Genomic DNA, 104,413 nt, shown 5'->3' with positions numbered 1-104,413 from the left:
GCAAAGCTGTGAAGATTTTACTTTCTCTTTTTAGTGTTCTTAAGTTTTATAGTGTGATGCTGCTGTGTTATTGGTATTGAGTTATATGTTTGGTAATAAAAAGTTAAACTGGCAAAAACAAACGTTTTTTTTTCTCGGGGACGGGGTGGGGGGCATCATAAAGGAATTATGCTTAGGGCACCAAAATGGCTAGCAGCGGCACTGCGTGTTCCAGTTTAAAGGGATAGTTCACCCAATTTTTCATTTTTGGGTGCACTATCCCTTTAAATCTACAGTAAGGACGCATTCACATAACACACATGCGCACTTCAATAAGCCAGCAAAAAGCAGGTTAATGCGTTTACATGCTGGGCGAAACCGAGGTTTACGCTTAAGCTGTTTATGACCTTACTCTGATAAAGGAAAACGGGTTAACGCGTTTACATGATCACTTGCATTGTCGGATTATTAAGCATAGTCGGGTCAAGAACGTGCATAAACGCAGAAGAACGTGTTACTATTTAGGACTTTGTATAAATTAAGCTTTAACTTTTAAATGTACATTTTATCTCATATATCCAGCTAAACATGCCAATAAAATAAGTTGATTTTGAAGTGAATTTTGCTGGGCTTTTTAAAGAAATGTTTAGTGTTTCAACACAGATTTGGATAAAAATTATAGTAGTATCTTTAGGTGGATGTTGTAAATGTTGCAAACAGATGTAAATCCAGATATGACCATACAATATATGTATCTGCAAAGTTTTCTGATTTAACATTTGTATTTATGAAGTTGCATTTAGTCATATTGAATAGAGTTTACTAAAACGACAGTCCACTGGTGTCTCAAGCTTTTTGTTTTGGCATTTTTTCAACATAATTATATCAAACATTTTTACAGATAAGAATGGGTGTTCTGCTTGAATTCAGTTATACTGATTAGAGCTAAACAACTTAATAAGCCTTAACAGTATTATAATGTTTTTACACATCATCAGAAATTACTATCATAATATAGGCTATAGAATTGTGTGAACAGTAAATATCATGTTTCTTTAGATATATTCTTATGTTTCAGATTGTAGGATTTCTGTAATAGTTCTTCGTTCATTGTACCATATGTACCATGTACCATTGTACCATATGTCCCCTGTCACCGAACAGCCTACAAACATTTTAATACCACCCATGTCACAAATGGCTAATTTTGTTTTAAAATCGCAGGTATAGTGGTATGTCCGAAACATAATAATTTAATAAACATATTTACCTGCTGGACTATGCAAGGAATACCGATAGCACTGTCTCCAAAGGTCCTGTGACACTGAGTGTTAGGACACGTGCATGTCATTCGATTTGCATGTTAAATAGATAGACACCTTGTTCTCTAAGAACTGGGAATATGCATGTGTCTGTTAGATCGCTGCTCTTAGTCCATTATCATCCCTCGTATTTGTATTTGAATGTCAAATTATAGCCAGATGATTTGAACATAAAGTGACTCAGTCAGTACACTAATTGCAGAGACAGTTTTGTGGAAATACCAGGGGTTTGGTGCTTTGCTCAAGGACACAGTGATGAAGCAAGATTCTGATATTTCATCAATTCATGATGTGGGAAGGAATATAAAATACCACGGAGCCTCAGCTACATAGCGGTGTTACAGTCACTTGACGAAAACTGCCAAGAATTTAGACTCAGTACACAATGTCATTATGTTAATCAACTGCTCTAAATCAGTTTAGCCGCTCGGGGGAGCCATCAGCCAATCGCCACAGCACATGGTGAACCCAACTGTCTGGGTGCTGCACTGGGATGCTATTGTTAGAGAAAAAGAAATAGGTGAAACTGAGATGATATTCGTAACAGTTTGACTGAAACGACATATTAAATTTAAGTAAATAGTTTCCTTTCTTATGTATCCTTCCATTCATCAGCCTCCGCGTTCCACTTGTCACCTGTATCTTTCTCTTTTTGTCTTCCCTCAATAGTAGGCCTATATAGCAGGTGATTAGGTCTATTGTTGTGAGTCATTCTCCAGCTCAGAAATACTTTCTCTTTGTCTCAGTGCAGTATGACTCACAGTTCTTAATCGGGTATGAGAAGAGCCTTAGTTTGACAATCTGTTTATCTAACTGTAGCGGTATCTCTTGTAGTTGGTAATAGGTGTTTACTGTCATTCAATGGGACTGCTGTTATTAGTTTCGGAATTATCCTGTGTGTCTGTGTCAGATTATTTTACTGGTTACTGTCAAGATCCAGACCACAACAGACATTATGCTATCAACGTGCTCCGATCTAAAAAGTTGTTAAACATTGTGTGAATGTGTTTGAATGAATTGTTAGAGGGAATGATTTAATGACTCACTGCATGCAATCACGTACAATGTACTATAAAGAACTTACTTTGTGACCATTAAAAAAAGCATGTTCAATAGAGTATGCATGTGTGTAGTAGTATGAATGCAATCTGGTCGTAGCCTACTACATATGCCATGTTGGCATTGTCATGTGATCACTTGACTTGTGTTGGGACAAGTTGGAGCTAAACTGCAGGACAATGTCACTCCAGAGGCCTGTACCATGATGGTAGTTGAACAAACTCAGGGTTACAGGATTAGTTTCAAGTTGACAAAACCAAACCAATCCAACCAGGCTTTGTTGATACCATGATGCTGATCATCAACATTCTCTTGCCCCTTTCACACAGAGATTCCGGAAAATACATGGATAAAGTGACCCGGGATGGTTTGATTTTTGGTTCATTCACACTGCCAGTGATTTTCCGGAATCAGAGTTTTTTTGTGTTCACACACAACCCGTAAAAATCCCGTAAAGACACGTGACATCGATATATATATATATACACACTCACCAAAAGGATTATTAGGAACACCTGTTCAATTTCTCATTAATGCAATTATCTAATCAACCAATCACATGGCAGTTGCTTCAATGCATTTAGGGGTGTGGTCCTGGTCAAGACAATCTCCTGAACTCCAAACTGAATGTCAGAATGGGAAAGAAAGGTGATTTAAGCAATTTTGAGCGTGGCATGGTTGTTGGTGCCAGACGGGCCGGTCTGAGTATTTCACAATCTGCTCAGTTACTGGGATTTTCATGCACAACCATTTCTAGGGTTTACAAAGAATGGTGTGAAAAGGGAAAAACATCCAGTATGCGGCAGTCCTGTGGGCGAAAATGCCTTGTTGATGCTAGATGTCAGAGGAGAATGGGCCGACTGATTCAAGCTGATAGAAGAAGAGCAACTTTGACTGAAATAACCACTCGTTACAACCGAGGTATGCAGCAAAGCATTTGTGAAGCCACAACACGCACAACCTTGAGGCGGATGGGCTACAACAGCAGAAGACCCCACTGGGTACCACTCATCTCCACTACAAATAGGAAAAAGAGGCTACAATTTGCACGAGCTCACAAAAATTGGACAGTTGAAGACTGGAAAAATGTTGCCTGGTCTGATGAGTCTCGATTTCTGTTGAGACATTCAGATGGTAGAGTCAGAATTTGGCGTAAACAGAATGAGAACATGGATCTATCATGCCTTGTTACCACTGTGCAGGGTGGTGGTGGTGGTGTAATGGTGTGGGGGATGTTTTCTTGGCACACTTTAGGCCCCTTAGTGCCAATTGGGCATCGTTTAAATGCCACGGCCTACCTGAGCATTGTTTCTGACCATGTCCATCCCTTTATGACCACCATGTACCCATCCTCTGATGGCTACTTCCAGCAGGATAATGCACCATGTCACAAAGCTCGAATCATTTCAAATTGGTTTCTTGAACATGACAATGAGTTCACTGTACTAAAATGGCCCCCACAGTCACCAGATCTCAACCCAATAGAGCATCTTTGGGATGTGGTGGAACGGGAGCTTCGTGTCCTGGATGTGCATCCCACAAATCTCCATCAACTGCAAGATGCTATCCTATTAATATGGGCCAACATTTGTAAAGAATGCTTTCAGCACCTTGTTGAATCAATGCCACGTAGAATTAAGGCAGTTCTGAAGGCGAAAGGGGGTCAAACACAGTATTAGTATGGTGTTCCTAATAATCCTTTAGGTGAGTGTGTGTATATATATATATATATATATATATATATATATATATATATATATATATATATATATATATATATATATAATAATTTAAAATGTTGCCATTGATTGGCCACTCATCATACATATTGATTTTTGCATTCTCTATTTAGTGTGGAAATGCTTGGTTTCAGACGCAGTTAGTCACTTGTTTTGTTTCGTAATTAATCAGTGAGTTCAAACGAATTGTTTAGTGGATGATTCACTATCTCAAACAAAATCACTTACTGGCATAACAAATTAACAATAACAAGACGTAGAAAGATTCACTGAGAAATTCCCACCATTAATGCACAGGCTGACAGTCTACATTGAAGGCACAAACACACTATCAAGGACTGAAACCAACTGTTGTACAAATTCTTCATATTAGTTTAGTTTGAATTTTAGAATATAAATCGACATATAAACTATATGCATTGAAATAAGAATACCTGCTCATTGTGGTGCTTTCTGAACTCATATTGATCATTATAAACAACAACGTCCACAAACCTTAATTTTATGCACAATTTTATTCTTCTCTAATTACAGTACTATTTGCAACATCTTTCAGAGAACTGCACCAATGAACAACAATCCTTTAGAGTCTGTCTCGTGTTTATTTAAGGATCTCACATGCATTACCTCATTGTGCCACTGCCAATGATGCAGATGGATCTGCGTTTGAATGGTTATGTAGTGCCATGCACAGCACAGAATAACCACCATCCCATATTCCCATATACCGGTTGCATAGCAACAAGAAACATCTCATGTTCTGATAGCCTGTTCTTATTCCAGTTGCAGAGAGAGAAGAGAGAGGTGGGGCAAGTGATATTTGAATATACAAAAGACATAACTTGGTTATGTAAGCTGCACAGTCTGTTACGTTGTGTTATATGAGTTCAAATGTATAAATATATGTGTTATTAATAATATTACACTCATATTATTGTGACTGTGTTTACAGCTCATCCTCATGAGATAATGCTGGCTTTGTTTGCACGCCTCAGCCCTGTTAAGTCGTAATTAGCATAATCAGAAAGGCGCTCATGAAGAGGTCAGCAAGTCCCTCGGTACCTAACCCAGAGGTGCCTAAAATATAGGACACACACATTCAAGTGACTTAAATGCTCTTAGTGAATTAAACACGCCTGCTGACACACATACAAGGAGCTGAATTAATTGATATGTTCGTTCGAAATATAGCCTATATGAAATAAAAATTTTGGGATAAGTGATGTTTGGTCACTGGGAGATCCCAGTTGTTTTGATTCTGGAATGCATGAATCTGCGTTTCAACCTGCAGAAAGACGAGCCGAACAAACCTCACGCTTCATCTTGCTAAATCTCAGTTGACCTGATTCATCTACAGCACAGCCTCAAAGTCTGTTTCTCTTTCTCTCTCTCTCTCTCTCTCTCTCTCTCTCTATGTTGTTTAATTCTCTTTCTCTTTATCCCTCTGCCACTCTATATTTCTAATGAGGTCAGAGATTGAGTTTGTATCAAAGTCACAGCTATCCGGCAAGTGAATCATGCAGCGTGTGTCTCCAGGCATATAGTATTAATGAAAACAGCATCAATGTCACTACCTGTACACTACAAATTTCAGAATGGGATGCTCTAATGAACTTGTGTATATGAGAGAGAGGGATTGTATCTGTGCGTCCTGGTTTCAGATGGCTATTTTAGGTCGGTGATTGATTAAAATAGTTCTTAGCTAAAGTTTGAGGGCAGAACTTTTTTGGGGGGATATCTGGGTTATTTCATGTAACTTTGTCTAAACTGAGTGCGTTTAGGGAATAACGCCGCCCAGTACACACAGCGTGAGAATGTGTGTCCTTTTTCTCATCACTTCGTCCTCTCATCTGTTCATCGGTTTTAATTCTTTGTATAGTTTTATCCACTGTCAGATACTGTGCTAGATTACTGTTCTACTGAGTGATAGCACAATCTAAAGATTATGTAATGCAGCCTACACACACACACACACATTTGTTTTAATATGACATTGTGGTCTATTGTTTTTGTACTGAGCTAATGATATTTTCTATCCCATAATCGTACTCCTAAACCTCACAGAAATCTTTCTGCATTTTTATATTTTCACTAAAACATTATTTAGTATGTTTATAGAGCCGTTTTCCTTGCGGGGAGCATTGGCTGCATTCTGCTTCCCATAATGTAGGTGATTTCAGTGGTTTACTATATCTTGTGGGGACATTTGGTTCTCACAACGTAGGCACAACTTGCCCCCCACACACACTTGCGCAGCCATCTGTAGCACCTTGTAAGAGATATATCATTTGACACTGTCCACACAATGCATTCTGGGAAGGATCCAGAGATAAAACTACCAGAGAAATAACCTACTTGTCATCTTCCCATCCAATTACCCATTCTTTCACCTTATATTTTCCTTTCAGTTCTTTTGCCAATTTTGTCAAACCCTTCTCGATCCTTCTTTATTTATTCAATCCTCTCTCCTATCATTTGGATTCATAGCCATCACAACACAGATACTCACAATATCCACTAAGACACTTAATAATAGCTGTAACACTTTCACAACAAACTACATTGCACAAAAACAAAGATCAAAATGTGTGAATAAACAGATATATCATCGGCAGAATCACCCTGCTGATTTATTCATGCTGTATGTGTCTGAGGACCTACTAGAGCTGTTTTTAGAGTTGAGGGTAGCCTGGTTTCTTTAGTGTAAAGTCAATCTAATTCAAATGCTATCACCTAAATTACAGTGCATTCCCGTTGGTTTCATCCTGATCCCTTTTTCTTCACTTTGCATCTAGTATATCTCCTACATCCATTCTATATCCTATTTTTATGCCAACAATTCTTGTGGTCTAAACTGGAACAGCTAGGTGACCTTCAAAAGCTTGTTTCTGGAGGTTAGGTAGAACTTGGTGGTGTGAAAATGAGAAAGAGAGAGAGAACAGAAATAGTTTGCTTGTCCCAGTGAGATGACTTGAGGAGGTTGTGAGAGGAATATAAATATCTTTTAGTAGGTCAGAGAGAGAAAGAGAGAGAGAGAAGAGAGAAAGGGAAAAGGAGAGATTTGATAGTTTATATTTGTTTAATCATATGGTTTCTCTTGGGCGCAATTGTGACTTTAGCAACAGGATACATTATCAGTCAATGGGATCAAGAAGCAAGAGCTACACAGTCATCTATACTTGATCTATGCAGCATCAGTGCTGTGTGAGTAGTTTGTGAAATATATATTTAAATATTTCAATGTATATATATATATAGGAAAATAAGTGAGGAAAATAAGTATTTGAACACCCTGCTATTTTGCAAGTTCTCCCACTTGGAAATCATGCAGGGGTCTGAAATTGTCATCGTAGGTGCATGTCCACTGTGAGAGACATAATCTAAAAAAAAAAATCCAGAAATCACAATATATGATTTGTATATATGACTATTTATTTGTATGATACAGCTGCAAATAAGTATTTGAACACCTGTCTATCAGCTAGAATTCTGACCCTCAAAGACCTGTTAGTCTGCCTTTAAAATGTCCATCTCCACTCCATTTATTATCCTAAATTAGATGCACCTGTTTGAGGTCGTTAGCTGCATAAAGACACCTGTCCACCCCATACAATCAGTAAGAATCCAACTACTAACATGGCCAAGACCAAAGAGCTGTCCAAAGACACTAGAGACAAAATTGTACACCTCCACAAGGCTGGAAAGGACTACGGGGAAATTGCCAAGCAGCTTGGTGAAAAAAGGTCCACTGTTGGAGCAATCATTAGAAAATGGAAGAAGCTAAACATGACTGTCAATCTCCCTCGGACTGGGGCTCCATGCAAGATCTCACCTCGTGGGGTCTCAATGATCCTAAGAAAGGTGAGAAATCAGCCCAGAACTACACAGGCCAGGTCAATGACCTGGCCTGGTCAATGACCTGAAAAGAGCTGGGACCACCGTTTCCAAGGTTACTGTTGGTAATATACTAAGACATCACGGAAGGTTCCCCCGCTTAAACCAGCACATGTCAAGGCCCGTCTTAAGTTTGCCAATGACCATTTGGATGATCCAGAGGAGTCATGGGAGAAAGTCATGTGGTCAGATGAGACCAAAATAGAACTTTTTGGTCATAATTCCACTAAACGTGTTTGGAGGAAGAAGAATGATGAGTACAATCCCAAGAACACCATCCCTACTGTGAAGCATGGGGGTGGTAGCATCATGCTTTGGGGGTGTTTTTCTGCACATGGGACAGGGCGACTGCACTGTATTAAGGAGAGGATGACCAGGGCCATGTATTGCGAGATTTTGGGGAACAACCTCCTTCCCTCAGTTAGAGCATTGAAGATGGGTCGAGGCTGGGTCTTCCAACATGACAATGACCCGAAGCACACAGCCAGGATAACCAAGGAGTGGCTCTGTAAGAAGCATATCAAGGTTCTGGCGTGGCCTAGCCAGTCTCCAGACCTAAACCCAATAAAGAATCTTTGGAGGGAGCTCAAACTCCGTGTTTCTCAGCGACAGCCCAGAAACCTGACTGATCTAGAGAAGATCTGTGTGGAGGAGTGGGCCAAAATCCCTCCTGCAGTGTGTGCAAACCTGGTGAAAAACTACAGGAAACGTTTGACCTCTGTAATTGCAAACAAAGGCTACTGTACCAAATATTAACATTGATTTTCTCAGGTGTTCAAATACTTATTTGCAGCTGTATCATACAAATAAATAGTTAAAAAATCATACATTGTGATTTCTGGATTTTTTTTTTGATTATGTCTCTCACAGTGGACATGCACCTACGATGACAATTTCAGACCCCTCTATGATTTCTAAGTGGGAGAACTTGCAAAATAGCAGGGTGTTCAAATACTTATTTTCCTCACTGTGTATATATATATATATATATATATATATATATATATATATATATATAATTATTATTTTTTTTATATAAATTATATGTATCTCACAAAAGTGAGTCAGTCATGGCTTGGCTTCGCGAACGAAGATTTAGGAAGGACATCCACGTCTTCTACAGGTGGTGGTCTTCTACAGCGTGGTGGCTGACGAGGCCTATGCGGGACAGGCAGGTCCTGCCACAACGGCTGCAGGTAAAGGTCTGGTCCAGGAGAGGTGCTGAAGGGACACGGTTCTTTCTTCTTCTCCTTTTGTCCTCCGTACTGGCCCTGCTTATATCGATTATATAGAAATCTTCAAAGAGGGAGGTGGCCTGATGGACTGTGCGCCGCCAGGAGTCGTGATCAGCTGCTTGTGCTGCCCACTGACAGTGATCGATGCAGCAAGCAGTGAGGGACTTCTTCAGGGAGTCTTTGTATCGCTTTTCCTGTGCTTTTGCGGTAGCCAGAGGACAGTTCCCCGTACAGCACAATCTTAGGTAGGCGGTGGTTCTCCATCTTGGAGACATGCCCTGCCCAGCGAAGTTGTACCTTGAGGACCATGGCCACGATGCTATAACCATGACTCGAGGACTTCAGTGTTGGCGACGAAGTCACTCCAACGAATGTTGAGGATTGTGCGGAGGCAGCGCTGATGGAAACGCTCGAAGTCTCAGGTGATAACGGTACGTGACCCAGGACTCAGTGCCATACAGGAGAGTGGTCAGCACAACAGCTTTGTATACACTGACCTTCGTGTCTTTTTTTCGATCTTGGCGTCAGACGAGATAACGCACCCCAAATAGCTGAAACAGTGGACAACCTTCAGTTCTGTTTGTTCGATGGAATATATATATATATATATATATATATATATATATATATACACACACACATACACACACACACACACACACATTTTGACAACCCCACAACCTGTCCCAGTACCCACACACTGCCATGTCTGTTCGAGGACAAGACAGAGAGGACAGATTTAATAGAAATACAGAGAAACTGTAGACAGACAGACAGACATTAAAAGAGAAATCTGAATAAGAGTGAGAGACTGAATGTGCTGTAGTGAGCAGAAAGCAGTTCTATGTAAGCAGAGCTTCAGCCAGTCTGTCCCAGCTACAGAGGGCCCCAGTGCACAGATACACAGCGCTGCCCACTCAGCTCTTTTCCTTTGTCTCCCACACTATTGTATGCTCTTTCAAAAGAGGGGACCAGGTAGGGATGGGGAGGGGACCATTGTAGGTGGATGGGTGGAGTTTTAGAGAGAAAGAGAGAGAGTCAGACAGACATTAGTAAGAGATATACATTTTTGCAAAAAAGAATCAACTCCTGAGTCAGGAAGAAAGCTGATCTGTAGGCTGATCAAAAATCAGTTTTCATCTTCTGGTTTATTTTTTCATGTTTGTATCAGTATCAAAAGAATACTTGAGCATAAGGCTTGTGCTTGTGTTGTGTGTGTCCTTATGAGACAGTAATGAGAGTGTGTGGATCGAGACGTTCATGTCTGTTGAGCAATAAGTCTTGTTCCCACAGAGAACTCAGATAATGAGCAACGGCTAAAAAGATCTCTAGCACATGCAAATTTATAAGTGAAGAACATGTGAGACCCAATGGGACAAGATAATGGCACGAACATGCTCAGTTGGCAAATAATATGTTTGAATATCTGCTGTTATGTAAATGTCATTTGACAAAGTCCATTATGTGCTCCATTGGTAAGAATATTCTTAGGTGGGAACAGACTAATGTTCAGTAATCTTCATCAGGACCAGTTCAGAGTCAGACCTGTGTTGACATGTGTTTTTCCTATAGTGTAAGACCCTCTTCTTCAACTGCAATATGTTTCATTCATGTCTAGGTGTAACCACTCGCTATCAGATCTGGCATGTCCTGATGCATTGTATATGTGCTGGGTTTGCGATTACCGACCAGCATGTGGGGCATATGCCCAGAGGCCCCAAGCAGTCTGACCCACCCCCAAAAAGATCGAAGACCCCCATCCCCCATGAATCACCCATCTGGAAAAACACAAGAGCCCCTGATTCTTTAATGTATCTATGCAAGCCTATGTAATGAAGGGCCCCATCTCTGTCACAAACAAGAGCAAGGGGCCTCTGAACTCCTATTATTTACTAATCAGTCAAAGGCGTCCCTTCCCAATAATAAAACATAACAGTGGATACTGGTCTTTTATCAGTAGGCAAAAAGCTATATGGAGGCCCTGTAGTCCATTGTTGTTAAAGTCTGCATGAAACGAAAATTACGATTATCTTTTCTTCCCTTATATTGTGATTTATTATATCCGAGTGAAATGACTTTGAATGAAAAAACAAAACAAAAACAAAAACGTAGGTAGGGTGAAATTTTGTCTCTTAGGAATTGATTGGATAGTGGGATTGTTGTTGTTTGCTTATTGCTGTGATGTCATTAGAGTGACAGTTTTCTGAAAAGAAGGGATTATTGTCCATCAGAGAAGAGATGTTGTTGCAAGAAGGTATAGGGAAAGTTAATGTTTTTGATTCAAGATTAAGAGGGCACATTCATAATAATAATTATGATGGAGATGGATAAATCATGTATATGAAACCTGGCAATACCCCATCAAAAATAAGAATTGTTCATTTTGATATTGTGGTGATTTTAACATTATCTAAGATGTAACAACTAAAGGCATGTCCTACCAGACGTGATGCAACAACATTCAAGTCACAAGCAATTTGTCTGTTCACACCAGATGGAGATATGACTGATTGCAGAGCTGAAGCCATTATGTGACAGCAGTTTCAGGACAGCTGTGCCATGCCGACAGTCTCAGACTGGAAGTTAAGACAGAGCTAATGAGTGCCTAACCCACCCCAACCACTAACCCTAACCTTAAAGGCCCACTGAAGTGCCTTGGAACGCGCCGCTTTGTATGATGCGTTGATGTAATTTTCACAAAACAGGAAGCTGACGCAGGACATATTGAATGGCTCCTCCCATTTTTTCAAATAGCCAATAGCATTTATATAGTTTACCTCACAGACTGCAAGTCATACATGACAGCACCATGGAAGCGAATCTAAGAGCTGATGATACGTTGGATTCAATAGTAGAAGTCTAGCCATTTTATTCTTAACCAAGGTACAGTTGGAAAACAGAATAAGCGTTTGAGCAACCGAACACACATCTCCAACCCATATTTCTTCGTGAAGTGTCAGCGGTCTTTGGCCAGGTGGTATTTATAGCATAGGGGGCGGGACGCTTTAGATTCTAGAGAGCATTTGATTGGACAGAAGATGTGATGAGAAGCTGAAGTCCACGGTGATGTCATAAAAATGTGAGACTGTAAGTTTTGAATGCTTATATCTCCTAAATGCGAATTTTGTTATTGTTTTGGAACACACCAGCTTATTCATAACATTAAGGCTAACATATTCATACTGAAAGCTAAAAAACTAAAATTTTGATTTCAGGGGGCTCTAATGAGGCTATAATCTCCACCCTAACTTCTGGTCTGAGACTGCTGGCCTGGAGCTGCTGGCCTGAAACTGCTGTGATGTATGTAATAATGAACCATAAACAAACATGTTTGTCAACAGAATCTCAAAGGCTTTTATTAAGTAAATCAAGGAGTGAATTACTCACCCACTGCTTTAAAACAGATATCTATTGGACATGATTGAAGTTAAACGCACAATAGCAGGCTCACAAACACTTCATATTTAGTAAATCTCACTGAAAATCTATGTTTAAGTTTTGTTCTTTGTAAATTAAGGGTATGTTACAAAAATGTACTAAAAACAGACGACAACGTTGTCAAAACTATCCCAGTTCACACGGATCTGCAAAATTTAACTTAAAAAGGCTGCATTATGCATGCCAGGCCAGTAGTTGGCGATGTCACTTTGTCAAGAAACACGTAATACACAAGTGTATGACGTCACCTTTTTCACAAATTCACGTTTTTGTTGTTTACACGGAGACGGTAAAAGCATAGTTTTTAAAACCTTGCACTTTGAAACCCATTTTCAAAAGCTTGTGTTTTCAGGCCCCCAAAACGGCGTTGTTGTGTAAATGAACAGGGCAACAGGCAAAAACACATAAAAAGTTTTCCGATTTTAGTTAAATGGTGTTGTGTAAAACATACCCTAAATAACATTTGGATGTAAATGGTCCTCTTCCTGACATAAATGCAAGAGCCACTACAACGGAGCGTCCAGCGGATCAACTTTATGAGATTGCCCGGGTCCGGAGTCATCAAGCACAGCATCAGCATCTTCATCTGACTTTATTTTGGTTGGGTCCAGATTTCTTTGCAGTTGTTGAATGTTGTAAAAACAAACAAACAAAAAAACAGCTGAATATCCATTCATGCCACACAAGAGGCAAGCAATATATACCATGGCTATTATCTGCCAAAATGCAGATTCATCACAGGACAACTTCGAGATTGGGGTAGGCGTTAGGAAGTTTGATTTGATTTGATTGATTCATGTATTTACAAAATAATTTAAAAATCCTTAAAATAACTACATTATATGCTTTTTTTAGTTGCTGAAATATTATTAATTAAAAAAATTTTTTTGTAAAATCTTTCAGTCGCAGGGGTGGGTGGGAATGTTATTCCTTTTACATGTTAATCAAATATGTAAGAAGTTAAATCATTTTTTAAAACTTACATACGTAAAATGTAAATTTACAAATGTAAATTTACACAGTGAGCCTACAAAGGGCCCAGGGGTCTTTTTGTCTTTTTCTTTGGGTATACACTGTGGACCAATGTTTAAGCATACTATACATGACAGATTGGACTATTAAATAATATAATATTTACTAGAGAAACAGCCAAAATTACATTGTCACATAGCTTCAAATTTGCTTATCTCCTTCTCTATATCTAATTTGCATAATGGTGGCAAATATCCATCCCTTCAATGGCACAATTGTGGTTTTAAAAAACCCATAGGCTTTAAGAAACTGTATTTACGAGAGCAAAGGACAGCAAAATTAATTCGCTCCTTGTTGTGCGTCCGTGGGCGCGAAATGCGTTAAACATACTAATCAGATGTGTCCCGCTCACTCGCGCTGCTGTCTCTCGTGTGTAGGCGCTCGCGCTGTATGTATGAGCGTGATGATGCGACTGGGCCCCCGCAACCCCCCCTCGACCATTCATTCTTTCGTCTATCAGTCGGACTAAAGAAAGACGAGAGCGACACGCCGGAGGTCGCGTGGACACCAAGGCTGTATGACCATTACCAAGGAATTTAAAAAAAAATCGAAGAGAACTGAAATAACGGTTTGAAATCGGCGTGGTTACCTGAGCTCACCGTCACGCGAGGGAGTCGCTTTATGTTTCATAACCGCCCGCGCTGCTCGGGCTGATAAAATACCCACACTCACACAATGATGCGGATTTAAAGGAAAAACTATCGAGTTGTCTGGCTTTTAAACGGGAGAAACACCTATATGATCTGGACGAAACCAATCCGCTTTGTCTTCGCTCCAGAGAAACGTTGAGATTCGTTGGATTTGAAAATACAGCCACGCCATCGGTAAGTCTGCGTATCTGTAGCTAACGGTCTGTTCATTTAGAAATTAAGGTTTAGTCAACACGAATTAATAATGGCCACCACATATTACACGGTTGTCAAAATTGTGAGGTAATATAATGCTCAGTTATCTCACACTGGCCCCCGTGTGTGAGTGAGCGTGAATGACCATGCTGCTCGCCTTTTGTTTCGGCGTGTGTCTGTGCGTCCACCGCGCACATTCACTCCTGCCCAGACTACCATGTGAGCTTTCCACCCAAACATTACGGTTCAACACACTAATGTGAGGGATATCTGTACGAGTGGAGGCTATCTGGCGTTTTAAATGCAATGTGATGTGATGTAGCTCGCATCTCGGGCTTCTTGCATGCTATATCTACTGTGTTATTTTGATTTGTCATAGGCGGTGGAGGGGGATGCTTGGCCTCGCTAGCTGTTGCTCTGTCTGAATCCAACACTAGAAAAAGAATCACCACGATATTGCCGAATTATCATGGAAGGAGAGGACAGGTAGCTACTAAACCTAATGCACTTAAGTGTTCTGCACAACAACCTTTAATGCCAGTGTATTGGACGTATATCTTTGGCAGATTAGAGCGTTTAAAGGTTGAATTAAATCGGACATGGCAATGCATGCTTTATAAATAGTGTGATAGGGCGAGAACACAGGATTTGATGACATTAACGCAGCATGCGGCGGAGGATGGAGGGGGATTACAGCCGGATCTACGGTCAGCGCTCGTGCTGCTGTTGACCGTCAGTGTCTCTTTCAGTTGGACAGGCTCTCATCTCCTCTGGATGGGGATTTCGAGGCGCTACATGGTATCCCTGCTGTTTTGAGCACATTTGATTTATTTTTAGTCCCTCTACTGGACTTTTGAGTCATTTTTCAGGTAACATGACAAAATATTCATCCAATTGAGCTGCAGCTGAATGTTTGTTAAAGTTCTCTCCCTGTTCTTTCTTCCACGCTAAACTGGTTGAGTACGAAATGTACTTTCTGTATCATGTTCTGGTCAAACAGTACATTTGGGAAATGTTGAAATATGGTTGTTATGTAATCACTCACAGTAGGCCTTTAGATTTTGATAAAAAGGGAAGTATTTGCTTTAGTCTCTGTGGAAATATTGGTTTAAATCCCATTTGTCTTCTTAGGATGTGCAAGGATAGGTCTTCAAGTGGCCCTTGCATATCTCTCTCTCTCTCTCTCTCTCTCTCTCTCTCTCTCTCTCTCTCTCACACATGCTGACCTCATTAATTATTAGCTTTTCATTAGATATTCCCACAATGCAGTTGTGCCTGTTAGGTACTGAAATTACTAGGGCTGCTTTTGCTAAATATGAAACGTGATATAAAGTTCCAACCTTTAAGGAAGAGTTCACCCAAAAATGAAAAATCTGTGTAGTTCCAAAACTGTATGATTTTTCTTCTGCAGAACTCAAAAGAAGATATTTAAAAAATATATTTGGTAAACAAACAGATTTGGTTGCCAGTGACATCCATTTTATGGACAAAAACATTTCTCAAAATATTTTCTTGTTCCAACAAAGAAAGTAATACCGGTTTGGAACATCATGACAGCGAGTAAATGATGACAATTTTATTTTTGTGTGAACTATCTCTTTAACATTTCATAGTTTTGCTCTGAATATATCAAGGGTAATATAGCCTAACAAATAAATAAATAAAAGCACATGGGAATAGGAGCTCTCAGGTTGAACAGTGTGTGCAAAAACTACAAACTAGCAAGGTTGCCCATAATCTGCTGCCAACAGGAAGTTCTTTAAAAGAACAGAACTCAGACATGTTTCATTTGAGCCAAAAGTGAAGCCAGAACTTAGTTATGTATTCTATTTGTACCTGGGCTGATCTCTCTTGGTCTACATCCCATCCACCTGTTTATTTATTTATTTTTATTATTTTTTAACCTAGTCAATTTGAGAATTGTAAAATTGTAATGCAATGTAATATAAAATATATTACATGGAAATGCTTGTTTAAGCATTTTTTTTTTATATAGAACTGAAGGAAGATCAATAGTTTTTAGTGTGCTTCTCATTTTAGATCTGGAGACATGCAGTCAACTAATCCTGTTCTCAATATTTTACCTTATATTTTTATATTAAAACAGTAAAAATATTTAGAAATGTGCAAATGGGTCATTCCTGTTTTGAAGTACATTTTGAACTCTTGATTTTTTTTGTGCTGCCCCAGGAATGGCTAAGATCTTGAACCCCATAGATTGGCATGGATGGATGGGCAGATTGAAAGATAAATACATAGTTGGATACATACTAGCTGACAGATGGACAGACAGATCTGCTCAGATGTACTAATGAATCATTGGCTGGAAGTGGCTGTGTTTGCCGGTTTGATGAATGGATGAAGAGATAAATGGAATGGATGGATGCATCAGTGTGGTAGCAAAGATGAGAGGAATGCGACATTGGCCCCCTAGAGTGCTGACGGTCTAAATCCCCCCCATACTCCCCTGTCTGTATGTTGCTGTGAGTGAGACCACTATTGTCTCGACGCACAGGGTGCTGTGTTTCTGTAAGCCAAGTCATCATTACCACTGCCGGTGCTTTTGTTTCCACTAACGCCCCTACATTCCTACCCACCGCCACACTAGAGCACGGAGAGCTGAGATGGGCATGGAGATTATATGATCAGCATTTAGGGTTAGTGTGACTGTGAAAGTTTAAAGTCGTAAAGCTTTAGATTTCATGATTTGTTTGTTATTATTGATATGGTGTTGGGTACCCTGTCAGAGCAGGGTAAAGGGGAGGCTTTTTCCAATGTAAAATCAGCTGGAGAGCTGCCCACACATCCCTTAGTATCTCAGTTTGCTTGGAGGAAATGCTTTTTTAAGTGATACCCACAAAACCTGATTCCTGTGTCAGGGATATTTTAGCCACTCTAATCTACTTTATCTTGCAAGGATTTTAACTGTAGCAGTTTTGCAAGGATACATTTCGGCATGTTCAATAAGTGCAGTAAATATGATATTTGGGTCTCACTATGCAGTGCAACTGGGTGGATCTGACTGGTTGACAATCATGGCCATTAGAAGTTTAGGTGTTCAGTTCAACTAATAGCAACAACGTAGCAAATGAACAGCCAAATGCACATATGTTTTTGCAGTACTTAGCATTTAATTTCGATGTGGTTGATGGCCTTTTACACATTTCGAATTGATATTGCTTGGCAGAAATGAAACCCGTTTGTTTCTGGAAAAGAAAGCACTATTATGAGTGCTTCATCATAGCGTGTAAGGTTTTTCGTTTTTGAGGTCTTGGAGCAGATTTTTACTTCAAAATGTCTAATAAAGCACACAGAGTATTACTTAAATCATTAATTTAATTTTTATTCACAATCAAAAACTATTACCTTCAACTATAATATAACATTATACCATTTTGGAACGCAGGGACGTTCCACGAGAAAAAAAAAAGTGCTGTGTATTTTAAGCTATTTGAGTTGCCGTAGTTTGCTGTAGGACTACGCGATTAATAAAAAATTTTAAAAAACGCACACGATCTGGCAAAGAACATGAAAAGGACGTACTGCTTGAAAATGGACAGCAAGCAAGCCTCTTGAAAGCTGTGCAACACCACAGTTCCCTTTTGGATTAATTGGTTGCTATTCAAATTAAATGCCAAGAAGATTATCACAAGGTAAGACTTGGCTGTATTGTTACTGTTTGTTGTTTTTATAACAGCACCTTTTCAATTGGTGATGAATATGCGTGCCTTCAGATGCTTCACGCGTTTATAAAATAACACTGACTTGGTGTGTTTGTTACAGCACATAATGATAAAGAATGAATGAATTAAGAATGAATAGTTAAAGGTTGCGTTTCTTCCTGTCATGTGGAGTAAAGAGAGAACGTAATCGGCAATGCCGTACCAAAATGACTTGTTTTTCCACGAGTCTTAAGTCTCGAGTCACTTGTTCACGAGTCCAAGTCAAGTCACAATTCTTTCTCTGCGTCCCCAATTCACCTACTTGTACTACGCCCTAAAAGCATGTATTCTTTTTGTGAAGTAAAAGTACATACTTTTGAGTGTGTAGCAAAAGAGTAGACAAGCTTTGGGACATACTATCACGTCATTCAATTGCGTCTTTAACAATTGCGCTCTGTCGCATCCTGACACACATCCTGTCACCGTAAACTGGCCTGTCAATCATCTTGTCACAGTTATAATCTTCCACATTTTATTTAATTTCCTACCGTATTGGAGAGAAATGCAGTAGCACGTTGATCAAGTCGCGGGTCTTGCATGTGGAGAACTTCCTCATATTAATGCATGATGATGCATTTAAAAGTAAACGGCCAAACGTATCTTTATAAAAGTCCACATTGTTATTGCAGATGAAATATAAGGATAACATTAAATAGATATTTTTTATTAGGTTAAACTTTTATTAGTCACTCAAACCTTTATCTAAACCTCTCACCGTCGGTCGAGCATATCTGCCATGTGTTGTAGGTTTTTTTAAACACTTTTTACTCGTGTTTGTAGTTCTGAACTGAATCCTCCTCTAAAGCGCAATAGGTTGTGGGCAATATTAGCCTTTAAAGTGTGCATGGATCCAAAATCTACCAGAAATAGTAGACCATCCAGGGACTTCTCTTTTCAACATACTATGCTTTGGGACACACTTATTTTAATCTCACATATTTAGGATGGATAGTATGGACATTGGAATGCAGGGTTATTTATGTATTTATTTATTTTTTGCGACTTAAGTGCTACTCGAGTCGAGGCCACAGACTCGAGTTTCCATCTCTGCAGGGAGAGGTTGGTTATATTGTTAGATGTATGTGATATTTTTCACACTTCGCCCAGGAGTACCCCAGGATCACTTTAATTTGACAATTGCATGATTCCAAATATGTGGCAGAACATGTTATCATACAAAACAATACAACATTGAGGCTATTGCTGCATCGTCATCTGTAGTCATCATTCTTTGCGGCCACACATTTAAACTTGTACCAAACTTTTTTTTTCTTCCTGTTTTTCGAATTGAAAATTTAGGAACAGTGTGAAAGCATAAATAACTGGGTTCTTTTTCACTCAAATTTACATATGGTTCATGTACAAATAATTGATTTCTCATTATGATGTTTTTTCCACATTGTAGTTGAATCAAATACAATTAAAAATAATTCTCATGATATCAGTGGCTTAGAAAATGCTACCATGAAAGGTCTGTATCACAGCCACACCATCTACTGCATGCAGACAACTGTCAGTATAAAGTCAAAAGACCACTGGGACATATAAGTGAAATGTAAAAAAATAAAATGACTGAATACACATTTAATGGTTAATCTTCCCCTTCAGCACTAAACTGGACCAGGCCAAGGTTTAGTGGTAATTAGAGGGATGGGTCTCTTGTGTACAGTTTGTTTGAAGAATAATTGAAATGCAGGCAGTCTAACTTATGATTAGCATGCTTATAAATATAGCTGTGAAGTCATACAGTAAGCAAAGTAAATGTAATTTACTCAATGAATGCTATTCATTACCAATAAGGCATTATTTTGATCTGTTACCATATGAACAGTAGCATTTAATCATGCAGATGCTACTTTTCTTCAAAGCAACTATATACTTCTACATTATCAGTAACAAACAATTTGACGCGTCGGGTCCTGACCACCCCGTCTGGGTTTATTCTGTGATAACAACAGGCTGGACGCACATTATCCCTTACTTATCTCATATAGGATACATTTGGTTAAGAATTAACTAGGGATGCACGATGATATCGGCACAACATCGGTATCGGCCGATGCCGATGATGGTCATTTAAAGCTTTTATCGGCCGATACCGATGTTGTGCCGATATCATTGTGCATCCCTAGTTAATTCTTAACCAAATGTATCCTATATGAGATAAGTAAGGGATAATGTGCATCCAGCCTGTTGTTATCACAGAATAAACCCAGACGGGGTGGTCAGGACCCGACGCGTCAAATTGATATGATCATTTCTGCTGATGAGCCTTGCCGATAGGGTGGCGTGTTTCCTATGTGCACGTGACGGCCGTGCATGAGGGCCAGCAACTTAACATGTGGAGGCATTTAGAGCATGGGCGTCAGTTTGGTTTGAAATGTGCTGGGGACAGAGACGCATTCGCAAGTGCATTTTCAGAAGTGCTGGGTACAATGATGCAGTAATTTTTTTTTCTCTTTCGTGCAGGTCATGTTTTGAAAGACGATGTCCTGTAGCTTACTAATGTAAGCTCTCCAAGCTACTATGCTCTCCACAGAGCATAAAATATTCATTTTATTTTATTTTTCGTGTTCGCATTTATGAGGAAAAACAGTGACAGTTCTCCGTTACGGACGTGAGTGCTCTGAAATCGGCACTAAAAGAGACTGCTTTAAAACTTCCACAGAGACCTCAAACAGAAAGCACAAAGCCTTTCTAAGTGAATTTCGTTTTGTATTAATTGTATCTTAATTTTAATCAATGTTTCATCAACCAATTGCCTGGATTTAATAAATAATAAGTAAAGCAGATAATAGATAATAGATATCACGACACGGAGGCGCCCGCGATTGAACTGGAGCTAGTCTCATAAATGAAACGAAACTCAGCATAGCCTACTTGCCTCACAGACCTGAGAAATATATCTATTATCTACAGAACGCTACAGAATCATATTTTTAAACAGAACAATTCAAAACGAAAGAAAACTGTGTAATCCGAAATGTGCATTTCTCTCTGGCGCGTTCACTACTGCGAAGATCGCGAGTCATCGTCAACTTCATCTTTGCAGCCGACACAGAAAACACTTGTTTATTAATAAACAATTAAAATGTCTCCTTGCTATATTTGACATATTCATAATCATTACTTTTGTGGTTCGTTGTGACAGCTTTTAGTTGCTTTATTGGCAGCGCCACCCTTACATGTTACATGAACATGTAACAGGCAGGCACCGATTGGGTACTTGCACAAATGACAAGCTGCACATGAAAAATAATCGCTGCCTTTGTGATTTCATAAATGCAGTAAGCCAAATCAGTTAATTGTGATTAATTGTGCAGCCCTAGTCTGATAAAATCATTATGACTATGGCAATGGGTATAAATATACTTACCGCCTTCTTTTATACTAAAGATGTTCTTGTGAACCCTACTTGATCTTGGTAAGAATCTAGGTTTTTAACACAGAGGGTGCTGGTTTCAATTTAGGTTGGGGCAACCCTATTACAAAGATCAATTTTCTTGGCTGCTCCAGGTTGTAGTAGTGCCAGAGGCAGACTAACAATCCATGTCTACTCTCTACATGACTCTCTCAGTTCAAACTGTTATCAAATTTAAGTTGCTCTGAAAAGGACCACTAATGTTCAGAGGGTGCAGAAATGCTGCTGATATTGTATGAGATCTAGCATAATGCTCAGTTCAGATGTTGGCACAGACATCGGGATGATGAAACCATCTCATCTGCTTTTGATTTACCTGCTCAGGCAGCAGGAGGAATTTGTCTGTGTCTAGTGTGTGCTGTATGTTAATGCTCTCATCCTAACAGAGTGTGTGTGTGTGTGTGTGTGTGTGTGTGTGTGTGTTTTTGTATTTTTGTATGAGGCAGACTAATCTTATAACTGGACGTCTGAATGTGCGTACTGTAAATGTGATGTGTTTCGTGTTATGCTGGCTCTCGTCTTACTAATAACTTACTAATAGAGATTTCTTAGCATTTTCTTAGATTTCTTATTTCTTAGCTTTTCTTGAAACGTCTTATTATTTTGGCCGATGGAAGCGTTGAACAGACATTACAAAAAGTCACTTTAGAAGTTTTATTTTAGAAGCGTTTTATTTCCTTTTTATTCCACATTACTTTTTCTTTTTCTTGCTCTACATTAAGGCTAGGTTGCAAATAGACATGTGCCAGTATCGATAATACGATATCTCACGATAATAAACATGCATGATATTGTTATCCTGGGCACTTAAAAATACCATGAATAATTATTTATTACAAATTATAAATAAATTTTAGAATGCATTTTAAGAATACTTTTCCCAATGACCGTTTAAAATGCACAACACTGCTGTATGCTGCTTCAAAGAGGCTTGTGCACTCTGATGTAAACAAGCTCAACATGCATTAGCAGCGCATGGCGGAAGGAGTGTTGAATGAAAATGCACTTTCACTCTCTTACAGCAGGTGGCGCTGATGGAACAGAGCAGCAGACATGCAGCGGTTACCCCGGTAACCCCCGTAAACACAGTTTACTAAACTTAATATAGAGTACTAAACTTAATATAAACTAAACTTAATAGGCTATTTATTTTCAAACTAAAAAAAAAAAAAAAAAAAAAAAAAAGTAATCTGGACTACAACAACTGATCTGATCTATAGATAAGTGACTACAACATGCCCTAGATATTGTTTGAAAGTGTTATGATTATTTACATTTACATTAAGTCACTTTTATCCAAAGCGACTTACAAATGAGAACAATAGAAGCAGTGAAACTAACAATAGGACAACAATATGCAAGTGCTATGACCCTTCCCAGTTTAATCTAGCGCAGTAAGTGTATTTAAAAAAAAAAGTTTTTTATACAGATAATAGATATAGAATAGAAGATAAAGTGTTAGTATTAATGGATCAAGTATTAATATTAATGTATTATAAATATTAAGTATTAGTATTAATGGATCAAGTCTTTATTGTTCTGAAACACATTACACTAAGGCTCCATTTGTTAACATTAGTTTTTTCATTACCGTATTGTTCCGAATATAAGAAGAGACTCGTTATATAATCAGGGTCGTCTGTTCCTTTTTCAAGATGTACCTTTTGGAAAAAGGCTTTTTGATAAAGAAAATGCTTTCATTTGAAAATAATTTAATAAATAATAATAATAACAAAATATTAAAAAAATAAATTGATGAACAAATATAAAAAATGTTGTACTGAAAGTATGGATAAAAATGAATTATATAGGCCTATTCCTCTACCCACCTAATAAATCTAATATAAATGACTATAATATAGTATTCAAAAATATTCCACATTTCTGCCCAAACCATGGTCAATTACTACAGTACATTCATGGTAAATGTTTGTAAGGGTGGTGATTAGGGGATTTAAAGTCTTCTAATTTCGTTCATGGTTTCTCCTGCTTTCCTCAGTCTTGTTGGGAATGTTGAGGCTGTTCCATCCGATTTAATACTAGTTAAATCATCAAGTGATTGTTGTTTGTAACAGAGAGGTGTCTGTCGAATTGAAACGCTTCCCACTGGTGTGGCGCGTTTAGAAATAATCGAGCCAAAACAATGATTAATGTCGCTGGTTCAGTCGACATAAATACGGGACACACATAATAACTGCTGAAATATTCACACGTAAAACGCTTCTCAGGTCAATCGGAGCACGTATCAAACTAAACTAGAATGCATTTCCGGAGGAACTGCGAAGTGTGCTTGCTCGGGTGCGGTTCACTAACGTTAGCAGGTAGTGGATAAGGGTGCGTTGAAGTTTGCTTGATCTGAGAATGTCAACAATAGTACTTTTTTCAAGATTGTGCAAAAAGGTGAAAAGTTATGTGCATTAAGAGACATGTCTGCAATGTAGACTAGTGCCAATGGCATTGTTTATGTGGCTTGGTTGTTGGTTTTAAAATAATTGGTTATGAATATACAGCAGAGAGTGGGAGTGTTTTGGGTGATGAAATAGTAGCCTATTGAAAAGTTGACAGTCTTCATTTACTGTATCCAATAAGCCAATACAAAACTCACCCAGCTGTTCTGTGGTTGAGTGTTCCCTTTGATTAGGAACAAATTTACTATCTCAAATTAAGGTCTACCGTAATTAGCGCGATGCTTTGATTGCTGCTGTGAAGATGGTTGTCATCACCTACACAGAAACGCTGATTTTTACAGCCTACCGTCAGTCCTCATATTGTAATTAAATGAAAAACGCTATCAGTTTCACTAATAGCTTATTCTAGCGATGCAATCGCAACAACATGGATAACGCTGTTTGGCCTTGCCTAACTTTATATGACATATGCGCCATATGCTAGAGTTACACATCCCGCTGCCATTTCAGGGCTTGAATTTCGGTGCGGGAATGTGGGGATTGCGCATAATTTAAATAATTCCCGCAAGGTTAGCTTTTATAGTGCGAGAAATTCCCGCACAAATATATTCGCTTCATCTCAGAACAAATGATTAAAAAATAAATTCACAGATGCGAGAAAAAAGATGTCAATAGCCCCTTTCACACAGCGCATTGAACCCGGGAAATTGCCGGCAAATTGCCGGAACGCCTTCTGTGTGAACGCAAACACGACCCGGGTTTAATGCCGGGATCGATGCCGGGTTGGGGAACTAGTAACATTGCCGTGTTCAGTCCCGGGACGCGCGCTGTGTGAACAAAAGCCGTAATAATGCCGTGTCGTAGTGATGACGCTGAAGCCGGGATCGTTCGCCAGCTGTGAAACGGTACGAAATGCGCAATTTTATGATCGAATCAGAGAAATAAATGCACAAGCGCGAGAGAGAGAAATCGCAGCTCATAAGCAAACTGAAGACACTGCTGAGACATTACAAGTCACATCGATGTCACGTGTCTTTCCGGGACATACACGGGTTGTGTGTGAACGCGCTCTCTGATTCCGGAAAATCACTGGCAGTGTGAATGAATCAAAATCAAATGAACCCGGGTCAAATCCCGGGTCACTTTATCCGTGTATTTTCCGGAATCTCTGTGTGAAAGGGGCTAAACTGTCTTTTATTTTCGAATTTAATTCCTCAATCAGCGCTGGACCGGCATTCTCTGTCTTCCGCTGAGCCGTGGCCGTAGACAGATCATATGTTTCATGCTGTCAATGCAGTGGTCTGCGTTGCGCTGATCTTATTCACACTATCGAGTGTGGGTGCAGCATTCTAACATTGAGTCATAATGAGCTGTTTGTGAAGAAATGATCCGCTTCCAAATTATGTCATTTTAATCACTAAATTGAAACATTAAAAAACAATTTGCTCTTTATGGTGTGCGAGTGATAGAGCGCGGCAGCAACGAACCAACTGATCAGCTCGCAGCGTAACAACATTGAATGCTCGGCCGAACAGCTGAACAGCCTTATTATTTTTCATCTCCATAAATATATCTAGTAGTAAAGCTAATGCAAGGGCTAGAAATCAATTAATCTTTTGCTGATACTTCCTTGTCATCATGGAGAGCGCAGTTCATGGTTGCATAACTTGCATAGCAACGACAGACGCCACGGGAGAGCAAGCTTGTGGAAAGGAGAGAGCGGCGCGCTCGCGCTTTCCACTTGTTTTTACACATCTAAGGTGCGTTCCATTCGACAGGGTCCATACGCAGTGTTCACTGCTCCCCTACTCCCTGAGCACGGTATATCAGTTGAAGTGGACTTCACTGACAATAACCGCTCATTTGAAACGCCCTGCAAACGTCATCAAAAGCAAAGAAAGTCGCGCAGATTATGATATAACATAAATATATATAAGACTACATCATATTTTAATTTTTATTATTATATTATATATTTACAATTATATTGCACTATTTTACAACTACCTAAAATAAAATCACTTTACTTCACAAACTAGCTAAGCTGGCTGCATTCACTGAGGTAAATTATAATAATCAAAAATAGTATATGTAATATTCACAACAATAACCGTTAAAAATACTGTCATTTAACAATGGCGAAATGTATGAATACTTGCACACACGTTAGTTATGTCCGTTCTTACTGGTGACGTGGTGCGCGAAATGACAGTTGGGTGATCATCGCTCTCCACTTCTTGTGAAGTGATGTATTGATGTTCCCTTATTCCCTATGCCGTGCGCAGTGCCCTTCGAACTGAACATGTTCGCTACCTTCGGATTGGAATCTCACTTAAGATGGCGGAATACCCTGTGAAGTGCACTTACGGTCAAATGGAACGCACCTCTAGAGCGACGTTGTTGATTGTTTGAGCATGTGACTGCGCGTTTCTCCTTGTTTTCTATTATGCGCAGCATATTTCCCGCTCACACAAACACAGTTAAAAAACGAAATTCAGGTCCTGCATTTATTAAGACAAACCTAGCAAAAACGAATGCAGTCTATACACTGACTTGGCAGCTATGTGAAATGTAATACAACAGTGCCACCTACTGTCTAAATGCATTAACATTAAAAGTGTGAGGTGAAAATCTTTTGCATAGACATAAGTAGCCTAAATGGGTTTGTCAATTAGCCAAAAAAAAAAAAAAAAAACAGATCTTCTACATCCTCACATTGGAGACTCGAGTTAATGTACAAAGTTTGGTTTCGATACGTGACAGCGTTCCTGAAATATGACCTACTTCCTGTTTTGGTGACTACGCCGCCGATTTCGTTTGGCTGTGACAGGCAAACGCTTCCGAAAATCAAAAATCCTTCTAGTAACTTTTGTGAGGCTTGGTCCAAGGATCATGTATGTCTAGTTTCGTGAAGTTCGGACCAAATTTGTGACCTGTGAAACTTTCAATCCAATATGGCGGACAAACGACATGGACTCGTGATGTCATCTTCGCGAGCATCTTACACCGGTACTGACCGTAAGTTTTCAAGTTGGAACGGTGTCAACGGTTTCATTAACAGTGAAGTGAAAGATTATTTGTTTTGAAATTTGGGTACATGTAAATCACATACAGGGTAAGTTTGGTCCCGTCAGCGAGGCATATTTTCTAATATTCAACGGCCCGGAGTTAATTATTCCACTTATACTACAGTTACCACACCTCGAAACATTGTTCAGATGATGTATTTCAAGACGCTTGTCAAGTTTTTGTCATTAAAACGCTCTTGTATGTAGGACTAATTTCTTACGCATCTAATCCATATGCCTCCGTTGCTAACTCCAAAACGTCATTTTAGAGTTCGTAACGGAGGCTTGAGCCACTGATAGCAGACTAATGCTGGGGACACACGACTAGCTGAAACATTCTAAGACTGACTGTTTCCATCGACTGCAGCAGATTTTAAACACCGACTGTGAACACAGACTGAACACGCGTTTGGGCATGATCAGTCATAAGTATCAAATTACATTCATTACCGGCCTTAAAGTAAGTGTGAAACTTAAATCTGTCACGGGGTGTTTGGATTTATTCACGCACGTTAAAAAATATTTATTAAAAGCTTCTTTCTTTGCACATTTTTATATACAGCATTATCATAATAGGCTGAATATTAATGTATTGACAGAAAACCGGTAGTTCTATGTGAAATCAGACATTGAGCGCCCTCATATAGCCAAAGTGGCATGATCCTCGTTTCATAACACCTCTGCGAAGATTCGACCGTGAGATCGGTAGTCGAATCAGGCTCCTCCAATCGAAGCATCGAATCTTTGACTATTCGGGGTCACCCCTTGACTATATACTTTATTTATTAAAATTAAACTGCATGTTTCCATTGATTGTGAAGTTAGACATCGAAAATTGCAGATCAAGCGCATGGGGCTACATGTTTTTTCTTATTAATTGAATCCTATTTTCCGTTATTACAGTCAACTACGCGAAGTGATATGGAACTGTAAGGCCCCGATCACACCTAACGCGTTTTTCAGGTTCGAAAAACGCGAGGTGCACAGCACTGCCCCATCACACAGAACGAGCAGTTCGCTGCGTTTTTTATGTTGCTAGGCAACCACTGAAACAGCTGTCCTGTCAGTCAAGTAAACATCAAATCAGCCTTTTATTAACTTTATTTACTTTCTGTTAACATTGTGGTAGTTACGGTTCGTGAAGTTGTTAAGATCCTGGTAACCCTTGAGAGCACCACAAGTGTATCCTCCATCACACTCTCCGGGCGTTCAAGCAACTGTAGCTTTTATCACTAAAATGGAAGGCTCACCTCTCCATTCATTCAATTGGACAGTGGAAAAAAACGTGATGACGTCGGGCGCTTTTTCCGCTCGGATTTGCGGAGTTTGCAAAAATGCGAGGCGCAGCAGGCGCATAAACAACGCGCAGAACGCTCACTGCCATAGGAAACCAATTGAAAAAAGGCGCCTCTCACTTCAAAAAACGCGTGTGATCGGGGCCTAATGCGGTCAAGACCTGCCTGGAACTACTTTAGCCGTGCGTTTCCCTGAAAATAATTGCATACCTTAGAACGTTCGTCAAGCATTCAACGGCCCTGTAGCATAAGAGTAAATCACTCGCGTATGCGAGTGCATTTAATACTGGGCGACTAAATAATGTCTATCATTAGCCATTGGCTAAAACATTCTTAGATTTTACTTGCCTGTGTGTGTGTGTTAGATGCCAAGTGTACGTTTAAGCATATATATATTTTCACTCGCTGAACACTGACTGAGCGCTTGAGTTTCGCTCTTTGTCAAGCGATTAGTGATTGGTCGGTCATGAACGATTCGTTCATTTTGTGTTGACCGTGCATGCGCAACATCCTAGGTTCTGTACAGGGAATAGAAATGATTAGTTCTTCTCTCGAGTCTTCGGGTTCGGGTCTGAAGTTGATAGACTCAAAACGTGACCTAATCAATTCTCTATCCGGTACTATACAGACTGCATAGCTCAGTTTATGAGGATGTCACAGGATGTACGAACGGCTCAGATCGGGAAGTGAAGTAAACCACTTCAAAGCTCAGTTTATTGGGATGTCACAGGATGAACGAGAGATCGGGATATCAGTTTACTTAGATCGGGAGGTGAGGTAAACTATAACAGACTGCATAGCCTGAAGACCCAGATAAATCAATTAATCGCTTCTGTTTCTCATAATTTGGCCTTTTCCTTGCATTGTCAAAAGTTTAGGCATTAAAAAAGGCATTTTAAAGTCTAGACCCTGAATAAAATCAAAAGTTGTAAAAGTTATTGTATTTATATTTTCAGAGTTAAATTTTGTATTTATATAATACAAAAAGTTATTAAACCTGTTATAGTATGACACATTTTTTTTTTGCAACATTTCAATATCATGATAATACCATATACCGTGATAAAAGCTTCAGCAATAGTCGCAACATGAAAATTTTGTCACATGCCTAGTTGTAAACATTTTTAAACAGTTAAATTGGTTCTCATTTTGACGAACCAATATTAATTTTACATCCCAAGAATTTATATTTTATTTAGTCTATGCTGTTTTCAGTGGATGCGTAAACAAAACTTTACATTATTTGTAGGACGCTTCCCATCTCGTAAATCGCAATAAGCTTTGTTACTTTTGATATAAAACAAAATCTCAGATGTAAAATTCTGTCAGTTTTATTAAAATCAAACAATAAATGCCAATTTTCATTACTACTAGTTATAGCCAAAATGAACATGAATGAACATCAAAAGGTATGTTGTTTGTACATGTAAATGTTTGTATACAGTTTTTGATTTGAACCTTTAATAGTAATAAATCAATCTGTAATAAATCAATCTGTGAAGTACTGATTAGTGTAGTGTTGTCACGATACTGGAATTTCCAATTTGATACGATACCTTAAATATCAGTTTTGGAATTTGTATTTTATATTTGACCATTTAAGTCTATTTGGTACTAGCGAGCTATTATTGGTCCGAGATGATGAACGGTCTGCGCTAGGGCTGCAACAAACGATTATTTTGATAATCGACTAATCTAACGATTATTAGAACGATTAATCGACTATTCATCGATTATTTCGCCGACTAATCAGTACGTTTGGAACGATTATTCAGCCTTTTCAATTAGTTAAAACACTGAGTTATACATATTCTAACTATAATATATATATAAAAAAAAAATCACTTCAGCTTTTGAAATGGTTGTTTTAATGAACTTTGAGCAACTAAACAGGTCATTCTCTTTAAGTTTTCAGATTTCTGTCCAACTCAAATCACACACAAATGCTCTCTAAGCAACATTGGTTAAATATTCTGTTCTCTTTAAATAGAAAAAAATAAACAAAAAAAATTATCAGCTGCATTACAGACACACTTAAACTTTTTTTAAATTGATATGACAATTGAGCTGAGCTGACATTCTCATTCACCTTTTAATTTACAGTATAAAAATTAACTGACATGATATTCTTCATAACATCTCCTTTTGTAAGTCTTCATGAATATGTAACAAAATAAAGGCAAGGGATAAGACTGTAATAACGTTACCTAATAGAGCTACAATAATAAAAACAGCCCTGACTCCTAAGCTCGATCAAGCTTTATTCTATGCAAAAATGAATCATCACATTACTGTAATTATATTATTATTGTTAATATTATTGCTATTATTAGTAGTATTGCATTCTCTAAAAAGAGATTTACTGCTAGTTATTTAGCTTCAGCTGGAGAATATTCATCTCTCACCCGGCTCGTCTCGTGCCGGGTTTTTCCTCTTTAAGTGTTTTAACATGCATGTTGTGCTCCCGTGAAAAGCAAGTTCCGCCTTGCATGTATTGCATACGACAGCATTCTTGGTTTGCAGTTTTGTGAAACTTTACACACCTTGCTAGTTCGGATTCGTTTGCACTCCGTCATAATTCGCGCTGTGTTTTCTTCTACCGCAATAGCATTTGTAACGGCTGCATTACACTCTAGCGCTACAGCGCCGTAGCGGACAAATCGCGATATTGCAGGCCCTTACATTAGGTCACGTGGGATCAAACGACTACTCGACAACAAAGATATTTGTCGACAATTTTTTATTGTCGACAATGTCGACTAATCGTTTCAGCCCTAGTCTGCGCTGAGCAGCACAAACGAGTAGCGCAGTTTTGTTCTGCTTTCGTATGGTTTGCCGTTAGATGTTAATCATATGCAACAGTTGAGCAATGTGGTGGTGGCACCAGTGCGGCTTCTAACAAAATTAAGTTGCACTGGCAGTTAACATTTGACCATTTGGTCGCAATCTGGAGCTATGTACAATTAATTATACATAAACAAAACGTGATAAAATAGCTTATGCTTTCAATAATGCCCAACTTGTGTAAATTCCATAATAATAATTGTCAGTCAGTTTCTTTCAGAGATACATTCATATAAACCTCAACCCCAATCCAATATTTATATTTTTCTTGCTATATTTCGAGCATCGCGAACAGTGAGCTTGTTCTCTGTTCTCCTCTTTGCAACCCTTATTGATTAACTCAGATGACACATTAGAGTATTGACAAGACAAACTAAAACCAGAATTGCATAACAGGGACTGGATAATATGCACTTATAGTGTGTGTGAATTAAAGTCCAATTTAGAAAGTGTTCTGAAACCTTAAGGTGGATTTTTGCATATTGTGTGTATGTGATGGTGGTGTGCTGGAGTGTGTGTGGGTGGAGGAGGGGGAAGGTTGTACGTGTGTAGGAGTGAAACAAATTATGTTTTTTCTATTCTCTACTATCACATACATCCAGTCAGCATAACAATCATGTACTCTAGCTGTACTCAAATCACGAGAGGTAGAGGATGTAAACAGGGATAAAATAGAGGCTATTTCTGTGGCGGTGGGTTGCCGATATGAAAGACCATCAAGAGGAGGACAACAGATAACACACACACGCGCATATAATGCCCAGGAGGCATATGGTCTCTTATTTGATCTCTTTATTAAAAGTGTGCAGCCAAAAACAGATCAGCCAGCTGAGACACAGAGAAAGGAAAGTTAGAGTAATGAGGGTAAGGCTGTGAAGAAATGATATTCCTCTGGAAAATAAAGGCTGTAATGTGTGTTGATGTTGGTGCTTAAGTGTAGTTGTGTGTGGAAATATAATTTAAAAAGAAATTAGGATATTAAATATGAATACATTATAAAGTATAATTAGAAAATTGTGTTAACATCAGCAAAAGCTGTTATGAGATAACCAGGCCTGTCGCAATAATCAGTATATCGACTTATCGCACAATATATTAGCCTACATGACCTTGATTATTTTTGGTGACGCAATATATCGCCCATGTTTACATGGTAATCAATGTCACCAACATTTTGCCGATCGTGATGTCATCTTGTCTGTTCTCCATGTCTGAGGCGAAAGCGGAGCTCTGGCAGTTCTTTCATACACAGAGCAGTCATCGACAGGTGAAAAAAGGTGTCATTTGAGGCATTATAGTGTTTTCCTATGGAGCCCCTAAAGGGACGTGGTGGTGGTGGTGGAAATATTTTTAGGTTGGGAGAATTATTATATATTTTTTCAAATCTTTTGCGTTCCCCCGAGAAACTTTGCGTTCCCTCGCAGAACTTTTGCGTTCCCACGCAAAACCTGTTTTGAGCTCGGACAGACACTTCCTGTTTAATGTCCCGCTGGCAGTGTTTCAGAGCTCCGTACGTTAATGGAGCGTTTCATAGTGTTTGAACTTGGACTCAAATATAAAGAAATGCAGTCAGTGCTTAAAGGGACAATGTGTAGCTTTTTAGGTATTTTATTATCTAAAATCAATATTTTTATTCATAAATATGCCCTCAATGGTGTACAAATACCTATGCCAATGATCAGACTAATCCTCGTAAACGAAGAATTTATTATCTTTATATACATGGGACGGGTAGGTCCACGGAGGCTTCCATGTAGTTCCGCCATCTTGAAAAACTATAATAGCAGAGAGGGACAAAAAGTACTAGGCCAACGCGTTTCCACAGCGCGTTTTCGTTCAGAACCAGCGTCATGTGACTGAAGCCCGCAGACGCGGAGGCGCAGAGCAGTGAAAGGCACTTGTCACTGCCGCGGAAAGTTTAAAAGGCTGCACTGCACAGTTATTTATACACTGTTCATTCATACATATGCTGAGTCACAGGATGAGTCCTCGTCGTTGAAAAAATCCAAAATAGACCGTAAAAGGAAACGTGACCGGAGATTACAAAAACAAGGGCTAATGCAGGAGAAAGCTTTCAAAAGAGACGCTAAAGTTGCCTGCTTTCTTCTCGACAGGTAAGTCAATGTTACGGTCTTAATTACAAGCTTTTTTTTCATTGCTTGGTTGTGTACTTTATTATATAGACAGTAGAACATTTATAGTTAAAAGTTAAACAGGCTCTTTGATGAATAGCAGCTATTGAGTAAAGTAACGTTAGAGAAGGCGCTGATGATGATGATATCTAACAATGCACGTACTTCAAAAAATATAACAAGTAAAGAAGGCATTACTACTAATTACCATAGTTAATGTTTTTCACAGTCAGTAATTCATACGGTAATTTTTTTTTCCGTTGTTTCAAGTTTCAGTTTGTTTTAAATAACAAACCTGTTCATCCGAAGAAAAACTTGAAGTGCTATTATAAGACATCCTGTCATAGCTTTTTGGTACATAATAGCTACCGTAGATGCAACGCGCATTTGAAAAAGCGAGGCGCTGGAGAGCATTATTCGTTTGAATGCAAAATCCAATTTCACCACTAGATGGGAGAAATTCCTACACATAGTCCCTTTAACTCAAGGAGTTCAGTGAAGTTGGCAATAAATTCACATAGGCTATTCGAACTTCCCGGATCAATATTCTTGAGCTAAACGTTGTTAAAACACAAACGACACCTATCCTAACATTTTTTCCACCACTACGTCCCTTTAGGGCAGGGGTGGGCAAACTTTTTGGCTCAAGGGCCACACTGGGTTTTAAAATTTGACAGAGCCGGCCCAGTAGCAGATTATGAAACACGATCTCTAGGCCTGTCACGATAACAAATTTTGCTGGACGATAAATTGTCCAAGAAATTATTGCGATAAACGATAATATTGTCGTTCTGAGACCATTTACATCTAATATAATGATAATGGCATAATAATGCAGGTACACCTTTTCAGAGATCTATAAACTTTTATTTCTAAAGAATATTAAACATTGAAAACGGAAAACATTTTAAATATACACAAAAAATGAACAAAACAACCAAAACCAATAAAAGCAATGGACTCTGTGTCTGTTAAAAAAAAAATTCACTTGAATAAATACCAAAAACAATAAATAAAATGGATGTAATCAAAATTGCACTTCAAAAAATATTAAACATTAGGCTCAGACATAAATAGTGATACATTCCATAACAGGCAAAATGGGGGGGAATGTTGAATTTTTGAATTTTTTGTCACTTCCATTCTTTAAACATTTCCATGATCTAAAGAATTAAAAAGTTGTCATTTGAAAGTGTCAAGTACTACTTGCCTTATTATGCTGTTATATCATGACTATATAACCAGTGCCATAAAACAGTCTTAAAATGACAATAACATCGCTTATCGCAATTATTTTTGGGACAATATATTGCACAACAAAATGTAGTTATCGTGACAGGCTTAGAGATAATACAATAAATCATTGCATCGGCACAGAGCTCCAGACTAAAATGGTCACAATTACAACAACAAAAAATGTAGATAGGAGCCATTGGCAACAGACAAGAAAACTTCATCCGTTTTCAGCTGGTGCGGAGGCGTTGGTTAATTATATCTTTAGAGATGAGCAAGAGTTTTCTGCACCTCTATTCAGAAGCTTTCTGCCTCTGCACACAACAACAAACATCTGATTCACTATTGAATGACTCAATGAATCAATCTCGAACTCAGGCGTGATCTAATTTGAATGTAATTTAAGTGGGTAGCATTTTTAGACTGAACAAAATCTAAAGTGCTAAAGCAGAAATGGATGAAGGAAAAAAAGAAAAAATCTAACCTTAAAGGAACACGCCGACTTTTTGGGACTTTAGCTTATTCACCGTGTCCCCCAGAGTTAGATAAGTCCATACATACCAGAGTGCGGATCGGGCCGAATTTTTCTGTCCGAGCCCGGCCCGCGTCCGACAGAGCAGTAACCGAACCCGACCCGAGCCCGACAGGCATAAAGATATTTATGTCCGAGCCCGACCCGAGACCGACAGTTAAAATCCCATTTTTTTCTCATACTAATGACACATGTACGTTTGTGTGGAAAGCCCGCTTTTATTAAGCAACTGTAGGAAGGCATTCGGAAATGTCAACAGGATGAGTGCATCAGCGCGCACGGAGAAACAAGCGCACTTAACACAGGCGCGCATGCACGTGTTTGGTTGTCACGGCTACATAAACAAATTTGAAATTTGCGCACACAGGATGACAGATGTTATGGTAAAATTTCACATGCATTTTAATCACAAAAACGAACGTTTGCATCAAATGAAAGCATCACATTGGCTACCTACATAATAAGCTGTTTTAAATTTAAAATGTTCAATATCGCGCTGATGTGACTGAGCCCGACCCGAACCCGAACATAATTTCTAAATATCTGTCCGAACCCGGCCCGGCCCGTCGGGTACCGACGGGTCCCGTCGGGCTCGGGTCGGGTATCCATCCTCTAATACATACCCTTTTAATTTTCCTATTTACATGTTGTGATTTGTATAGTCACAGCGTACAAATAACAAGGTCACATGAGACACAGCCATCTGATCTTCTTACCGTATACATACTGGGAACTATATTCTCAGAAGGAGAAGCACTGCTACTTGGGCGGAGTGATTTGCTCACAGCACCTGAGAAGCCCCGTGGTGAGGAGCAGAGAGTTCGCTCAGAGTTGGAGTAAATTTCTCCGCAGAAGTAGCAGTGCTTCGCCTTTTGAGAATATAGTTCCCAGTATGTATACGGTTAGAAGATGGCTGTGTCTCATGTGACCTTGTTATTTGTACACGCTGTGACTATACAAATCACAACATGTAAATAGGAAAATGTTGGCGTTATTTTGTCACTTATTGGGAGCAGTATGCTAGCTGGAGCCGTTTACCGCCAGTCTTTGTGCTAAGCTAGGCTAGCGGTGGGTGCGTCAGACAGAGTTACGGCACCCACGGAGATGAAAAGGGTATGTATGGACTTATCTAACTCTGGGGGACACGGTGAATAAGCTAAAGTCCCAAAAAGTCGGCGTGTTCCTTAAAAATGGTCCTGGTTTTGTAACGGAATTGAAAACTGTGGTAAACAGCAGTATTTCTCTTTGATTTAATTTTGTTTTGTTTAAAAAAAAAAAAGAGCATTTAGATTTGGAAATGTTTGTTTGTGCTTTTAAATCTCTTAATACTATTACATCTCTCTAATGGTGCCATTTATATTCTACAGGGCTCTTAAAGTGAAATAAAAAAAGTAAAACAAAATAATTACATTTGAAAATATTACTCTTGGTAGACAGTTCAGATAAATAGGTGTTATTTTATTTGTCGTCTTACCCACAATGCTACTAATATATGGTTATAGCCACACCATTGTTTGTCCTGAGTGTGAATGCCTTTTATTACCCATTTGAAGGATAGATGCCCTGACAAAGGCATGAGTGTGTGCCTTTGTCTCATGCAGTCTGGACCCTGCAGGCATACTCTGAACATGAGAAGTCACACACACACACACACACACACACACACACACACACACACACACACAAACACACACACACACACACACGCCCCTAAAACTTTATTGATTTCCTCTCCTTCTTTTGTCGTCTTGTCTGTAGTAGCAGGGATCAAACAACCAATTAGAAATGGCCAAGTGTGTGTGTGTCTCTCTCTGAGATTTTGTGTCAGTGTTGTTTCATTTTATGTACCAGACTTGCTTGTCATTATATTATTAACATTTTACAAGCTCAATGGAGTTACAAGGTTTTGAAAAGAGAATTTCGGACATGCGTGCTTTGTCCGTCATTAAAGGGGTGGTTGAGTATGATTTCACTTTTCTAACTTTAGTTAGTGTGTAATGTTGCTTTTTTAGCATAAACAACATCTGCAAAGTTACAACGCTCAAAGTTCAAAGCAAAGGGAGATATTTGCTTTTAAAGAAATCGTTTTTTAAGGACTACAACAAATGGCTGGTAGGGACTACACGACATTCCTCCCAGGGTTAGTGACGTGACTAACGCTAAAATTTACATAAACCCCGCCCCCGGGAACACGCAGTCCATGTTGAGAAGAGGAAGAGTTGTTGTAGTCGAGCACATTTGTGAGTCAGCTCAAACTAGCATCCGTCTTTTCACATGCAATTGAAAGTCACTCTGTGTGCATCTCACAACAGTTCCTATACGAGCGATTTATAGATTATCATGACAGAATATGCTAATTGAAGATAGTTAACTCCACATAAGCTACATAAATTCATCAACTAACCATTCAGAGACGTCCTGTTGCATTCTATGCGTTGTCACTTCTTCTTGAGTCTCTCCATCTTTGACTTTGTCTGAGGTAATCGGAGCTGCTAACACACGAGCTCTTGAAACCCTGCCCTCTGTGTTGGGAGCAGCAGCATATTTGCATTTGAAGGGACAGACACAAAACGGTGCGTTTTTGCTAACCCTCAAAAAGTGACAACTTTAACAGGGTATTTTGAGCTAAAACTTCACACACACACTCTGGGGACATCAGAGATTTATTTTACATCTTGTGAAAAGGGCATTATACCACCCCTTTAAAGCAACTGCATCTTAGGCAGTAAGTGCATTAAATTACGATTGTAACTTACGAGGTTATAAAGTTTACTGTAGCTATGTGGGTGCTCAGATTTTTGTCACTTGGCCAAAATCTCATGTTATTAACCTGAAGGCATTTTTAACGATTTCATGTCTAAGTTGCTTACTTAAAAGTAATGACTTATAAATCTACAAAAAAAACAAAACGTTGGACGTTGGAGTTTTTCGTTTTTCCCTCTTCCCTCTTTTGCACCTCGCTTTTAAATAGCTACTTTTAAAAATTTTACTTTAGAATTAGCGCCAATTCGGGTGTGGCAATTGCTTGAATGGTGTTTATTTTATTTTATTATTCTTAATGGAAAAACATAACAAAACAGTACAATGACAAACTTGCTTAATTAGACACTTTTACATTTCTCTTTGAAACCAAATCTTCTGCCATCGTCTTGTCAGTCAAGACTGAGGCGAAATGGGTGAAGTGAGGTGAAATCTGACTCCTGCTGCGACTCTCGTTCGGCTAACGCTGCATTGATCAGACATGTTCGGTTTTTAATTTTTGTGTGTTTTCTAACTTGAACTAAGTAATTTTTGTTACTATAAAAAATCAAAACGAAGGTGGGGGAGGTGCCGGGGTGGGCAAACGATGTAACCTCTGTTGCGGCTGAACACCGGTAACACAGACTATCGCATCAAGCCTAATCACTGCTAAGAAAACCCAGGAAAGGGATGCAATTTATTGATTTTATTTTGTTATTATTGATGATTGACATATGGAAGCTCATAAAATCAAGTTTGGACTTGTTCACAATCATGTCAACTGCATCTGGGCCAAAATTTTGTTTATCTCAAAAGCAATCAAAAGTTGTGTCATTTGGAACCATGTGGTAGACTTTTTATCAAAAGAAAAAAACCTCTCCAAACAATTGATCTGAGTGATTTACTGAACATAAGAACTACTTGCATGTGTAAACGCCACAATAAAGCACAGGGCCTGGATTTCGTTTTGGAAAATGGGTGAATGTGTGGCTTTACTGTATGTGCGCAGAGATAACTATCTCTCAGTGAGTGCGCGAGTAGGCTACTGAAGGGTTTAAAATCGCTTGAATGTTTAAATTGGTAAGACTTAAAAACACGTGCAAATTATCAACTTCAGTGACGATGCAATGGCCCGATTTCGCAAGTGACATTTCCGTTAACTGTCTCAACTCCTGAAACGCTAGAGTCTGGAATCGCCGCCTGCTGCCTTGTGCAAACCATTTTGAGAGACAGAGAAGACGCGGCAACGCTGAATCGGTTTGTGAAATTGCGTCTCGCAGAAAGTTTTAAAATGTCTGATTTGATTTTATAATCTGTGTGGATTAATTTACTCATACAACCTACATACTAGAGTGAATGAATGTTTGTGGAATTTCCTGCATTATAAACGCAAGACCTGCGGGAATGATTAAAATTATGCGCAATACTAGGGCTGCAACAAACGATTATTTTGATAATCGATTAATCTAACGATTATTAGAACGATTAATCGACTATTCATCGATTATTTCGCCGACTAATCAGTACGTTTGGAACGATTATTCAGCCTTTTCAATTAGTTAAAACACGGAGTTATACATATTCTAACTATAATATAAAAAAAGAAAATCACTTCAGCTTTTGAAATGGTTGTTTTAATGAACTTCGAGCAACTAAACAGGTCATTCTCTTTAAGTTTTCAGATTTCTGTCCAACTCAAATCACACACAAATGCTCTCTAAGCATTGTTTAAATATTCTGTTCTCTTTCAATAGAAAAAAATAAAATAAAAATTATCAGCTGCATTACAGACACACTTAAACTGCAAACAATTATTATAAGAATCCTTTTTTTTTTTTAAATTGATATGACAATTGAGCTGAGCTGACAGAGACATTCTCATTCACCTTTTAATTTACAGTATAAAAAATTAACTGACATGATATTCTTCATAACATCTCCTTTTGTAAGTCTTCATGAATATGTAACAAAATACAGACAAGGGATAAGACTGTAATACCTAATAGAGCTACAATAATAAAAACAGCCCTGACTCCTAAGCTCGATCAAGCTTTATTCTATGCAAAAATGAATCATCACATTACTGTAATTATATTATTATTGTTAATATTATTGCTATTATTAGTAGTATTGCATTCTCTAAAAAGAGATTTACTGCTAGTTATTTAGCTTCAGCTGGAGAATATTCACCTCTCACCGGCTCGTCTCGTGCCGGGTTTTTCCTCTTTAAGTGTTTTAACATGCATGTTGTGCTCCCGTGAAAAGCAAGTTCCGCCTTGCATGTATTGCATACGACAGCATTCTTGGTTTGCAGTTTTGTGAAACTTTACACACCTTACTAGTTCGGATTCGTTTGCACTCCGTCATAATTCGCGCTGTGTTTTCTTCTACCGCAATAGCATTTGTAACGGCTGCATTACACTCAAGCGCTACAGCGGCGTAGCGGTCAAATCGCGATATTGCAGGCTCTTACATTAGGTCACGTGGGATCAAACGACTACTCGACAACAAAGATATTTGTCGACAATTTTTTATTGTCGACGTTGTCGACAATGTCGACTAATCGTTTCAGCCCTACGCAATACCCACAATCCATGTGCGCTCCAGCTGTATGAGAGTGTCCGATTGCTCTCTACACATCATCCCGTCCCACCCTGTCGCCGGTTTGTGGTTTGTCCCTCTTCTGACCACTGTTGGTAAATTCTCACCACTGCTGACCGAGAGCAACTCATAACTTACCATTTCATATCTGAACCAGTCACCTTGCCATTACAGCCCTTGTCAAAGTCGCTCAGATCTTTATTCCTGCCCATTTCTCCTGCATCCAACATGTTTTGGACTGATTGTTTGCATACCATCTAATCTACCCAGAACTTAACATGTGGCCTCGTTAGGAGATGATAAACGATATTCGCTTCACATGTGACTGGTCAGTATGTTTTAGCCTTTCTTGAGTAAAGAAAATGCTGCACTTATTCAAAGAACTAGTTCTTCATTTACCCTTGCACTGCAAACTAGCAGAGACGGTCCAACTGTCCATGCGGCACTTTCTTGATGATAGAGGCGCGGTTGAGTTATGAGGTTAGACCGACAGTTTTGAGGATCCAATGGAGTTACAAGGTTTAGGTCATTCAAATATTATTACTTTTGTTGCATATATGATTTCATGATTGTTGTAAATTTAAAACCTGTATTTGATGTTTAACAGCAAATACTATTTTGTTTCTGTCTTTCTATTTTGCACTGTTTGATTGATGTTTGTGAACTGCACTCAATGAAGTACTTGACATTTAACAATTACAGTAGCCAGCAGTTAGGTGACAAGTTTTGTATAACTGAAATGTTTGATTTATAAGAATATAACAATAAAATGTTAAAGTATAGTTTTTTTTTTGTTTTTTTTGTTTTTTTTTTACAGAAATGCATTTTTTACTTTAAAATGGTATCACTGATGGTCAGTACGTACTCTATGTATAGCACAAAGACCCCGAATGATTGATAATTGAAGATTGTTGATTTATTATTTTATTGTAGCTGTAAATTTTTGTAGCTGTAGTTGTGTCTTTTGATTGGCTGACTGTGTGTATGTTCTTAACCACACTGAGAGTGCCATTGATGTGTAAAAGGCATGAGAGGCAGGACTAGACTGGTTCATTGGTTTAAGACACCGTTAGTGTCTTTTTTATTTTATTTCTCTTCCTCATTCTCTCTTTTAACATTAATACAAACCTACTTATCCTTTTCATCTCTATTATTCTTTTCTTCATAAACAAACACAGTGTCATGGGCTGGAGTGGGATGGGTGTGTCTGATCTGCTGTGTTACAGCACCCTCACCCTACCAGATTGGGAATATAGCACTACTCAGATTTGAATACTCCTCAGCAACACCCTTCAGGCAGGTTTTTGGAAATGTACATTAGAGCGGGTTAAAGAGATTTGGAAGCTGGGACCTGCTTTGTGTCGGGAAGGGCTGCACCTGAGTCCCTGTCCTCGGGGGAGTTTCTGTGTGTGTGTGTGTGTGTGTGTGTGTGTGTGTGTGTGTGTTTGGGTATATGCGTGCACAGAATATGTTCATTACAGATACAAACGATTGGTTGGCTGGCCCACCATTTCTGTCCTGGGACAGGGAACGGTCTATGGTTACCTCACCATGAGAGTCTTTTTTTGATACGGTACAGGCTTGGCTCGTTTTAATGACCAACAAAGTCTGTTGTATGGTGCTTTTTGTTCTTTTTGGATCTTGGCGTCTTAAATCACCAGTCAAGATCTCATTGTGTGCATCACAGCAGAAAGATACAGGTTTGGATCAGTATGAGATTGGAATGTTCATTTTAGATTGAACTATTTCTTAAATGTCCATTTAAGTGCTCTGAATGCTTTGATGAATAGAGCTACAGGAGGAAAACAGAGAAGAGGAAGTGTTGTTTTTATTCTGCCAGGATTTGCCGATATATAATAACTGAAACTGTATTATTTATGAAAAAATAAGGTTGTTATAAATTAGCTCATAATTTTTGAATCTGTTAACTAAAATGCAGGAAGGAAAAATCTGAAATAGCGTACTAATGGTCATCAAAGACTTTGTCAGACAGGGTTTCACTCTTAACACATGTTAGTATGTTAAAATATGCTCCACAGTTTGTTAAATTTGATCTACAATAATTTTGATGGTCAAAGTGCGACTAGGTGTAAGTTATGAACAACCTGAAGCAACGTATGAAAACCCGTTTCATTGAAACAGTGATATGAAGCATCTGTCACTGGTGTTATGAAACTGCTACTGAGAGCTGAGCAAATCAAAATGCTTATTTTAATAACATGCCTGGTAGATATTTGACAGAAGATGTTTGTGTGTGTGTGTGTGTGTGTGTGTGTGTGTGTTGTGTCAGTAACTGAGGCGCTAGAGGAGTGTGTGGGTGTAATCCAGGATAACTGCTCTATGTCCAGTCTCTATTTGCAGCACTTCCTTATTCTACACGCTAATGGGATTTTAAACTGCCTTCCTTCTCTCTTTGTTTGGGTTGAGATCCCTCCAAAATACGGGTTTATCTCTGTGTGCCTCATGCACACAAACTACTGCTCACACACATTCATTCTGCTGTATCACAGAAATATACCCGTTTCTTCTCAGACCAAATAATGATGCAAAATGTACACTGTCTTGTCTGTCCATCTATCTTTTAGCCCTTGAGGTTGTTTTGACTCACTGTGTATTTTCTAGGGTTGGGTACCGTTCACATTTTTACCGGTACCTGAAATTCGTACAGGATGGATGGATGGATAGACTGACCATTTTTTTTTATCTTATTTTCACTTTAAATAAAATGCTAACATTCACTTTTCTTCCATCCAGTGATAATTTGGAAAGAAAACGCGATGGGAGCCTAATGTTACTATAGCAGTGAATGACATGGCTTTCTAAAACGTAGCGATTTTAACTGCAAAAATGCGTCCTATGTGAATGACCCTGCCCTAACTGACTGAAAGATGAACAGGACACTCTTATTGCGCTGTTATTTAAGTGGACAGTTTGCCTCGTACATTCCATGCAATAAATGCACGTTCTTAAATGAGCGATGTTTGAATCAAAAATCAAATCAGAGCTGTGTATTAATATTTACAAGTAAATATGAATATACATATTTACGAAGATTGCTACAACTCTTAATTTACACCTTGATAGCACACACACATTTCTGCCTGTTTTCGTGTGTTTTTTTGTCAGCCTCTGCTTTTCTGCTACAGACTGAAACGCTAGTAGCCTATATAACGCAACGCACCGTTACTTTCAGTTAAAGCAGCACTAGGTAACTTTTCAACCTTCATAATATATTTCCAAGACTCTTGTGATGGTACATCGACTTACAATAGGTTGAATGACATGTCTGCCATAGCCTGACGGGGTCTGTATCGTTTTTAATCGTACTTTTAAACTTCGGGGTTCGGGTAGTAACCCCCGCGCACACAAAAGAACTACAAAATTCGACTGCTTTACGGCATAGGCTACCTCACTTCCCCCAACACGTCCTCACATGCTGTTGGACTTGTAAGTATATTGCTTATATTGTATATCACTCGGACAAGCTTTCACTCGTTGGTGTGAGCTAAAAAGCACCTGGCGTTCTTGTTGATGGATTAGTAACTTAGACATCTTCGGAGGCTAGCTGTGCTTGTTCGATGTCCGACGATTTGTAACGCGTTGTGTTTATTCCCCAATCGAACTCGTGTAACTGTCTGTCACACGTTCTACCGTCCACAGCATTACTTGATAGACAAAAATAGGACAAGAATGAGCATCAAATAGAAACAACCAGCTTACGGGGTGTTCGAGGCACACATACAATACAGACTGCCGACAGTTAAACAGGGCGCGCGCAGCTCTTAAAGGGGCCACACCTTATTTCCACTCGTTACAGCTTCCATCCGACTGAACAGGGACCGGTATACAGGGGGGAGGGGATCAGGCCGTGAGTGAAGAGAGACTGCTCTGCGTGAGTGGTATTTACGACAGTAACGTTAAATACAAGTAGTCCACAGCGACTCTAGGTGTCGTTGTTTGACCAAAACGGAAATCTTACCTAGTGGGGCTTTAATAAAGGAAAAATCCTGCACATTTCTGTTGTTATTTTAGCGAATGTTTGGGGCATTCTACAGCCCTTCATTAAACCTTTCAACACACAACCTACTTCAGATTGCTTTTAATCAATGCACAAATTGTAAAAATAATCAACACTATCCGTTCCTAAATTTTGATTGGGGGGGGGCAAGGCAGACGTTTGGTTGGGCTCAGCCCACCCCTGCCCATGCCTAGAACCGGCCCCGCACCCACATATCGTTAGTATTCTTAAAGCTGCAGTGTGCAGTTATGGCACAAACAGGTTTCAAGACAGCCTACACAGAAAAAAAATCACAATCAAACACCTGAATACTATTAAAGCCTTGTCAAAGAGTATCTATCATTTGTCTTGAGTTTTTTCAAAAATCTCAGTTCAGAGTAACGTTTGCTAGTTTGTCTAGATTCTAACTGTATTGCAGCAAGTAAATACTTGAAACCCGGTCTATTATTTAACATGATAAATAAATAACTGTAATACACTGTAAATCTGATCCCTCATAAGGTCATCAATGAATCCGAATTTTACCATCATGAGCACCTGGGGTTCTTTTGTTTGTGTGTCCCTGGAAGGCCTTTTGTATCCTCTAGAGTCGTCCCCCACCCTTCTTGCTCCCCTTATGACTGATGGAGCTGTCGGTGAAGTGATGCTCAGGGTGAGGCGAGTGGATTAAAGCTGGACCCTGCTGGGAGAGAACTGGCACATAGACACACGCTTGCTCACACTGATCAAGATCACCATACAGCCATGCACATAGACTTCATAAATCACTGCATTTGAGGTACATTTCTATGAAAGGATGCACACGCTGGCTCTGTCCCAAAACCTATTGAGCTGCCTTGTCTGCTAACATAGGCTGCTGCCTTCTAAGGTAGCTGTAACGAAACCTCATAATGGACTGATTTGGTAATGTTCTACTTAGGGGACATACAAAAACATCCTACAAATAGCACACAGAAGTAAATGGGAGACTTCAGACTTAATTGTTTGGAGTTGGCGTTAGCATGTTGTGAAGATAATAAAAAAAAAATACTTCAAGCGTAAAATTACATATAATCAAAAATCCAGTTAAAAATTATTTTATAATCTTAAATTATGGTATTGCATTCTCTGCGAAGGATACATACAATGCTGCCTTACAATTTTGAAAGTATCTAGAAAGAATCAATAATTTTGACGAATGTGCCTTTGCTTCCTTAAAATGCTCACTAGGTTTGGAGCCATCAACTTCAAATTTTAAGTTACACTGATGCTCTGAATTTGTTAAAACAAAGGGATATCATAGTGGGTATTAATCTTAAATGTTATTGGTCCCCTTTTTATCAACCTATGCGTGTTTGTTCGTCATTGTATATGCATAGTATGCATACTGTCTCAGAGATGGCCCAGTGTCCTTGAGTACAGGTGTATGTTTCAGTGCAAAAAAATATTGAAAGAAAGAACAGTGAATGAGGGATGCACATTTTTCCTGATCTTCTGGCCCTGGAGGTTTGTGATGCCTTGAAACGTTTATGGGATAAACTTTGTCCCACAGCCAATTCTCTTTTTCTTTCCAGAATCTCTGGATTCTAAGAACTCATCTTTATGTTGGGATTAGCAGAAGGGATTGCTCAGTCTGAAAGGGCATGAGGGATTTCATTTAATCTGTATTTTTGTTTAGGTTTGAATTAATCTTAGCTTATCTTCATGTTAACTATTTCTTCTTGCACTGAGAATTGTTTTGTGCTTTTTCTCTTGATGGAAATAGTGTGTTGCCTTTTGTAATATTTTGTTCTGCCATAACATTTCAGCAGCACAAAGATCACAGATGCGGGCTCCAAAATTAATCTGCCAAAAATTGTTTAATTAAGAGCATTTAAAGACAATAGATATATTTCTTGCCGGCCATGAACCTGTATTTTAAATTATATTTATTTTAAAAATAAGCAATTTGTTTTATATCTTGAGGGATAGACTATCATTCATAGAATATCCAAAATTATTTTTTAAATAATAAATTGTTGCAGTTCCTAATCAAAACCTTTTTTTTTAAACAAAGCTTTTGTTTCCAATTGTCACTTGTTAATTATGGCCCTTGTTCTGATGTTATTGTGATATCTTGTGCAAATAAGAACTGCAGATTGCAGGTGGGTCCGGTTTGTGTAGTAGTAGGAGCCTTTATTGTCACTTAGTCACAAGTACCAGCGAAATTAGCCATCAACCTGTCCATACAAACATACATACAATATGACAAGGGGGTAGACAGGACAGGAAGACGGGATTGAGGAAAAAAATACAGTATAACATGAGGAGAAAAAAAGGCAACCCCCAGACTATGCTCCTGTGAGGAGTACAGTGGGAACAGGAAAAAAACACCTCAGCAACATTAGCACATAATCATGCTGTTCCAGGTTAGACTATCCTCATCCTCATTTTGTTACTGAGATATATCTATTGCTGTCCCTTTTTCAATCTGCTTTCAGTCATATTTGAATATGTAGTTTATACAGTATTTGTTTTGATTGAATGTATTGACCCACCTTGTCCAGCATACAGCATAAGGCTTGTATTTTTTTTTGCTGCTAAATGTGCAGAAACTGTGATGCAGATGTGATTTGATCCTTCAGCTTTCCTCTCACATTTACTGAGATCTCTAATAAAGAGTTAATTTGTCATTGTCTTACTTTGTACTTCTCTGATTTCCAGGGCAGCTGTTGAGTTTCCAGCTGAGACCATGAGCACCATTTCACCGACTGATTTCGACAGCGTCGAGATCCAGCAGCAGTACAATGACATCAACAACCGCTGGGACCTCACAGCCGAAACAGAGTGGGATAATGAGAACAGTTCTGCACGTCTGTTTGAACGTTCCCGCATCAAAGCTCTCGCAGGTCAGTTAAATTTTTTTGATGCATATGTGTGTGAGTCAAGGTTTGGTTTTTGCACCCATGTGCTTCCTGTTTTTGTTGGTTAGCATGCTTTCTTAAACAGCTAGTTTTCAACAGGTTGCATCATGTGATTCTGTCCAGTAGGGGGTGGCATAAGGCAACATGTAAAAAAATAAATAATTGAACCACCTTGAACACATTCTACATGCTCTTACAGTGATCTTAGAGAACTGTATGCATGATAGTATAGTTATAATAATAATAATAATAATAATAATAATAAAACCATTTGAAGTGTATGTTTGTAGAATGGCTTTACATTGTTGAAAAGGCATACTATACAATGAACGTCAGTGCATAACACAGTAGTTGATGTGTGTTAAAATGCCGTAAGATACCATCTTTTGACAAGCAGTGACTTGATATCCACATTCTTCCAGGGCTGTTATTCACCCTGTTACGCCCCCTCATTCTCTCTCATCTCCAGGGATTTTTTTAATGTCATTTTTATGACCTGCTGTATCTCTTACTTGTTTTCTTTCTGCCTGTCAATGGATGTGTTGAAGCCAGTATTGTTGTCATGCTCTTTCACACATCTGAGGCACATAATGAATCAATTTGTACATGCCTTTAAAAGTTGCACTCAAAGATTTGAACTTCGTTGAGTGTACATATACAAGAGGGGGGCCACAGGAGTCAGCTAAATCTGACAAAACCTCCCTTTGGGGAAATCCTCAATGGTATAATGTTTCATAAATAAAGTAATTAATGACTGGAAAAATAGAAACACAAGGCTTAATAGAATTCATAGCAGCACCTGCTGGTCAATGTAATTTAGTGTCATTTGAGAGGAGTTTAATTCACTCGGTTGTCTTCATGCATCAAACCCACCATGTAAAAACCACCATATCGATCACATAAACACCAGGCAAAACATGAATTCTTAAAAGCACGGACAGGAGAAGGGAAACTGAGAATACTGAGCTAGAATGTCTCTTAAAGGACAGAGCAGAGGAGGGGTCTCAGAGGTCCAGCACTCTCAGTCTCTCACACCCATACACAGTTAACCTCTGTGCCTCTCTCTGTAACCTCTCGCATATCTTTTTTCGTTATATAAACACACATAGACATCAAGTATTATCATTATAACAAACACATTTTATTACAGATAAATGCAAGCCATAGATAGACAGTATGGTAAGTGGTTATGAAAGTTCTTAAAAATTCGGTTTCATTTCCATTTCCATTTCCATTTATGCATTCTTTTTTTGCCAGTGCAACCTGATTTCGTTTAAATATTAATTACTACAGTCACATAAAAAAAGATCAAATTCATATCACAATCGCAATACTTAATGTCAAAAAGACTTATATATGAATGAATATATATGGTACTTTGACATTGAGAATATGGTATTATCAAATCCCTGTCCCTGTTTTCTTTATCCTCCACTTCCTCCCATTTTGTGTGGGTTTAGAGTTTGCTTTGATAAAATGCTCCCCTCCAGTGACACGCTGGCTGACTGTTGGCTTAGTGCTTCTGGCCATGGTATGACCTGTGACCTCTGCTCTTTGATGGTCACTGCTGGTGACACTGCTGCTAATCAGCACAATCTGCCACTGTACTGGTCTTCATTACTCCACTTCCTCTTGTAAAATCTGCACACACAAAAAAAATGCGTGTGTGTGTATTAGCAGTTCTGTTTGTGAGGGGTAGAAATTCCCTGAGTACATTTTGATCATGCACTTATAAAATAGATGGTGTTTTCTGAACCATTAAGTAGGAATTACATCATGAGATGAGTTTTCTGTCACCACCAGCATTGCCAGTTCATGGGTGTGAGGTGGTGCACACTTGCACAGGAAGAAAGACAGCGCTCGCTTGTTGAGTCTTTCTCAAGTACTTCCTTCCTGCCTTAACGTCTTATTTTATCTGTGCACGTGCTTCAGAAGTGAGAGAGGGACTTTTTGACATGATTAATTGAAGGCAAAGGTCTTACTATGGATCTTACCTTAACATGCAAAACATTTTTTTAAAATTAATTCATTAATTAAATGAATTAATTTTACATATAAATCAGGCAGGCATAAAATAAATGCTTTTTTTCTTCAATGGTTTCTGCTGACATCTGATCACCTCCTGAGGTTGGTCCCACACGCCCCTCTCTCCTGTGAAACCATCCATCTCTTGACTACTTCTCCACCCCCAGTCCACCTTCAGAAATGGTTCAGCCCACACCTCCCCTCTGTCTGTCTTTCTTGCTCGCTCAGCCTGGGATTTGCTCCTCCCACACACACCTTATGCAAATGCCAAAGCTCAGAAACCGAGAGAGAGAGAGAGAGTAGGAGGCTTTGTTTACTTAGGAAGCTGAGTGCAGCTAGTTCTGCAGGCTTACTCAAACAAGGTGTGTGTGCGAGAGAAAGCAAGAAGAGTTTTGCACTGAGAGAAAAGTGCATTTGAAGAAGAGAAGAACAGAGAACGAGTTGAAAGAAGAATATTTTGTTCTTACTATACCTTTTTCTCGCTTCAACGGATTGTGGGTTCCTTTTTTGACAGAAGAAAAGAGAGAGTCAATTAAAGGAAGGTTTTTTTTTTTTTTTTTTTTTAACGGATGAAGCAGTATGGCGCGGTTTAGCATGCACTGAAATGCTCGGATGCATGCGCGCACCTGGAGAGTGTCTGTTTCTAAACCCAACTTTTTTTTTTGGACCTTTGAGGAAAGTTGAACTTTTGGACTTTTCATTTTTCAACTTTACATTTTATCTGCTATGCTAATGACTTCTGGCTTTACTCTTGTGGGGTGATTCATTGTTTTGGATGAAAGTTGAGAGTGAGGGTTGGAGGAACGATTCACAGTGAAAGCGAGTGAGCATTACAGTGAAAGAGAAGAGACATGGATTTTGATCCACGTGAACATGAGCCATGTCTCTCGCCAGCTGCCTTTGTAAACCAGGTGCAATATTCCAACATCCTGGAAGGCCGTTTCAAACAGCTGCAAGGTAAGACTGTTTGTTCTCGGCTCATATCTCATATTCTCTCTCTTTTTTCTTTCTCAGATGCATCTGTGAAAAAGTAGCTTAGCCTTCCAGCTAACCTTAAAACCATGTCAAATAAGTTGTCTTGTCTTTTGAACCACTTAAACATTATGAATCCCCTGAGACAGTCAAGAACCTTGAATGTCACAATCAAAAAGTTAACGTGACCTCAATCAGATCTAACTGGAAGACATGTTTTCCATGACAGACTGAGCCCCATCATCATCTAACTTTCAAAGGTTAGGTGGTGCACATATGTGGTGGTTGTGAAATCACAAAGTGGTAAAGGGTTAACTCATAATTAATCAGCTGTATTTGCTGTTAAAACAACATTATAAGAAAAGTACGGAAATCACTTCAATGGCACTTTGAATTTATATTTTTTATATATGTTATATATGCTGATGAATTTAATTGTAGTAATGAACAACTTTCTTATCTCTCTCTGCACCAAAAATGGTGCAGATGAGGAAATTGGCCTACAATGATTTATTTTTATGCCTGTGCATGAGAGAGAGAGGCACAGAGACCTGTGCTGGTCTCCTAGAGAGTGGCCTTATTTCAGGTACCGCAGGGCTTTTGCCCCAGATCCAAATTACACCATGTTAAAATGGGAGCGAGAGGACGAGAGGGAAGTATAGCACATAAAGGTGTTGGAGAGGGAGGATAAGAGGGGAGAGGAGAGGATAACAGGGTTGGAAAGAAGTGGAGAGGAACAGACGGGAAGGAAAGAGGATAAGGGGAGCGCAGAGGGTAATAGGACTGAAAAGGAGAGGATAGAAACTCCTATTGTGTGTATTAATATAGAGTTCATTCGGAAGAATGTACTTAGAATTTGTTTTTGTTTTTTGTGTGTGTGGGTGTATCATTCATTCGATATTTTTTTCTCTCTTTAAAACCACTCTTTTTACAGGTGCCACATAGCATGTGTGAACTCTTTCAATCCCCCCCGCAGGATGTGAGATCTGATCTGATCTGCTCTGTGTGTGTGTGCGCTTGAGGTCATGGGGAGTGTTTCTCAGTTAACAGGGAGATAATGACTCAAGCATTGTACTTTTCAGGCCTATTATCTGTTGTATAGGAAGAATGACATCTGCAAAACAGGCCTTGAATGTGAACACACACCTCAAGAGTCCCTGTTAGCAAATCCTAGTATTGTTTTATTGTTTTGTAAAGTTAACCCTGAATTCTGCAAGCAAAGTTTCTTGTTGTTCAGTCATCTGTTTTGAATTACTATTTAAAATGATTAGGTTGAGTTTTTTGTTTGACGTGTTTGCTCCATGTTATAGTTTCACGGAAAGCTCTAGACCAGCGGTCCACAACAATATTCAAAGGTCCCTTGACTTTTCAAGTCGTTCGTGAATTTCTACCCGATAAAATATTTCAGAAGGTATTCCTTTTGTATTCATAAAATGTATCATGTCTTTGAAGTAATACGATTTTATTAATTTACATGACATTTCCAGGTCTATAAATCAACATTTTAAAATTAGGCTGGCATAGGCTATATTTTCAGCCTTTTCAAGACCATGTGAATCCTGGTTCTTCAAAGAAAAAGAAAATATTTGTTGAGGGAGTGATTTAAAACAAGACATTTTTTGATTTGTAGTTCTATTGGCATATTTATATGCTTATTTTAAAAATTTTTAAGTCATCTTGAGGCCCCTATGAGTGTTTACTGAGGCCCTCTAGTGGGTCCTGGCCCCCTGGTTAGAACCCCTGGTTTAGACTGTGCAGGTTGATGGATGTCAAACATAAATGTTATATGCTTAATGCATAATATTGTTTTCATTTAGGCCTGTAAAGACACTTAAGAGGACATAGAGATTTTAAGTACGAGAGAGAGAGAGCTGCTTGTATGTGTTAGTGATTACTGTGGTTGCGTCATTACACCTGTCTGAAATCTGGTGCATACCTTCAGCAGCATTTTGACACACATTCACAGACACACACACACACACACACGTATATATACAGTTTCTCATGTATCTTTTCTGCTCGGGCCGCCTGTGATCCTCCCCTCTTCTCACGTACTCACTCACTCTCTCACACACACACACACACACACACACACACTAGTAATTCCGGTCAGGTTGCCCTTAGGCTGTAAAAAAAAAAACAAAAAAAAAAAATCCTTTTTAAAGTAGTACAGGTGCATTTAATCGGGGGGGGCTTGCTCAGACATGGTCTGCATGCTCGGTTAGGACGGTTCTCCTCATGTGTTTGATGCAACACCAGTTCCTCTGTTGTGATCCTAATTATCTTTATTTAAATAAATCCCTGCAACAAGGTAATAGTGCATGTGAGCCTGCAGGTATTTGTGTGTGTGATGCCGTGAATAGGATGGAATACGAGTCATTTTGAACAAGGTTGTCACCGCTTCAGTTGAACTTAATGTGTCACTGTCATTGCAGAACAGTTTGGATAAATCAGCAACCCAGTTCTCCATTACACACATTCTTCTTTTTTTCCCCCCTCTTTTTGTAAACTCAGGGTGTAATGTGAAATGTTGTTTGCACGCACAATGTATTGCTTATAAATCAGCTTATGAAATCCCGACGATGCAAGAAAGCCCCATTTACAAGATTATAAAACCGTCTGTTTTCTCCAGTTTTGACATGCAGAGTGAATCAGGGTAGTTAATAATATTTTTAAATAGATGTTTATATACTGTAAATAAATATTTTGCATATAAATAAATATTTTAATTATATATATATATATATATATATATGCAAGACCTGTTGTTTAATTATACACAAAACATTTTATGTACATTTATAGTGATTTATTTAATGAATTGTTGTACGCTCTTTCTTTTCCCTGCATATTTTTGATTTATTAAGCATAATCGTATGAAATTAAGAGTCTTTTCAATAAACAAGTGCAAGTGAGAAAGTCTGGGTTAGTTGCACACTTCAGAAAATTGCAGAAAATCTTTTAAAAATCGAATTAGCTGTGCGTGTGCGTCCCAACAGAGCTCTAAGAAACAGAAACAGCGGAAATGGTGACCCAGAGCTTTAGGAGTATGAGCTGGAGAATATCAGCATGGATAAAAATTTCGTTCTTAAATCTCAGTGAAATTCTGCTGATAAGCAGTGTGTGTTTGTGAGGGTACTTGGGTTTAAAAGGTTTTCTACCCCAGTGTCAGTCACCCTGAAGAGGTAAACGCGTACTCCTCTTCACCTCTCCCTCTCAGTCATTACACAGAGATGCACAGAAATTCTTCACACACAGACACAAACAAAGATTTACTAAAATCCCATGCAGAGAATTTAAGGGCGTCTTGATACTACAAGTACTCAAACACAAACTAGTAGACATTAATGATCACATCACACTAAGGCCCAGTTTACACCTGGTATTAATATGCGTTTAGGTCGATGAGATCACAAGTGTATGACGCTAAATACAGGTGTAAACAGGGTCTAAAGTGCTTTGAGCTTGTCTACTTTCGATCATTTCCAGAGATAGTGGAATACGTATTAGAACGGGTTGCTTATGTGGTCGAATATGTTCGATCAGCCACAAAAGAACTCCTACTCTCCACCTACTGACCTAATGCATAAACATTACGGGAAGCACACTAGCCAGACTGGATTTATTTTGAAGTTTGGTTTGACGTAAAACGTACCAAGCACAATGTTCTTTCACCATTCCTGATTTCTAACACTAACCGTGTTCGGCTGGTCTGGCTGCTGTCAGAGCAGAAACAAAAGCTACTGTTCTCTGTATGTTTTTCTGTCGTCTCTGGGTGCGTTCATATGTAAATTGTGCGAGCTTATTTTGTCCATTAGATCGACCCATACATTTACCCGCCCATATACCCTCTCCTTGAAGAAATCAGGACAGAAGCGGTTGAAAGTGGACAAAAGAGATGGAATACCGGTGTAAACGGGTATGTTTCACTCGTCTACTTGTGATTATCTTAATAGCAGGTGCAAGACCATGCAAGTGACTAAAGTTTAGTGACCAGTTTAGAAGGTTAACAGCCATGTGCGATAAGGGTGATTTGTGTAGCTGCATATATGACAGATATGTGTGTAAGTGAAAGGGTAGAAAGTCAAAAGCAGCATTATCACAAACACCAACACACACATACTCCCACATTCACTTTATCAGATTGAGATAATGTACTTCAAATGAGATATAGATGTGTATGTATATCAGCTGTTGTCATCTCTTTGGCTGCTCTTTCATATAAATGAACCAGTACATTTTACACTTTTTTTTTTTTTTTTCTCTCCACCCAGATGTAGAGTTAAAGGGAGAGTTCACCTAAAAATTGTAATTGTCAATATTTACAATCATGTTTATTTCTTTATTCTGTGGAACATAAAAGAAAATAGTCAGAAATATGAAGATTATTTTTTTTTTATCAAGTAATAATTACCAGAGCTTCTCAGTGATTTTAGTCCCATCTGAATGTGCCATCTCAGTAATCATAATGGACAATGTCAGTAAAGATTACGGCGACTTTTACCTTCAGTAAAAAAAGTCCGGGAAAATTACCTCAGGTAATACTAATCCCGTGCAAATAGACCCGCTGTAAATATCCTCTCCACCAGTAAGCTGGTGTGTGGTGGGCGTTCTGGCGCAATATGGTTGCTGTCGCATCATCCAAGTGGTCGTGGATGCTGCACATTGGTGGTGGTTGAGGAGATTCCCCCTTTCATGTAAAGCGCTTTGAGAACCTAGAAAGGCGCTATATAAATGTAACTATTATTATTATTATTATTATTATTATTAAATATGTACGTAAATATTTTGTCATTTCCTGTTTAAAAGTAGTTTTCCGCGTTTTTTTCAAGTATGGAGACGCTTGAAAAAGCATTCAGTTGCGTTCTAGACGTTGGGACAAATCTGTGGCAAAACTCAAGTGTTTTTCACATACCATTCAGATCAGAAAGAAGATCGAAAGCACTTGTTAGAGGCACGAAACATCTTTTAGCATTAGGTAAGTGCCTTTTACCAACACAATCCACATTAATGCCTCGTTTCCACTGAGCGGTACGGTACGGGACAGTACGGTACGGTACGGTTCGGGTAAGTCATCTGCCAACAGTACCCTTACTTGATAGGCGTGGTGTTTCGATCGACGTCATTTTCGCGTGAAGAACATAGTAAACTACAATGGATGACATACAGCAGATCTTGTTCTTGCTCCTCGACATGTTTGTCACAAGAAGACAAGCGCCGACATTAGGCTTTTCTCAATATCAAGTACGCAAAGTTTGTAGGCCTACTTGCAATGCGACTCCTACATGGTACAGCGCGTTCTTAAAAGCGTCACTCAGCTCGCTCTGCTCCGGTTATCTCTGTTAACTTACTCTGTATGTACATTTTAAGCAACAATAAAACGAAATATGTTATAAAACACCACTCTGCCTCTTTTCGTTTTCGTTTAAATAAATTAAACATTATAGGGACACAAATGTGGTTCATGCGCAACGCATATTGATTATTCACTGCACGTTATACGTTATTCTATTTATAACAAAACGAAATTTAAAACACAACCCTAACGTTACCTCTTTTCGTTTTAAAAAATAAATAAAATAAACATATTCCAGGCAATATATGCATTTGTACAAATGTTGCAATAAACATCAGTGATAATCTTGCAATAAAAAATGACAAGAAACCATATTTCTTTTTGTAAAATTTCAGTTTTATCAATAATAGCCTATATAAAAGTTTAAGTAAAGTACAAGAAGCTATACAATAAGAAATAAAGCAAACAATTCAGTCAAATATCCAAATTATTCAAATATCCTATTCACGAGACCAAAGATCGCCCGTTAGGTCTACACAAGACGAATTATATCTTATGTTTAACCACTACCGTCGGAGTCAGTGACGAACGCCGAGGACTAGCCGAGGAAAGGCTCATCCAGCCGGGAAACATGGATCTCAGACCGCATGGATCTCACAACCGGGGAAAAAAATAATCATCTTTATAAATAAACCACAGATTTGAGCTTTAAACAACTACATTCTCGCCTGAAAAACTCTTAAAATTACATTTCGTGATACAGTAACAGTAGTATTATATTAAACTGTATATTAAAAAATGGCGATTCTTATGTTGTCATTCCTCTTGTAGCACACGCATGTGACGATTCTCTGTCAACCAATCAATGTCCTGTAGTGAGTCTAGCTCCACCTTTTAGTACCGTTCCACTGTGCTAGGTACCCCAATAGAAGGGTACCTAAAAAGTGGTACGGTACGGTTCGTCATTTTGGTACCATTCACAACTTTTGATAGTGGAAACGCAAATAAATGCGTACCGTTCCGTACCGTACCGTACTGCTCAGTGGAAACGAGCCATAAGTTAATTAATACATCGTTCGACCGGACTTAACTGTTTTATATAAATATAGGTTATATGTGTTTGCGCACGTGATATCAGAAAGCAACGTAATACGCACATGAAGACAGGAGGTTGACGGCGATGCGCAAAACGAGTTACCCCTCCCACTTCTGCTAGTTTTACTGAGATATCTTATCCCGTGCGAATTGGCCATCAATATTACAGACATCCTGTGGTAAAATTACATTACTCCATCTACCCTTGTAAAGTTAATCCAGTCCGAATAGGGATTAGGTGTGGGACAAAATATCGATAGGGCAAAATATCGTTGTCCTCCTTTGTGCGATACGAGAATCAATGTGCTGGCGCCAAATATCGATATTTTAATTAATAAAATAAGGAGCTCTAAATAGATTTCCCTGCTCCCAGCGTCACTCCTTCAAGGCTCCTAGAGGTGGCACTCAACACATAAATGAGGGAAACGTGAACATAAGTTAACTAGCCTAAGAAGAAGAGGTTCTTAACGGGATGGCGGACAGCAGTGTGAGTAAAATAATAGATGCCCCAGCCACGTTTAAGTCCAAAGTCTGGACCCACTTCGAGTTTTATACCATTGATGGGACAAACATTGTAAATACTAAATAGACATCTTTGGAAATCATTAGGAATCCGCTGATAGACGCCTGCTTTCAAACGCTCCCGTGTGTATCTCTGTAAACGCTCGTTGAAGAGCGTGAAAGATGTCTATTTGCAACTTGTTTTGGAAGCGTTAATTATTGTAGCCAATCACAGATATATATGTTGAGCGCATGAACACAATGGCCAATCAGAAGTGTTTAAGAATGCTTTCACATCTGTAGTTTGGCTCATTTGGTCCGGACCAAGGGCAAACAATTATACATTGTAGCATTTTTCACCCGTTTTGTATCCTTTTCACGCCACACTGATTGCTCTGGTCCGAATCAGTTGACGAGTTGGTGAAACGAACCGAAATGTAGTCACGTGACAACATCCACATCACTCGTTGGCCAGATGTGCCTTTGAACGCATTTCCTAAACTGTTGTTTGATTGGTCAGAATTAACGTGCTGAAATTCGGAAGTAAACAAAGAGAGGATGAAAAGCCATCACACAACATACTGCTTTTGTAAACATAAATGGTGATGAAAGCCAAAATATTAAATGTCACAGATTTATATTTAAAATAAGAAAAATTCTGAAGTTTACATGTCTTTAATTTAAGAAGTGTAAAAGATATCCTAATGTCATTTTAGATTCTTGTATTAATTTCTGCACAAATTCCAGTGCAAATAGCCTAAGTAGCCGCAGCTGTCTGTTGACATTCATGTTTGTTTCTTTACAAGATCTCGCATAGTTAAGTTTGGCAGAATGTCCCATCATGACTCAACAATCGTTAAGTGTTTTGTGTAGTGGACTGAAACAAGTCTCGGATTTCAAATTACGTCCATTTTCTTACGAAAATTCTAAAACATAAATACTGTTTTGGCGCTGTGGTGTGAGATCGCTCTGGCTCAGCTCAGCTCAAGAGAAGCAGCACATGATCTTCTCTTCCCCCTTAATAATACCAGTTACAGCGCAAAATAAACATGAATGAGCATCTGAAAGTGTGTTAAAAGGTACAACTTATCGACTTACTCCGTATCATGTGACATGGAATCGCTCAATCAAATGTTTCAACGGTGGAAAGACGTCAGTAAATCAGCTTGTAAACAATGTCATGTAACGTCACATTTACCTCAGAAAAACCATATCCAGTGACCATAAACTCGTTAGTCAGCTAGAAAAATTAACTCTAGAGAGCAGCATTTTGCTAAATATATACACCATATTACATATTCATTATAATTTTTAATGTTCTTACATTTTTAATGCTTGTTTGAATAAATCTGGCAGGTTTTTATGACAGCCACCATTTAAATGTTTATATTTCATATAACTTTATTATTATAAAAAAAAGTGTAATTTAAATGTTTGTATACAAATCAGTTAATTTTTACCTTCAATATTATAGTAGGCTAATGAAGCCTAGTAGGCTACAACTGACTCCCATAGTTTACAGCATTAGTTAAGAGATTTGTTTTCCTTGAGAAAATTTGCCATGTATTGTATCTGATATCCAAAATAATCAATGTTGAATCGAATCAAATCGGAATCAAAATCGAATCGAATTGTGAAATTTGTGTCAATACCCAGCCCTAATTTTGAGTGCTTTTGAGCGGATTCTTAGGGTGCTTTCACACCTGCCTCATTTAGTTCTGTTGAATCGTACTAGGTTTGTTGTCCCCCTTGGTGCGGTTCGTTTGGACAGTTGTGAATGCAGCAATCACACTCGGGTGCGCACCAAAAGCGGACCAAACAAGTGTACCAAGACCTCCTTGAAGAGGAGCAGTTTGTTTGTGGTGAGAACGTGATCCAACCTCGAACAGACCCAACTGCCTATAGAACTGCACATTTTTAGACTAGACCAGCTGCCGTAGTCAGTTGTTAATGTTTTCGGAAGATGAGCATGTCACAGTTTAGCAAGTTTATTAATGCTCGCCTCCTTCTGAAGTGACTTTCGCTTATTTATTTTGTGAGGACGACTGGCAAGTGGCAACAGCTGGTTCTTAAATTCTAAGACTAGAATCTTTAGACTCTGCATCATGTAGTGTGTTCCTGGCTTAAGCGTTGTTCAGTGTTGTTTTATACTTCACTGACTTTCATTGTATGGACAAAAATTGTTTTAAAAAACATTGTTCAGAATAGTATCTGTTGTGTTCTGTGGAAGAAAGTCATACAGGTTTAGTACCACATGTGGGTGAGTCAATTATGACAGAATATTCATTTTTGAGTGAAGTGTCCCAGACCCTTGCACTGTCCCTCTCATCTTATTTTACTCTTCGTACTTGTGTACTGTTCTGCTCTTGGGAAAGTCACAGTGATGAGTTTTCCACAATCCAGATGTCCTTACTCTGCTGTGTGTGCATGTAAATGGCAGTGTATGTTGAGCAATTATACATGAATATATGGACTTGGATGGGTTTTGTTTACATACTAAATATAAATGCTCTCCTCAGCCAATAGCAATACAGAGTAAGGCCAATGAAGGCTTATTTTATTGTGTGAAGAAACTTTAACAACTTAAGTTAAGCACACTTTCTCAAAGCCCAATAAAAACATGAGATATTTACTTGGGTTTAGAGGATGCGTTTTAATTTGCAGGAAGTGTGTGTAATTTGTCTTGCCAAACCACATTACACATGATCTTAAATATGTGAAAAATGTCAATGCATTGTTCAAAGCAGAAAGATCCTACAGCTCAACACGACGCCTAACAAAATGAAGCAAAAAGCCTTTTTTTATTAGCATGGTTTTTGTTGGAAGAAATAGGCTAGTTTTAACCAGAAAGTGTAAGTTTAAGTCAGCATTTTTAACAAATAAAATATTGTTCCGTTTAGTCCTCTACTGCATGTCAAATAGGGTAATAATAGTTGAACTGTATAGTAAAGCACGCTCTGCCATAAGAAAGTTTGGCTCAGACCGGTACATCTGCACTTCAGTGAAGTAAGTGTTTGTGCCCACAGCAGAACTAGTGGCTCTTCAACAACATGCTACTGAGATTTTTTGGGCTAGTTTATGCATGTTCAGTTTGACGCAGCAGATGCAACATAAATCACATACTTCTCAGCTCTGGTACTCTAAAACACAGAGAATAAACAGTGTAGTATGACTCCAGAAGTGTGCGCGCCTCTGCGGTCATGTATCTTGAGTTCCTCTTTCTTAAGTTTGTGTTAAACTGTCATTTTTACACAAACACAAAATTCAGACTCTGTGTTATGGTGAAATCAATTCTTCAGTACTGAGGTTTTTTTTAGAAGAAAAAAACATTTTAGTTTTAAATGTGTCAGCAGTACAGTCAGCAGCTGTAGTCATTGTAGATGGTAGGTTAGGTACTTTCTGTTGACTAAATTGAGGTCCATTGCATTCGTTTTCTGTTGACTTATGGAACATATTACATTCATGTTCTATAGTAAGTCAACGTTGCTTTCGTGTGATTTTTGTGCATAAGTGTACTGAAATAATTCATTAAGACTAAATTGATACTTTGTATTTGTGTTGAGCTTTACTTTATGGTGCATTTGCAATATCAGAAATAGACAAAAGCACAAGCACACCATCATCTCACCCCTGGAGTGTTAATAGAACTGAGACTGAATTCATATAATTGCTGAACAGACATAAGAGAGTCATGCCCCAAATACACCATCTCCTTATAACTGATTTAAACAAACTAAACACAGTAAAAGCTCTTAAAGGAGTATTTTATTTTTTATTTTTTTTATGTAGTCAAATTTGGATAAAAATATCATTTTGAGTGTCTTAACAGGATACACTCAGAACAAGATGTCACTGTTCTGTTCTCCATCCTCCAGTGTCACTTACATTCTCCAGACATCTCAAATAACTGAGCCCATCATTTTCACCTCTGTGTGCATGCATTTGTAAGAATGGGGTTGTGCAAGATATTTTCCCCTCAGTGTACCTACATATAAGCTGAATTCCTTTGAGAGCCTAGAATTACACATTTAGGAAACATCTTATTAACATTGCTGAATAAAAGCATTGCAGCAAGGCTGATGTCAGGGAGGAAACATGAAGATGTCAGGTTTCTATTTAAGATGCCTTCACAGGTGGAAAATCCCTCTTAGTTATAGCCATTAGAGGTGTGTGTCTTCTTTCTTTCTCAGTCATTTAGTTACTATTGTGCGTGTGTGTGTGCAGTAATAAGTACTTGGTTCTCTTTGCTGTAACAGGCCGCTATAAACAGGTCTGTTCTTTGGTGTGGTAATTGATGCACAAACAAGCGTTTTGTGCCAGTTTTAGTAGAAACGTACATTTTTGAATATGCATTGAATGTTGTAGTTCAGTTAAGAAAAAAAATACGGTTTTGTCAAACAAAAAGGTCATTATCAATGTTTTATAAGTTAAGGCAATACATTGAAACCGTTTTTTTAAGTGGTTTTTCATTTTAACTGACCCACAGTGAGTTTCTGCACATGAATATGTGAAGAACTGTGACAGACGAAACTTATTGTTTCGAGGAAGTAGTCACTGCAGTAAGATGTTTCTGTCTCATCAATGCATGTACCCATCAGGTGATTACAGGACACACCTCTGTGATTTAAAGTTCATCCGAAAAAGGCAGTTGTGTCATCATTTACTTAACGCATGTTCCAAACCTGTATGACTTTCTTCCGTGTAACACAGAAGATGATGTTTTGAAGAACTTCTGACCTGCTCTATTCCATACAGTGACAGCATACAGTGTCCATGGGCTGTTATGCTCACAAAAGGGTGAGCAAATTGTGACTGAACTTTCATTTTGAGTGAACTCTCCCTTTGAAACTGGTTTGCATCACACATTGCAGTGTAGAAGCTTCTTTATTGCTCAGGAATGGGCTGTCAAACTGTCACAGGGCTCGTTTACCTCCAGTGACGAAGGTTATGGCATCTCGTGTCTGCTTGGGTAATCCTTAACCATGAGAACAGCAATAGTTGCTATTGTAGTGATTATTAGTGATCAGAGATGGGAAAAGTGGGCAGGAACACAAGCAGAAGAAAAAGGGCCGGATGATGTAGGGGTTAAAAATAATGACAGGAGAGAGAGATGAAAGCATAGAATATACAGCTCCTTGCAGCACGCCCAAACAGCAGCTAGACAGCAGCAATTACACCACTGCTACCGTGTGTGTGTGTTCTGTGTGTTTGGTTTGTTACACCCAGCAAGTTCGTTTTTTAAAAGTCTGTTATTGTACAATCTATTGTTCTATTACCTGAATTCCTATTATTCATTCATGGTTGTTTATCATGATTTCAAAAGTGACAGCAATGACTTTTACATTGTTGTAATGAAATTAATTACAAACAAATTCCTGATAATTTTTATCACGGTTTCCTCAAAAATATCAAATACCAACAAATGGTTTCAAAATTGCTAATAATAATAATGATGATGATGATTTCTGAAGGATCATGTGACATTGAAGACTGGAGTAATGTCTGCTGAAAATTCTGTTTTGCCATCCCTGGAATAAATTACGTTTTAGAATATTTTAAAATGGAAAACAGTTATTCAAGTGTAATAATATTTTTAATTAGGGATGCAGTGAAATGAAAATTCTGGGCCAAAACCGAAATTCTGGATACACTTGGCCGAAAAACACTTGGCCGTTTTTTATTTTTATTATTATTAAACTTTTAAATTAAATGCAATAATTTTACTGAATCTGAAAAAAAAAAAAAAAACTACAAGCCAATATGATAAAATAACCACTCTTATTTAAAGTGACAAAAATGTTACACAAAATAGCCCTATATTAAAATAATATTAAATATAAATATCAATATATTTTTCTTCATTCAGTTCTATGCAACAGAATCAGATTTAACAGATTTATTTTTTGACAGAATAAAGTATAGTCCTACAAAGCTATTATTATCAGAGAGCATGTAAGCAGATCAGTGAACAAGAGGGTGCCTTTTTTCTTTTTGGCCAAAAACCGAAAATGTCATTTTCGGCGGCCGGAATTTCGGTACACCCCTAGTTTTAATGTATTTTTGATCAAATAAATGCAGCCTTGGTGAGCATAAGAGACTTCTTTAAAAAATATATATATAATTTCGCTGACCCCACACTTTTAAACAGTAGTGAAAGTTGAATTAGAAATTGCATGAAAATTCATCATCTTCATAGACTGCTGGTTTTATACCAATGGATTTGTGTTGAAAATCACCTAGCATTGTTTCTTATTTTTATTTTATTGTTATTTCTTAGACTAAATTAAATTAAGTTTAGCCTCAAGCTAGAAAATCAGGTGTAAAACAAACAAACAGAAGTCAGCTACCACAATGCATCTGTATGACAGATGTGGATCACAGGAGAACATAGTGTGTAGCTTTGACACTTCGTGTAGACGGCCGTAAGTTGGTTGCTTCCAGTGCAAATACAATGTGAGATGATATCTCAGCATGAAAACATGAGTTTAAGAGTTTATCTTCAGAACATCAGAGCTAATGCATTCCAGTTATTGTTTGCACAGTGATCTTGAAGAGAAGGGTGTAGAGATGTGCATGTGTGTGTTTGCAGATAAACATGTTGTGTACACATTTGAATACCTCTGTCAGTGTGCTGTCAGCATTGCACTAGTCATTGCAGGAAAAACTTCAGACTCACACACATACATCAGCTTTTAGACATACCTGAACTGCGTATAGTAGTGTAGTACAGAACGGTTTGTGCTACACAGACATGCTCAAAACAAGTGTCATTTACCACAAGATTTGGATCACAAGACAGAAGGATCACAAGTGGAGAAACACCCAGCAACTTAATATAAGGACTTTTCCATGTGATGATGAAAGAGGAAGATTGCAAGAGGAGGATTAGGGAAGTTTATTGTCCAGTATTCACATTTGACACTTTAACTCCCCATCAGAGGTTTCTGTTAAGTTTTGACTCCATCATGTCAGCAAGCATGTGGCTGTGCTGTCTCTCTCTCTCTCACTCTCTTGGCCTGTCTCTCGCTCTGTTTCTCCTGAACATCACCTCGGGAAAGCAGCCCTGTCACAACACGACCAACCGCCTACTGTGGAATTTGCTGACATGTTATAGATTCACAGAAATACATGTAGAATTTAGGAGTGTGTCTCAGGTGTCACCCAGGACAGAAAACATCCCACATAGAAATCATGTGCAGATAAGATGAGATAATAGAAACTGTTTGGTAACTGAAAGGTTTCTGTGCACATTCCTTGTATTTCATTGTATTTAAGTTTGTGCTTCAGGCCAGAGAGTTGATACATGTATGTATGTCTGTTGTAGTGTGGAGTACCTGTCATAATTCTTACACACTCACAGAAATATCTGATTTAGACTTGGGTATCTTCCTGTGTTTCCTGCACCAGGAAACCAATGGCAAGACAATGCATCTTTCTAATAAGTTTTCCTGGTGGGCTTCACACAAAAACAAATTTGACCAGTGTAGTGTAATTCACAAATGACTCTTGTGTTCTGGTTCTTTTAGGGTAACCCAGGTTATTTGATCTCAGAATTAAGTTTATTTGAATGATGTGAATGCTGTTTTCCAAACTCGTTCACACCTGCAAACTATGCAGAAGTCTGCCTTAAAGATGTGGTCTGGTGTACGGTTCAACTATGTGATGCGGTTTGCTGCCGATAGGAACACAGCCATACAAAATGGCAGACTTGAACTACCATTGATTTGAATATGATCCAGTAAAACTGTGTTTGTGTGTGTTCTCACTCATTTTGACTGATGCACTGCAAGCAGAGGAAATGTATTTCTCATTACTGTTCACCTTCAGCAGAAATTGACTTTTAGAACATTTGCAGTACATTCATGGCAGATAGATGCAAGAGATGTGTCAATGCTTTGGAAACAAAACCAAAGGTTCAAAAATCAAAGTATAAACGTGAAAAAAGCACCTTTTAATAAATCTTATAGATAGAAATAGTTTTGAATCAGTCTGATGAATGAACTAAATGACTCACTGAATTGAGTTCTCTTTCTTGTCTACTTGCACTTGAACGGACATTCAAAAAAAAAAAAAAAAAAAACATCAAAATGCCCGTCTTGGCAAGTGTCCTGAAACACATTTAGGCCCATAGACAGTAAAAGAAATGGACAGAGCCATCTCATTGGAACTCAATTGAGACAAGTGAAGCCCGTTTTTTGCGAATTTTTTTTTTTAGCACTTCCTTTCCTGACGCGCAGACTCAAACCGACTCAAACTAAGCTTAATGACGTGAGCAACCTGTCTGACAGATGTAAATATTCTAGTAGCTGTGCGCGCAGACAGCAAACGTTAATCTTGCAGAGACGGCGAGCTTCAGCAAAGAGTTCTTTGGCGTGAGTGAGCAGGAGTAAGTATTCTGATTAATTATTTTGTATAGTTTTTATTTTAAAATGTAACGCCAGTACGCCATATTAAGTTAATACGAGCTTCTCCTCCTGTCTGTACGGTAATTTCTCTACTGTGCGACAGAGAGTCGAGTGGCTATGACGCAATCGTTAGCCTATTTTTACAAAAACTGTTTCTACGGGGCCATAATGTAACATGGTAATGGAGCCCTTTATACATTGTCGTGTTTCTTTAGAAATAAATAATGGACAAATGGAGTCTTTAAACGCCTCAGATGTAAAGTTATTCGCTGTCAAAGTGACGCCAAAATGAATGGGAGTCAATGGAATGCTAACAGCAGGTGAAGTTCTGCTACAAGATGGCAGCACGCGGCCGGCTTCAACTTCCGGTCGATGGATTACCCGCTTGTTTAGGCCTAGTTAACAAAACAAAACCATGCACATTTTATGCTAGTAAGGGAGGCGTGGCCAGGCCTGAGTCGAAACAATGCCACAAAGTGAAAGGGAAAACGGTATATTGAACTCTTTTGACTGAAACGCAGAATAAAAGCGCCGTTGCAAATGAATTAGTGGGTGTGACCATGGAAAATATCTGTTGCAGAGATAAAATAGGATCAAAGTTCTTAAGCTTCTTTTACAGCTGTCATTGATTTTTGCAATTAATTATATCTTTATTTTTTACAATACTTTAACTTGTTTTTTCTCTCTCAATACTTTATTTTCTTTTGCAATACTTAATAATTTTGCAAATATATGTGGCATTATATTGACTCCATATCCGTTAATGCGAGGCATACAATTCATTGATATGGGCAGCGACAAAACGTGCTGCTCACATTATGCTGACACTTGCGATGTGGAACTGTTTAAACCAAAGACTTTAGGGACTTTAGTTTGTAGGACTAGACGTTAGGTTAACCCTTAGAAAGTACGATCATCGCTCCAGAACTGTCAGATCTGCGTTTACGCTGCCGCTGATCCGGAGAGAGCAGCTGCCATGTAAATTTACAGTATGAAACAGCAGTGTTTTCACACACATTATCGTTATTTATGTGTTACAAACATTTAAATAACTGGGGATAAAAGTGTACTGGGATAAAAGTTTATAGTTTGGGTATAAACTGTAAATCATCTTTTGAAAGTATTTTGACACTTGTATGTATTGTATTTCTTATCGTTACGCCAGGAGGTGGCGCAAGTGAGTGTTTGTTGTCATTGAATCATTCATTTTAAAGATTTATTCACAAACACGGATTCATCCAATAATGAAGCAAGTCTTTATGAATGAGACCCCAGTCCATTATATATATATATATTTTTTTTTTAAATGAAACTTTAAATAGACTAAAGCAATGAATATTTTGTCAGAACCTCTAGTTTGTATGTTATTTTGTTTAGTTGTCTGATGTTTTTTTTTCTTCAGAATCGTGGGAGAATCGCAATCTCTATTTTACACAAAAAAATCGTGCCAGAATTGTGCAGCTCTACCAGCTAGACATTAACCTTTAAAGGACACTGTTAATGTCCACAGACTTTTCAAATTGAAGTTACTTTTATGTTTCTATGGTAACACTTTACTGGGAATAATGCCATGCAAGTTAATGAATATGAGCTCATTGTGTTTGTTAGCAATGAAATCGAAGTACAGGCTCATGTGACGTTCTTGTGCTAGAAAGGTTTGGCTGAGATTAACATCAGCATCAGTGACATCAATGCAATAATGAGAACTGAGCTGTGTTGTCTGTACACTAGTGATGTTGTATGTGTGTGTGTTCTGTGATCTGGTTAAAAGCTGTTTACTGTAGTTCAGACCAGAAATGGACGCCCCAATACTCTGTGTCTAGATGTAGTGGTAATGTGCACGTGCCGACAACTCACACAGATATCATTTACATTCACACACATCACATGCTTATACATCTCTCTCACATCAGTTATTTTTGGCTCTCATTAGATCTCTTTGTGGGTGTTGTAAACGCCCTTTTCTTGACTGTGTGTTGTGTGACTCTGTTCTGAAGGCTTGGTAGATGTATGCAAAGCTTGTGTGGAGTGGCTCTATTGGTCAATGGGCTTCCTGTCTGCCAGTCAGCACATTTGTGCTTTCCCACCCATTTGTTCACTGGAAGCTCATGAAGATGCAGCTTTAGAGATCCTCGTCGTGTGTGTGTGTGTGTGTGTGTGTTTTCAGGTTAATCTGTAATTGATGGATTAGTCGGCAGTGAAGATCAGCTGTTGACATTTACAAGAAACATTTACATTGTAAAAACTATTTTTTCCCTGTTTTACACAAATATTAAATAAAAAAATATTTACCTAGTATATCAAGTCAACAACCTTTTTAGCGTGAAGTGCCACTTTATATTTCATTATAACATCAGCTGTCCCTTAAAGTCTAAAAAAAGATTAAAAGCTCTTAATCAGGACTTCAGGAAACATGAAGTGAAATGCTTCATGATCATCAATGGCTGTTAGCTGCTCCAGACGAGGGACACAGATCATCAGTCACGCATCTCTTAGTCCTGAAAGCCTCTTCAAAACCTTGTGGACTGAGAAACTTCTTTAAAAAAGTAGCAGTGAAACAGAAGAAGTTTGCAATGTATTGAAGAACAGCCATGGACTCTTAGATCAAGTCTTATTACCTCTTCCTTGTTCATTGTGTAATGTAGGTCATATGTGTATGCTGTAACTATGTGAACTATCGATGTGGAAGTGGCAGCAGACAGATGGGTGTGTGTAAATCGTTTTGAATAGCAGGCAGGTATGTACTGATAATCTGTTCATATTGACCGTCCATCTTAATGGTCAAATGACTGCTGTACCCTCTTATTCCTATTTGCATTGTAAAGCAGGTCAGAGTCCTCGGACTCCCTTCTGCTTCCTGTGTGTGTGTGTGTGTGTGTGTGTATATGTGTCTGTGTCTGTGTCCTCCTCCTCCTCCTTGGTGTGGAATTCTCAAGGTCTCCTCGTTTCTAAACAGATCAAGGCTGAAGTACCAGAACTCTACGACTCTGATAGCGCACACACACTGACCCTTCACTGCAATTTTGGGCCTGTTTGGTCAACACACAAATTCCTTTTATTTGGTAAAAGCTAAATATTTATACTTTCAAAGCACAATGCACTTGAACACCTCATGTAGCATGTGTGGGTGTGTGAGTTACTACTGGCAGTTATATCACAAAATTCCATTCAAATATTTGATCGCACACATTTTTAATATTTGAATAGATTTTCATATGTAATTAAAACATCAATGTCAAAAACTGTACACTATATCCAGGTGTATAATGTGTTTTTCATCCACTTATGAGCGGCCAGCAATTCCTAACAAGGAAAAGCTCCAAATATGCTGCAACATGAGCCTCATGTTTTTGCATAGTAATAGAAGACATTGCAACAAACTGGCCAGAGGGTGAAATTATCTAAGCATATAATCAAAGTCAGGCCCTACTAAGGCTAGTTCAGGTCTCTGCACCTAAACCAGTAAAGCGGAGTGTTTTCTGCCATTATGTGTGCATATGAGCGTATTTGTGTGCTTGAAAGCATCGCCCCTCCTCTCACCGCTGGTGACCAGCAGAACAGGTTTCCTCAGCTGGTGTGTGGAGTTTGTTGGCGAGAGTTTGATCATATCAGTGTAAGCAAAAGGACCAAACCCTGTTCTCTATTCTAAATTCTTATATATATATATATATATATGTGACCCGTCACGGAAACCAGGGACACAAGTCGGCAGCACAACTTTCGAGCAAAATGAGAAAAGCGTTTTTTTTTTTCAAAATGGGTGATTTTCGTTTTTTTGCAGAATCTGTTAGTTGAGATCACGAAGAAGCCTCTCCATGTTTGAGGTAGCAGTATTGGTATATTTAAAAGCGTACATTTTGATGTTGAAATCGGCTTGTTTTTCGGAGATTCTAGCACGCAGTAGGGGCGTGTCATTGTCGGTGCGTATTTCCATACTGAATAAGCCGGCGTGGCTACTTATTATGCAGCGCTCTGGCCGGCTCTATCTGATTTCAAAATTCAATGAAGATGGACGCCAATAATATTACGATGTCCAGCAATCGATTTAAATAGTAGGTTACATGGGGTTTAATTTGTCGTTTAATGAGATGTAGCCTAATACATGTTGTCAGTGCCAATACATAGATCCGCCTATAGAATTAACGTGTATATGAATGGTACAGTGGTAGAGCTTTCGCCAGCCGTGTCAGAGGTTGAGAGTTCGAATCCGCCCTTGTATAGGTTTTTTTTTTTTTTTCTCGTATAGGTTTTTTTCTCTCATCAAAACGATTATGTTCATCAGTGGTTGTATATCAAGCAGGGACACGCAAACGTTTGAATTATTTTGTTATTTCAACAGAACGAATAGAGAGTATCCGCAACGCAACGGATTGAAGCGCGCGTCGAGTGAAGACAATGCAGTGTGTGCGCGAGCCACACGAGTAAACACTGTATCTGCGCCACTGATAGCAGCGGCAACGAGCACTTTGATCACTTGATAAAAAAAAAACACATTTCAGCGCTAGTATCTTATTTAAAAAACGAACGAAATGAATGCTCTGCCAGTTAACTGGAGATGTTTTATTTAGAGAATTTGTAGAATTGGTACATTCAGGGGGGAGGGGGAGACGGGGGAGCTTTACAGGGGGTATGACTTATCTAAATGAGATGTAAATGAGCCCTATTGTCATTCCCAGAAGGGTGAGAACTTGCCAATCTTTAGAAGCAGATTTCTACCATTTCAGTTTTTTTGAGTGCCTACCTTCAAATGACCACAACTTCTCCAAATATTATCAGATTTCCATGTGTTACACATCGTTGGAAAGCTTGAATACTACACTTTCAGAATATGCGAATAACTCAAAATGCCCCAGAACCGACTTGTGTCCCTACTTTCCGTGACTGGTCACATATATATATATATATATATATATATATATATATATATATATAAAATTAATTTAGAATAGAGAACAGGGTTTGGTCCTTTTTGCCTACACTGATATGATCAAACTTACAGTGTATATATATACATTTCGTATAATATATACATATTACATATTGATTATTACATAATAATATATAATATATAATACATTATACATATAATGTATTATATTTACATATTACATTTACATATTTTATATGTATATACACACACACAGTATATGCCAAGGGATAGTTCAATGTAACAAATTATGTAAACATTTATCATATTTTATAAAAAAATTAAACATTTTATCAAGCTTTGATAATTGCTTTAATCTTTTAAACAACCGAGAAGATATGTGATTTTTTTTATTTTTTATAAAATGTAGTTTGATCACTGTCAAGTTTATAATATAATAATTTCATCAGCATATGAGAGTCAATTTGGATTACTCATTTATGAGAAAAAAAAGGTCTGTCAAGAATAGAAAATTGTTGAAAATATTCAAATCAGGAATGTTAGAATCACAATGTGTTAGTTGTGCATAAATGTCTGTCAAAACCAACACATTTTATGAAATATGTTTGATTTTTGGGTAATTAAAAAATGTGCTGGAGATGTTCGAAATGCTTTTTGTGTAGTTATACTTATTTTACGGAATTATTGCGGTTTATTTCGCGGCATAAATAAATTACATGTTACTCTGAGACTAGCATGTTAGTTTTTTTTTTTTCTTTACTAATCTTGTCCATCACATCTATCTCAAAGTATAATATTATTTATTGTATAATATTATTATAAATATTTTATATTAAAATTCTACATTTTGTAAAGAAATCCAAATGTAGATTCAATTAAGACTTGTTTAAAAAAACTAATTTAGAAATTAGAAATTTAGAAATTAGTTTTAGAACTAGGCCCCCCCCCGTGACCTGAATTCTGTGACCTGGACATGTTTTTGTGAGGTTCACATGTGCCTGTCCTGTATGTGTGTGTGTGCGCAAGGAAGCTCATCTTATCCAAGGTTTCTAGGCTCTGTGTGTATGTGATTGTCCCACTGTTAAGCCCGGGACACACCAAGTCGGCCGTCGGGTAGTTTTTGTGTGTCGGCCGTCTAAGTTTTCTCAGCGTGTTCCACACGGTTCCGCACAGTTGGCTGAAATTGTTCCTCGTCGGCTTTTCTTCGGCCGATTCGACATGTTGAATCGCCGTCGGGCCGTCGGTGAGAGAGAGTACTCTGATTGGCTGTTCAGCTTAGTGAACGAGTCAGTGCACGAGAATAATAGCAAAACAGCGAGCAAAGAAGTCAAAACGGTAGAGATAGAAGGCTGTTCTAATGTTACGTCATCTTACCTGAGTGTTCCTTGGCGAATATTTCAATATTAACATGAGCGGAGTGGAATAAAGAAAGCGTTTAGCAGGATTGATATTCAAAATGGTAAGCATGTACTGCTTTGTTTATGGTTTGTGTATCTGCAGCCAGCAGCGTCGGTGTTTTGAATGACGAATATAGATGAAAATATCTGCTGAAATAGACAGTTGTCTCATTTACACGCAGGCGCAGAACGCGTATTCTAGCTGACACTGACAGCCGCCTGTAGTTCTCTCGATGTGTTCAAGTGCTGCTTTTTTCCCCCGACGCAGGCGACGCGAGGTGACAACACAGTCATCTTTCATCAGCGCTAGTTCTTTGGCGTCAGTTTGGTGTGTTCCGGGCTTTAGAGATATAAGCAATGTCTGAAAGAAGCTGTAGAAAAGAGTTTCATTGATAATTTTGACTGAGAAAGAGTGTTAAGATAAAAAGACATGAGAATTTAATCGGGGATAAGAGACAGCCTTCAAGGTTTTACCGTCTGTGAAGTGCGTTTTATTCTGTAATGGGTTTCAAACCATGATCAGGCCTCTACAGACGCGCACACACTGGCTTTTCAGATGTGGTGTCCTTTACTATTCAACTACCTTTTTAGCAGCACAGAAGTCAATCACTGTGTGGTTTTCAGTCGTACATGTACAGGTGTTTCTGTGTGTTACAGTGTGATCCAATTCCCTGTGAAATAACAAGCTCAGCCCTAATGGAAGACTGTGTGTGTGTGTGTGTGTGTGTGTGCGTGTGCGTGTGCACGAGAGAAGATCTGTGACCAGATGGCTCTGAGGCTGACCTTGTGTTGCCTCTCACTGCTTATTTGCTCTTGCATTATTTTGTGTGCTTATTTTCAGTGTTTACAGGGAGAGTGTTTGTTTAATGACTGAGGCGTTTTGTGCTCATGACATTTTCTTATCAGCAATTAAATTACCATGCTTCATTTAAACTTGTTACAGGAATTATCTTGTCATATTAGCGCATACGACACAACATGCAGCTCTCGCTCGGTCTTTCTGAATATACGCGGTAGTGAGGGGGAGCTTGTAGTTGTAGTAGTGTTTGTGATAAACAGCTTGTTGTTCCTCTGTAAAGGTCAATCAGATGACAGCAGTGGGTTGAGCCTCTTACTGACCAGCCCCATATGCTTTCACACAAGTTCCTGTGACACTAATACTGCACTCTTAGTGGACACTTATCTGTCTGCAGTCATATCAGGCATTCTTGTTTCTGGTCTCTTTCCATCTGTCTGGCGGTGTCATTTTTTAAATTCTGATTATGGGCAGAGAAACAAAAAAAAATGAGGATGCTTTATCTCGTCACAGTGCTCTGTGCGGTTGAGTCCCGCCCCTTCCATCACATAATTGGCTGGCTGTGAGTGAGGTCTGCTCTGATTAATGTGGGCAGCCATCAGTCAAGCTGTCAGCATGCTGCAGTAATTGAGTTGCTTTAATAGAGTTTAGAGTTACAGTCAGTCCTCGGTCTGCACGTCATTCTTGAATGTTCATTTTATGCACAGTTGTAAAATGCAGGTCCTGACATGGCTTGTTGCAGTAAAATTTATGGAGTCTTGTTTTTCTGCCTTTAAATTAGTGACCTAATGTTTTTTTTAGCAATATGTGTATTTTTGGGATAATTTTTGAAATGCATTCGCAGTCTCTGTGGTTTATGATTGTTCCAAATGATTGTGTGTGTGCAGGGGCTTTGGTGTACCAGAGTGAATGTTTTTTTTTTAACAACTTTTTTTTTTTTTTTTTTTTTTTTTCCAGATGAGAGAGAGGCAGTGCAAAAGAAGACTTTCACTAAATGGGTGAACTCTCACCTGGGCCGTGTGACCTGCAGAATCGGTGACCTCTACACTGACCTCCGCGATGGACGCATGCTTATCCGACTGCTGGAGGTTCTCTCCAGTGAACAACTGGTCAGCATCCATCCATCCCTCCCTCTAAACCTGTTTTTCTTGTCATATTCATCTGTCAGTTTCAAACACTTCATTGCTGTGAATATCCATACACTTTTATTTCATTAATTTAATTTCTTGTTCTCTCTCTCTCTCTCAGCCAAAGCCAACCAAGGGCCGTATGCGCATCCACTGTCTGGAGAATGTTGACAAGGCTCTGCAGTTCCTAAAGGAACAAAAGGTTCATCTGGAGAATATGGGTTCTCACGACATAGTCGACGGAAACCACCGCCTCACACTTGGACTCATCTGGACTATAATCCTCCGCTTCCAGGTAGGATGATGTGGCTTCGGCTAGACTTGGGTGTGTGTCTAAGCCTGTGAGTCAGTTGATACAGCATCTCTCACCCGTCATTGATAAAATGGGAACACCTGTTTTTAACTAAATTATGTAAATTGTTTTGGTGCACTAATTACGGTTGTGTAGGGAATCTCACAATGTTAAATATAGTCCTGACTTTGGAATTTGACTCAGACACACAGCCAAAAAAAAAGGTTTGTGTGTGATTGTCATTATTGTGATCTTTTGTCTTCTTTTAACCCAGTTCTTTTTGTTTGTCTTTCAAATGGCTTTATCAGTGTCATCTATTCATATTGAATAATAATTAACATATTTTAATGCCACTTCATTGCCCCTTTTTTTAATTTGCCTGTCCTTTTTTTAAAATCAGCTCAATATTCTTTTTATTGAAATAAGCTAATTATCAAAGCCCAGTGATCCAGACTGCTTACTGCGTTTCATCACTACTTCTGATTATTTTGTGAAGATGTTACTGATTTGTGTTTTATTATGTTGCTGAAAAGTGAAAACAAGATATTGAAAATCATTTTTCCTTTTCCTTTTTTTGCTGGCTGAACTGAAGCAGATTATAAATTATTGTACGGATATACTCTGGAATGGATCTAGATTACTTTTTTAATTTTTTTTATAAATGATTACTTTTATTAAGCAAAGATGCATTGAATTGGTCAAAAGTAATGACAGTAATGACTTTGATATTGTTACAAAAAAAACTATTTAAAAATAAATCCTGTTCTTTTGAATTTATATTCATTCTGAAAAACAAAACAAAAACAACATTAAACGTTTCCACAAAGATATTAAACAGCACAGCTGTTTTCAACATGAATAGTAATAAGAAATGTTTCTTGAGCTCCAAATCTACATATTTGTCTCTCCCTATGGAGGATCCCTTTCCCACTCTACAGATAAAGCGTTGTCGGGAAAATTCATTTCGCGTACCTACCCCGAAGTGATAAAATAAAATAAAATTCTGTATCAAAATTTATAAGGAAAGACCAGTACTTTGTTTAGGATTGGTTTGTAGGGAATTACAAACCTGCGCACATATATTCAAACGCACATAACTATAGAACCAATTCTTAATGCTCATGTGAACGCCATCAGCGTTTATCACAGGTTCGCGTTTAAAGTCTGTGTAGAGAGAATGGTGTTGTCTTGGCGGCCCCTAATTTAATAACAAATGATTGTTACGACGGAAGCGAATCAGTCAAAACTAACTTCAGCTGGAAAATAACTTCATTAAAGAACCGCTATAAAGCCAACACAATCTCTGTTACCTTAAATTATACGTTTATCTCTAAAGCTGCTTTGAAACAATCTACACTGTTAAAAGCGCTATATAAATGAAGATGACTTGACTTGACTTGACTATTACAATGATATCTGAAGTATCATGTGACACTGAAGACTGGAGTAATAATGCTGAAAATTCAGCTTTGCAATCACAGAAATAAATTTTTTACTGTTTTTTTTTTTGTGTTAAATAACTTAAAGGCCATGAACACACAACAGCTAAATACAACTGTCACTGCTCTTCTGAGTGTCATGTCCTAAATCATGTTTAGTGCACACAGTGTTTGGTTATTTATATGACAACCACATTCTACAACTTAATTTACTCCCAAACATTCAGGTAGTAGTGTATACAAAACTGAACTAAACAATAACTTACAGAACATAAACAAAACAAAAAAACAGCATCTATGTTGACAGGAGTCTACTAAAAAATGGTTAAAAACTCACCCAAACCTAAAATCTAAACTGAGAGGTAAAGATAAGAAGTTTACACAGTTAAATGTTTTACGTCTCACTTGTTTGAACAGATCCAAGACATTAGCGTTGAGACGGAGGACAACAAGGAGAAGAAATCCGCCAAAGATGCTCTGCTGCTGTGGTGTCAGATGAAGACTGCAGGGTAAGAGAGGAAGAGAAAGAAATGAAGTGAATCGATGACTGAATGATGCTTCCAATATATATATTTTTTTAACACACACTAGTTCTGGTTCTGTACTAATGAAAGCTACTCTCCTTTCAGGTACCCGAATGTCAATGTCCACAACTTCACTACCAGCTGGAGAGACGGTCTAGCGTTCAATGCTATAGTGCACAAACACAGGTATCGATCTGAGCTCACAAACACACAAACTAACATTAAAGTACACCGGTACATGGCCTTTGTTCTCAAACACATGACAGGCTTTGGTATGACTGCAATTTCCACATAGTAGCATGTGCTCATGCTCTTCACGGCCCTTCATTCTTCAGTATGTTCCCACACATACAGAGAGGTCTGCAGGGGCCTCCAACGGCATTCTGGAACTTTAACTTTGTTCTGTAAAAGTGTGTATAGATGAATACATCAATAAGTTGAAGGAATAATTTTACTCTTAAATTTTACTCAGTGAATTCTGAGATGTGTAAATGTGTAAAGACAAGTTAGTTATGTTAATCCAGCTTTTCACTTTTTTTGTTATGCTCATAAATTGTAATGAAAATATATTTATTAAGTAAAAACAAACAAAAAAACATGCAAAATGGAAGCATGTGCTCTCAAAGTTTTGGTCCCAGCTGTATTTACTGTACATTGTATGATTTGTATATTTGAGGTGAGATTCCTATTTCGTCTTCCTGTGAAATAATTTCATCATAAACTAATTGGGCCACGTAGGATCTCTTGCTGTATCAGTCCCACCATCCCCTCATTTTTGCTCTCTTCCTCTCAACTGTCGCCCAGCAGCTTTTGTTCTTTCTGCAATTTTTTTTCATGCAGCATAACATAAAAAAGGAAACGTTGAATTAAGTTGACCTAAATAAGGAAAGAAAATCCCTTACAGTGATGGAGTGCTTCCCTCTTTTGTTGGAGAAGTGTACTGCAGTGTTCTTAGTGACAAACTGAAATGTCCTCTTGGCAAAGAGTTTTACCGCCTCAAAATAACATTCCTGTTGATTTTCTTCTTTCTTTCTTTCTTTCTTTCTCATTTTTAGGTCAGACTTGATTGACTTTGATAATCTTAAGCGTTCTAATGCCCACTATAACCTCCAGAATGCCTTTAATGTGGCTGAGAAGGAGCTGGGTCTTACCAAGCTACTGGATCCAGAGGGTGAGATTCAGATATGTGCATAAATAGCAAATGCATGCATCATTTTTAACCAGATAGTAAAGACACATCTACCCACAGACACTCAACAAAAACAATATACTCTGAGATACACACAGAACCTTTGGGTGGAAGGTGTCCAGACAGACCAAATCAAGAGACAATCTGCTGAATGAAAAGAATGAACAAAAGTAGCCAATGTATTTCTGTCATATCTCTTGCTCTCTAGATGTGAATGTTGATCAGCCTGATGAGAAGTCCATCATCACATATGTAGCCACATACTACCACTACTTCAGCAAGATGAAGGCGCTCGCTGTAGAGGGAAAGAGGATCGGCAAGGTACATGAGAGAATTACACTCTGCCCTTATGTTTACATAGCCATTTCCTGAATTGTTTCTGTAAGTGTGGTTCATTAGTCTATAAAGTGAATAGGGGTGTATTCGACTGTTTCTGTAGGTGCTGGACTATGCTATCGAGGCAGATCAGCTGATAGAGAAATACGAGACTCTGGCATCAGAGCTGCTGCAGTGGATTGAACAAACCATCGTTACCCTTAATGACCGTCAACTCGCCAACTCACTCAGTGCGGTTCAGAACCAGCTACAGGCCTTCAATACCTACCGCACTGTGGAGAAACCACCTAAGTGAGTGATCATGTAAAAAAATGGTGTAAAAGAGTGGTGTCAAGGCAACATGAAGTCAAGTTTGACCCTATTTGCTTTTTTGCTTAATCTTCAGTTAAAATGCATTAACTTGCTCTTGCTTTGAAACGACTTGTGCAGGCTTTTCATCCAGAAAAGGATTTTCTATCTTAGTATATTTGTCTTGTTATCCAGTACTAATATCTAAGCATTCTTATATCAAAAAGCAATGCAGTCTTGATTTCTGCCAATGGAAAATGTTTTCCCTGTGAATTGTTTATTTTTCTTACACCGTTGGCAGGTATTTTTTTCTTGTTTTAAATATAATCTCACTTTAAAAAAAAAAAAAATCAGAACACAAGACTGAATATCTTCAAAAAGTCATTTTGCTCAATTTCATTAAATAATGTTGATAAACATTATCCAACACTGCAAAATGTATTTGTATTGTTTTCCAGTAAACTATCCCTTTAAATCATAAAGCATTTACTTGAGAAGCAAAAAGATTGAAATGAATAATTCTTGTTTTCTGGAGAAATGCAAGTTGAGATAAATATCTGCCAATGGAGTAGGACAAATATTTTTCCCCTCCTTTGAATTAAGTTTATTTTCCTTACCCATTTGGCAGATATTCTTTCTCGTTTTAGGGAAAAACTTAATTTAGATCATTTTTTTCTCCAGAAAACTTTAAAAAATATATATATATTTTTAATTTCTCAAGTAAATGTATCTTAAATTAGGAATGTTTAGCTATTTGTACTGGAAAACAATAAACATATAGTAAGTAAATAATTATTTGCACTGTTGGATAATGTTTACCAATAGCTAAATAAATGTGTAGACATTGTTTTAGCAAGCTCGCATTCAATCTGGCTGTATTGTGGTGTGTAACACCCAGTTTTCACTATCCAATCAATTGCCAATAGATAAAATCAAGTTCTGTTCAACAATTTTTCTCACTGAATATCCTGTTTAACTCAACAATCACATTACAATAGAGTAAAGTGAGCTATACTGGATTTTTATGTTGACTTTAAATGTTTGATACCTGAAATACATTCTAGATGCATCCCTTTATTATTGTATGTTTTGACAGGTTCACTGAAAAGGGAAATTTGGAAGTTTTGCTCTTCACCATTCAGAGTAAAATGAGAGCAAACAATCAGAAAGTCTACATGCCAAGAGAGGGAAAACTCATCTCTGACATCAACAAGGTATATACACATCAAATACTATTGTATATGTGAATCTACACAAATCTAGCTTGAGTTTAGATTGATGCTCATGGCCTGTTGTGTTTGCTGTTTGTCTGAGAAGGCGTGGGAGAGGCTAGAGAAAGCGGAACACGAGAGAGAGTTGGCACTGAGAAATGAGCTGATTCGTCAGGAGAAGCTGGAGATGTTGGCCGCACGCTTTGACCGCAAAGCAGCCATGAGAGAAACCTGGCTCAGCGAAAACCAGCGGCTAGTGTCACAGGTGAAGTAGATTGACACTTAGAAGAAAATATTTATAGTATGATGTGAGATGATGGCTAATATAAAACATTGTCTCCACCTTTAGGACAATTTTGGTGTTGAACTGGGTGCTGTGGAGGCAGCCACTCGCAAACATGAGGCCATCGAGACCGACATCCAGGCATATGGTGAGCGCGTAGCAGCTGTAGAAGCTGTTGCTCGAGAACTGGAAGCGGAGAGATATCATGAAGTGCGGCGCGTACTGGCACGGAGGGATAATGTGCTCAGACTGTGGGAGTATCTGAAGGAACTACTTGCGGCACGGCGAGAGAGGCTGCTAGCACACAGGGACCTGCAGCGCCTCCTACAGGAGATGAGCTACATCATGGACTGGATGGAAGACATGAAGGTATGGACTCATTCAGACTATGGCTGCACAATTAATCACAATGAAACCGCAAGCGATTTGGCAAAGGCTGCGATTATTTTATGTGCAGCTTGTCAGTATAGTGCGGGTGATCGGTAATAAATGCTGCTCCATCTGAACGCCAGAGGGCGCTCTCACGCAGACACGCCAAATATGCCCTGCAATAGCACACATCATTCCAGTAAATCCCTATCGCTGTAGCTGAATAAACAGAAGATTGAAACGCTTTGATTGATTCGCTAATTATTATCTGAAAAATATATATATACTTGCTATTGAGTTGAGATGCTGTAGTAAAATATTTTGGGATACATTTTTTAGAACGCAGAATCCAACTGTAAAAATTTAACATCTGATCATTCTTTATTATTGTTATTATTATTTTACCATTTTGTACTATGAAAATTACCATTTTGTACTATTTTGTTTGTGTGTTTAGAGTCGCCTGCAATCCCAGGACAGTGGAAAACACCTTCATGATGTGGAGGACTTGTTGCAGAAACACACACTAGTGGAAGCTGATATATCCGCACAGGCAGAGAGAGTCAAAGCTGTGCAGGCTGCTGCGAAGAGATTTACTTCAAATGAACAGAGTGAGGATACGCCCCACACATAAACAAACGTGATAGTCTTGAGCTCACAATTAAAACACAATTGGTTCTGCTCTCTCTTAAGGTTATAAGCCTTGTGATCCTGCGCTGGTTGAAGAGAAGGTGGACCTTCTGGGCCGAGCATATGGAGAATTGGGCCAGCTGGCAGCGGATCGACGAGTTCGACTAGATGACTCGCGCAGGCTGTGGCAGTTCCTGTGGGAGCTGGGAGAGGAGGCTGCCTGGATCCGAGAGCAGGAGCAGATCTTGTCCGGAGGAGATTATGGAAAGGACCTGAGCTCCGCTCTTCACTTCCTGTCTAAACATGAGGCCTTCAGGGACGAGATGGCAGCCCGGTACGGCCCTCTGGGGAATAGCATTGCTGGTGGAGAAGCCCTGGTGAATGAAGGCCACTCTGGAGCACCTGAGGTTACAGAGCGAATCAAGGACGTGAGAGCACAGTGGTCACACCTCGAGGAGGTACAGAACCAGAGAATGGCTCAACCTTTAAAGTGGAATGTGTGTCTTTACACAGCACCACATTTCACACTCTCTCTTTCTACAGGCCTCAGAGTTGCGTGAGCAGAGGCTCAATGAGTCTGTAGCTTTCCATCAGTTCCAAACAGACGCCAACGACATGGAGGCCTGGATAATGGAAACACTAAGACAGGTAAAACAAACACAAATATATGTTTTACTGACTATTTGTACACATTTCTATTTTGTCCTGTTCTATTTCAAAGGAATTCATCATGGTGTAGCCTTGCTGCTGAGTTTAGTCATCTGACTGAATCTTTTGTTATTCTCTGTTTGTTCTGTTTGAAGGTGTCTAGTCAAGAACTGGGCCATGATGAGTTTTCTACACAGACCCTGGCCAGAACGCAGAGAGAGGTGGAAGAAGAGATTCAAAGTCACCGATCACTCATCGACTCACTACATGAACAGGCCTCAACACTGCCTGCAGCGTACACACACTCCCCGCAGGTACACACACAACACACACACACAGGAAAGAAATTATGCATTAACTACAGATTGATAACCAATATTTACCACGATTTATATATTTGAATCGATTGACGCCCCTATTAATACATTCAAAAAGTTACAAAGTTTGGGGTCAGTAAAAGTTTTTTAAAAATAAATGATTACTTCTTTTCAGCAAGAATGCATTCAATTGAACAAATGACATTAAAGACATTTATAATGTTACAAAAGATTTGTATTACAAATAGATTCTGTTCTTTTGAACTTTCTATTCATCAAAGAATCCTGAAAAAAAGTATCATGGTTTCCACAAAATATTAAGCAGCACAACTGTTTTCAACATTAACATTTAAAGGTCCCATATTGTACACCTTTCTGAAGGTTTATTTTAGGTTTTGATGTCCTTAAGAATATATATTTTGTGGTATAAGTACCAAAAACCATCTCAATATATTTTTACAGCTCCTTTCTCAGGAGCTCTGCCAAGAACAGGTTGATTTTGGCCTGTCTACTTAATATTCATGAGCCTCTCTTCTGATTGGCCTGTTGTTTTCTGAGTCATGCCAAGCCAACCACAGCTACTATGTGCATGGTTTGGCATGACAGAAATAGCGCAAAGTGCGCTCCCTCAATAATTCCTAAAAAGCTCTGTTATTATCAATGAAGCTGACTGCAACAATACATTTTTCATAATGTCAACACTTTGCTTGTTATAATCTTTGCTGGATTTGCCAGCATGCAGAATTCAGCACTGAACAAAAACTCAGTTTTGAGCGGTCAGTGGATTCTATCTTAAATGCATCTCATTGGCCATTGCGTTCAAGAAATCAACACAAATGCCTGTGATTGGCTACATTGCTTTACGCTGCAAACATGTTATAAATAGAAACTCGTTCTGGCCTGTAAATCGTTTTTTAGTTTTAGTTATTCTTGTTGCTTTTGTGCAACATATGAATAACAATTTATTTGTTTTTAGATTTTTTTAGATAATTCTATTTTGCGGGAGTCCCGCAAATCGTTTTATTCTTCTGCAACCCGCACACACGAGTACCTTACGCCCGCACTCGGCCATCAAATCTAGTCCCGCGCCAGGAGTGCAGGTCTCTACATCCATCGACTGAACAGCATTTTCTCAACATGTTTCCGTGTTGTTGTTGCTTGATCAGCAATGATGTTGTCTGGGGGTTGGGCAAAAGGATGGAGGGATGGTGGGCAGTGCTCAGGCTGGGACTGAAGGTTGTGACTGAGTAGTTCTGACATCACATTTTTACGGAAGTCACAGCGGCTTGTGAAAAAGCACTGCTGCTTTATGCAAGCTGTGTGCATTTGTCTGTGGATTGACTGTTTTGAAACGTATGGTAGTTACATAGCCCCTAGACCTCTGCTATCATGAAAAAAGCCAGTAAATTTCATTTTTGACAATATGGGACCTTTAATAAGAAATTCTTGAGCGCCAAATCAGGATATTATGATTTCTGAAAATTCAGCTTTGCATCACAGGAATAAATTACAATTTAAAATATATTAAAATAGAAGAAGAAAAATGTTTGAACTGTAATCCTATTTCACAGTTTTACTGTTTTTACTGTATTCTTGTCAAATAAATGCAGCCTTGGTGAGTATAAGAGACTTCTTTTAAAACATTTTAAAAAAAATTGCTGAACCCAAACTTTTGAACAGTAGTGTTTGTTACTCATATTATTTATTTAAAAGCCTCTCTCGTTCTTGAACAGGTGGAGGGCCGTCTCCCAGCGATAGAGCAGCGCTATGAAGAGTTAGAGGGTTTGTCTTCGTCATGGCGACAGGCCTTAGATGGGGCACTTGCGTTGTATCGCATGTTCAGTGAAGCTAGTGCCTGCCAGCTGTGGGTTGGAGAAAAAGAACAGTGGCTGCACAACATGGAGATTCCCAACAAACTAGAGGACCTGGAGGTGGTCCAGCAAAGGTTAGAACAAATACAATGATCCTTGTGTAAGTTTTAATTATTAAACTTAATGAAATGGCATATATTGGTGTAATATGGTTTGTTTTGACTGAAGGTTTGAAACTCTGGAGCCAGAGATGAACACACTGGGCGCTCGCATTTCTGATGTCAATCAAGTGGCCCAACAGCTGCTTGGATCAGACAACCGCAACAAAGAGCAGATTGACCAAACGCAAAACCAACTCAATAACAGGTACAGTCACCAACACAAAGAGCAGATTGACCACACCCAGAGTTATATAGTTGACAAAACTATAACAAAGGAGAGATTAACAGCACACAGAACCAACTTAACACAGGCATACACACAGAAAATAAAGTTAGATGATCAGGAATGGCCTCACACTTCTCCTCCTTCATCCTCCTCTGAAGGTGGTCTGATTTCCAGAGTCTGGCCAACCAGCGTAAACAAGCTCTGGAATCTGCACTGAATATCCAGAACTATCATCTAGAGTGTAATGAGATCAAGAGCTGGATGAAGGAGAAGACCAAAGTCATTGAGTCCACACAGAGCCTTGGAAACGACCTGGCTGGGGTCATGGCCCTGCAGCGCAAGCTCACTGGTATGGAGAGAGACCTGGAGGCTATACAGGTAAAAAAAACACATCATTATATCTAATACAACCAGACAGAAATTGTAGCTTTTATACTTTTTCTTACTTGTTCTCTTCCCGTTATCTTCCACAGGGTAAGTTGGATGATATGCGCTCTGAGGCCGAGAAGTTGGCGTCCGAGCATCCTGAGCAAGAGGAGGAGATCAAGGGTCGACTGGCTGAAATCCAGGACGTGTGGGAGGAGCTTCGAGCCACCATGAAGCGGCGTGAGGAGTCTTTAGGCGAAGCCTCAAAGCTTCAGGGTTTCCTCAGAGATCTTGATGACTTCCAGGCCTGGCTGTCTCGTACACAGACCACCGTGGCATCCGAGGACACGCCCACCTCTCTGGCCGAAGCGGAGCGTCTGTTGGGACAACATGAGGCCATAAAGAATGAAGTAGATAATTACAGGGAAGATTATGAGAAGATGAGAGCTACTGGAGCTGAGGTCAGTTAGTGTAAACGTGGAAAAAAAGAAAAACCTTCATTGCTATACACTACTGTTTGGGGTTGGCAAGATTCTTTTTTTAATGTGTTATAAAGAAGACTCTTATGCTGACTAAGGCTGTGTTATTTGATCAGAATATAGTAAAGCTGTAATATTGTCAAATATTATTACAATTTAAAATAACTTTTCTATTTTAATATATTTTAAATTGTAATTTATTCCTGTGATGGCAAAGCTGATTTTTCAGCATTACTCCAGCCTTCAGTGTCTCACGATCCTTCAGAAATCATAATAATATGCCGATTTGCTGCTCATGAACAATTTCTTATATTAATGTTAAAACAGTTATATTTTTGTAGTATATTTTTCAGGATTCTTTGATGAATTGAGGTAAAAATAACAGCATTTATTTGAAAAAGAAATTTAATAACGATGTGATTAAATTAAGTGATTTAATTTATCCTTGATGAATAAAATTTATTTCTTTTTCTTTCAAAGAAAACAAAAATCTTACTGACCCCAAACTTTTTACCAGAAAAATATATTTTACTGAAATTTGACAAATACCTGAAAATAGTTGTTGTAAAGATAATTAAAGCAAATTATCTTTGTATCCATTTGTGATTGTGTGTGTTTAGGTAACTCAGGGACAGACTGATGCCCAGTACATGTTCTTAGCCCAGCGACTGCAAGCATTGGACACCGGATGGCACGAGTTGAGAAGAATGTGGGAGAGCCGCCACTGTGTCCTTGCCCAGGCCTTCGATTTCCAAACCTTGCTACGAGATACAAAACAGGCAGAGGGCTTCCTCAATAGCCAGGTGTGTGAATGCTATACTGCTTGTATTTTTGGTATTGCACAACTAAATACCGTACATTTAAAACATTCCATATCTTTCCAGGGGAAAGACACAATTTTAGTTGAATAACCTGCAAATAAGGACTCCTGATTGGTGGGTGAAACCTTAATGAAAGCTAATAACCCAGTCTCTTTTCTCTTTGCCCACAGGAATATGTTCTGTCACACACAGAGATGCCCTCCAGCCTGCAAGGGGCTGTGGAGGCCATCAAGAAACACGAGGATTTCCTTACTACCATGGAGGCCAGTGAAGAAAAGATCAATGGTGTGGTCGAGTCTGGACGGAGACTCGTATCTGACGGCAACACCTATGCAGACAAGATCCAAGAGAAGACCGACTCCATTCAGGAGAGGTGAGCAGAAACTGAATAAATGAAAAGAAGACATGATTAGAAGATCAGTGTGACCAAAATCATCATGTTATGAGTATTTGTAATTAAGTAATTGAATCACTGTAATAGTACAACAATGCCACAATATAGCTATTTTCCCATAAATTTAACATACATTTGTTATATAAACTTACACAGGTTTTGCACCAGTAAGATATATTTTTTAAAGAAATTAAACACTTATTCAGCAAGGAAGCATTACATTGATCAAAAGTGACAGTAAATAAATGTATAATGATAAAAAAGATGTCTATTTCTAATAAATGCTATACTTTTTAATTTTTTTTAGTATTTGAATGAAAAATAAATAATAATTTTTCCACAAAAATATTAAGCAGCACAACGGTTTTTAACATTGAGAATAAGAAATGTTTCCTGAGCAGCAATTCAGCATATCAGAGTGATTTCTGAAGGATCATGTGGCACTGAAGACTGGCGTAATGATGCTGAAAATTCAGCTTTGCCATCACAGGAATAAATTATATTTTAAAATATATTAAAATAGAAAACAGTTATTTTAGATTGTAATAATATTTCACAATATCTTTGTTTTAACTGTAATTTATTATCAAATAAACGCATCCTTAAGAGACTTCTTTCAAAAACATAAAAAAAATTGAAATATTGAGTGCATACTGCAAAAAATACTTAAGAGTACTTAAGAAGCTGCGCTATATTGGAAATATATTATAGCCGTGCCGTATTCATCTCTATGGATCCTGGCAATGGTGTGCGTTAAATACATGCCCAGCCCTCAACAAGCCCATTATATCCATTCCAGATAACATCATGTTTTTCATATCATGTTCCTTCTCGATTTCCTTCAGACACCAAAAGAACAAACAAGCTGCAAATGAGCTGCTGGCTAAACTGAAGGATAACAGAGAGCTGCAGCACTTCCTTCAGGATGGACAAGAGGTAATAATACAAAATACAGAGCAATTATTATAAGACAAAGTCCATTGAGAAAGATAACACATTCTCATATTAACTACACCAGTGAACCACAGCACATCCTACAGGATGAATCCAATGGTGGTAAATAAGAGGCGGTCTGGTGCTGAAATACTTTTGAAATCATCCTGAGTGACGACGGCTCATGCACAGATGTACAGACGCTTCAGTCCCATTGTGGAGACACTCTATTCATTCCAGTGAAATCACAAAATAAAATGCATACAAACTAGGGGTGTAACGATACCCTCATGTTACGATTCGATACATATACTCACAATTACTATATACTCACAATAATACTATATTATTGCGATACTCCAAGACATATGATAAAAGATTAAAACATTTTTTTTACTGTTAATTAAAATGCGAAATTTGGTAGTAGATTGTGGGTGTACATGAATAGGCTTGGACTTGGTGCTGGTAATCCAATGCACAGGACAATGGTGACACCAGACTAAAAAATATTCATGATTCTGAAGCTGAAAACAGAATTATATTTAGACAAATATGCTTACACTCTTTCACTGACTAGATATATTTAAAATAATGTAGGCTACTTTTTACTGGTAACATAAGACATTTGGCATTATCAGGACCCACATATATGTCCCCACTGCATTATTATACACATTATATTCAACATTATAGTAGTTTAATGTAGTACTGACACTAAAACTCTAAACTAAACTTGAATTTTTTCCTCACACAGAAATTTTTTTTTTGGGTGAACTATACACAATACATATTGTCACTATCCACGATACATATTGTTGCATTTTTGTATTGCGATATATTGAGACATGATATATTGTTACACCCCTAATACAATCATGTCCCTGCTCTCGATATACAATCTCTGATGGAACACATTTGGTTGTAATGAGGACAAAAAAACCTGTACGAGGTCAGAATCGAACCCAGAACTTCTAACATGCTTAACAAATGTTCTACCACGAGACCATTAGTAAACACTAACTTTTATAGTTCTTATTCGATCTACGTCATCAATGTTCGCGGCGGCCATGTTGTTGACATAGAAACCACGGCAACTGTCAGTCTGTCAATTGACAAGCGAGTCAGCGTCGGTATTATCCATGGCATTATCGCTTTAAAAAAAAAAAAAATTACAATTTTTTTTTTATAAACAGCGCGATGGTGTGTTGTGTAATACACGGCTGTTCTAACAACAGCAATAAGAACCCCGGAGTTAGTTTTTATGATATACCGACTGTCAGAAAATGTGAAGGGAAGGAGACAGAGGAGTTGAGCCAGCGCAGGAGAGACTTTCCCCACAGCAAAGTCTGTTCCCATCATTTGGATAAATATTAGGTAAGCTACACAAGATAGGCATTCATTTTTCTCAAGAAAAAAACAACTCACCTAATGCTGTAAACATACAGAGAGAGATATAATGCGTTTTTTATTATAACAACAACTTTATTTAATGATATAAGTAAAAATATAATAAATATGTAATATAGTACACATATTTAGCAAAATACTCTACCTCTTTTTTTCTAGCCAACTAACGTGCTATAGCCTATATATTTTGGTCATTAAATGGCTTTCCTGAGGTAAATGTTATGTGACATAATTGTTCTCCAGCTGTTTTATTGACCCCTTTGTTTGATCGATATTATGTATGAGGAATATACATTTCGGTAAGTTGTACTGTATCTTTCAACATTGTTCATTCGTGTTTATTTACTAGCTAGAGATGATCGGTTCACGTGCCGCTAGGAATCTGTCGCGTCACATTTACAAGCGCCAAAACGGTATTTATTGTTTGAATTTCGTAATAAAAGTGACAGAACCTGAGAGCTGAGATTTTTTTTATATCATAAGTAACCTGCTCGGTTACAGTGTCCTCTTTGCTTCGCAATTTTTCTGTGCGTGAGGATGTGTGGCGTGAGAGCGTGGGAAAAGTGTCAAATGCGTGTGTCTCACGGTGAATGCCTGAGAGTTGGCAGCTCTGATAAATATCCGGATAAGTTACGGCTGGCAATAAGAACGGATCTTTACTTAAGGCTGTTGGGTCTATTTGATATGGGTCCACACCAATCAAGCTTATCTTCTCTTGATACCGATGAGATGAAGCCATTAGGCTACTGCTCCCCTCAACTCAAATCTGCGTGCGGCTAGGGGCAGGACAGATGTCATGTCAACAATATGGCCGCGGTTAGCTACTTCCGGTGTTTGCGAATAAGGCCTATAGCGGATCTGTGTACATAATCACTGTCTTGAAGAATTTGTGCGATATAATGATTTTGATAGGCTATAAGGATGAAACTATTGCATTAAAAATGTTTCTATGAATTCCATGTCAATAAATTAAACTCAATGTACTATTGAAATTGATTTCTTGATATCATAATGTTGTTGTCTTTGTTCGTTTCTTAAATCTTAAAGAAGAAGAAAAATCAGAAATGGGTATCAAGACCTGCAGTGTAAATGGGGCCTAAGTCTTCTTTTCCCTCCCCGTCTCTGTAGCTGACTTTGTGGATAAATGAGAAGATGTTGACGGCTCAGGACATGTCCTATGATGAGGCCAGAAACCTCCACAGCAAGTGGCAGAAGCACCAGGCCTTCATGGCTGAGCTGGCCTCCAATAAAGACTGGCTGGACAAGATTGACAAGGTATGTTCCCATCATCTCCCAGTGCATTTAGATATCTTATGTACCTCTCAACCAATAAAAAATTTTTTTAATTGTAATTTCCAGGCCTGTAAACGTAATGAAAATGTATAACAATTCTAAAAAGTCTAAAATAAATGATTTGCTAGGAATTGCTCTTTTATGTGGAAAGTCTGGAAATATGGAAATTTATTCATCAAATAGCTTCATCAGGGCCATACTAAATAAAGAAAAAACAAGGAATGTAAAACATATAATTAGAGGTCAGAATAGCTACAATGATTACCTGTCTCTTTCTTGTTCTCGCAGGAGGGTCAGGTGTTAGTGAAGGAGAAGCCGGAGCTGGAGCAGACTGTATCAGAGACTCTGAGCAGCCTGCAGAAGCAGTGGGAGGAGTTGGAGAGCACCACTCAAGCCAAAGCTCAGTGTCTGTTCGACGCTAACCGAGCTGAGCTTTTCACGCAGAGCTGTTCAGCGCTGGACTCCTGGCTCCAGAACATCTCCTCTCAACTGCAGAGCGATGAATTTGGAAAAGATCTCACAAGTGTCAACATCCTGCTCAAGAAACACCAGGTAAATCCAAGGTCAAGAAAGATCACAACTCCTGATACTCTCAGATCACCTTTGTATGAAATGAAACTGTCCTGTAGTCCGTGGGACAGAACATTTGGATGGGCAGTCATTCTCTCTGGAAACACTACCAAACATGTGGAGAAAAAAAAGTGTTCTGTGTAAGTGTAAGCTTTCAACCTAATGACCCCTTATGTGACCCTGTACTTGTGTGTGTGTCAGATGCTGGAGCATCAGATGGAGGTGCGGGAGAAAGAGGTCCAGTCTCTGCAGTCACAGGCTCTGGCCTTGGCCCAAGAAGAATCTGGGACAGTGGAGGTGGATGGTCAGCAGAGGAGGGTGACAGACAGCTTTGCTCAGCTGCAGGATCCTCTAAAACAGCGGAGGCAGCATCTTCTTGCTTCAAAAGAGGCTCATCAGTTCAACAGAGACCTTGAGGATGAGATTGTGAGTCACAATCAAGAACCGCTACACTGTAAAAAAAAAAAAAAAAAAAAAAATACTTTCAATCTTTCTTCTTGAAAAATTCACCTTTAATTCAATGTGTTGCTTTATTTCTTTTAAATTTTTTGTGAAAATTACTAGCAATTTTTGAGTGAAAATAGTTTCAAAGTACCCTACCGGTCATCAGTAATTTTCTTTTTTTAAATAAATTAATACTTTTATTCAGCAAAGGAGGATTAAATTAGTCAAAAGTGACTGTAAAGACATTTATAGTTCTACAAGATTTGTGTTTCAAATAAATGCCGTTCTTTTGAACTTTCTATCCATCAAAGAATCCTGAAAAAAAAAAAAACATTTTTCAGCAGATCAGCATTTGAGAATGATTTCTGAAGGATAATGTGACCGTGAAGACTGGAGTAATGATGCTGAAAATTCAGCTTTGATCAGAGAAAACAGTTATTTTAAATTGTAATCATATTTCATAATATTGTTATTTTTACTGTATTTTTGATCAATTAATTGCAGCCTGGGTGAGCATAAGAGTCTTCTTTCAAAAACATTAACAAATCTTACCAACCTTAAAGGGATAGTTTTTAAATAATAGTAAAAAATGCTGTCATTAATTTCTCACCCTCATGTCGTTCCAAACCTGTCATTACTTTCCTTAATCTTCATTAATGACTTTTATTAATCTTCGGAACACAAATTGAAGGGTGATTAAATGGTGACTGAATTTACATTTTTTTTGGGTGAACTGTCCCTTTTTAACTTTTGAACAGTAGTGTAAATAGTGTAGTGTAAAATGTACTTTTTGGTATACTCATACATGCACGCAATATTCATTTGGAAAAGTTTTGAGTAATTTTTTGTGTTTTTGTCTAAAGTTATGGGTGAAGGAAAGGATGCCCCTTGCCACTTCAACAGACCATGGTAAAGATCTGCCCAGTGTTCAGTTGCTCATCAAAAAGAATCAGGTAATCGATTGCTCAATGTTTTTGAAGTTATACAAATGTTTTTAATTTTAAGCAGCTAAACATTTTAATGTTTTTTTATTTTTTCGCTGTCTGACTGAATTTCCATTATCCTCTAGACTCTGCAGAAGGAGATTCAGGGTCATCAGCCCCGTATCGATGACATACAGGCTCATGGTAGAAACATGTCTCCTGGGAAAGAGTCAGAGATGGACAGGGAGAGGAGAGCTGCTCTTGATGAACGTCTGGCGGAGCTGAGGGAATTGTGGGCCCTTATGATTTCTGAGACAGAGAAGAGAAACATGAGGCTAGCAGAGGCTAACCGAGCACAGCAGTTTTACGCAGATGCTGCGGAGGCTGAGGCCTGGATGGGGGAACAAGAGCTTCATATGATGTCAGAGGAGAAGGCAAAGGTCAGTGAGACTGAACTATGTAGGTGTTATTAACAGCTATTCAAAAGATGCTTGAAAGAATTTTGCACATGGAAGTATAATGAGACATACACTGCCATTCAAAAGCCCCGCATACAATAGACCTCCTTCAGTACTGTTTAAATACATCCCAGTTTGAGACTGTTTGATCATGAGACCTTTCTTTGAAGAAGCTAAAATGTGAGAGAGTTTGATTAGGTTCAAATTTTTTGTCCCAACAAAATTCTCATATAGTAGTACAGTCATTCTATAACTCTTGAGTTTAAGTAATTTGCCAAAGTTCTGTGCTGTTATTGGAGTGTTTATGTATGCAGTTTTTAAAGTTTTTATGGTTGTAGGATGAGCAGAGTGCTCTGGTGATGGTGAAGAAACACCAGATTCTGGAGCAGGCTCTAGAGGACTACGCTCAGACCATCCACCAGCTGGCCAATAGCAGCAGAATAATGGTGAACAGCGAACACCCAGAGAGGTGGGGAGTATAAAAGGGTCGGCGGACTGTCAGATAAAGCGTTTGAAGTGAAGTATTGGTATAATCTATTTTCTTTCTCCTCTTGTAGTGAGAGAATCACTCTGAGGCAGGCCCAGGTGGATAAACTGTATGCAGGGTTGAAGGATCTGGCTGAAGAGAGGAGGGGTAAACTGCAGGAGAGACTGAGACTGACCCAGCTGAAGAGAGAGGTGGATGATTTAGAGCAGTGGATCGCTGAGAGAGAGGTCGTCGCCGGGTCTCATGAACTTGGACAAGACTACGAACATGTGACGGTATGAAATCTATTTTTCCCTCCTTGCTTCCTAAATCTTAACTCCTGGAATTGAAAAAGCTTCATTCAGTTTATCAGTTTATCAACTACTTCAGGTTATATCTATACTAATCCGGATACATGTGAAAACGCACCTCTTTTTTTTTTTCTACGTTTTGAACTTCCGTCCACACTGAGACACCAACACTCAGTCTTGTGAAAACTGAGCTTTTTGAAGATGCTCTCTCAAGTAGATACATTATAAAAGCAGTTTTCGCTTTGTTTTTTGCGACCAAATCGATTCAGTAAGTGGTGAGATATTTTGCTAATAAAGTGATTGTGTGAGAAGAATGTCATGGGAACTTTATTATGTCTGGTTTCTCTGTATCACCTCGGTGAGCTTTTGTTACATTTTACGCATGTGCAGTATGACGATTTTTTAACGAAAATCGCTTGAAAATGCTGGTGTTGATGGAGCTTTTTCCGCTACCCTTTTCAAATTATTAATGTAGATGTAACCTTAAACTTTCTTAGAAGATCATACAGTGGGATTGCCGTCTATAATTCTGGATGTTCTCTCTCGACCCTTCAGATGTTGCGTGATAAGTTCCGGGAATTTGCGCGGGACACCAGCACAATTGGCCAGGAGCGTGTGGATGCAGTGAACGCTCAGGCAGATGAACTTATCGAGTCAGGTCATCCAGAAAACGCCAGCGTAGCTGAGTGGAAGGATGGGCTCAATGAGGCCTGGGCCGACCTGCTGGAGCTCATCGACACGCGCACACAGATGCTGGCCGCCTCGTACGAGCTGCACCGCTTCCATCAGGATGCCCGGGAAGCTCTTGGGCTCATAAGGGAGAAGAAGGAGACACTAGCTGGAGCCGAACTCGGACGGGACCTGAACACTGTCCAGCACTTGCTTAGACAGCATACGGCCTATGAGCATGATGTGCAGGCACTCAGTGGACAGGTTAGAACCTTCCTTTAACCTTTTCCCATATATGCTCTACATTTTCTGATGGCTTGATTTTGACGGTTTATATGTCTAAAGGTTAAACATCATTCTTTGACCCTTCATTGCAGGTCACTCAGGTGCAGGACGATGCTGCACGTCTGCAGAAAGCGTACGCTGGAGAGAAAGCTGATGATATCCATCGCCATGAGTGTGCGGTCACAGAGGCCTGGGAGGGGCTTCAATCTGCCACTCAAGCCAGACGGCTGCTCCTGCTGGACACTGTGGAGAAATTCAGACACTTAAACATGGTCAGAGACCTCATGTTGTGGATGGAGGGAATCAACTTACAGATCCAGTCACATGACAGTCCGAGGTACATGCAAACCATTCACATTGTGAAGTCTAAATCAAACATACACTACCGTTCAAAAGTTTGGGGTCGGTACGATTTCTTAATGTTTTTGAACAAAGTCTCTTGGTGACCACCAAGGCTGCATTTATTTGATCAAACAGTTCAGTACAGTAATTTTGTGAAATATTGTTACAAATTTAAAATAACTGTTTTATATTTTAATATATTTATAATACGGAGCCCGGGAAGTCACCTGTGGGAGAAAAAAAAACAATCCGTCCGCTCAGTTTATAAACCGTACTCACGAATTCTCAAACTGTTCCCTCGGTTTAACAAATCGTGCCCACGGATTAATAAACCGTACCCAAGAGTTTCTAATCCGCGCTCTCAGATTTGTAAACCGTGCCTTCAGTTTTTGCAATCTGTACCCACAAATTCATAAACCGTGCCCACGCTTTCGCAATCCGTTCCCACGGGTTTGTAAACTGTACTCACGGATTTGTGGTTCACTCTCATTTTAGAAGAACACGTTGTTAACGAATCTTATTGTATATTGTTTTATTGAATATTAAGTACATCAAATTGACATACGTCTGCATGCTTAAAGTGATTCTCAATTGTAGCGGGTATGGGTGGAATATACGATTTAATATGAATGACGTGCATCAAAATCTTTTGTTTATTTGTGATAATCTTAGCACTTTATTATTATTTTCTAACCTGTATTATGACTGATATTTGACGAATTGCTTTGTTCATTTTTTTGTAAGTTTTGGACAAAAGCGTCTTCTAAATATGTAGCCTAAAATGTAATAATAATAATAATAATAATAATAATTATTATTATTATTATTATTATTATTATTATTAGAGTTATAAATGAACTATAAACGAGTTCACTTAGTAATACAGTAATATGTTTGTCATCAAATAATTTATCAATGCTTTATTATTATAGGCTATAACCTAACCTTTTACAGTTTCGGATAAAATAGGCCTACATTTTTTGCATAATTTTTGCTTAAAAATAAAGCATTCATAAATTATTTTATGATAAACATATTACTGTCTTAAGTGAACACATTTATAGTTATTAACACAAATAATAATAATAATAATTATTATTATTATTATTATTATTATTATTATTAATTACATTTTAGGCTACATATTTAGAAGACGCTTTTGTCCAAAACTTACAAAAAAATTAACAAAGCAATTCGTCAAATATCAGTCATAATATACAGGTTGGAAAAGGTTAGAAAATAATAATAAAGTGCTAAGATTATCACAAATAAACAAAAGATTTTGATGCACGTCATGAATATTAAATCATATATTCCACCCATACCCGCTACAATTGAGAATCACTTTAAGCATGCAGACGCAGTTAAGACAATTTGATGTTTTCCATTTAATATTCAATAAAACAATATACAATAAGATTCGTTAACAACGTGTTCTTCTAAAATGAGAGTGAGCCACAAATCCGTGAGTAGGCCTACAGTTTACAAACCCGTGGGAACGGATTGCGAAAGCGTGGGCACGGTTTATGAATTTGTGGGTACAGATTGCAAAAACTGAAGGCACGGTTTACAAATCTGAGAGCGCGGATTAGAAACTCGTGGGTACGGTTTATTAATCCGTGGGCACGATTTGTTAAACCAAGGGAACAGTTTGAGAATTCGTGGGTACGGTTTATAAACTGAGCGGACGGATTGCAAAACCGTCGCCACGGATTGTTTTTTTTTAGTTTTTTTTACAGGTGACTTCCCGGGCTCCGTATTATAACATAATGTGGCAAATCAGAATTTTTTTGCATCATTACTCCAGTCTTCAGTGTCACATGATCCTTCAGAAATCATTCTAATATGATGATTTGGTGCTCAAGAAACATTTATTATTATTATCAATGTTGAAAACAGTTGTGTTGTGGATGCTTGTGGTTTTTTTTTCAGGATTCTTTGATGAATGAAGTTCAGAATAACAGCATTTATTTGAAATATAAAAGGCTTTGTAACATTATTTACATGTCTTTACTGTCACTTTTGATCATTAATACATCATTGCTTAATAAAAGTATTGTAAAAAAAAAAAAAAAAAAGAACGGTAGGGAATATACACTGATATAGTATACAATTCATACAAGTAATTTAAGTACACAAAATAATATAAAAAGGACTCACAATTGTACACATACAATTGTTAGGAATCTGTTTAAAAAGGAATTACATACATGAGTAAGTAAAGAAATGATGAGAGTCATATATGCTCTGTGTTCTTGTAGGGATGTCTCCTCAGCTGGTCTGGTCATCGCCAACCATCAGGACATTAAGTCTGAGATAGACACTAGAGCAGACAGCTTCACTGCTTGCAGTGAAATGGGACGGACCCTCACCAATAACAACCACTATGCTTCAGATGAGGTTTGTCCACACCACATACACACAAATGAACATGTACATTCACATATTAATCACTGCAAGGAAACCCACATGCACCCACTCACACGCTGAGGTAATTGGATGTCTGTGATTTCTAGATTCAAGAGAAATTGGATCAGCTTCAGGCCAAACGCACTGAAATTAATCAGAAGTGGCAAGAGAAAATGGACCACTTACAGCTCGGTGAGAATGTGGGAGGAAGCTTGTTTCTGTGGCTCGTAGCATGCTAAAGAGATTTGCATCTAAGGGGGCCGTTTTGATGCATATTTTTTTAAATGTTTTTTCTAATTATGATATTGTTTGACCATATGGCATCCTTGCATTCATGTGATATCTTATACTCTGTTATTCCTCTGCTTCTGTGTGTATGTCAGTTCTGGAAGTGTTACAGTTCAGTAGGGATGCGTCTATGGCCGAATCGTGGCTGGCTGGACAGGAGCCGCTGGTCAGGGCAGCAGAATTGGGCTCTAACGTAGACGAGGTTGAGAGTCTTATCAAACGCCACGAAGCCTTTGAAAAACTGGCAGCAGGCTGGGAAGATCGTTTCACACAGCTAGAGAAGCTCACCACGGTTTGTTAACTACACACCTACTCCTATAAAAGTGCAGGATTTGTAATGATAATGCTATTTATTGCATCCTTCTTTACATGTTCTCACTTTCTCATGTTTTTCTCTGTCAGCTGGAAGAACAGGAAATTCAAAGAAAAAGGGAAGAGGAAGAGAGGGCCCGACGACCACCCACACCTCCCCCCGTGGAGGAAGTAGTACAGTCGGAAATTAACGATTCTGCTGCAAGGTAAGAAATAGACTGTACCATTCTACTCAGCTAGAGGGGTGGTCAGTTTTTCCTGTTCGCTTTTTCACTTTTTTAGCTTGTTACTCTTTTTCTTTTTTCTTTTTTTTTTCTTGTAATAAATGTCAAAAACAAAAATACTCACCAAGTGCAAAATGCAAGTAAAAATAGGCTTTGACAGTGAAATAAAACCATTATATTTACACTACCATTCAAAAGTTTGGGGTCAGTAAGACTTTTCCATTTAAAGAAATTAACACTTTTACTCAGCAAGGATGTATTAAATTGATCAGATAGATCGGACGGTCAATTTTTTTTTACATTGTTATAAGATTTCTATTTAAATAAATGCAGTTCTTTTAAACTTTCTATTAGATAAAGAATCCTGAAAAAAAAAAATGCATCATAGTTTCCAAAAAATGTTAAGCAGCTCTGAAATAATTTTTTGCAAATCAGCATATTAGAATAAGTTCTGAAGGATCATGTGATGCTGAAAATGACTGAATAAATTACAATTTAAATTATATTTAAATAGAAAATTGTACAAATATTTTGTACTGTATTTGTGATTTTAAAAAATGCAGCCTTGGTGAGCATAAGAGACTTCTTTTAAAAACATTAACGAATCTTGCCAACCCCAACATTTTGAACGGTAGTGTAAATATTTATTAGCTTTTTTTATGTTTTTTTTTTCCTTCTTCTTCTTCAGGAAAACATTAAATCAAATTATTTAAGTTGATCTAAGAAAAAAACGATACTCAAAAAGATACTTCTGGACCATAGTTGTAACTTTCTGTTTTTAATGATGACTTTACACGTTTGCTTTGTATGTTTGCTTCTCTTTAAGGACGAGTCTGGACCAGACTACATTGAACCAGTCAGTATCTGTCAATGGTGTCTACAGTGACCAGGAAACATCACAGGTCAGATATGGTCCACACACTGTGCTTGCATTAAATGCTCTATTCATATTGATCCAGTTATGCATTCACTTTCATACATGATTACATCACATGTTAGTATACAGACACAGTTTTAAAATTCATTTCAAGACACACGTCACAGTCCCGTCTCAATTGTGCTGTCTTTTTGTGTGTTCAGTGTCTTTTTCCTTGTTCCTCTCAATTATTCATGTTGATATCAATGTTCTGCTGTAAACTCTTGAGTCTCTTTGAGTGCGGCAGAATGTGCGTCTAACAAAACTTTCAGTCCGTTTTCATGGTCACAGTGTGGATGTCCTTTTAATTGTCAGAACAATGTTTCAACACAAACAAGTGCTAATTCGAACACTCTCACATGTTAACACATTCTTGTGACGTCTCTTATCTGCAGTCAATATCGGTCTCTGTATCTGAACTCAAGAAAGCCGAACATAAACCAGAGAGTAAACCTCAGTCTAACCCAGTTTCTAAGCCTGTGCCTAAACCCCACAAGGCACAGGAGCGTGTGAGTACTAACCCCGTAGCGCCAGCCTCGCCTGTAGCCGTAGTGTAGCATCGCTGCCCCATCGCTGCTTGCGCTTAACAACCCAGCAGCCTTGCAGCATGATGGCAGCTATACCACACCTGCTAGAAGGCAAAGTCACATCTTTGCTGCTTTCTATTGCTTTCAGTGAATCAGTCTTGTGCTTTTTATGTATGTATTTGGCTACTGTAATTTTGAACTTATGATATTTTTGTCTTGCTTAGGCCTGAGCTTCAACATCAGTGTTTGCGATGCACTTTATCACTTACAAATGTCTATTTTATGATGTTAAAAGGCAGCATTGTTGTTCTGTGGAGTGCTGTTGTTTTACTGTTTGTTGTCAGGGGATCTTAACTTACAGTAGGTCTTGGCCTGGTTTCACAAATAGGGCTCAGATTAAGCCAGGATTACGCCTTAGTTCAATTAGGACATTTAAGTATCTTTTATAAACGTGCCTTGGAAAAAAAACATTACTGGTGAACAGTACTGGTTAAGATATCTCAGTGCAAGTTGCTTTCAGTGAAAACAGCTCAAACATGCATTTTAGTCTGGGACTAGGTTTAAAGCCTTGTCTGTGAAACCAGGGGCTAGTGTTCGGGTACATCACAACAACTAACAACTAATTCCCTACTAATCCAACTGAGACATTGTTTCTTTATTTCCTTCAGTTTCATCGGATTTTACTTTATTCCAAGGCAACTATTTTTCCTAACATTTGTATTTACTTATTTGGCTTAGAATATAAAGTTAGTTTAAGTAACTGACTGTTTTAGGCAGATGTGTCCCAGTGTCTTTGTGGCAGTGTTATTTCATTATTACCCCCAGCTTTTCCATACTGCCCCACGTTTGTCTTTGGTGGAACATGCCTGTGTTGGTGTGTGTGTATGTGGGGTTTTTTTGTCTTTGAGTTTGCCTTTCCTTTCCTTTTGTGTGCATGTACATATTGTGCTTATTGAGTTTGAATGTTTTGATTCATCTGTTCATTTGGATGATAAAGTATTATCCAGGAATATTTGTTTGTCATTAGTCAGGGATTACACCTCAGAATTCAGTTAGTCACAAAAGAATAACTGTGTGGGTTTAAGTTAATTTATGAGATTTATGAGAATACTGAGACAGGACATGTTATGAAGATTTTTCTTTTTTTAAATAAATGATTACTTTATTCAGCAAGGACACAAAGTTATTTAAGAGTGACAGTAAGACTTTTACGTTGTAAAAACAGTTAAAACAGTTATTTTAAATAGTAATAATATTTCACAATATTCATATTTTTTATGTATTTGTGATCAAATAAAATACAGTCTTGGTGAACAAAATCTTATAACCCCAAGAGTGTAATATTTTTAATGAACAGTTTAAAGTATTTTTGTTGCCTATTAATATAGCATGTAACTGTGAACAAGTTACATAAAGCCTTTAACGAATAAAAATAGTATTGACCAGAACAATAGTGACCTAATCACTATTTGTCGTAATAGAAACAATGCATTATTGTAACGTCTACTAACTGTGGCCTGTTCCTGTCAACCAGGGATCAGAATCGGAATCAGTTAACGGTCCGGGCCGGGACAGCGGTCTGGACTCGGCATCACGGCAAGACCCTTCGGCAACACTGCCGGGGCGAGGAGGAGCAGAGGCGGCCACAGAAGCCATGGAGGGCATCCTTTGCAGGAAACATGAAATGGAATCGCTCAACAAAAAAGCAGCCACCAGGTGACACAGGAGGCAGATCAATTATGAAAGAATGATCAGGGGAATCTAATCAGGTTTAATCATGTTAAATGGTGTGTTTTTCTCTCTGTGCATTTGTAGATCGTGGCAGAATGTATATTGCGTTTTACGTAAGGGAAGTATGGGCTTCTATAAGGACAACAAGAGTGCCTCTAATGGAATCCCCTACCATGGAGAAGTTCCCATCAGCCTCAACGATGCTGTCTGTGAGGTAGCCCATGACTACAAGAAGAGGAAAAATGTATTTAAACTTAGGTGAGAAAGAGATGAGGGGACACATTTTCTCAGTAATTATGAAATGCAAGAAAATAAATAAAGTTCTTTGAATGTGACATTATGGCGTTTCATTTTTTTAAAGGCTTGGGGATGGAAAAGAGTTCTTGTTCCAAGCGAAGGATGAGGTAATTTTTGCAAAGGATGAAAAGAGAATGTTTTTATGTCGTACTCTTATATTAAGTTTTTTTTTTTTTTTTTTTTCTCCCTCAGGCTGAGATGAGTTTATGGATTCGATCAATCCAGTCATCCCTGTTGCCCGGCGAGCGCTCGCCGGGTGGCACACGAGGTCTAAGTCGGGCGATGACCATGCCGCCAATGTCCCCCAGCTCGGGCGAGGCAGGAGGCGTGACCATGCGCAACAAAGACGGCAAAGATAGAGGCGGCGAGAAGCGCTTCAGTTTCTTTGGCAAGAAGAAATAAGCACCAAAATATCCCACAGATCTCCACAGCGAGCCAAACAAGAGATGGAAGTTTGTCAACACTCAAAAGAAACTGCTAAAGTTAGAAAAGGCAAAGAAAACTCGCATGTCACTTTGTGATAGGTTTTTTGTTTTTGCCCTTTATTTTTCTTCCACTCTTTTTTTATTTTAGTCATCTCATTTCGCACTTCTTTGGATTTTGTTCAAGCCAAGGGAGTGGCTTCCCTGACCGAGAGCCATCCTGAAAGTTTAGCTCATACCTTTCAATTTGAATCATTTCCTTTTAACTTTTTCCCTAAAAATAATTTTATCTTTGGGTTAGACAGCATTTCCATTCTGTAATGACCAAGAGTGCTATTTTGTCTTTTTTCCCTGATGATTTTTATTTCCTGTCTTAATTTTGACCTCTCACTCTCTTTGTAAAGGACTACAGTCCTTTTTTCCGATATTATTATACTTATAGCTAAAGATTTTATTGTTATTGCTATTATTAATATTGTTTATTTGCTGTTCCGTTTTTGAGTCGATTTAAAGTAAAATATTTAAAGAAAATGTAAGTATAGTTGGTATGATCTCATGTTCAGAGAGGACAAAGCAGAAAGAAGCCCATAAGTCAGAGGGAGTTCATGCTGGTCTTTTTCCTTTCCTTTTTATTTTTTCTTGATATGACTGTTGAATGCTTTTTTTCTTCTTCTTTTTTCTTTTTTTTAGAGTAGTGTTTTTCAGCTTAAATGGGGGGGAAAAAACACTATTTATGATGACTTTATTATATATTTTTTTTAATCTTTCTGTTCTCTCTATCTCATTTCCATTAAGAAACTCTAAGTATGTGTTCTTATTCTGTGGCTTGTTCCTTTAGCTCATCAAGTTCCTTTAACCTCTTTATCTCGTTCTTTTCTTAGACCAGAAAAGTGTTTGTTGTGAAGATTGAAACTGAGGTGTGATGCTGTGGTTTGGACTTTGGTTTTACAATTGCTCGAAAGCAAACAGACATAACACAAGAATCACTTGCACAAGCCAACATTAAACTCACGTTAAACAAAGAATTTGAGGACAGCATATATTCTTTTTTTTTCCATTTTCTTGTAACTTTGAGTTGAATATGTAGTTGACCAAGTTTCCTATCGGAATGTATTCTCAGGCGTCAGTTTTACCATTCACACACCGACGGACACGCACATGCTTTTCTCTCTCCTAACCCTACACTTTAAATACTTTACAGGGATGAACCTCTACTATTGGGATTTGTGTCAGTGATGCTCTTGAGGTTGATGCTGTATTTTTAGGTGTGTGTGCTCTGAAGAGGTTGCTTTCAGGTATATCGGTTGTGAATGTGCTTCAACTCTGAATGAGAAACAAAATTACTGAGGTATTCTTAATGTGGACCAAATCAACAGTTTTCCCCCCCATGCACGGTGATTGAGATGATCTCTTCCCTTTATTTGTACATCACAAGTTACTATAAATTATCTTCCTTGGAGGAATGTGAAATTTTTACCGCATACTTATATAATTGTAGGTTTTATACTTGCGGTCAAAAAGAGATAACTCTCTTCTGTCCCGTAAGTAACGCGTACACAGAGGCAGAATCAATGGCAACCTAGCTGACATGATTTCAGATATACTTTTGCAGTTAAACGCATGATGTCCTGGTGTAACAAGTGTACCCACTGTGGCATGAAAGCAGTATTTTTGTAGGATAAAGACTTTTCAGCCTCATATGATTGTGTGAAAGCTTGCCTTGGTGTGTTAATATTAGCGCAAGGTGTGTTTTTTTGACGTCATACATTGAAGCCCCTTCCTGTGAGATGTGTGGAGTATTGAGCCATGTCCACTCTTATGTCAATTATCTCTACATTTCCTTTGGAGATACATTTAAGAGGTCCGCACGAAGACGCAGTAAACTAAAAGCTGAACTTTTTTTTTCTTTTTTTTTTTGCTGTGACATTTGATGTGAAGGAAAATGATGCAGACTCTCTACTGAACCCTCAAAAACAGCCTTTTTCAGTGATTGGACAATGTCACCGAAACTCATTTTCCTCTCTGTTCAGTGACGTGAATTGTGACTTGTTCCGAATGAGAAATTTGGAGCTTGGAGTCACCTTTGTGAAACATTCTCTGGATCAGTCTGATGTTCTCTATTCTAAAGGTTAAAACGCTGCAGTAGAATGATCTAGTTGTAGACCAGTGCTTTTGTTCACACAGAATACCGTCATTGAGCTGTAAGATGATCCATTTAGTCTGAGCCTACACATACGGTTTTGGGACTGTGTGATATATTTCTTCCTGAGATAAGTCAATGTGTTGCATTGGATTACACTCTCAAATTTGTGCTGTTGATTTCTTTTCTATTCTTTTTATCATAGGTGCTTAATCTGAAAACGTTTTCTTCCTCTCTTATTTTACACTTCCCAGTGTGGTTGGTTGGTTTTAACCCAGTTTGCTTAGATGGTCTGTAACATTGTGGCACATAAGCAAATCTAGATAATTCAGTCTGTTTGTGTAAATTTCAATGGACTGGTGAGGAAAATTGTACGGAAAATGAAATGTAATTATATTGCAATACATGAATACAGTGAATTCAATAGGGGGAAACTCATCTCTTAGTAAAAGTGAGTGGACTGAGCATTAGATTTGATGAAATCTGGGTTTTTTTTTTTTAAAGCAGATTTTCCCCCTCATTCAATTGTAGTATATTTTACAACATTTTGATGCGTCTTCAAAAATATTTTCACCAAATACCCAATAAAAATACCATTTATTAAAGAATGTTAATTCCATTCTTGATTTTTAAACCTGAGTTGTTAATATCACTACTATTATCTGTTGTTAGTATTGTTATTATTATAATAAAAGTCATTATTAATATTACTATTATTAATACTACTGTTGCAACTGCACCTCGTGTAAAACTGCAGCTTATTCCTGCTGAGTTTCTCGTCTGTAATACCAAACCCCGCCACTTGGGGGCAAGTGTGCTGTGGAGCATTTTTCATTACTGATCTAAACAAGAAAAAAAGACTTGTTTGTTGACTTGTGTATCTACATCTAATATTAGGAATAAAAACATGATTTGAAAAGAAAAAAAAAGTGTGGCGTTCTTTTTATAAATTCTATAGATGTTTCAAGATAAGATTAATATAGGATAGACCGGGCGGGGAGTGTTGTAACACCCCCGGGGGTCAGTTGTAACACTCAGAAAAGAGCTGTGATGTCAACAATATCATACACTCCCATAACCTTTTGAGCTCACAGGAGAAGTGTCATGTGACTGAGCAACATTTTATGACCAAAAATGCTTTTTTTTAGCAAGATCATTTTTTTAGTTACTGATGTTCAAACAAAAAGTGTTACGTTCCAAAGCCTGTCTCCCCCATGTCAATCAAAAACTTCAGACTTTCAAAAGCTTCTGACAGTCAAAGACATTATTTGGTCATAATGTGCTTAGTCTTCCCTTTTTTAAATATTTTCGGTTCCCATACA

At 38.4% G+C, this 104,413-nt stretch overlaps 1 protein-coding gene across 7 annotated transcripts; it reads left to right on the top strand.

Moving 5' to 3' along the window:
* The first annotated feature begins 14,062 nt into the window (after positions 1–14,062).
* sptbn2 (spectrin, beta, non-erythrocytic 2) lies at positions 14,063–104,020 on the top strand. 7 transcript variants are annotated; one of them, XM_084414342.1, is made up of 42 exons: positions 14,063–14,522; positions 47,239–47,423; positions 73,771–73,922; positions 74,062–74,235; positions 76,089–76,180; positions 76,301–76,381; positions 77,251–77,366; positions 77,593–77,705; positions 77,824–78,011; positions 79,105–79,222; positions 79,326–79,484; positions 79,569–79,871; positions 80,329–80,482; positions 80,565–80,959; positions 81,045–81,149; positions 81,305–81,463; positions 83,200–83,411; positions 83,506–83,643; positions 83,823–84,042; positions 84,138–84,491; positions 85,130–85,312; positions 85,501–85,703; positions 86,570–86,660; positions 89,193–89,339; positions 89,646–89,909; positions 90,129–90,353; positions 91,235–91,324; positions 91,441–91,734; positions 92,091–92,221; positions 92,310–92,514; positions 93,085–93,462; positions 93,576–93,820; positions 96,087–96,225; positions 96,342–96,426; positions 96,618–96,814; positions 96,925–97,040; positions 97,885–97,960; positions 98,370–98,483; positions 100,036–100,217; positions 100,317–100,490; positions 100,594–100,636; positions 100,722–104,020. In XM_084414342.1, exons 2-42 carry the CDS (start codon positions 47,267–47,269, stop codon positions 100,929–100,931), a joined length of 7,182 nt encoding a protein of 2,393 aa, XP_084270468.1. In that variant the 5' UTR covers positions 14,063–14,522; positions 47,239–47,266; the 3' UTR covers positions 100,932–104,020. The 7 variants fall into 7 exon arrangements, with proteins under 7 accessions (XP_084270468.1, XP_084270469.1, XP_084270473.1 ...); XM_084414343.1 differs by lacking the exon at positions 14,063–14,522 and adding an exon at positions 15,276–15,412; XM_084414348.1 differs by lacking the exons at positions 14,063–14,522; positions 98,370–98,483 and adding an exon at positions 50,313–50,420 and having other exon boundaries at positions 47,243–47,423; positions 100,722–103,699.
* Positions 104,021–104,413: the final 393 nt, after the last annotated feature.

Source organism: Rutilus rutilus (assembly GCF_951802725.1).
Source record: "Rutilus rutilus genome assembly, chromosome: 7".
Classification (NCBI taxonomy): domain Eukaryota; kingdom Metazoa; phylum Chordata; class Actinopteri; order Cypriniformes; family Leuciscidae; genus Rutilus; species Rutilus rutilus.
This window is presented reverse-complemented; position numbering and strand designations above follow the sequence as displayed.

Bases quoted from the DNA above. Each gene is read 5' to 3' on its own strand.
- sptbn2 (XM_084414342.1), top strand. From the start codon at position 47,267: ATGAGCACCATTTCACCGACTGATTTCGACAGCGTCGAGATCCAGCAG. The intron at 81,464-83,199 runs GTACACACACAA...GTTCTTGAACAG, and splicing joins CGTACACACACTCCCCGCAG to GTGGAGGGCCGTCTCCCAGC. The intron at 100,491-100,593 runs GTGAGAAAGAGA...ATTTTTTTAAAG, and splicing joins AAAAATGTATTTAAACTTAG to GCTTGGGGATGGAAAAGAGT.